Raw genomic sequence first — 139,889 nt, forward strand, 5'->3', positions numbered from 1 at the left:
TACCCTCATCTTGACTATGAGTTCGTGGCAGCAGTGGCAAAGCGAGGGGGGAATAGGGGACCTGGAATCACCACCAGGTCCTCTGCCGTCTCAGGTCAGCAAGGAGGCACAAATTTGTCTGGCAAGGGAGGAGGAGCAGCTGCCCACAGCTGCTGGGGGCTCCTCTCAGGGTACTCCTGGTTGGTCAGCAGTTCCTTTGCCCCTCTGCCAGTGATGCCAGGGCCTTCATCATCTCTGCGACAGAGGGTGCAACTGCTTCTGTGCAGGAGGCCCCCAACAGGCTGGGGCCCACCAGGCCTAAGGCAACCAGACGACGACTGCCAAGGTGATCTCTAGCCAAGAGGCAGCAAGGTCAGCAGCCTCCTTCCACTTCAGATGACAGTGCCGGGGGGCAGGGGGCACCTCGTAGGAGTGCGCGCAAAAGAAAGATGAGTACCTAGCAGCATGGGGTAGTCATGGGTGAATGAATGTGTATTATAGATGGAAAGGGTAGCATTTGCTGTCACAATCAGTAAAGAATTATTTTCCAATAAACCAGATCCTATTCCATATGGCTTTTGGCACTTCATATCAACATTGCCTTTGTGAAGAAGCTCGAAGCAAGGCATCATGCTACGTGGGGTTCAGTTTGGAGCCTTGCCAGCTCAGTGCTGCACAACTGATCAATGAGTGTTTGCTCCCTGAAGGCGATAATGGGGCTGCATAAAGGTAAGTCTTTATTGGTCAATGTACAACTGGCAGTAAGGATCAAAGGAAACGTGAAAGTATAAGGGCATCGCAAAACTCCCTTGCATGTATCTCATGGTGTCTCGTCTGTTGCCCCTGGGGTCTTTCATCTGGTGCTGCTTGGCCAGCTTCCTCCTCTGCATCCTCATCATTTGACAAGGCATCACACTCTTCATTGTTCAATGCCTCCCCCTTCTGTAGCGCCAGATTGTGCAGTGCACGATACGTGAGACCCTCACCAGGGCATACTGAAGGGCTCCACCGGACCGATCTAGGCACCTGAATCTCATCTTGAGCAGACCAATGGCCAGCTCTTTGGTTGCACATGTGGGCCCACGGCAAGTGTTGTATCTCTCCTCTGCATCTGTGCTAGCATTCCTCAAAGGCAGCAAGAGCCACAATCCTCAGTGGGTAGCCCTTGTCTCCAAGGATCCATCCCTGAAGGCGCGTGGGTGGCCGGAAATGTTCTGGCACCTGGGACTGTCTCAAAAGGATCTGTTTACGGTGGTCACAGACAAGTTGTGCATTGAGGGAATGGAAACCCTTCTTGTTGATGAAGGCTGTTGGCTGGTGTTTGTGAGCCTTGATGGCCACATGACTGCAGTTGATGACACCCTGTATCTGGGGAATCCAGTGATGGCTTCGAACCCGATGACCCTCTCAGCTTCAGAGTTGGGATCTGTGCAAAAGCGCACATAGTTGCCGTCCCCCTGAAAAGGGCATTGGTGACTTTCTTGATGCACCAATGGGCCGTTGATTGTGAAATCCCACAGTCCCCAGTGGATCCCTGGAATGATCCAGAGTCACAGAAGTTCACTGCCACCAGCATTGGATTTCCATCAAGTCCCCTGGGCACAGCTCATCCTGCATCACAGTGCATAGGTCAGTGATGGCCTCCTGGAGAGGCTGAGTCTTCATTGGCACTCCGTCTCGGACATCTGCAGGTAGTTGAGCCTCGACCGGTAGACCCTCTGTGGAGTGTATCACCTTCTGTGTGGGGGACCCACTTGTCTTTCCCCTCTGCACTCTTCTCCACCATCTGGAGGCTGATGCTGGCCCTCCCATGGCCTCACAGGTTGTTGTGGTGCCGCTGTAGGTGCCTGGACCTCCCTCCCACCCTGCTACACCTCCTCTTCAATGGGGTCCGTGAAGCCTGGATGATAGGTAGCCTAAGTACAAGCCCTTCCCTGCTAGCAGGCCCCGTCCTTCCCCCCCAATTGTCACCTCTGAAGTGGCACTTGCCCATTGTCCCCCAGGAATGGCACCCCAGCAATTCCAGTCCCTTTGCCAACACTCCTCAGAAGATGCCTGATGCCCGCCCTTCTCCACCCTGCCTGGCAGTCGATGCTGTCTCTCCCGATGATCTCCTTTGGCAGAGAGCAACGAACTCCCGGCTTCATGTTGCCTCATTCAACCAGGCGAGGTTCTGAAGCCCTGTGAATTCCCTCCGCGTTAATAAAATGAATAAAACCATGAATAAAATCACTGTCGATAGGCCTCTTAAGTACCTTAATTCCCTGTCAGCCTGCTACATCGATGTCTGATCTCCACCCTTTATGGGCAAAATCGGGGGGGGATGTCAGACTTCCAATCTAAGGTCTCCCTTCCCGATTTTATGCCCCCCTGCCTCCGTGCCTGTCCCCAAGGTTTGCACAGAATTCAGCTCATGCAGTCTGCATAGCAGGAAGTAAAAATCAGGGAATATAATTACATTTACATTTTTTTTATTATTCGTTCAAGGGGATGTGGGCGTCGCTGGCTAGGCCAGCATTTATTGCCCATCCCTAATTGCCCATCAGAAGGTGGTGGTGAGCTGCCTTCTTGAACCACTGCTGTCTGTGTGGGGTAGGTACACCCACAGTGCTATTAGGAAGGGAGTTCCAGGATTTTGACCCAGCAACAGTGAAGGAACAGTGATATAGTTCCAAGTCAGGATGGTGTGCGGCTTGGAGGGGAGCTTATAGATGGTGGTGTTCCCACGCATCTGCTGCCCTTGTCCTTCTAGGTGGTAGAGGTCAGGAGTTTGGAAGGTGCTGCCTGAGTAGCCTTGGTGCATTGCTGCAGTGCATCTTGTAGATGGTACACACTGCTGCTACTGTGCGTCGGTGGTGGAGGGAGTGAATATTAGTGGATGGGGTGCCAATCAAGCAGGTTGCTTTGTCCTGGTTGATGTCGAGCTTCTTGAGTGTTATTGGAGGTGCACCCATCCAGGCAAGTGGAGAGTATTCCATCACACTCCTTACTTGTGTCTTATGGTGGACAGGCTTTGAGGAGTCAGGAGGTGAGTTACTTGCCTCAGGATTCCTAGCCTCTGACCTGCTCTTAGCCACGGTAATTATATGGCTATTCCACTTCAGTTTCTGGTCAATGGTAACCCCCAGGATGTTGGTAGTGGGGGATTCAGTGATCGTAATGCCGTTGAATGTCAAGGGGAGATGGTTAAATTCTCTCTTGTTGGAGATGGTCATTGCCTGGCACTTGTGAGGCGCGAATGTTACTTGCCAGTTATCAGCCCAAGCCTGGATATTGTTCAGGTCTTGCTGCACTTCTACATGGACTGCTTCAGTATCTGAGGAGACGTGAATGGTGCTGAATATTGTGCAGTCATCAGCGAACATCCCCACTTCTGACCTTATGATTGAAGGAAGGTCATTGATGAAGCAGCTGAAGATGGTTGGCCTAGGACACTACCCTGAGGAACTCCTGCAGTGATGGCCTGGAGATCAGATGATTGACCTCCAACAACCACAACCATTTTCCTTTGTGCTAAGTATGACTCCAACCATTGGCGAGTTTTCCCCCCGATTCCAATTGACTCCTGTTTTGCCATATTCAGTCAAATGCTGCCTTGATGTCAAGGGCAGTCACTCTCACCTCACCTCTTAAGTTCAGCCCTTTTGTCCATGTTTGAACCAATGCTGTAATGAGTTCAGGAGCTGAGTGGCCCTGGGGGAACCCAAACTGCACGTCACTGAGCAGGTTATTGCTAAGCAAGTGCCGCTTGATGGCGCTGCTGATGACATCTTCCATCACTTTACTGATGATTGAGAGTAGACTGATGGACAATAATTGGACATACCTGGGCAATTTTCCACATTGCTGGGTAGATGCCAGTGCTGTAGCTGTATTGCAACAGCTTGGCTAGGGGCGCAGCAAGTTCTGGAGCACAGGTTTTCAGTACTGTTGCCAGAATGTTGTCAGGGCCTGTAGACTTTGCAGGATCCAGTGCCTTCAGTCGTTTCTTGATATCATGTGGAGTGAATCGAATTGGCTGAAGACTGGCATCTGAGATGCCGGGGACTTCAGGTGGAGGGCGAGATGGATCATCCACTCGGTGCTTCTGGCTGAAGATTGTTGCAAATGCTTCAGCCTTATTTTTCATATTGATGTGCTGGGCTCCTCCATCAATTAGGATATGGATATTTGTGGAGCCACCAGCTCCTGTTAGTTGTTTAATGGTCCAGCACCATTCACGACTGGATGTGGCAGGACTGCAGAGCTAAGATCTGATTCGTTGGTTGTGGGATCGCTTAGCTCTGTCTATTGCATGCTGCTTACGCTGTTTGGTATGCAAGTAGTGCTGGGTTGACACCTCATTTTGAGGTATACCTGGTGCTGCTCCTGGCATACCCTCCTGCACTCTTCATTGAACCAGGGTTGATCCTCAGGCTTGTTGGCAATGGTAGACTGTGGAATATGCTGGGCCATGAGGTTACAGACTGTGGTTGAGTACAATTCTGCTGCTGCTGATGACCCACAGTGCCTAATGGATGCCCAGTTTTGCATTGCTAGATCTGTTTGACATCTATCCCATTTGGCATGGTGGTAGTGCCACACACACCATGGGAGGGTATCCTCAATGTGAAGGCGAGACTTTGTCTCCACAAGGACTGTGCGGTGGTCACTCCTACCTATACTGCCATGGACAGATGCATCTGTGGCAGGCAGATTGGTGAGGATCAAGTCAAGTATTTTTTTCCCCTCTTGTTGGTTCCCTCACCACCTGCTGCAGACCCAATCTAGCAGCTATGTCCTTTAGGACTCGGCCAGCTCAGTCAGTAGTGGTGCTACTGAGCCACTCTTGGTGATGAACATTGAAGTCCCCCAACCAGAGTACATTCTGTACCCTTGCCACCCTCAGTGCTTCCTCCAAGTGGTGTTCAACCTGGAGGAGTACTGATTCATCAGCTAAGGAGTTGGGGGAGGGGGGAGCATAGGGCAGTAGGTGGTAATCAGCAGGAGGTTTCCTTGCCCATGTTTGACCTGATGCCATGAGACTTCATGGGGTCCAGCATTGATGTTGAGGACTCCCAGGGCAACACTCTCCTGACTGTATACCACTATGCCACTGTTAGATCTGTCCTGCCGGTGGGACAGGACATACCCAGGGATGGTGATGGTTGGGTCTGGGACATTGTCTGTAAGGTATGATTCGTGAGTATGACTATGTCAGGCTATTGCTTGACTAGTCTGTGGGACAGCTATCCCAACTTTGGCAGAAGCCTCCAGATGTTAGTAAGGAGGAATTTCCAGGGTCAACAGGGCTGTGTTTGCTGTTGTCGTTTCTGGTTCCTAGGTTGATGCCGGGTGATCCTTCTGGTTACATTCCTCATCGACTTTTTAGCAGTTAGGTACAACTGAGTGGCTTGCTAGGCCATTTCAGAAGGCATTTTAAGAGTCAACCACATTGCTGTGGGTCTGGAGTCACATATAGGCCAGACCAGGTCAGGACAGCAGATTTCCTTCCCTAAAGGACATTATTGAAATTATTGTACAGGAAGCAAAACATAAAAACTATACAAAATTTTTATTTTTACTTTGTTAAATCTGCAACATTAATGTCCTTCTGAGGGAATGACTCCACACCTGTAAAATTACATTTTTAGGACCAGAAAGGTTATTCAGCAGTAATTGTGAGTTACTTTGCCATTTAAAATTTCAGTTACTCCAGAATGCACAAGGCCTAATTTTTTCATTGGCCTTTAGTGCAAGTCTAGTGGGTAATTAGCCTATGTTCACTCCATGACAGTGGCCTCCATGTAGATTCCATTGGTGAAGAATGCAACAACGCAGTCTGTCAAGAGCAGAGTATCACTGTCATCAACTTCCGGTTTTCTGTGTTTAATTGCTCTTGTACGGACACTATAAGTTGCTGTCATCTTACCCAGTAATAAGGCTGAGCACCGACAGCCATACCATTATTCGTACAGCAAAACCAGGGCCATTAATATGAAAGCCTGAAGGAAATGAGACAAATATTGACGACACAAAATTGGTGGTTCATTTCTGGAGGGCTTCCCTGAGTATACTCCCATAGAGAATCTGGAATTTGACATGCAAAATTATACATTCTGGTAAATTTTTAACCATTTAATACCTCACAATAACAAAAAAAACCTAAGCGACATTGAATTTTCAAGACAACAGGACCAGTACTTCAAAAGTTACTTCAACATTCAACATGAAATTAGAGCACTTACCAAGTTTCTAGTCACCAATAACAGATGCATTAATATAGGTAAAAGAAAATCAAATTTTTCTTTTTCTTTACCTGCATATAACCATATCTGATTGTCTATTAAAGAATACAATGTATACAGCTGGTATGTTGCAGAGTTCACACTTTACATTACCATTACAAATATTGATTTTTGTTAAAGCGATTAATGGGAAAGTTCAAAAACTGGAATTCATCATTGACCTTAGTATAGGGTTTCTGATTTGGTCAGTGATCAGGGACAGGAGAGTGTGGCTGCAGCTGAGGCGAGTGGGGGCTACAGAATGGATAAGCAAACTGACCATGGCACAGGAAGCCATTCAAATGGGGGGAGTAATTAAGAATATAGTGGTAGTGGCAGACAGTATAGTGATGGAGATTGACACTGTTCTCTGCAGCAAAGAGCGAGAGTCCAGATGGCTCTGCAGTGCCAGGGTTCAAGACATCTGCTCAGGGCTGGAAAGGAACTTACAGTGGGAGAGGACCCAGTCGTCGTGGTCCATGTCGGTACCAATGACATAGGCATAACAAGGATGGAGGTTCTGCATAGTCAGTATGAGGAGCTTGGCGCCAAATTAATAAGCAGAACCTCAAAAGGTAATAATCTCTGGATTATTACCTAAGCCACATGAAAATTGGCATCGAGCATATAAGATCAGATAAATGAATGCGTGGCTCAAAGACTGTTGTGGTAGAAGTGGATTCCGGTTTGTGGGGCACTGGCACCAGTACTGGGGAAAGTGGGGGCTGTATCGTTGGGGCGGTCTACATCTGAACCGTGCTGGGGCTGGTGTTCTAATGAGTCGCATAACTAGGGAAGTAGCGAGGGTTTTAAACTAAATAGTGGGGGCAAGGGATCAAATTTGGGAAGATGTGGTAAATCAAAGAGTAGAGACAAGGCAAGAGAGAAAGGTATTAATATCGGAAATGACAGTGAAAAAAAGAAGGAAAATGGAATTTTGGCCTTTATTGCTAGGGGGTTGGAGTTTAAAAATAAGGAAGTCTTGTTACCACTGTAAAGGGTGTTGGTGAGGCCACACCTGGAGTACTGTGTACAATTTTGGTCCTCTTTTTAAGAAAGGATATACTGGCATTGGAGGCAGTTCAAAAGAGATTCACTAGGCTGATTCCTGGGATGAAGGGGTTGACTTATCAAGAACGGCTAAACAGGTTAGGCCTTTATTCATTAGAGTTTAGAAGAATGAGGGGTGATCTTATTGAAACGTACAAGATTCTGAGGGGGCTTGACGGGTAGATGTTGAGAAGATGTTTCCACTAGTGGGGGAATCTCAAACTAGGGGACATAGTTAGAGAATAAGGGGACACTCATTTGAAACTAAGATGTGAAGGAATTTCTTCTCTCAGAGGGTAGTGAATGTCTGGAATTCTCTACCCCAGAGAGTTGTGGAGGCTAGATCACAAAGTATTTAAAAAGGCAGTATCGGGGAGTTGAGAGCTATGAGGAGCTGGCATGAAAGAGGAGTTGAGGTCTGGGGCAGATCAGCCATGATTTTATTGAATGGCAGGGCAGGCTTGAGGGGCAGAATGGCCTACTCTTGCTATTTCTTATGTTCTTATGACATTTAGGAAGGACAGGAAGCTCGGAAAAGATGGAGGGGTGACTCTGTTAATTAATGATGGTATTAGCACATTAGAGAGGGATGACCTAAGTTCAGGAAACCAGGATGTAGAAGTGGTTTGGGTAGAGGTGAGAAATGATAAAGGCAAGAAGTCACTCATGGAAGTGGTGTACAGGCCCCCTAACAGTAATAGAGGATAAAGGGAGCTTGTCAGAAAGGTACAGCAACAATCATGGGGGGTTTTAATCTACATATAGACTGGAAAAAATTGGATGGGCAAAGGCAGCCTAGATGAGGAGCTCATAGAATGTATTCGGGATAGTTTCTTAGAACAGCACATTCTGGAGCCAACCAGAGAGCAGGTACACTAGACCTGGTATTGTGCAACGAGATAGGATTAATTGATGACCTCATAGTGAAGGTGCCCCTAGGTAGTAATGATCATAATATGGTTGAATTTTACATTCAGTTTGAGGGAGAGAAGGGTCCAAGACTAGTATTTTAAACTTAAATAAGGGCAATTATGAGGGCATGAAAGCAGAACTAGCTAAAGTGAACTGGCAAATTAAGTTAAGGGATAGGCCAATGGAGATGCAGTGGCAGACATTTAAGGGGATATTTCAGAATACACAGAATAGTTACATTCCAACGAGAAAGAAAAATTCCAAGGGGAGGACCCACCATCCATGGTTAACTAAAAAAGTTAAAGATAGTATCAAACTTAAAGAAAAAGCATATAATTGCGCAAAGATGGGAGGCAGGTCAGAAGATTGGACAGAATATAAAAACAGCAACGAATGATTAAAAGATTGATAAGGAGGGAAAAATTAGAGCACGAGAAAAAGCTAGCTATAAATATAAAAACAGATAGCAAGAATTTCTATAGATATTTTAAAAAGAGTTAACAAAGTGAGCGTTAGTCCTATAGAAAGTGAGTCTGGGGAATTAACAAGGGGAAATAAGGAGATGGCAAATGAATTGAATAGGTATTTTGCATCAGTAGAGGATACAAGTAACATTCCAGAAATAGCTATAAATCAGGAAATAAAAGGGAGGGAGGAACTAGGTGAACTTACGATCACCAGTGAAGAGGTACTGAGCAAATTGTTGGAGCTGTGGGCTGACAAGTCCCTGGGTCCTGCTGGACTTCACCCCAGGATCCTGAAAGAAGTGGCTGGTGAGATAGTGGATGCAGTGGTTTTAATTTTCCAAAATTCCCTAGATTTGGGGAAGGTTCCATTAGATTGGAAAATAGCGAATGTAACTCCTTTCTTCAAAAAGGGAAACAGAAAGCAGGAAACTACAAGCCAGTTAGCTTAACGTCTGTCTTAGGGACAATGTTAGAAGCTGTTATTAAAGACGTTATAGCAGGGCACTTCGAAAAATTCAAGGTAATCAGGCAGAGTCAACGTGGTTTTGTGAAAGGGAAATCATGTTTAACCAACTTATTGGACTTCTTTGAAGTAGTAACGTGTGTTGTGGATAAAGGGGAACCGGTGGATGTACTGTACTTTGATTTTCAGAAGGCATTTGATAAGGTGCCACATATCACAGAATCGTTACAGTGCAGAAGGCAGCCATTTGGCCTATCTTGTCTGCACTGGCACTCCGAAAGAGCAATTCTCTTAGTTCCATTCCCCTGCCTTCTCCCCATAACCCTGCACATTCTTCCTTTTCATATAACTTTTGAATGAGTCCATTGAACCTGCCTCCTCCACGTTCTCAGGCAGTGCATTCCAGACCTTAACCACTCTCTGCGTGAAAATTTTTTTCCTCATGCCACTTTTGCTTCACTTACCAAATACTTTAAATCTATGCCCTCTCGTTCTCGATCATTTCACAAGTGGGAACAGTTTCTCTCCATCTACTCTGTCCAGACCCCTCATGATTTTGAATACCTCTATCAAATCACCTCACAGCCTTCTCTTCTCCATCAAAGGATTTTGCGGAAAATAAAAACCCATGGTGTAGGGGGTGACATTTTGGCATGGATAGAAGATTGGCTAGATAACAGGAAACAGAGAGAAGTCATAAATGGATCAGTTTCTGGTTGGCAAGATGTAATGAGTGGTGTGCTGCAGAGGTCAGTGCTAGGCCCTCAACTTTTTACAATTTATATAAATGCCTTGGATGAAGGGACTGGAGGTATGGCTGCTAAATTTGCTGATGACACAAAGATAGGTAGGAAGGTAAGTTGCGAAGAGGACAGAAGGAGGTTACAAAGGGATATAGATAGGTTAAGTGAATAGGCAAAGATTTGGCAAATGGAGTACAATATGGGAAAATGTGAAATTGTCCATTTTGGCATGAAGAATAAAAAAATCATATTACCTAAATGGTGAGAGATTGCAGAGCTCTGAGATGCAGAGGGATCTGGGTGTCCTAGTGCATGAATCGCAAAAGGTTGGTTTGCAGGTTCAGGTTGTAATTAGGAAAGCTAATGGAATGTTATAGTTTATTGCGAGGGGAATTGAATACAAAAGTGGGGAGGTTATGCTTCAGTTATACAGGGCATTGGTGAGACATCTGGAGTATTGTGTACAGTATTGGTCTCCTTATTTAAGGAAGGATGTAAATGCTTTGCAAGCAGTTCATAGAAGGTTTACTAGACTAATACCTGGAATGAGCGGGCTGTCTTATGAGGAAAGGTTGGACAGGCTAGGCTTGTATCTGCTGGAATTCAAGAGAGTAAGAGGTGTCTTGATTGAAACATACAAGATCCTGAGGGGTCTTGACAGGGTGGATGAGGAAAGGAGGTCACCCATTTAAGACAGAGATGAGGTGAAATTTTTTCTCTCAGAGGGCTGAGAGCATTTGGAGCTCTCTTCTTCAAAAGGCAGTGGAAGTGGAGTCTTCAAATATTTTTAAGGCAGAAGTAAATAGATTCTTGATAAGCAAGGGGGTGACAGGTTATTGGGGGGTATGCAGGAATGTGGAGTTGAGGTTACAATCAGATCAGCCATGATCTTATTGAATAGCAGAGCAGGCTCGAGGGGCCGAGTGGCCTACTCCTGCTCCGAATCCGTATGTTCGTGTGTTTTTAAAATAATTTTAGTTGAGTCCCTAAACAGAGATAGCCATACACCCGAATTGCTCTTGCATCTATTTAGGTTTATTCTTCTGAGGTCATTTAAAGGGTCCTTACTTTGAGGTACCAGCCCCAACTTTCTGCACTGAGGTTAATTCATTTCAACAGCACAAATGCAGCAATATCTTGAAACTCGTAGGGAGCTTAACATCGGAGTGTTTGCAGTGAAATTGTGGCGGTTTACAACTCACAGGATATCTCTTCCTTGCCACAAATTGCTTTTTTTTTTAAACACATCAGCGACAGCGTGCACATTAAACTCACCACCGTTACTGTTCTGGCAAATGCCTGGTCAATATTTTTCAGGACTTTTACTCTGGGAAGCTACTCTGTGGACAGGATATAATAGCTTTGGTTTCTGAAAGCCTACGCAAATGTAATTTCAAACCTCCATTGAGCCTTTGGTTAAAGAATATCCCATTCTTTTGTAGGATATAGTAACCCAAGCAAAACTTTCTAAACACTGGTTTTGCTTGTATGTTTCTTTGGGAGCATCTTATTAGGGGCAGTGACACAGCAATACAGAAACAGGGCTTCTGTTGTACTGTGGACAAATCTCCTCTGCTCATTATCAATGACATGAACTTTTGTTCTATTTTTTCTCTTCCCTCTCTTTATTTCACCTTCAGCCATCCAGCATTCCCCTGGTGGACAGTGCAGGGAGCTAATCTGCTCCTAGGCTTCTGTCAGTAACCAGGGTATATATATTTAATTTGTTTTGGGAAACAGCATTAATAACCCTGTTTTTGTACATCTTCGCAGGTGCCAATTAAAATAATGGCTGAGCATGATTTTCCTAGCACCATGAATTCAAAGGTGGGAAAAATGGCAAACTGGACAATCATGATGAGCCTTTAAATAACATTTCTTTCAAGCAATTACAAGCACTTAACTGATGGGAAGTGAATTGCACAAAACTTGTTAATAACGATGCCACAAAATGAAGAAAAATATTTTTTTTTAAATTTAACCATTAGCCCCACCCCCCCACCCCCCAATTCCAGTTTACCTCCTACAATGTATAGTTGGCAAATTGTTATTGGAGTAGTTCAAACCTTTTAAGAACTTTAAGCAATAATAAAGCAACTTAAGAAGTAGATGCTTATGTAAAGTTTAATATCACTTCCATATACTTTAACCCAAACTTTATTGGTGTCAAAATAATAATTACATAAAATGTATCACTTTTCCTATAAATCTCAGTTAAATAATAGAGGAAACACAAATGGAAGCGTTCTTCACTTCTCAACAGTTTGAAGAATTAAGGCTAGATTTCCAATTGGGCCAGCTTAACAGCCAGAGATGCTCAGGCAAGACTTCCACTCACTCACTCACCCTGACTCTGCTGTGGCCTGAAACCAATTTCCTTGAGCAGGTCTTGTTAAAAATACAGACCTGGCTCCCAGTGGTATTGCCACAACCCAACGGGAGCAAAATGTGGTGGCACTGTCCAGTACATCCGCTGTGGCATCAAATTGATAGGTTGTAATAGTAATGCGGTGGGGGATGAATTTCAAAGAAGTGCTCTGAGTGTGTTACAGCCCCTGCTGGACTAGCAATGGGACAGAACAGAGGAAACGTGGCCACTAGTAGACTGTCTTCTTTCAACAAGGCTGTGCTTCTGCTGCTGGCCATCTTATACCATCTTATATCTTCCTTCAATCTGGAGTTGGTTGTACTTCAGCTGGGAAACAGGGAAATCAACTGCTTTCCCTGGCCCTGCCCTCATCATAATTTAAATGTAACTGGCTGGCCAAATATCAGACACCCAAGTTCCCAACTGAGGCAAGGTCAGTTTTGGGACAGCAAGACCTCTTCCTCCCATTTACTTTATCTGCCACTGTTATTCCACATGATTTTGAGCGGTATAGAATAGGATAGCCCTGACCTTAGTTACCCTAAGTTTGAATTTTCTGAGATTGGGAGAAAAGTCTATGTATATGTTTATAAAAGCAAAATACTGCGGATGCTGGAAATCTGAAACAAAAACAAGAAATGCTGGAATCACTCAGCAGGTCTGGCAGCATCTGTGGAAAGAGAAGCAGAGTTAACGTTTCGGGTCAGCGACCCTTCTTCGGAACTGACAAATATTAGAAAAGTCACAGATTATAAACAAGTGAGGTGGGGGTTGGGCAAGAGATAACAAAGGAGAAGGTGCAGATTGGACCAGGCCACATAGCTGACCAAAAGGTCACGGAGCAAAGGCAAACAATATGTTAATGGTGTGTTGAAAGACAAAGCATTAGTACAGATTAGGTGTGAATATACTGAATATTGAACAGCAGCAAGTGCAAACCTGAAGAAAAACAACCTGAAAAAAACAGTGGGTAAGCAAACTGAACAAACTAAGATGAAATGAAATAAATGCAAAAAAAGATTGTAAAAAATGTAAAAAGGAATGTAAAAAAAAAAAGAAGAAAAAATAACTAAAAATGAAAGTAAAGTGGGGGGCTGTCATGCTCTGAAATTATTGAACTCAATGTTCAGTCCGGCAGGTTGTAGTGTGCCTAATCGGTAGATGAGATGCTGTTCCTCGAGCTTGCGTTGATGTTCACTGGAACACTGCAGCAATCCCAGGACAGAGATGTGAGCATGAGAGCAGGGGGGAGTGTTGAAATGGCAAGCAACCGGAAGCTCAGGGTCCTGCTTGCGGACTGAGCGGAGATGTTCCGCAAAGCGGTCACCCAGTCTGCGCTTGGTCTCCCCAATGTAGAGGAGACCACACTGTGAGCAGCGTGTATATGTTAGTTGTGTAATAACTTCAAATGCACAGCACTAATTTTCACGTGTTTACTGTTGGAAAGTTAATGCCTTGAGGTAATATGGGAGAGATAACCTTGGGATATGACAAAATTAAATTTTGCAAGGTAATTGAAAGTTAATTTTTCAATTTCAAATTAAATTGGATTAACTGATACTCAACAAAATTGTCAGGATCACAAGTTCTATTTTTACTGCACTTTAATACACATTTTTATTAATGCTGGTCTGTGCTTGAGCCATACATTCATTCATAATTCAAACATTGAAAGCACAAATTTGAGAAACAGGACTAATGGTGCATCTCTAAAATATGGGTACAGTAGTACAATGTTTATGTTACTGGACTAGTAATCTAGAGGCCTTGACTAATAATGAGAATGTGAGCTCACCTTGGCAGTTTGAGAGCTTGAATTCAGTTTTTTTAAAAACTGAATAAAGCTGATTCTAGTAAACATGAACATGTCAGATTATCGTACAGATTAGTGATGTTCTTCAGGGAAAAGAAACCTGCCTGGCCTACCCCGACTCCCATCCTACACCAACTCTACCCTCTGAAACGGCTCACTGGCAGAGCAGATCCACCAGAGATGGGAATAAATGGTATACAGTTGGGTGGGAGTGTCCATGGGAGTCCTCAACATTGACTGTGGAACCTATGATTTTTTCCCAGATTCATTGAAAAATGGACAAGAAAACCTCCTGTTGATTTCCTTCAACCGATGAATCAGTACTCATCCATGTTGAATACCACTTGGATGAAGCAGTATATACAACAGAATATTGCTGAGTGGGGATTTCAATGCCGATCAGCAACAGTGGCTTGGTGGTACCACTACTGATCAAGATGGCCATTTCCTGAAGGGAATAGCTTCCAGACTGGGCTGGTGGCAGCTCGTATTTAGCCTCTTTCACACCAATCTACATGTCACAGATGCATCTGTCCATGACTGTACTGATATGAATGACCACCGTACAAGTCCTTGTAGTGACCAACTTCCGGAGTGAGAATACCATTCATCATGTTGCCTGGAACCACCAACATGCTAGGTGGAATATAATAAGAGTTCAAATCTTGCATAGCAAACTAACTGAAGTCAGAATGCATTGGCTAAACCTTGCAACAAACTTTGTGATGTTATTTTCGATTAATTTTTATATTTATAAATAACAGATCAACATACATATTCTTAAAAACAGCATATGAGATAGGAAATGTTTGTATAAGAATATGTTTCCACCAAGGTGCTTATAGAATTATAGAATCGTACAGCAAAGAAGGAGGCTATTCATCCTATTGCAATTGTACTGGCTTTTCCAAAGAGCAATCCAGTTAGTCCCACTCTCCTGCTCTTTCCCCATATCCCTACAATTCCCTTATGAAGTCTACTAGTGAACCTGTATCCATCACCCTAACTGGCAGTGTATTCCAAATCCTAAAATCTCATTGCATAATTTTTTTTTCTCATGTTGCCTCTCATTCTTTTGTCAATCACCTTAAATCTGTACCCTCTGGTTATCGACCCTTTAGCCACTGGAAATATATTCTCTATTTATTCTACTTAAATCCTTAATGATTTTAAACATCTCTATCAAATTTCCTCTTAGCCTTTTCTGCTCTAAGGAGAGCAAACCTAGCTTTTCCAGTCTATCCACATGATTGTAATCCCTCATCTCTGGAACCATTCTAGATCTCTTCTCTACCCTCTGCAAAGCCTTCATGTCATTCCTAAAGTGTGGTGTCCAGAATTGGACACAATACTCCAGCTAAGGCCAAACTAGTATTTTACATAGGTTCAGCATAACCTCCTGGCTGTTGTACTCTATGCCTCTATTTATAAAGCCCACAAGCCCATATGCTTTATAAAATGCTTTGTTAACCTATCATGCCAACTTCAAAGAATTGTGCACAAGCTCCCAGTTCTCTCTCCTTTTTGCACCCCCTTTAAAACTGTACCATTTAGCACGCATTGTCCATCCTCATTCTTCCTACCAAAATACATCACTTCCATTTCTTTGCATTGAGTCTCATCAACAAATTTCAAAATTGTGCCTTGTAACCACAAGTCAAAGTGATAATCAAAAATGGCAGGGGTCCTAGTACTGAACTTTTGAGGAACTCCACTGTATACCTCCCTCCAGTCCAAAAAACAGCCATTCACCACAACTCTGTTTTCTCTCTTTTAGCCAATTTTGTATCCATGCTGCTACTGCCCCTTTTATCCCATGAGATTCAATTTTGCTAACCAGCCTAATATGCGGTACTTTACAGAGGCAAGAGGAAAATGTGAACTCTGAACCAAAGAAAGATAGATTAGATGAATTTTAGTAAAGGCATGCATGAGATGAACCTCTTGAGGACAGGAGGAAGATAAGGGAGAAACGACGGGTATGGCCGCATTGTGATTATGTTACTGGATTGGTAATCCAGTAGACCTGGACGAATGATTTACAGATGTGAGTTCAGATCCCACCATGGCAACTGGGAAATTTAAATTCAATTAACTAAATCTGGAATTGGAAAGCTATCAATAACGGTGACCATGAAACAACAGATTGTCATATAAAAACCATATAGTTCACTAATGCTGTTTAAGGAAGGAAATCTGCTGTCCTTACCTGGTCTGGCCTACATATGACTTCAGACTCACAGCAATGTGGCTGTCTCTTAACTGTCCTCTGAAATGGCATAACATGCTACTCTGTTGCATCAAATTTCTAGGCAAAATTATAACAAGTTTAAAACTGGACAGATCACCCACTGCTGGATGCGGAAAGGACAAAGGCTCACGGGCCAAGTGGTGGAAAATAGGATTAGAATAGATAGGTGTTTGATGGCCGGCACAGACACAATGGGCCGAAGGGCCTGTTTCTATGCTGTATAACTCTATGACTCACCCAGTTCGCTTGACTCTGGAAAATCCTAACATCTGGGGTCTTGTGCCAAAATTGGGACAGCTGTCCCACAGACTAGTCAAACAATAGCCTGACATAGTCATACTCACAGAATCATACCTTTCAGACAACAGGCTGAATTTTACAGAACCCCCGATGTCGGGGGGGGGGTTGGTAGGGCCGGAAAATGCCTCTGGCAGAGGCCCGCCACAGACCTCGATGCTGGGAACGCCCAATATTGCCGGCGGCAGCAAGGCCTCCTGGCAGCACCCCCTCCTCCCGCCGCTTGGCGACGGAAACCAAGTTTAAATATTTAAATTAACGAATAAATGCCCTACCCACTCCCGCCGTCTGTTCCCGAGCGATATTGGTGCCGGTGGCTGACACTCCTGAGCCTTCGGGTATTTGTCCGGGGATTACAGGCGGAACACTGGTGGGGAGGGGGGAATCAGGTAAGTTTTTCAGTGCAGGAGGTGGGGGAGTGGGGTAAAACTATCATTGATTTAGGGGATAGTGGGAAGGGGTAAAGCTTAAAGTGTATGAACTTTGGTCGGGGGGGGGGGCAGGTCAGGTGGGCAGGGTAAGTGTTGGGGTGGGGGAACAGGGTAAGTAGTTAATTACATGGTTATTGGGGGGTTGGTGGGAGAGGGGCATATTAAATGTTTTTAAAATTTGTTTCCAACATCTCTCTTTAAAAATGTAAATTAAAATGGAAGGGTTCGAAGCCCTTTAAAAATGGCATCAGTGCCTGCGCTGTTGAAACCATTGCCGGGGAAGGATTGCCCGCCCCCTCCATGTCATTGGTGGGCGGGGTGCGGGGCGAAGGTCCGCTCAGGCCATTTGAATAAGCCGCCACGTTTAATATCACCGCAGCTCCGCAAAGTGTGGCCCGTTTACTTCCGCCGCTGGTTACGGCAGTTGCAACATAAATTTCAGCCCAACATCCCAGACTCATCCATTGCCATCCCTGCTTATGTCTTGCTCCATCGGCAGGACAGAACCACCAGAGGTGGTGCTGCAGTGGTATACAGTTGGGAAAGAATGGCCCTGGGATTCCTCAGCAATGCCTATGCAGTCTCATGGCATCATGGGTAAGGGAACCTTCAGCTGATTATCACTTAGCAGTCTCCCTCAACTGATGAATCAGTACTCCTCCACATTGAACATCACTTGGAAGAAGCACTGAGGGTAGCAAGGGCACAGAATGTACACTGTGTTGGGGACTTCAACGCCCATCACTAAAAGTGGCTTGATAGCGCCACGGCTGAGTCCTGAAGGACTACCAGAGTAAGCCTGTGGCAGGTGGCGAGAGAACAACGATGGATAAACCTCCTTGACATTGTCCTCACAAATCTAAGATGTATCTGTCCACGACAATATTGGGAGGCGTGACCACCGCATAGCGCTTTCTTCACACTGTGAGCACACTGTTTGTGTGGCACTATCACTGTGCTAAAGGGGACAGATTCAGAGCATCCATGAGGTCCTGTGGCTATCAGTCACAGCAGAATTTTATTCCACCGTATCTATAACCTCATGGCCCTCGCTCTATCATTGCTGACAAGCCAGGGGACCAAAAATAGTTCAATGAGGAATGTAGGAGAGGTGAGGAGTAGTACTAGTCGTACCTCAAAATGAGATGCCAACGTGGCTACAACACGTGACTCCATGCATGCTAAACAGCAGAAGCAGCATGCTACAGACAAAGCTAAGTGATCCCACAATGAATGGATCAGATCAAAGCTCTGAACAATTAAATAACTAAAAGGAGGAGGAGACTCCATGAATATTCCCATCCTCAATGATGGCAGAAACCAGCAAATGAGTGCCAAAGACAAGGCTGAAGAATCCGCAAACATCTTCAGCTAGATGTGCCAAGCGGATGATTCCCACCATCACAGAAGCCTGCCTTCAGTTAATTTGATTTGTTCCACAGGACACAGTGAAGACTTGTGCTCCAGAACTGGTGGTGTCTCTCGCCAAGCTGTTCCAATACAGCTGCAATGCTAGCATTTACCAGATAATGCCCAGGTATGTCCTGTTCACAAAAAGGAGGCGAAATCCAATCTGGCCCCATCATACTGCCCCATCAGTCTATCCTCAATCATCAGCAAAGTGACAAAAATGACATCGGCAGTGCTATCAAATGGGACTTACTCGCCAATGCTCAGTTCGGATTCTGCCAGGACCATTGGCTCCAGACCTCATTACAGCCTTGGTCAAAACATGGAAAAAAGAGCTGAATTCCAGGTGAGGTGAGAGTGACTGCCCTTAACGTCAGGGCAGCATTAGACCGAATGTTGCATCAAGGAGCCCTGGTAAAATTGAAATCAATGGGAATCGGGGGGAAACACTCCACTGCTGCAGTCATACCTAATACGTAGGAACATGCTTGTGGTTGTTGCAAGCCAATCATCTCAACCCCAGGATAACACTGCAGGAACTCCTCAGGGCAGTGTCCTAGGCCCAACTAGATTCAGCTGCTTTGTCAATGACCTTCCCTCCATCACAAAGGTCAGAAGTTTGGTTGATCACTGATGAATGCACAATGTTCAGTTTCATTTGAAAGTTCTCAAATAATGAACCAGTCCATGCCCATATGCAGCAATAGCATTCAGGCTTGGGTTGATAAGTGGAAGTAACATTCGCACAACACAAGTGCCAGGCAATGACCACTTGCAACAAAAGAGAATCTAACCACGCCTCCTTGATATTCAACGGCATTGCCATTGTCAAATCCCCCATCATCACCATCTTGAGGTCACCTATGACCAGAAACATAACTGGACAAACCAAATAAATACATTGGATACAAAAGCAAGTCAGAGGCTGGGTGTTCTGTGGCAAGTGACACACCGCCTGACTCCCTAAAGCCTTTCCACCATCGACAAGGCACAAATCAGTAGTGAGATAGAATACTTTCCACTTGCCTAACTGAGTTCAGCTCCAAAAGCACTCAAGAAGCTTGACACTATTCAGGACAAAGCAGCCCACTTGATTGGCACCCCATCCACCACCAGCACCCTAGGGCCACAGTGTGTACCATCTACAAGATTTACCATTTACAGCAACTCGCCAAGGATTCTTCGGCAGCACCTTCCAAACCCATGATCTCTACCACCTAGAAGGACAAGGGCAGCAAGCACATAGGAACTCCACAACCTGCAAATTTGGTTCCAAGTCACACACCATCATGACCTGGAAATATTTCACCATTCCTTCATTCTCACTGGATCAAAATCCTGGAACTCCCTACCAAAACAGCATTGTGGGAGTACCTTCACTACACAGAATGCAGCAGTTAGAGAAGGTGGCTCAACACCAGCTTCTCAAGGGCAATTATGGATGGGCAATAAGTGCTGGCCTTGCCAGCGACACCTACATCCCTGAACGAATAAAATAAATAAACTTAAGGAAACAAAAGGTGGGGGCCACACCAATAGAAATGGCCGATATGGAAAAAGTTTTGCTGGAACTGTGGTATTGACGGTGGAGGCGAGGGAGTGCTTGAGCAAATTAATGGCTGCAGAGTTATCATGAGTGGAGGACCAAAGGCTAGGCATTTGGGCACTATTTACAGCAATTAATTATTTTCTCAACAGTTGAAGAAAAGCTATTACAGCCAGAAGTTATGAATTGTTCAAATTACCACTGTTTTTGCACCAATTTGGTTAATCCTTCAATCACAGTGTCTCCCCTGTTTAGTATTCTTTCCCAAAACAGTCTTCAAAAAAGCCATCTCAAACCTATTTTTTAGATTGTGCTTTGGTTTCCTCCCAAATTCTTCAACATTCATGTCTTCTGCTTGGAACTACTCTTTTACATTTTTCTATACATGGAGTGTTATTGCAAAAGACAAGTTGTTGAAGAACAAGTTACTATATCCAGAAGCTATACATTGTGCAAATTATATAGCTTTTGTCAGCATTTGAAGAACAAGTAGTTACTGTGCTAGTGAGTATAGGAGTATAGAAGCTATAGGAATAGGAGGATAGAGCAGATGAATGCGTGGCTGAGGAGATGGTGCAGGAGGGAGGGCTTCAGTTTCCTGGATCACTGAGTCTGTTTCTGGCAAAGGTGGGACAAGTACAAGTTGGACGGGTTGCACCTGAACTGGAACGGGACGAATATTCTTGCTGGGAGGTTTGCTAGTGCTGTTGGGGGCGGGGGGGGGGGGGTTAAATTAATTTGGCAGGGGGATGGGATACAGAATGGAGGTACAGTAGGGGGGGTGATGCACAGTCAAATAGAGAAGAGAAACTGAGTCAGTCTGGAAGGCAGAGCAAATATAGACCTGTTAAGGCACAAGTGAAAAATGCAAGGCTGGATTGCATCTATTTTAATGCAAGCTTACTAGTAAGGCAGATGAATTGAGGGCATTGATTAGCACATGGCATTATGATATTATTGCTATCACAGAGACATGGTTGAGGGAGGGGCAAGGCTGGCAGCTCAATATTCCTGGGTATAGAATCTTCAGGCATGACAGGGGAGGGAGTAAAAGAGGAGGTGGCATTGCACTGTTGATCAAGGAGTCAATTACTGCAGTAAGGAGGGATGATATCTTAGAAGGTTCCTCAAATGAGGCCATATGGGTAGAACTTAAAAACAAAAAGGGGGCAATCACTTGGCTGGGAGTGTACTACAGGCCTCCAAACAGTCAAGTAGAGATAGAGGAGCAGATATGTAGGCAAATCTCAGAGAGGTGTAAAAATAATAGGGTAATAATAGTAGGAGATTTCAGCTTCCCCAATATCAACTGGGATAGTCTTAGTGCAAAAGGCTTGAAGGGGGCGGAATTCTTAAAATGCACACAGGAGAGCTTTTTGAGCCAGCACAAAGAAAGCCCTACAACAGAAGAGGCAGTATTGGACCTAATCCAAGGGAATGAAGCCGGACAAGTGGTAGAAGTGTCAGTGGGGGAGCATTTCGGGGATAGTGACCATAACTCTAAGATTTAAGGTAGTTATGGAAAAGGACAAAGATGGACCGGAAATAAAGGTACTGAATTGGGGGAAGGCCGATTTCAATATGATAAAACAGGATCTGGCTAAAGTGGACTGAGCCCAACTACTTGTAGGAAAGTCTACATCAGACCAGTGGGAGTCATTCAAAGAGGAAATAGTGAGAGTTCAGAGCCAACATGTACCATTAAGGTGAAAGGTAGGACCAACAAGTTCAGAGAACCTTGGATGTCAAGGGATATAGAGGGTTGGATAAGGAAAAAAAAAAGGAGGCTTATGGCAGATTCAGAGCGCTGAAAACAGCAAAGGCACTAGAGGAGTATAGAAAGTATGGGGGGAGGGGGGTGGTACTTAAAGTAATTAGGAGAGCGAAGAGGGGACATGAAAAAACACTGGCAGGCAAGAGAAAGGAAAATCTTAAGGCGTTTTATAAGTATATTAAGAGCAAGAGGTTAACCAGGGAAAGAGTAGGGCCCATTAGGGACCAAAATGGCAATCTGTGTGTGGAGCAGGAGGACATAGGTGAGGTTTTAAATGATTACTTTTCATCTGTGTCCACTATGGAGAAGGACGATGTAGGTGTAGAGATCAGGGAGGGGGATTGTGATATACTTGAACATATTGGCAATAAAAGGGAGGAAATATTAGCTGTTTCAGCAGACTTAAAAGTGGATTAATTCCCAGGCTCAGATGAGATGTATTCCAGGCTGTTACGTGAGGCAAGGGAGGAGATAGCAGGGGCTCTGACACAAATTTTCAAATTCTCTCTGGCCACAGGAGAGGTACCAGAGGATTGGAGGACAGCGAATGTGGTACCATTATTCAAGAGGATAGCAGGGATAAACCAGGTAATTACAGGCCGGTGAGTCTAACATCAGTGGTAGGGAAATTATTGGAAAAAATTCTGAGGGACAGGATTAATCTCCACTTGGAGAGGCAGGGATTAATCAGGGATAGTCAGCATAGCTTTGTCAGGGGCAGATCGTGTCTAACTAACTTGATTGATTCTTTTGAGGCAGTGACTAGATACGTAGTTGAGGGTAAAGCATTTGATGTAGTCTACATGGACTTCAGTAAGGCTTTTGACAAGGTCCCGCATGGGAGATTGGTTAAGAAGGTAAGAGCCCATGGGATCCAGGGTTATTTGGCAAATTGGATCCAAAATTGGCTTAGTGGCAGGAGGCAGAGGGTGACAGTCGAGGGTTGTTTTTGCGAGTGGAAGCTTATGACCAGTGGTTACCACAGGGATCGGTGCTGGGACCCTTGCTGTTTGTAGTGTACGTTAATGATTTAGACGTGAATATAGGAGGTATGATCAGTAAGTTCGCTGATGACACAAAAATTGGTGGTGTCGTAGTGAGGAAAGCTTTAGATTACAGGACGATATAGATGGACTGGTAAGATGGGCGGAGCAGTGGCAAATGGAATTTAATCCTGAGAAGTGTGAGGTGATCCATTTTGGGAGGACTAACAAGGCAAGGGAATATACAATGGATGGTAGGACCCTAGGAAGTACAGAGGATCAGAGGCATCTTGGTGTACTTGTCCATAGATTACTGAAGGCAGCAGCACAGGTAGATAAGGTGGTTAGGAAGGCATATGGGATACTTGCCTTTATTAGCTGAGGCACAGAATACAAGAACAGGGAGGTTACGATGGAGCTGTATAAAATGCGAGAAGGCTGAGGGGGGGACATGATTGAGGTATACAAAATTATGAGGGGCATTAATAGGTTAGATAGGAAGAAACTTTTTCCCTTAGTGGGAGGGTCAAAAACCAGGGGGAATAGATTTAAGTTAAGGGATAGGAGGTTTAGAGGTGATTTGAGGAAAATAAATTTCACTGAGGGTTGTTGGAATCTGGAACGCACTGCCTGAAGAGGTGGTAGAGGCAGAAACACTCACAAAATTTAAGAAGTATTTAGATGAGCACTTGAAACGCCATAGCATATAAGGTTACGGGCCAAGTGCTTGAAAATGGGATTAGAATAGTTAGGTGCTTGATAGCCGGCACAGACATGATGGGCCGAAGGGCCTGTTTCTGTGCTGTATAACTATGAGTCTACTTAGCTGAAAAATTAACAAACCACAACTTGTACTTTAGTGCTTTCAGCAAAACAAAACATTCCTTACTGGTTAAGACATATTCAAACAGTAGGGTTTCAGGAAACTCAAAAGTGAGGAGAAATGTTGCATAGTGGAATGGTTTGAGAGAAAATCTTGTATTTTTATATTAATAGCTTATACAATCTGTCATATATATCTCAGAAACTACTGTATATAATACATTGTTTTGAGGTGCAGTGACTTTCATTATGTGGACAGATTTAGCAAGATCCCACAGGAATAATTTGAATTACCTGTGTTTTTTGGATGCCAATGATTGAGGGGAAAATGTTGCCCAGAACACTGGAAGAACTCCCTAATCTTCAAATAATGGCTTGGGATCTTCAAAATATTCTTCTCCCTGCTCCTGACCGTCACCTTCCCTGTAGATATGGAAGGAGTCTGCTTGCACACTAGGTCAGATGGCAAGCTCCACAATCTATCAAGGCTGAAAGCGAAGACAAAAACACACCATGTCTTGATCGGAGAACTCCTCTACACTGACCATGCTGCGCTAGTTGCTCACACGGAAACTCAGCGACAAAGACTCACGGACTGTCTCTCTCGTGCCTGTAACTTGTTCTCCTTAACTACAAGTATCAAGAAAACCATAGTCATGGGACAAGGTGGTGCATCGCTCCCCCCGCTGTTCACTAAATAACGCCCCACTGGAAGTGGTTAGCAAATACTGCTGCCGTGGCTTCACCATGATAGACAATCTGTCCCTTGATGCAGAGATCGATACATGCATAGGGAAAGTAGCTACCATCTTTGGCCGACTTGCAAAACGTGCATGGGATAATACCAAGCTGACCCTTAGCAACAAGCTGATGGCTTCTAAGGCCTGTGTTCTCAGCACCTGGCCGTACGGCTGTGAAACATGGGTGACCTACAGCTACTAGGAAAAGAAGCTCAATAAATTTTTATCTTCGCTGTCTGCAGCACATTATGGCTATATCCTGGCAGGACAAAATCACAAATGTGGCAGTCCTCGCAAAGGCAGAGCTCCCAACTGTGTAGGCACTAATCAAACAGAGGTGGCTTCGGTGGATTGGACATGTCCGCAGGATGGAAGACTGACGCATACCCAAGGACCTTCTGTATGGTGAGGCCGCCGGGACCGGATGACCAGTGGGGCGCCCAATGCTCTGCTTCAAGGATGCTTGCAAGTGTAACATGAAGACCCGAAACGTTGACAATCTCACCTGGAAGTCACTAGCTGGTGAAAGAGGAAAATGGCAACACATCCTGTGGACTGGTGTGCACTACCATAATGACCAGTTGCTACAGCAGCTTGACAAAGATACCAATGTCAAAACAACACACGTCACTTGATGCTTCACATGCAGCACTTGTGGCAGAATCTGCCTCTCAGGGACTGGCCTTCACAGCCATCAACAAAGGTGCACCAAGAGATTAGAGGGGAGATGAGGAAATATTTTTTCGCCCAGAGGATGGTAGGGGTCTGGAACTCACTGCCTGAAGGGATAGTAGAGGCAGAAACCCTCAACTCATTTAAAAGGTGCCTGGATATGCACCTCAAATGCCATAACCTGCAGGGCTACAGACCAAATGCTGGAAAATGAGATTAGATTGGGTGGCTTTTTTTTGTCCAGTGCAGACAGAATGGGCCACGTGGCCTCTTTCTGTACCGTGTAAACTTTCAATGATTCTATAAGAGAAAACATCCCACCTAAATGGATTGTTTGCTGCGTGCCCATCATCTTTCATCAGTGAAAGGATGCCAACCAATGGTTTGGGATCTTTAAAATACACTTGAGCCATTAAAAGAAGTGAACTCCCTCCGGCCCGAGCGCCCTCCCGGCCCCGCCCCTTCTCCGGCCCGAGCGCCCTCCCGGCCCCGCCCCTTCTCCGGCCCGAGCGCCCTCCCGGCCCCGCCCCTTCTCCGGCCCGAGCGCCCTCCCGGCCCCGCCCCTTCTCCGGCCCGAGCGCCCTCCCGGCCCCGCCCCTTCTCCGGCCCTCCCGGCCCCGCCCCTTCTCCGGCCCGAGCTCCCTCCTTGCCCCGCCCCTTCTCCGGCCCGAGCTCCCTCCCGGCCACGCCTCGTCCCTCCTTCGGCTCGATCTCCCCCTCAGCAGCGTCTGCCACATCCCTCTGTGACGTCACGCGGGCCGACTCTCTGCTCCCTCCGCCGCCATATTGGTGGAAAGTAACCCAGTTACGGGTTTCTCGGTTTCCCCCGGAGTTTATACCCATACCGCCGGCGTTGAGCGAAAACAACCGCTCCCCTTCGTGTTAAATTTATGAAGCCTAACTGCTGACAAGATTGAAGCAACAACGGCCGCCTCCGATCCTCCTCGAGACCGCCATGTCGACTCTCACCCAAAGGAACTCCGGCCTCGTCCAAAGGAAAACCGAAGCTTCCAGGAACGCGGAGAAAATCCCCGAGGACGACGAGGACCGGAGAGCCGAGCAGGACCAGGACGATGAGAAAGGTGACTCCAAAGAAACTCGCCTGACCCTGATGGAGGAGGTCCTGCTCTTGGGCTTGAAGGACCGGGAGGTCTGATTTGTTTTATTCCGTTTCCGTTAGATGCGACAAAATCATTATTTCTGCATTTTTAAAAAGTAAGCCGCCTTATATGTATAAAAGTGTAGGCCTCCAGAATTGTATCAGTCAACCTAACTTAAACGGAAGGACTTTAGAGGAGAGACGGGTTTTGAGATGATTGATGTGCTTATTGACCAATAGTGAAGGAAACAGCTGTTGAAAAAGAACATGGGATGGAATTGGTCCAATAGGACTGGAAGGAGAGCGGGTCATCCGCATATTAAGTGCGATTGGTTGTAATAGTACACAATATCCCCACTGGCTGAAAAGCAGCTCAGTTCCGGTTGTAGGCTCTCTAAGGGCCAGGTGTAGGTGATAGGAATAATAATGATGAAAAAAAAATGCCTACTTTCGATAATCTTGTGGAGTCGTTCATTGGACAGGCCGTGCAAATTTTTCTGGTGGGGCCTTGAATTTGATAGGAGATTTAAACAAAAGACTGGACATTGGAAGTTTAAAAAATTCAGCGCCGTTAACTCCGGAAAACATGAGGCAACAGCAACTTATTTATAAAGTTCCTTTAATGTAGTAAAATAGCAAAACTTCACAGGAACGTGTAAAACAAAATTTGACACTTGGAGATATCAGGGAAGAAGGCCAAAAGCTGGGTCAGAGAGGTAGGTTTTAAGGAGTGCCTTAAAGGAAGAAAGTGAAATAGAGAGGTGGAAAATTTTACCGCTTAAGCCTAGGCAACTGAAACGCAGCTATGGTGGAGAGATTAAAATTGGGGATGCTCAAGAGACCAGAATTGGTGGAGTGCATAGGTCACGGAGGGTTGTGGGACTGGAGGAGATTACAGAGATAGGAAAGGATGAGGCAGTGGATGGAATTAAAGGCCAGGATGCGCATTTTAAAATCAAAATGTTGCCTAAACAGAGGGCCAATATGCGTCAGTGAGCACCGGTGATGGGTGGATAGGAAATATGCAGCAGAGTTTTGGGTAACCAAGTGTGCGGAGGGTAAAATGTGGAAGGCTGGCCAGGAGTGTATTGGAGTAGTAACGTCTAGACGTAACAAAGACGTGAATGAGGGCTTCAGCAGTACGTAGGCAGGGTGGAATTGGGCAATGTTATGGAGGTGAAAATAAAGGGTTTTTCTGATGGTGCGATATGTGGTTAGAAGCTCATTTCGGGGTCACCCACGATGCTGGGGTTGTGAACAATCTAGTGCAGCCTAAGACATTTGCTGAGGAGAGGGATGGAGTCATTGGCTAGGAAACGTACTTTAAATTGGGTTTTTGGTATATACAAATGACATGGATCTTGCAGAATTTCAAAATTTGCCAATAATTTCAAACGGAGGAATGGCAAACAGTGAGGATGATACAAACTGCATGCAACAGGACATAGATATGCTAGCAGAATGGGAGGACAAGTGGCAGATGGAACTTAATACAGACAAGTGTAAGGTGATGCATTTTGGCAGAAGGGATAGGGTGAGACAATATCAACTTAATGGTGCAGTTCTAAAGAGTGTGCAGGAACAGAGGGACCTGGGTGGGCTTTCATGTGCATCGATCTTTGAAGGTAGCAGGACATATTGAGAGTGGTTAGTAAAGCATATGGGATTTTGGGTTTCATAAATAGAGACATTGAGTACAAAAACAGGGAAGTTATGCTGAAACTTTATAAAACTCTGGTTAGGCTCCACCTAGAGTATTGCATCCTGTTCTGGTCACCATTCTTCAGGAAGGATGCAGGAGTCCTTGAGAGAGTGCAGAGGAGATGTACCAGAATGGTTCCAGGATTGGGGGGGTTTTAGTTACAAGGTTAAGTTGGAATGGCTGGTGGTCTCATTGGAGCAAAGAAGATGGAGGGGAGATTTAGTAGAGGTGTACAAGGTAATGACAGGCTTAGATAAGTTAGACAAGAAAAAACTGTTCCCATTAGAAACATAGAAAATAGGAGCAGGAGTAGGCCAGTCAGCCCATCGAGCCTGCTCTGCCATTCATTATGATCATGGCTGATCATCCAACTAAGTAACCTGTTCCTGCTTTCCCCCCATATCCTTTGATCCCTTTCACCCCAAGAGCTATATCTAACTCCTTCTTGAAAACATACAATGTTTTGGCCTCAACTGCTTTCTGTGGTAGTGAATTCCACAGGCTCACCACTCTCTGGGTGAAGAAATTTCTCCTCATCTCAGTCCTGAAAGGTTTACCCCGTATCCTCAGACTATGACCCCCGTTTCTGGACTCCCCCACCATCGGGAACATCCTTGCTGCATCTACCCTGTCAAGTCCTGTTAGAATTTTATAGGTTTCTATGAGATTCCCCCTCACTCCTTCTGAACTCCAGCGAATATAATCTTAACCGACTCAATCTCTCTTCATACGTCAGTCCCGCCATCCCAGGAATCAGTCTTCGCTGCACTCCCTCTAGAGCAAGAACATCCTTCCTGAGATAAAGAGAACAAAACTGCACACAAAATTCCAGGTTTGGCCTCACCAAGGCGCTGTATAATTGCAGCAAGACATCCCTGCTCCTGTATTCGAGTCCTCTCGCTATGAAGGCCGACATGCCATTTGCCCTTTTGCCGCCTGTTGCACCTGCGTGCTTACCTTCAGCGACTGGTGTACGAGAACATCCAGGTCTCGTTGCATATTCCACTCTCAGTTTATAGCCATTCAGACAATCTGCCTTCCTGTTTTTGCTACCAAAGTGGATAACCTCACATTTATCCACATGCATCTGCCATGCATTTGTCCACTCACTCAACTTGTCCAAATTACCCTGAAGCCTCTCCGCATCCTCCTCACAACTCGCCCTCCCACCTAGTTTTAACTGATGGTACAAGGACTAGGGGACTCAGATTGAAGGTTTTGGGCAAAAGATGCAGGGAGAATGTGAGGAAGAACATTTTTTTATGCAGTGAGTGGTAATGACCTGGCACTCGCTGCCCATGGGGTGGTGGAAGCAGAGATCACAGAGTCATTATAGCGCTGAAGGAGGCCATTCGGCCAATCGTGTCTGCACCGGCTCTCTGAAAGAACAGTTCCCTCAGTTCCATTCTCTTGCCTTCTCCCCATCACCCTGCACATTCTTCCTTCTCATATAACTATCTAATTCCCTTTTGAATGCTTCAGTTGAAACTGCCTCCACCACATTCTCAGGCAGCGCATTCCAGACCTTAATCACTAGCTGCGTGAAAAAGTTTTTCCTCATGTCATTTTTGCTTCTTTTACCAAATACTTTAAGTCGATGCCCTGTCATTCTCTATCCTTTCATGAGTGGGAACAGTTTCTCTCTATCCACTCTGTCCAGACCCGTCACGATTTTGAATATCTCTACCAAATCACCTCTCAGCCTTCTCTTGTCCAAAGAAAACAGTCCTAACTTCTCCAATCTATCTTCGTAACTGAAATTCGTCATCCATGAAACCATTCTCATGAATCTTTTCTGTACTCTCGCCAATGCCCTCACGTCTTTCCTCAAGTGCGGCGCCCAGAACTGGACGGAATACTCCAGCTGAGGCCAAACTCTAGTGTCTTATACGAGTTCAACATAACTTCCTTGCTTTTGTACTCTATCCCCCTATTAATACAGCCCATGATACTGTATGCTCTCTTAACTGCTCTCTCAACCTGTCCTGCCACCTTCAATGACTTATGCACATATACACTAGGTCCCTCTGCTCCTGCAGCTAGTTTAGAATTGTATCCTTTATTCCATATTGTCTCTCCATGTTCTTCTTACCAAAATGAATCACTTCACATTTCTCTTTATTAAACTTCATCTGCCATCTGTCTGCCCATTCTGAAGTTCTACACTATCCTCACAGTTCACAATGCTTCCAAGTTTCATATCATCTGCAAACTTTGAAATTGTGCCCTATACACCAAGATCCAGGTCATTAATATATATCAGGAAAAGCAAGGGTTCCAACACTGATCCCTGGGGAACTCAACCACGAACCTTCCTCCAGCCCGAAAAACATCTGTTAACCACTACTCTTTGTTTCCTGTCACTCAGCCAATTTCATATCCATATTGTTACTGTCCCTTTTATTCCATGAGCTATAAGTTTGCTCACAGGTCTGTTGGGTGGCACTGTATCAAACGCCTTTTGTAAGTCTATGTAAGTAACATCAACAGCATCGCCCTCATCAATTCTCTCTGTTACTTCCTCAAAAACAGTCCAGCAAGTTAGTTAAACATGATTTTCCCTTAAGAAATCCATGCTGGCTTTCCTTAATTAATTCACATTTGTCCGTTTGACTATTGATTTGGTCCTGAATTATTTTTTCCAGAAGTTTTCCCACCACTGAAGTTAAACTGACTGGCCTGTAGTTGCTGGGCTTATCTTTACACCCTTTCTTTGAACAAGGGTGTAATGTTTGCAATTCTCCAGTCCTCTGGCACCACCCCTGAGTCTAAGGAAGACTGAAAAATTATGGCCAGTGCCTCTGCGATTTCCACCTTCACTTCCCTCAGTATCCTTGGATGCATCTCATCCAGCTCTGGTGCTTTATCCACTTTAAGTACAGACAGCCTATCTAATACTACTTTATCAATTTAAACCCCTCCAGTGTCTGACTTACCTCAATTTTCAACATTGCCTCTGTTGTATCTTCTTCCTTGGGAAAGACAGATGCAAAGTATTCATTTAATACCTCAGCTATGCCCTCTGCTTCCATGTGTAAATCCCCTGCTAAGGTGAGCTGGCAAGATGGATACAGAACTGGCTCGGTCATAGAAGACAGAGGGTATCAGTGGATGGGTGTTTTTCTGAATGGAGGGATGTGACTAGTGGTGTTCCGCAGGGATCAGTGCTGGGACCTTTGCTGTTTGTAGTATATATAAATGATTTGGAGGAAAATGTAGCTGGTCTGATTAGTAAGTTTGCGGATGACACAAAGGCTGGTGGAGTTGCGAATAATGATGAGGATTGTCAGAGGATACAGCAGGATATAGATTGGTTGGAGACTTGGGCGGAGAAATGGCAGATGGAGTTTAATCGGGACAAATGTGAGGTAATGCATTTTGGAAGGTCTAATGCAGGTGGGAGGTATACAGTAAATGGCAGAACCTTTAGGAGTATTGACAGGCAGAGAGATCTGGGCATACAGGTCCACAGGTCACTGAAAGTGGCAACGCAGGTGGATAAGGTAGTCCAGAAGGCATACGGCATGCTTGCCTTCATCAGTCGGGGCATAGAGTATAAAAATTGGCAAGTCATGTTGCAGCTGTACAGAACCTTAGTTAGGCCACACTTAGAATATTGCGTGCAATTCTGGTCGCCACACTACCAGAAGGACGTGGAGGCTTTGGAGAGGGTACAGAGGAGGTTTACCAGGATGTTGCCTGGTCTGGAGGGCATTAGCTACGAGGAGAGGTTGGAAAAACTCGGATTGTTTTCACTGGAACGACGGAGGTGGAGGGGCGACATGATAGAGGTTTACAAAGTTATGAGCGGCATGGACAGAGTGGATAGTCAGAAGCTTTTTCCCAGGGTGGAAGAGTCAGTTACTTGGGGACATAGGTTTAAGGTGCGAGGGGCAAAGTTTAGAGGGGATGTGCGAGGCAAGTTTTTTTACACAGAGGGTGGTGAGTGCCTGGAACTTGCTGCCAGGGGAGGTGGTGGAAGCTGATACGATAGCGACGTTTAAGAGTCATCTTGACAAATATATGAATAGGAAGGGAATAGAGGGATATGGGCCCTGGAAGTGCAGAAGGTGTTAGTTTAGGCAGGCATCAAGATCGGCGCAGGCTTGGAGGGCCGAATGGCCTGTTCCTGTGCTGTGCTGTACTGTTCTTTGTTCTTTATGGTCCCTAATCAGCCCCACTCCTCCTCCTATCACCCTTTTACTATTTATATGTCTATAGAAAACTTTGGGATTTCCTTTAATACTAGCTGTCAGTCTCTTTTCATGCTCTATCTTTGCTTCTCTTATTTGCTTTTTCACTTCCCCTCTGGACCTTTTATATTCAGCCTGGTTCTCAATGGTATTTTCGACCTAGCATCTGTCATAAGCACACTTTTTCTTTATTTTAAACTCTATCTCTTTTGTCATCCCCTTTGAGGGAACATACCGTGACTGTGCCCAAACCATTATTCATCTACCAGTTTTCTTGCTAGCTTTTGACTACAATTTATTTGTCCCAGCTCCATTCTTACCCCATTGAAGTTAGCCTTCCCCCAGTTTTTTTTTTATTTAATTGATTTTTTTATTCGTTCGGGGGAGGAGGGCTTCGTTGGCTATGCCAGCTTAATTATTCTTACCCTGGATTGCTTTTTGTCCTTTTCCATTGTCAGCCTAAATCTTATGATACAATGATCTTCTTCTTTGGCCTCCTTGTCTCGAGAGACAATGGGTAATCGCCTAGAGGTGGTCAGCGGTTTGTGAAGCAGCGCTTGGAGTGGCTATAAAGGCCAATTCTAGAGTGACAGACTCTTCCACAGGCGCTGCAGATAAAATTGGTTGTCGGGGCTGTTACACAGTTGGCTCTCTCCTTGCACTTCTGTCTTTTTTCCTGCCAACTGCTAAGTCTCTTCGACTCGCCACTCTTTAGCCCCGCCTTTATGGCTGTCCGCCATCTCTGGCGATCACTGGCAACTGACTCCCACGACTTGTGGTCAGTGCCACAGGACTTCATGTCGCGTTTGCAGACGTCTTTAAAGCGGAGACATGGACGGCCAGTGGGTCTGAAACCAGTGACGAGCTCACTGTACACTACGTCCTTGGGGATCCTGCCATCTTCCATGCGGCTCACATGGCCAAGCCATCTCAAGCGCCGCTGGCTCAGTAGGGTGTATATGCTGGGGATGTTGGCCGCCTCGAGGACCTCTGCGTTGGAGATACGGTCCTGCCACCTGATGCCAAGGATTCTCCGGAGGCAGCGAAAATGGAATGAGTTGAGATGTTGCTCTTGGTTGACATAAGTTGTCCAAGCCTCGCTGCCATAGAGCAAGGTACTGAGGACACAGGCTTGATACACTCAGACTTTTGTGTTCCGTGTCAGTACGCCATTTTCCCACGCTCTTTTGGCCAGTCTGAATCACAATGATCACTATACCCTAAAGGCTCTCCTACTAATACTTGATCCACTTGGCCCATCTTGTTCCCAAGAACCAGGTCTAGCAGTGCCTCCTTTCCCTTTGGACTAGAAACATACCGTTGTAGAAAATTTTGCTGAACACACTCTAGGAACTCATGCCCCTCACTGTCCTTTACACTGCTATTATCCCAGTCTATGTTTGGATAATTATAACTACCCTATAATTTTTGCACCTTTCTGTAATTTCCTTGCAAATTTGTTTGTCCATGTTCTTCCCATTAACTGGTGGCCTGTAGACAACACTGAGCAATGAAACCGCACCTTTTTTGTTCCTTAGCTCTTGCCAAATTGATTCTGTCCTCAACTCCTCAGGGACATCCTTTTTCTCCAGCACTGCAATGCTCTCCTTAATCAATACTGCCACCCCTCCCTCTTTTTATCCCTTTCCTATCGTTCCTGAATACCTTGTATCCAGGAATATTTAACACCCACTACTGCTCCTCTTTGAGCCAGGTCTCTAATAGTGGCAACATCATATTTCCGCATGGCAATCTGCGCCTGTACCTCACCAGTCTTATTAACCACATTCTGTGCATTCACATACATGCACATTAACCCTGATTCAGACTTTATTACTTTGTCCCTTATGCTGACCCCACCCAATGACGTAATTCCCTATTCTTGTGCATCTTGGTATTCCTCTCTAATACTTGCTCCTGGTTCCCAAACCCCAGACAAGTTACCAGTTTTGCTTCCCTCCAATCTGAGCTCCCTCTCAGGTTCACACCCCCCCTGACAATTTACTTTAAACCCTCCCCATCAGCACTAGCAAATCTCCCTGCGAGGATATTCGTCCCAGTCCTGCTACGATGCAACCCGTCCATTTTGTACAGGTCCCACCTGCCCCAGAAATGGTCCCAATGTCTCAGAAATCTGATGCCCTCCCTCCTACACCAGTTTTCCAGCCATGTGTGCAATCGTTCAGTTCTGCCATTCTTATGCTCACTTGCATGTGGGACTGGGAATAATCCTGAGATTACTGCTTTTGAGGTCCTGCTTTTTAATCTCCTTCCTAGCTCCCTAAAATCTGCTTTCAGCACCTCATCCCCCTCCTTACCTCTGTCATTGGTACCGACGTGGACCACGACCTCTGGCTGTTCACCCTCCCCCAGAAGAATGTCCTGCAGCCGTTCCATGACATCCTTGCCGCTGGCACCAGGGAGGCAACTCACCATCTTGGAATCACGTTTAATGTTGCAGAAAAGCCTGTCTGTTCCCCTAACTAATGAATCCCCTATTACTACTGCTCTTCCACTCCTCTTCCTCCCCTCCTGTGCAGCTGAGCCACCTGTGGTGCCACAGACTTGGCTGTGACTGCACTCCTCTGAGGAACCATCACCCTCACCAGTATCCAAAATGGAAAACCGATTAGCGAGTGAGATCGTCTCAGGGACTCCTGCACTACCTGCCTGGTTCTCTTAGACTGCCTGGCGGTCACCCATTCCCTATCTGCCTGCATACTTCTAACCTGTGGTGTGACCACCTCCCTAAACATGCTATCCACGTAGTCCTCCGCCTCACGGATGCACCACAGTGTCTCCAGCTGCCGCTCATGTTCCGAAACCTGGAGCTCAGGCTTCTGTAGCCAGTGACACTCCTGCCATATCTCAACTTTACAGACTATTATAAGTAGAATAGCTTACCAGTTATTCATGAACCAGTTCCTTCCACTATACCAAAGCGGGAACCAAATACTGGAGGGTTAAAAAAGTATGAATAAAGTAGAAAAATTGAGCACCCCCTTCACAGAACTCGCCACTCACCAAACTCTTATCTCCACGCTCAGCTTGCACTCTGCACTCAGATAATCAATGATTTCAAAAGAAAATTGTATGGCCACTTGAAGGAAATAAACTTGCATGGCTACTGGGATCAAGCAGAGGAGTGAGACTGACTGTAATGCTCCATGGAGAGCTGGCATGGACTCGATGAGCTCCTATGCTGTAACTGGCTGTATGATGATGGCTTTGGTCTTCCCAATATTTAGTTGGAGGAAATTTCTGTTCATCCAGTATTGGATATTGGACACAGAAGTGTCTGACAGTGTAGAAATTGTGGAAGAATTGAGAGGGAGGTGTTGGTGAAGTGGCGCTGGGTGTCATCTGTGTATATGTGAAAACTGACACTATGCTTTCAGCTGATGTCGCTGAGGGTAGCATGTAGATGAGAAATAGGAGGGGACCAAGGATAGATCCTTAGGGTACACTAGAGGTAATGATGTGGGAGCAGGAAAAGAAGCAATTGCAGGTGATTCTCTGGATATGATTAGATAGAAACGAATGGAACCAGTCGAATGCCCTCCCATAAAGCTGGACGATGGTGGAGAGGTGTTGGAGATGGATTGTGTGGTCAACTGTGCCAGAGGCTGCAGACAGGATGCGGGGGGCTAGTTTTTCTTTGTCACAGTCATATAGGATGTCTTTTGTGATTTTGATGGGAGCTGTTTCAATACTGAGGCAGAGACGGAAACCTGATTGGAAAGATTTAAACATGGAGCTCCCGGAAAGGTGGGCTTGGATTTGGTAGCGACCATGAGAACATAGCTAACAAAGAGTCTTTTCATGAAACATCAGCCTAACTTTATTTTTGTTTCAAATACTAATGGACATGCTGTGTACTTCCATTTAAAAATGTCCGAGGTTTGGTACCAAGGAAGGCATGCATAATAATTCCAACAATGTGCACTTAGTCTAACAACTTTGCTGAAATCTTGAAATGTCTGTAGAGCTTGCCATTACGTTTCTTTTGTGACCTCTTGAGCCTTGATGCAGGAGTCAAGTATAGTTTAAAAATACTTGAACGCTTCTGCATTTGCTAAACCTGTCTGTATGGCTTGCCTTACTTTGAATAGCCTTCACAAGCATTTTTTTTAATGCTGGCTGTAAAAATACACTAGAATTGTTTTAGGCCAGGATGTTTATTAACTGAATTTTCAGAATAGTTCTGATCTAAATCCAAAACTAAGGTGAGACTTGTCAAATTTTCTGTGCACACTGCAGTGTGGAAATGTGCTTAATGATTTTCCATAAATTTAAATGATACTTTTTGTCCCTTGATTTGTTGTTGCGGTAGCTAAATAAAGGACATATGCACAGCACTGTTTGCTTATAAAAATGTTGATTTGAATATTATTTACATTTTTCTCTTTTATTGAGTACCTTTCTTGCACAACTTTCAAAACAAATTTAGAAAACCTCATTTACACCGCAAGTTCTTTGAGAGCTTTGGGGGCAAACTAGTGTAGGTTTGAGGTTATTTGAAATCAGTTGTTGTAAAACTGAGCTGCACTTTAACTGCACTTTAACCATTTTTAACTGTAAAATAGGAATTAAATTAACTGGTTCAGGCAATGTTTCATGCTATAGCAATGATTCAATGTTTGTGAATTTGACCAAATATATCTTTAGTGATGATTAAGGTTGTCTTCCATTACAAGTATATATCTCACATTTAGGTATTTGAACTGTACTTTTGCAAATTGTTAAAGGTAAAGATCACATTTCCCATTTTTTTAAACTCCAAACAGTGTGCTGCAGATTAGAAGGTGTCACCTTTTATACTAAACCAAGCTCCACCTGGATGCAAATAATTCTTTGTCACTATTTATAAGAGGAATAAGGAGTTTTCCTGTTGTCTTGTAAATCAGATGTAAAGCACATTGGAACTTCTTGAAGATGTGATATGGTGCTATGTATAAATACAAGTTTGTTCAACTGTGCAGAAGCTTTCAATTGTAGGTTCAGATCATGTAGCCAATTACAATCTAACATAGAATATTATAGTTTATAATGCATTTCAAATTTACCATTGATAGAAATTTTAAAAATACAATCTAAAAAAAATCAGTGTAACTAAAATAGCAATAACTTTATGATTTTAATAAAATGGGAATAGTTCATTATTTCCTAAAGTGGTAGAATAATGTTGACATTAATGCTGAATAAAATCCTAGCCTATTTAGTCTGGGTTTATAGAGTCAACATAGGATCCACTGCAGTGACTCACCTTGGCTTTGACAGCACCAACAAGCCTGTGACCTCCGCCACCGAGAAGGACAAGGGCAGCTAGTGCACGGGAACAGCACCCCCTTCAAGTCCTAACGTCAGTCTTTCTTTGGGTCAAAATTCTGGAGCTTCCTGCCTAACAGCATTGCGGAGGTGCCTTCACCACAGAGATTGGCATCATTGAATCTATGAAGGATGATGGACGCGCAGCAAGCAATCCATTTAGGTGGGGTATCTTCTCTTGGTGCACCTTTGCTGATTTGCTGTGAAGGCCAATCCTTGAGAGGCAGGTTCTGCCAAGCATGCACCACACAGACTTCAGATTAAGAAGGCGGCTCACTATCACTATCTCAAGGGTAGCTAGGGATGGGCAATAAATGCTGGTCTTGCCAGTGACACCAACATCCTGAGAATGAATTTTTAAAAAAAGGCAATTGTGCCCCGATAAATAGAATCAAAAATAAATTAATTCCTCTGTGTTACTACTATGGCCATATCAGCTATTTGTAGTTGCTGTGATCCATTTTATAGAATTTACATTTTTCTCTTCAACTAATTTTGTTGCTGCAGCTAGGTTTCTCACTCCTGTGTTGAAGCCATTGATTCCTTGCTGGGGTGCAGTTTTGTGGTCAGTGGTCACTGTTATTTTGTTCATGTGACCATTTTTCATACATGAACATAAGACTGCAAGTGTCAGGATATTTTGACTGTCAGGTATTGAAGCTCAGCCTGATCCTGTCCTAATATGACACACCAAATTAATGTGTATTTCCAGGAGGTGTCACTGACTATTGGTCAGGCATGGGAGACTTGTCTGATTTTCTTTTGCCTGCCCCAGACCTGTTGATTCCTGATGCATCGGTTAACCTAGCAGTTATTCAAATGAATCTGGCTTATAAGGCACTGCTTTAATTAACTGAGCCACATGGGACCTTTTTTCTTCGTACTTAATGTGCTACCATAGCATAGGCTGATGGTTATTTTATTTAATTGGAAAATGTTTGCTAATTTGTAGTATGCCTCAGACCTTTGAGAGAGTTTCTCACCAAAATAATTCCCAGCAAGGCACTTTTTTGAAGTATGACATTGTAATCTCTTAATAGTGTTTTAATTGGAGCTAGAAAAGAGTATTTGGGTATGTGGTTGCTGGAAGTTAATGAGTGGAGATTGGGCATAGAGAAGACAAAATTGGCAGTAAAATACAATTTTGCTACCCAAGTTCCTACAAAAATAAACAACATGAGCTGTCGCATGTTAAAGAATTATGGTCTTGCTTTGGTGCGGAATGAAGTTAGTAAATAGGCAAACTGTTTGGTAGTAGTGCAGAACAGCTACATTGAATGTGCTGAAACATCGGGATTATTCCATCTTCACAATTGTAGTTGTAGAGTAAGTCAAAGGCAGAACCATGAAGCTGAGCCAAACATATGTCGCCATCTCTGTTTTAGCGTAGCAGCTGCACATAATAAGTGCTTCCATGGAAACTGCTTCTTTAGACCAGTTGTGGAATGTTAAATACAAAAAAAAGGGATTCGATGTACTTTCGAGATCTTGTTCAATCTTTTCTTATATAGTCTTTCCTTGTGTTGTGAATAAGACTGAATTGAAAACTTAGAATGAAGAATATAAAATATTTGAATATAAAAGCAAGTACTGCAGATGCTGAAAATCTGAAATTAAAACAGAAAATGCTGGAAATACTCAACAAATCTGGCAGCATCTGTGGGGAGGGAAAGAGAGTAAACGTTTCAGGTTTCGGAACATGAAAGGTCATTGACCTGAAATGCTAACTTTGTTTTTCTTCCCACAGTTGCTGCCAGATGTGCTAAGTATTTCCATCATTTTCTGTTTTTATTAGTAGAGAAAATATGTTGGGATTTGGGATATTACCTGCTAATCTTACATGGTGAATTCCTGATTGTACACAAATCATTGTTGTAACACAAGGAACGAATGGGGATGAAAGCCAGGATCATTATGATTATTGATGCATCTTGCAGGGCCAGTTACTGTAAGGTGTTTGTCTTGCAACAAATTCGGTCTTGCGTCTTAGTGTGGGAGATCCATTTCAAAAGGTTGTCTGAAAACTAGTGTTGGATTTTAAAAAAAAAGTTTAAAAGAAAGTTGTTAATTACACATCAAATAGTGTACTATAAAGGAGGAGCTCAAATCCAAATGGTTTTGCTTCACCCATAGTAATCAGTATCTCCTGATTATGCTATTTACATAATTTTTTCATTTTCAAAGTATTGATTTTGCTTTTTTATCATATCCTACAGAAGTACTATGCTGAATAGAGAGTGCAATTTGAGAAAAGTGAGTACTACTTGGGACATGACTCTTTATATTCATTTGAGCTTTGAAAGCAATTAGAAAATTGTGCCTACTTGTAATTGTGCTGGTTAGATTACAGTTCAAGTTGCGGAATCTTCTATGAGCCAGTGTATTTGGGCATCCTATTAGAACCTAATGGTTTTATTTTCTTTGAATTAAAAAAAATTATGTATTTAAGAGTGACAACCTGGTGCAGTTTTATTAATATAGCTGAAAATGGGATGCATCACAAAAATAATTTTTTTTTTAAATGGAGTTTTTTTTTGGGTGGCGCAGTGGTTAGCACCGCAGCCTCACAGCTCCAGCAACCCGGGTTCGATTCTGGGTACTGCCTGTGCAGAGTTTGCAAGTTCTCCCTGTGACCGTGTGGGTTTTCGTCAGGTGCTCCGGTTTCCTCCCACAGCCAAAGACTTACAGGTTGATAGGTAAATTGGCCATTGTAAATTGCCCCTAGTGTAGGTAGCTGATAAGAGAATTGAGGGAAGGTGGGGATGTGGTAGGAATATGGGATTAATGTAGGATTAATATAAATGGGTGTTTGATGGTCGGCACAGACTCGGTGGCCGAAGGGCCTGTTTCAGTGTTGTATCTCTAAATAAATAGAAAAATAAGTGTCCATTCCTTACCATCTGAGAGTAACCTGGTTTTAAGATTACAGAAAATTATTTCTACAGAAAAATCTATGCTGAACTTGGTGTACACTAGTCAATTTCTTAGTAAATACATGCCTGCGAGTGCCTGTGTACCCAAGAAAATTAGTGCATTTTGAACAGCATTCCCTAATCTTGCAATGTTAATCGGGACACAGGGCCTGATCCAGCAAATTGAATCTTAAACCAACGTAAAAGATAGCGATTTTTGGTGTAACCCATGAGTTTAAGATTCCCTTTTGCCCAGTTTCTGACTGGATTGCACTGATATTACTGGCATGAACAAGCATACCTCATAGTCTTTAAGAGACCAAGTATTTTTGAAGGTTATAATTCTAATAGTGCCTCATTTTAAGGCATTGAATGCAGTAATAGGAATATTTATAATTAACCTATCTCCTATGGCATTGCTCAGTTACAGGATATGCTGCTCTTTTCTTTGACATAGGTCAATAATCTGTTTTATAGGTCATTTCCTACAGCATTGCACATGGACAAGAACATTGCATCTTTCTGCAACTGTTTGTGCTTCCCCATGCCCACATTCACTTTGTGCCATGCTCTCTGTCTTTGTCTGCCATCTTTTCCACTCTTGCATACTTTTCCACTGTCGAATACTTTTCTCACTTGGGCTGCAGAGTGTAATCCGGCTCTAGTCAAGTACATCAAATTGAGCCTAAAATTCCAGATACAAGACCACAAAACAACCAAACAATAACAATGATTTTAATTAAGAATCACTTAACATTTCTTATGTTGAAAATGCTTATGCCAGTACCTATTTACCTGGGGAAAAGTTGAAGATGGTGTTCAAACCAAATTCAGTACATTTTTGTCATAGGAACATAGGAGCAGGAGTAAGCCATTCAGCCCATTGAGACTGCTCTGCCATTCAATACGATCATGGCTGATCATCCACTTCAATGCCTTTTTCCCACGCAGTCTCCATATCGCTTTATGTCATTGGTATTTAGTAATCTGTCAATCTCTGCTTTAAATATACTCAGTGACTGAGCTTCCACAGCCCTCTGGGGAGAATTCCAAAGATTCACAACTCTGAATAAAAACATTTCTCCTCATTTCGGTCCTAAGTGGCTACCCCCTTATTTTGAAATTGTGTCCCCAGGTTCTACACTCCCCAACCAGGGGAGACATCTTAGCTGCATCTACCCTGTCTACCCTTTTAACTATTTTGTAGGTTCAGTGAGATCACCTCTCATTCTTCGAAACTCTAGGCCTAGTTTCCCAACCTGCAGATTAAAGTCACCCATGATTACTGTATTATCCATGCTACATGCTTCTCTAATCTCCTGATTAATACCATGCCCCACACTACCACTACTGTTTGGCCTATAAACAACTCCTACCAATGTTTGCTGCCCCTTGCTGTTTCTTAGCTCCACCCAAACAGATTCCACATTTTGTTCTTCCGATCTGAGATCCTCCCTTCTTAATGTAGTGATCCCATCCCCTATTATCAGTGCAACACCACCTCCTTTTCCTTTTTGCCTGTCCTTCCTAAATGTCGAATATCCTTGAATATTCAGTTCCCAGTCTTGGTCACCCTGTAGCCACGATTCTGTGGTAGCAATTAGATCATACCCATTTACCTCTATTTGTGCCTTTAAATCATCTACCTTGTTGTGAGTGCTGTGCGCATCAGGTAGAGTGCCCTTAACTTTGTCGTCTTGACATTATTCTGCATTCTAAGCCTAGTTGATGCTTGCCTTTGTTTTGCCTGCCTTCTAATGTCGCTTGCTACTTTTCTATCTCCAGCTACCTGTTCCTTCCAATTTGAGCTACCCTTCAGGCTCCCATCCCCCTGACAGGCTAGTTTAAACCCTCCCCAACAACACTAGCAAATCTCCCTGCGAAGACATTAGTTCCGGTCCTGTTACGGTGTAGCCTATCCAGGTCCCACCTGCCCCAGAACCATTCGCATGCCTCAGAAGTCTGACGCCCTGCCTCCTACACCAATTCCCCAGCCACGTGTTCAATCGATTAGTCCTCTTATTCCTATGCTCACTAGGCTGAGACTACTGCTGTTGAGGTCCTGCTTTAAATTTCCTTCCTAACTCCCTAAAATCTGCTTTCAGGACCTCGTCCCTCTTCCTACCTATGTCATTGGTGCCAATGTGGACCACGACCTCTGGCTGTTCACCCTCCCCCAGAAGGATGTCCTGCAGCCGCTATGTGACATCCTTGCTGCTGGCACCAGGGAGAAAACACGCCATCCTGGAGTCATGTTTACTGCCGCAGAAACGCCTGTCTGATCCCCTGACTATCGTCTTCCCCTATCACTGTTGCTCTTCCACTCCTCCTGTACAGCTGAGCCACCCGTGGTGCCACAGACTTTGCTCTGGCTGCACTCCCCTGAGGAACCAACGTCCTCCAAAAGGGAAAACTGATTAGCAAGCAAGATAGACTCAGGAGACTCCTGTGCTACCTGCCTGGTTCTCTTAGAATGCCTGGCAGTCACCCGTTCCCTTTCTGCCTGCATGCTGCGAACCTGCAGTGTGACCACCTCCGTAAACATGCTATCCACATAGCCCTCAGCCTTACAGATGCACACCAGTGACTCCAGCCGCCGCTCGAGTTCCGAAACCCGGAACTCAAGCTTCTGCAGCCAGTGACACTTCCTGCAGATGTGTTCGTCTAAGACACGTGGTGCGTCCGTGACTTCCCACATATCGCAGGATGTACATTCCACTTGGCTGAGTTGACCTGCCATACTGTAACTTTAAAAACTATTTATTACAATTAGAATAAATAGAATACCTTACTAGTTACTCACCAATCAGCTTCTTCCCCTGTACCAAAGAAAGAGCCAGGCTGAAAAAAGGTAGAAAAAGAAAGGAGCCCCTCACTCAGCCACCCTCAGTGCAGACAAAGCAGCATCATACTTTCTGAAAAACAACTAATTCAAACTTCTGAAAACCAGTTTAAGCCAGCTGCTAAGTAACTAGCTGCAGCTGCTCCCAGAGAGCTTATTTATTTTTATTTATTTATTTATTTAGAGATACAGCACTGAAACAGGCCCTTCGGCCCACCGAGTCTGTGCCGACCAACAACCACCCATCTATACTTAACCCTAGAGTGATCCCACATTCCCTATAACCTACCTACACTAGGGGCAATTTACAATGGCCAATTTACCTATTAACCTGCAAGTCTTTGGCTGGGGGAGGAAACCGGAGCACCCGGCGAAAACCCACGCGGTCACAGGGAGAACTTGCAAACTCTGCACAGGCAGTACCCAGAATCGAACCCAGGTCCCTGGAGCTGTGAGGAAGGTTGGAATAAAACTTAACTTAAGGAGTAATATTGTTAACTGCTACCTTGAAGAAAAAACTAGTATTTAGATAGAAATTAACCCTTTAAACTCCTTCTCACCAAACTCAGCAGTTCTCAATCATGATATGCTTTCTGCTACCTGATTCTTTTATTGTAATTTTCAGAAAATAGGGATTGTTGGATTTTCTGCTGCTTGCTTGTTCCTTATTGCCAGTTTTTCAGTCTGCTTTTTGTTCATTTATGGGGTGTGAATGTCGCTGGAAGGGCCAGCATTTGTTGCCTATCCCTAATTGCCCTCGGAGGTTGGTGGTGGTGACTTCCAGGTTTTTGAGCCAGCAACAGTAAAGGACCAGCGATATAGTTCCAAGTCAGGATGGTGTGTGGCTTGAAGGGGAACTTGCAGGTGGTGATGTTCCCATGCCTCTGCTGCCCTTGCCCTTCTAGGTGGAAAGGGTTGTGAATTTGGAAGGTGACATTGAAGGATCCTTGGTGAGTTGCTGCTGTGTGCATCTTGTATACAGTACACACTGCTGCCACTGTGCGTCGGGAGGGAGTGAATGTTGAAGTTGGTGAATAGGGTGCCAATCAAGCAGACTGCTTTGTCCTGGCTGGTCTTGAGCTTCCTGAGTGTTATTGGAGCTGCGTTCATCCAAGCAAGTGGAGAATATTCCATCACACCCCTGCCTTGTGCCTTGTGGATGGTGAACAGGCTTTGGGGAGTCAGGAGGTGAGTTACTTGTCTCAGAATTCCCAGTCTCTGACTGGCTCTTTGTAGTACTTATATGGTAGGTCCAGTTAAGTTTCTGGTTAGTTGTAACCTCCAGGATGTTGATAAGGGGGATTCAGTGATGATAATGCCATTGAATGTCAAGGGGAGATGATTAGACTCTTTCTTGTTGGCGATGGCCATTGGCTGGCACCTGTGTGGCGTGACTGTTACTTGCCACTTATCAGGCTAAGCCTGAATATTGTGCAGGTCTCACTGCATATGGACACGGACTGCTTCGGAATCTGAGGAGTTGAAAATGGTACTGACCAACAGTGAACATCCCCACTTCTGACCTTATGTTGGAGGGAAGGCCATTGATGAAGCAGATGGTTAGGGCTAGGACACTGCCCTGAGGAACTCGTGTAACGATATCTTGAAGCTGAGATGATTGGCCTCCAACAATCACAACCATCTTTCTTTGTGCTAGGTGTGACTGCAACCAGTAGAGTTTTCCTCCCATTTTCCCATCAACTCCAATTTTGCTAGGGCTTCTTGATGCCACATTCAGTTAAAAGCTGCCTTGATGTCAAAGACAGTCACTCTCGCCGCACCTCTGGAATTCAGCTTTTTTGTGTTTGGAGCAAGGCTGTAATGAGATCTGGCAGAACCCAAACTGAACATTGGTGAGCAGGTTATTGGTGAGTAAGTGCTGCTGCAAATAGCACTGTCAATGACATCTTCCATCATTTTGCTGATGACTGACTGAATTGGATTTTTGTGAATAGGACATACTTGGGCAATTTTCCATATTGTTGGGTAGATGTCAGTGTTGCAGCTGTACTGGAAGAGCTTGGCTAGGGGCGTGGCTCGTTCTGGAGCATAAATCCTCAGTACTGTAGTCAGGATGTTGTTGGGGCCCATAGCCTTTGCTGTATTCACTGCTTTCAGCTGTTTCTTGATATCACGTGGAGTGAATCGAATTGGCTGAAGACCAGCATTTGTGTAAAGCTGGGGGCCTCTGAAGGAGGCCGAGGTAGATCACCCACTTGGCATTTCTGGCTGACGGTGGTTGCAAATGTTTCAGCCTTGTCTTTTGCACTGACGTGCTGGGCTGTCCATCATTGAAGATGGGGATGTTTGTGGAGCCTCCTCCTCTAGTTAGTTGTTTAATTGTCCACCATAGTTCAGATTGACTGGATGTGGCAGGATTCCAGTGCTTTGATCTGATCCGTTGATTGTGGGATGGTTCTGTTCAGCATGCAATGTGTTGTAGCTTTGCCAGGTTGGCGCCTCTTTTTTAGATCTGCTTGGTGTTGCTCCTGGCTTACTCTCTTGCACTCCTGATTGAACCAGTGTTGATCCCCAGGCTTGATGGTAATGGTAGAGTGAGGGATATGCTGGGCATGAGATTACAAATTGTGATTCAATACAATTCTGTTGCTGCTGAAGGCCCATAGTGCTTGAATGCACAGTTTTGAGCTGCCAGTCTGTTCTGAAAGTGTCCCATTTAGCACAGTGGTAGTGCCACAAAACATCATGATGGATATCCTCAGAGTGAAGATGAGATTTTGGCATTCTGCAGTGGTCACTCCAACCATTAGTCATGGACAATTCTGCTGCTGCTGATGGCCCGCAGTGCCTCATGGATGCTGTGAATTTATCCCATTTAGCACAGTGGTAGTGCCACACAACACGATGGAAGGCGCTCTGTGTGAAGAAGGCACTTCGTCGCCATGAGCACATTACGGTGGTCAGGCCTACCAATGCTGTCATGGACAGGTGTATCTGTGATAGGTAGATTGGTGAGGGAGAGGTCAATAGGTTTTTCCCTATTGGTTCTCTCGCCACCTGCTGCAGGTGTAGTCTGGTGGATATGTTCTTCTGGACTCTGCCACCAAGCTACTGTTGGTGATGGCCATTGAAGTCTCCCGCCCAGAGTACGTTCTGTGCCCTTGCTACCCTCAGCGCTGCTTCTAGGCGTGTTCAACATGGAGGAGCACTGATTCATCAGCTGAGGGGGAGCGGTAGGTCATAATCAGCTGGAGATTTCATTGCCTTTGTTTTACCTGGTATCATGAGACTTCATGCGGTCCAGGGTTAATGTTGAGGATTCCCAGGGCCACTCCCTCCCAACTGTATATCACTGTGCTGCCACCTCTGGCGGGTCTGTCCTCCTCGTGGGACAGGATGGTGATGGAAGAGTCTGGGTCATTGGCTATAAGGTTGATTCAGAGGGTATGACTTTGCCGGGCTGTTGCTTGACTAGTCTATGGGACAGTTGTCTCAATTTTGGCACATCCCCAGATGTTAGTGGGGAGGATCTTGCAGGGTTGCCTGGGCAGGGTGTACCTTTGTCATTTCTGGTGCCGCCTACTTTGTATGTTGGGATTTGTTTTATAAATATTACATTTGAGCCAGTTGAGTGTGCATATACAGGTGCTATGGGCAAAATATATGCCAGATACAGTATATTTTATTTATATAATTTAGTGTGTAACATATATGTGTGGTTGACTCTTAACTGCCCTCTGAAATGGCCTAGTAAGCCACGCAGTTATATTCAAGAAGGTGGCTTTGTGTGTGTGTGTAACGTGTATGTTGCTGGTGAGCAGTCGGTTGTGTGTATGTTGGCGATGGGGTGCACATCTGCAACGAATGAAATTGGAAAAATGCTGATAAGAAATCCTTGGCGCCAATGAACTAAATACATTTTGATTACTTCTTGGAAAATAAATACCATCCTCCTTACCTATTACAGATATACAAATAACCACCGTTACATTAATTTCTGCATATAATATGGGAGAAACACAACTCTTAAATTTTGTTTAATTTTCTTTTTCAGGAAAGTCAGCTCAGAAAAGATTTGGAAGGGTTTGTACTTTGCTTTGCCTTTGATCTATAAAAGAAAATAACACATTAACCATGATTTTTGTTTTTGTTCTTGGGATTTGGATGTCACCGGCAAGGCCAGCATTTGTTGCCCATCTTTAATTGCCCTTGAGAATGTGGTGGTGAGCTGCCGCCTTGAACCACTGCAGTCCATCTGATGCAGGAGCGCCCATTGTGCTGTTAGGGAGGGAGTTCCAGGACTTTGATCCAGTGACAGTGAAGGAACAGCAATATATTTCCAAGTCAGGATGGTGTATAGCGTGGAGGGGAACTTGCAGATGGTGGTGCTTCCACGTATCTGCTGCCCTTGTTCTTCTAGGTGGAAGAGGTTGCAGGAAGGTGCTGTTGAAGGAGGCGCAGTGAGTTGATGCAGCGCGTCTTATGTATGGTACACACTGCTGCCACTGTACGTCAGTGGTGGAGGGAGTGAATGTTCAAGGTAATGGATGGGGTGCTGATCAAGTGGACTGCTTAGTCCTGGATGGTGTCGAGCCTCCTGAGTGTTGTTGGAGCCGCACTCATCCAGGCAAGTGGAGAGTATTCCATCACACTCCTTACTTGTGTCTTGTAGATGGTGGACAGGTTTTGGGGAATTAGGAGGTGAGTCACTTGCTGCAGAATTCCCAACCTGTGACCTGCTCTTGTAGCCACAGTATTTACATGGCTGGCCCAGTTCAGTTTCTGGTCAATGCTAACCCCCAGGATGTTAGATGGGGGATTCAGCGATGGTAATGCCATTGAATTTCAAGGGGAGTTGGTTGGATTCTTTCTTGTTGGAGACCTTTTTTTTAAACTTGTAATGGCCTGCAACAGATTTCTCAAGAAATTTACATTCTTATGAATTTTGATAGACCTGAATGGAAGAAATAAAATCTTATGGCCAGAAAACAGTATAGAGTCATAGTTATACAGCACAGAAACAGGCCGTTTGGCCCATTGTGTCTGTGCGGCCATCAAGCACCTATCTATTCTAATCCCATTTTCCAGCACTTGGCCCATAACCTTGTATGCTATGACATTTCAAGTGCTCATCTAGATACTTCTTAAATGTTGTGAGGGTTCCTGCCTCTACCACCCCTTCAGTGTGTTCCAGATTCCAACCACCCTCTGGTTGAAAAAGTTTTTCCTCAAATCCCCTCTAAACCTCCTGCCACTTACCTTAAATCTATACCCCCTGGTTATTGACACCTCTGCTAAGGGCAAAAGTTTCTTCTTATCTACTCTATCTATGCCCCTCATTATTTTGTATACCTCAATCAGGTCCCCCCTCAGCCTTCTCTGCTCTAAGGAAAACAACCCTAGCCTATCCAGTCTCTCTTCATAGCTGAAATGCTCCAGCCCAGGCAACATCCTGGTGAATCTCCTGTGCACCCTCTCCAGTACAATCACATCCTCCCTATTGTGTGTGTACACTGTGGCCTAACTAGCATTTTGTACAGCTCCATCATAACCTCCCTGCTCTTATATTCTGTGCCTCGGTTAATACAGGCATCTACTGTTTTTCATTGCTGTCCTAGCATTTATAAAGATGATACATTATTCTTCCAGATTTTATCTTAAGATCTAAACTACTCAGGTCTAAAATTTTCCTTGGTAGGTTATTCTAAAACTGACTACCCTCTTTGGGGTAATAATGCTTTATTGCATAAGTCTGAATCTGCCCCTTTTTACCTCTTTTTTTTTAACCTTGTCTGCATGACTCTGCCTGTGCATCCTTGGCCCATCACATCCCTTCGCAGTTTTCACCCCTCCAGGATGAGTTCTAGCTTTGTGAGTTTATCTTTTTATTGTCCTTACATGCTTCCTGTTCTGACAATTTAAGAACTGCACCCAGTACTTTTGATTGCAACGTGGCCAATGCTCTACATCATGGCAGGGCAATATCCTTTGATGTACCATAACTATTTCCAGTCATATAGAGCATTTAACATTTCAGAGAAGTGCGACATTGAGCCAAAGAAGACATTGGGAGGGGTAACTAATAGCTTAAAGAGGTAGACGCTAAGGAGGGTCTTAAAGCAGGAGAGCAAGCTTAAGAGGCAAAGAAGTTTAGGGATGGATTTCTAGAACTTGGGGCCTACACAGTTGAAAGCATGGCTGCCAATGATGTGAATGGAGTGAGGGATGCACAAGAGGAAAGAAGAATTCAAAGCATTGCAGCGCTTGTTCCATGGTAACTAAACTGTGTGCATGACTGTGCACAAAAATTTAAAGGGACCATACACTGAAAAAACTGGCTGTGCGAAACAACTAAATTTTAACGGATGCATTAGTGTTGGGTGGGGCTTGGTGTGACTTAGGACAGGAGGCCAGCTACGAGAGCATTAGAATTGTTGGGTCTGGAGGTAACAAAGGCATGTATGAGGGCTTCCAGCAACATGAGTTGAGGCAGGGCAGAAATGGGGGACATTGCAGAACTGGAAGAAGATGGGCTTTGTGAGGGGAAAAAGGATATGTCTTCAGATGATATTGCCAAGGATCAGCATGTGAATGAGAAATTGAAGTGGGCCAAGGATACATCCTTGGGGGGGCTCCAAAGGTAATGGTGCTAACTATAGTGTTTTGGCTCTAACTTTGACTGGATAGATAAGGGTTGAACCAGTCAAAGACTGTATAATTTAGCTGGGCAACAGAGGAGATGTTTAAGGAGAAAGGTGTTGCTTATATTAAAGGATGCAGTGGTTGAAAAGGATGAGGAGGGATACTGCACCATGGTCATAGCCATTGTGCCTTTGGTTAGGACTGTTTCAATGTTATGGCAAGACTGAAACTTGATTGGAAAGGTTCCAATATGGAGTTAGGGGAAAAGTGGGCATGGATTTGGAGGCGACATTCAGGATCTTTGGAAAGGGCAGGGAGGTTGGACATCGGGTGGTAATTTGCAAGGACAGAGGGATCACAGGAGTTTTTTTTGAGGAAGGAATGATGTATGGCAGCTGTTTAGTGAGTATCTGTTTGAGAGTGCCGGAGGTGAGTGTCATGAACAAGATGAGCTTGGCGAGGGCATAAGAGGACATAGGAGAGAAAGTAGAGAAAGATGTGAATCCAGGGCTCAGTCAGTGGGGAATCATTGGATATTTGCTATGATGGGCAGAGGGAAGCAGAAGAGGCTAAATGGATGGACTCAATTTTGGTGACAAGGAATTCCATGAGCTTCTTGCATTTTGTCGTTGGACGGGCAGGGGATAGAGGTTGAAGGAAATCATTGGTAGTGGAGAAATCAAGCCAGGGGTTATTTTTGCATTCCAGTATGATCCTGGAGTAGTGAACAGTTTTGGCAGAGGAGAGCTGGACTCGACAGATAATGTGATCCTGCCAGATCTAGTGATGAATGCCTAAACTAGTTATGCACCATATACATTCATGTCTATGCCCCTTGAACTGAGGGAAGAAAATGTGGCAGCCATGCCAGGTGGAACAGCTGGCTGGGAGAGAGTAAGAGTTCTACTGGGGACATGAGCAGATTGCCAACTACAAATGTGTTGTGAACAGAGGGCCAAAGGCTATCTACACTCTTCCTTTTTTTTTGTAACCACATATGCTGTTTGCTTCATAGACAACATGACAAAGTCAGGAGTGGAGCAGCTGACCCATCAAGCATGTTTTGTGCTGTGATTGTGTGACTTCTACATGCCATCATCTTCATCTCCCTCCTCTCGCATATCAGCCACATAATCTGGGAGAGGCAAAAAGAAAAATCCTTCTAATTTAGGAAACCAGTCTAATCCAATAAGTTGCAGGAACCCCCCCCACCCCCTCCACCCCAACTACCCCCTCCACACCTAATACCAACCTAAATTTTATTTTGAGCTATGTTGGCCAGCTCAGGAACTCTTCAGGCTCCCTCATGAGCACTTCAGCAAATCAGTACTCACTGCCTGGCAGGCATCTGCAACTTGTTGCCGAAGTTTGATGACTGTCAGCGAAAATAAGTACTTCCCAAAAATCTAACTAATCGAATGCTTGCTTAACATGTGTGCATGTCCCCTGATCCTCCCTTACCTACTTGGCTTGAATAGCCTATCCATGTGTACTGAGCCTAATCCTTCTGTTATTTAAAAAATCTCATTCAAATCTCTCTCCAGAAATTTTTCTTGCATATAAAGCTGTAGCTCTGTAATCCTACTGCGGTAAGTAAGGACCTTTAAACTAAGCATCAATCTCGCGGCCTTCCTCTGAACCTTTTCCAGGCTCCTACAGTAGCTCGAGTCGCTCTGAACAGGCTCCAGAAGCTGGCCGAGCGCGTCTACCCTGAGGCACAGTGTGGCTTTCGTGCAGAGAGATCGACGATTGACATGCTGTTCTCCCTTCGTCAGATACAGGAGAAATGCCGTGAACAACAGATGCCCCTCTACATTGCTTTCATTGATCTCACCAAAGCCTTTGACCTCGTCAGCAGACGTGGTCTCTTCAGACTACTAGAAAAGATCGGATGTCCACCAAAGCTACTAAGTATCATCACCTCATTCCATGACAATATGAAAGGCACAATTCAACATGGTGGCTCCTCATCAGAGCCCTTTCCTATCCTGAGTGGTGTGAAACAGGGCTGTGTTCTCGCACCCACACTTTTTGGGATTTTCTTCTCCCTGCTGCTTTCACATGCGTTCAAATCCTCTGAAGAAGGAATTTTCCTCCACACAAGATCAGGGGGCAGGTTGTTCAACCTTGCCCGTCTAAGAGCGAAGTCCAAAGTACGGAAAGTCCTCATCAGAGAACTCCTCTTTGCTGACGATGCTGCTTTAACATCTCACACTGAAGAATGCCTGCAGAGTCTCATCGACAGGTTTGCGTCTGCCTGCAATGAATTTGGCCTAACCATCAGCCTCAAGAAAACGAACATCATGGGGCAGGATGTCAGAAATGCTCCATCCATCAATATTGGCGACCACGCTCTGGAAGTGGTTCAAGAGTTCACCTACCTAGGCTCAACTATCACCAGTAACCTGTCTCTAGATGCAGAAATCAACAAGCGCATGGGTAAGGCTTCCACTGCTATGTCCAGACTGGCCAAGAGAGTGTGGGAAAATGGCGCTCTGACACGGAACACAAAAGTCCGAGTGTATCAGGCCTGTGTCCTCAGTACCTTGCTCTACGGCAGCGAGGCCTGGACAACGTATGCCAGCCAAGAGCGACGTCTCAATTCATTCCATCTTCGCTGCCTTCGGAGAATACTTGGCATCAGGTGGCAGGACTATATCTCCAACACAGAAGTCCTTGAAGCGGCCAACACCCCCAGCTTATACACACTACTGAGTCAGCGGCGCTTGAGATGGCTTGGCCATGTGAGCCGCATGGAAGATGGCAGGATCCCCAAAGACACATTGTACAGCGAGCTCGCCACTGGTATCAGACCCACCGGTCGTCCATGTCTCCGTTATAAAGACGTCTGCAAACGCGACATGAAATCGTGTGACATTGATCACAAGTCGTGGGAGTCAGTTGCCAGCATTCGTCAGAGCTGGCGGGCAGCCATAAAGACAGGGCTAAATTGTGGCGAGTCGAAGAGACTTAGTAGTTGGCAGGAAAAAAGACAGAGGCGCAAGGGGAGAGCCAACTGTGCAACAGCCCCAACAAACAAATTTCTCTGCAGCACCTGTGGAAGAGCCTGTCACTCCAGAATTGGCCTTTATAGCCACTCCAGGCGCTGCTTCACAAACCACTGACCACCTCCAGGCGCGTATCCATTGTCTCTCGAGATAAGGAGGCCCAAAAGAAGAAGAAAGAAACAGTAGCTACCATGCAAAGGAACTAAAACTGGACGCAACCACTAATGATAATTAACTTCTGTCTATGTGAATGCAACCTGTTCTTTTATCAAACCCAAAATCAGCCCACTAATCTTACAGAGGCACCTTTTATTTAGTAACCTTTTGTGTGGTACCTCATCAAAGGCTTTTGGCAAATCAAGATCCTGATCAGTTAAGTGACTTGACTACCAACATCCGCCAACCCAGTCAATTACTCAAAAGTTCAAGCAGGTTAGTGAGACAGAAGCAATGTTGAAATTCGGCATTAACCCATCCTCTGTAACTGATCGTACAGTGTAACTTTAACGATCCATTTTAGCAACGTGCCTGTAACTGAAGTTAGACGAATAAGTCAATAATTTCCCAGTTCTGACCATTTAAATATAGACACCTCATGCGCCACACTTCAGTCAACAGGGATAATCCCAGACCTCTTCCATATTCTGAGAGTCAACCCAAATCAACAGCAATTTATGTGATTGAAATATCAAGTCAAAACCTAAGCTTTTGGTGGATGCCTTCAAGTAAATACCTTTTAAAGAAGGTGTTAAAAACAGAAAAGATAAGTTAGTAAGTAAATTTATGTTCTGTTACAAAATTTATAATTTTTTGAATTAATTTGTTTCCAACCTTTTTTTGGGACACTCAAAGTTTCAGCTGGTGGACAATTTTTTTAAGTGTTTAATTTGGTTGGTTTACCTTATTTTTGATAGGGTCTCCTGACTGGTCATTCAGTTTGCTTGTTTTTATAAATCCTTAGTTTATCATTGTCAATTTTCTCACCATTTGCCTTGATTTTGATTTTGTATGTTCCTTATACCATTGATTCTGATTTGGCTTAAGGCAAAACGACAGCAATCAACAGAGAAAATATGGATGTATATTGTATGCAAGGCTTTTAATATATTAGCATAGATAATAAATGTATGATACATATATCCTGTTGTACATTCTGGTCATCTGTAAAACTGGTGAGATTTGGGTTTGGCCTCAGTCCTTCAGTATTGATTTTGCAATCTCTTTAACTCTTTAGAAGGCTCATGTTGAGGCTTGAAATGGATTATGACAAAATTCTTCAGATAGGCTTGGCAAAATCCAAATACTATGACATTTTTAATATTGGTGGTGGGAATGGGAGAAAAAAATACACATTTTTCCTTGGTTAACTGAACAAAAGGTAGGGAAAATGATTTGTTTTAATACTTTTGTAGCTGTGTATATCAGTTCAGTGCAAACTCCATTTTACTCAAAATGGAGACTTGTGACCAGTGGTGTTCCACAGGGATCCGTGCTGGGACCACTGTTGTTTGTGATATACATAAATGATTTGGAGGAAAGTATAGGTGGTCTGATTAGCAAGTTTGCAGACGATACTAAGATTGGTGGAGTAGCAGATAGTGAAGGGGACTGTCAGAGAATACAGCAGAATATAGATAGATTGGAGAGTTGGGCAGAGAAATGGCAGATGGAGTTCAATCAGGGCAAATGCGAGGTGATGCATTTTGGAAGATCCAATTCAAGAGTGAACTACACAGTAAATGGAAAAGTCCTGGGGAAAATTGATGTACAGAGAGATTTGGGTGTTCAGGTCCATTGTTCCCTGAAGGTGGCAACGCAGGTCAATAGAGTGGTCAAGAAGGCATACGGCATGCTTTCCTTCATCGGACGGGGTATTGAGTACAAGAGTTGGCAGGTCATGTTACAGTTGTATAGGACTTTGGTTCGGCCACATTTGGAATACTGCGTGCAGTTCTGTTCGCCACATTACCAAAAGGATGTAGATGCTTTGGAGAGGGTGCAGACGAGGTTCACCAGGATGTTGCCTGGTATGGAGGGCGCTAGCTATGAAGAGAGGTTGAGTAGATTAGGATTATTTTCATTAGAAAGACGGAGGTTGAGGGGGGACCTGATTGAGGTGTACAAAATCATGAGAGGTATAGACAGGGTGGATAGCAAGAAGCTTTTTCCCAGAGTGGGGGATTCAATTACGAGGGGTCACGAGTTCAAAGTGAGAGGGGAAAAGTTTAGGGGGGATATGCGTGGAAAGTTCTTTACGCAGAGGGTGGTGGGTGCCTGGAACGCGTTGCCAGCGGAGGTGGTAGACGCGGGCACGATAGCGTCTTTTAAGATGTTTCTAGACAGGTACATGAATGGGTAGGAAGCAAAGAGATACAGACCCTTGGAAAATAGGCGACATGTTTAGATAGAGGATCTGGATCGGCGGAGGCTTGGAGGGCCGAAGGGCCTGTTCCTGTGCTGTAATTTTCTTTGTTCTTTGTTTTAATATGCTGAGTGGGGAAAGTCATTCTGTCCTGGAATTTAGGAGCAATGTCATATTAATTAATAGCTTTGATTTTTGGATGTTGAGTTAGTTCAGAAAGTGTTTTTGGTGGTCAGATAGATAGATAGCTCAGTGATAGTTATTGTGAAATCATAACTTATCTCTACCTTGTAAAATGCTGTTTGATCAAAGAAGTCCAAGGCTGGTCATGTTAAGTCAATAACTTTTCAAAATTGTAATGGATTCTGTAATTTAAACTATGTAAATATAGGATCTAAACTTCAGTGCATTTATTTGCATTTGTATAACAAACATGTTCTGCTAAATCCTCTCTGAAGACCAGGAAATCCATAATTTGGAGGCACTATTTTAATTTTTATTTTACTTTCCGTTTCTGTATTTTTGTGCTCAATAGGTGTGGGTTGTTGGTACTAGGTAAATAGAACCCTTTCTGTTTTAGGGACCCAGTATCAAATTTGAGCATTCTTGAGTTCAGATATAGCAGTTCGGTGCAGCATGAAAAACCCTGAGGGTATACCTATCTGGAAAGTTTGAAAAGGCTGGTGCTCTTTTCTCTAGAAAAGGGAAGACTGTGCGGTAAGCTGATAGTCCTTTTAAGATTATGGAAGCGTTTGATAGGGTAGATGTGCAGAAGATATTTCCACTTGTGGGGACCATAAGTATAAAATAGTTACTCATAAATCCAACAGACAATTTAGGAGAAACTTCTTAATCCAAATAATGTGTAGAATGTAGAACTCACTACCTACCACAAGGAGTAGTTGAGGCGACGAACATAGATGCATTTAAGAGAAAGTGAAACAAACAAAAGAGGGAGAAAGGGATAGAAGCATAAGTTGATAGTGGGAGGAGGCTTGTGGTAAGCATATAAACACCCGCATGGACCAGTTGGGCTGTTTCTGTGCAGTAAATACCATGCAAGAAAATTTTGGAAACATTCAGCAAGTCTGGCAACAAAAGTAGATAGAGGAAGGTAGTGTTAAAGTTGATCTTTTGTCAGAATCAGATGATACAGATGATCAGCTTATTGGGAGGAACAGAACCAGGGAAAAGGAGTCAGGAGAAGAAAGAGATAGAGGTCAGTAGGTGATTGACAAGTAGTATTACAAGACAAAATCATAGAATCATACTGCTCACAAAAAGGCAATTCATCCCATTGTGCCTGTGTTGGCTCTTTGAAAGAGCTATCCGATTAGTCCCATTCACCAGCTCTTTGCCCATAATTCTACACGTTTTTCCACTTCAGTTATATATCCAGTTCCCTTTCGAAAGTTACTGTTGAATCTGCTTTCACCACCTTTTCAGGCAGTGCATTCCAAATCCTAAATTGATGCCCAACGTCCTCATGTGCCATATGACCATACAAATTAGGAGCAGAAGTAGGCCATTCGGCCTGTCTGGCCTGCTCCGTCATTCAATAAGATCATGGCTGATCTCTTTATGTCTTGAATTCCACACTCTCATCTACCCCAGTTAATCTTTGATTCCCTTGCCTAACAAGAATCTATCTACCTCCGCCTTAAAAATATTCAATGACCCCATCTCCACCACCACCTGAGCAGAGAATTCCAAAGTCGCACAACCCGCTGAGAGAAAAAATTTCTCCTCATCCTGGTCCTAAAAGGACGACCCCTAATTTTAAAACAGTGCCCCCTTGTTCTGCACTCACCCACAAGAGGAAACATCCTTTCCACATCCACCTTGTCAAGACCATTCAGGATCTTATGTACTTCAATCAAGTCTCCCCTCACTCTTCTAAACTCCAGGGAAACAAGCCCAGTCTGTCCAACCTTTCCTCATAAGACAACCTGCTCATTCCAAGTATCAATCTAGTAAACATCCTCTGAACCGCCTCCAATGCATTTACATCCTTCCTTAAGGAGACCAAAGCTGCACACAGTATTTGAGATGTGGTCTCACCAATGCCCTGTTTAACTGTAGCATAACATCCTTTTATTTTCAATTCCTCTCGTAATAAAGGATAGCATTCCATTAGCCATCTTTATTACTTGCTGTACCTGCATACTGACTTTTTGTGACTCATGCACTAGAACACCTCGATCCCTCTGGACCTTGGAATTCTGCAGTCGTTCCCCATTTAAGAAATACTCTGCTTTATTCTTCCTGCCAAAGTGTACAACTTCACATTTTCCCACATTATACTCCATCTGCCAGATTTTTGCCCACTCACTGAACCTATCTATATCGGTCTGCAACCTCCTTATGTCCTCGTCACAACATACTTTCCTACCTATCTGTGTCATCTGCAAATTTAAATTGTAAAAAGTTGAGGACCCAGCACAGACCCCTGCAGGACTTTACTCGTCACACCCTGCCAATCTGAAAAGGACCCATTTATGCATACTCTCTGTTTTCTGCTAGCCAGACCTTTTATTCATGCTAATATGTTACCCCTTACACAATGAGCTCCTACTTTACGCAATAACCTTTTATGTGGCACCTTGTCAAATGTCTTCTGGGAATCCAAGTACAGTATGTCAACGGGCACCCCTTTATCCACAGTGCATGTTACTTCTTCAAAGAACTCAACTAAATTGGTTAAACATGATTTCCCTTTCACAAAACCATGCTAGCTACTCCCGATTACCTTGAGTTTTTTGAAGTGCCCAGCTATAGCCTCCTTAATGATCGATTCTAACACCTTCCCCACGACAGATGTCAAGCTAACTGGCCTATCGTTACCTGTTTTCTGCCTCCCCCCACTTCTTGAATAGAGGGATTATATTTGCTACTTTCCAGTCTAATGGAATCTTACCAGAATCTAACGAATTTTGAAAAATTAACACCTACAGCTTCTTTTGCCCACTGATTCTTTTGCCAATTATCTTAAATCTGTGTTCTCCTGTCAATGGAAACAGTTTCTCCTTTTTTTAATCAAAACTCTACATAATTTGGAACACCTCTATTAAAAATCACCTTAACATTTTCTGCTCTGAGGAAAACAATCCCAGTTTCTCTCGTCTCTACACATAACCGAAGTCCCTTATCCCTGAAACCCTTCCAGTAAATCATCTCTGCACCCTTTCTTAAGACCTTAACATCCTTCCTAAAGTGTGGTGTCCAGCATTAGATACATTCTTGCAGCTGAGGCCTAAAGGTTTAACATACCTTCCTTGCTTTAATGCCTCTATTTATAAAGCCCAAGATTCCTTATTTACTACTTTTTCCAAAACCTTAGAAATTCCTCCTACCACATTTTTCAAAAAAAAAGTGTATGCGAACCCCAGGTGTCTGTGCTGGCACCCCTTTTAAAACTGTACCATTTAATTTAATCACCTCATTTTATTCTTCTGTCCAAATGTGCATCACTTCATGCTTCTCTGCATTCAGTTTCATCTCCCATGTGTCTACCCATTTTGCCAGTTTGTCTTTATCCTTCTGGAGTCTGTTACTATCCTCCAAAAGGAAGCAACACTGAGAAAAATTGGAGAAACAAAAGATGTATCTAAAATTGTATGAATACTTACAGCAGAATAATAGGTGGTGGGAGGGAAGCAGGGAAAATCTCCAGTGGCCCAGGAGTGTGGCAGAAGAAAAAGGTAGGTAGTGCATAGGGGTGCAGACCACCCTGACTGTGTACTGGTCAGCTGTGGCTCATTTGGTAGCACTCTCGCCTCTGAGTCAGAAGGTTGTGGGTTCAAGTCCCACTGCAGAGACTTGACGACAAAAATCTAGGCTGACCACTCAGTGCAGTGCTTAAGGGAGTGCTGTACTGTCGGAGGTGCTGTCTTTCCAGTGAGATGCCCCATCTGTCCCCTCGGGTGGGTGTAAAGGTTTCCATGGCACAATTTCGAAGACCTGGTGTCTTGGCCAATATTTATCCCTCAGTCAACATCACAAAACAGATTATCTCGTCATTGTCACATTGCTGTGCACAAATTACCAGCTGCATTTCCTACATTTACTACAGCACTTCAAAAGTATTTCATTGGCTGTACAGTGCTTAGGTGTATCCTGAGGTGGGAAAGGTGCTAAATAAATGCAAGTCTGTCTTTTTACTAATAGGGGATTCCTATCTTAAACAGTATTCCCAGCAGCACTGCTGCACCCATCCTACATTAACAACATCTGCTGTCAGAGAAAATGGGAGCCATGTTTAAGATCTGAGTTGTTAAAGTCAGTGCCAAGACCAGAGGGATGTCAGGTGCCTAGTAGAAAGATGATGTGCTGTTGCTCAGGCTTGTGTTGAGCATTATCATAAGTGTAGGAGGGCAATGACAGAGGTGCGAGTGAGATAGAGAATTGAGGTGGCAAGCGACTGAAACCTCATGGTAGCACTTGCAAACAGAAGAGGTGTTCAGGAAAGCAGTCACCTAATCTATGTTTGGTGTCTCTGATGTAGAGGAGACTGCATCTGCATTGAAAGATCATCAATATGAAATGTTAACCCTACCTTCCTCTCTCTAGGTGCTGCCTGACCTGCTGAGTGTTTCTGCTTTTATTTCAGGGTTCCAGCATCTGCAATATTTTTCTTCTAGCTGGAGAGTGAAGCATGTTAATGCTTCCTCAACAATATGCCTCAGAAGAACATAGCATATTACAACTGTGTGACATTTATGCATTTCCCATACATTGGAACAGTAGTAGGCAATTCAGCTCTTCAAATCTATTCTGCTGTTCAATGAGATCATGGCTAATTTGTACGACTCTATTTCTCGCTTTATTCCTATCCCTTGGTATTCTTACCCCAATAAAAATCTTGAAAATGTCATTGACCCAGCATCTGCAGACTCTTTTGGGTGGTGGGATCTTGTAACTTCTCAAAGCGATATTGCTATTTAATGCTGAATTAGGACAGTTTAGTATTTGCCCATGGCTATCAGGAAGTGGATTGAGAATGCTAAAACTCATTTGTCCAGCCAGTCGATAAAGGAGTCTTTCATCCAGCCAACCCAATGCTGAATTTTAGCTCCGATTTCAGAAGCTCCCTTTATGAACTGCTCCAAATTGCCTCCTAGTAATTGGCATTGATTTATATTGTGGACTCATCAACAGTGTGAAGCTGTAAAATGGGTTCCTGGTGGGGAAGAGGAAGCTAATAGATTATACAGCAACATCTCAAATGTAGAACATAGGAAATAGGAGCAGGAGTAGGCCATTTGGCCCCTCGAGCCTGCTCTGCCAATCAACTAGATCATGACTGATCTACCTCAACGCCATTTTTCCACACTATCCCCATATCACAGAATTGTTACAGCGCAGAAGGAGGCCATTCGGCCCATTGTGTCTGCACGGCTCTCCAAATGAGAAAGTCACCTAGTGCCATTTCCCCATCACCCCTGTGCTCGCTGATTTACATTGACTCCTGGTTAAGCAATGTCTTGGTTTTAAAATTTTCATTCTTGTTTTCAAATCCCTCCATGGCCTCACCCTCCCTATCTTTGTAACCTCCTTCAGCCCCACAACCCTCTGTGATATCTACGCACCTCTATTCCGGCCTCTTGAGCATCCCTGATTTTAATCGCTCCACCATTGATGGCCACGCCTTCAGTTGCCTAGGCCCTAAGCTCTGGAATTCTCTCCCTTAACCTCTTCCCATTTCTTCCTCTCTTTCCTCCTTTAAGATGCTCCTTAAAACCTACCTCTTTGACCAGGCTTTTGGTCATCTGACCTAATATCTCCTTATCCAGCTCAGTGTCAAATTTTGTTTTATAACACTCCTGTGAAACACTTTGGGCTGTCTTATTGCATTAAAGATGCTATATAAATACAAGTTGTTGGCGTAAAGAGTGTTGGCAGGAAACCACCCTGCTCTTGTATATGCCATAGGGTCTTTTATATCCACCTGTAGATGGGGCGTCAGCTTAATGCATCATTAGAAAAATGACACCTTCAATAATTCAGCACCCCCCTCAGTGACTTACAGGTTTAGATTACATGCTCAAAATTCAAATGAGACTTGGCCCCAAGCTTCTGATTTTGAAGCCGGAGTGCTATTGAGCCACAGCAGGTGTATGGACTAGTCCTGAAAACTAATGCTTGTTGAACAAGTGTTAAAAGCATTTTATGAACAGAAATTGGGTTAAACTGATAAAATGTTAAGTAACCAGGTTTTCAGCCCTGTCAGAAATGCATTCAATGTTTTATGAACATGTGTCGCTTCTCACCTCATTAACATCTCGCTACATTTTCAAATGTAAGTTTTGCCACCTTAGTTGTGCTTCGTTTTAAAGTAATTAAAGATCCTCACAATGTAGCCAGAACTTTCCTGTTTAAATATATTGCTTCGCTGGGTGAGTGGAGTGCTTCTTGCATGCAACACCAGCTTCGTAATGCAGAATCTCGTCATTAGCAAAAGTTTGTATTTATATAGTGCCTTTATTGTAATAAAATATTCCAAGGTGCTTCACAGGAGCATTAACAGACAAAATCTGACACTGAGCCACATAGGAAATATTAGGACATGTGATCAAAAGCTTGTAAAAGAGGTAGGTGTGAAGTAGCATCTTAAAGGGGGAGAAAGGCAAAGAGGTTTAGGAAGGGATTTCCAGAGCTTAAGGCCTTAGAGCATTAAAGTCAACATTCAGGTCACACCACTGTGCACACCAGCACTGTTTAAAATTAAAATGCTGAAGAGTGGAGCAAAGCACATGTTGACTGTGATCAGCATTTAGCATGTGTTCCACTTAGTGGCACAAGGACAAGTTTAAATAGGCCTCAGCAATATCAGGAGGCTGCAATAGCTGACACATTGTAACCTCTATAATGTTTAAATCTGCTTTCTGTCTTGTCTAACAATATGTTTGGTGCTGCTCTCAGACAAGCTATCCACGTAGAAATGAGTTTGTTTTAAGTGGCATGCACTAGTACATTTAAAATGAAGTTGAGCTGCAATATTGTGTTCAAAACGTCAATGCCTTTATCAATTTCCCAGATATCGGAAGTAACTGAATGATAACCTATTAATTAGTCAAGATATTTTAAGCAAGTCGTTTAAAGATAATATCACAGACATAATCTATGGAGTATAATGGAAAGTTATTTAGCAGCAGAGGAAATTATTTGTGGGGAAACCAGACAGCCTTATTTCATAGAGCCATAGAATCAGAAATTTAAGGCACAGAAGGAGGCCATTCAGCTCATCATATCTGTGTCTGCTAAAAAAAAAAGAGCTATCCAGCCTAATCCCATTTTCCAGCTCTTGATCCACAGTCTTGTAGGTTACAGCACTTCATTTCCGAGTACTACTTAAATGCGATGAGGGTTTCTGCCTCCACCACCCTTTCAGACAGTGAGTTCTAGACCTCCATCACCCTCTGGGTGAAAACATTTCTCCTCAACTGCCTTCTAATCCTCTACTAATTACTTTAAATCTATGCCTCTGCTAAGGGAAATAGGTCCTTCCTATCCACTCTATCTAGGCACCTCATTTTTATACACCTCAGTTAAATCTCACGTCAGTCTCCTCTGTTTCAAAGAAAACAACTTCAGCTTATCCAGTATTTACTCAGATAAAATTCTCCAGTCCTGGCAACATCTTTGTAAATCTCCTCTGCACCCTCTGTAGTGCGATCATATCCTTTTTGTAATGCAGTGCCTGTAATATTCCAGCTACGGCATAACTAGTATTTTGTAAATTCCAGCGTAACCTCCCTGTTCTTCTATTCTATGTTCCAGTTAATAAAGGAAAGCATTCTGTCTACCTCCTTAACCACCTTATCTAACTGACCTACCTTCAGGGATCTGTGGACATGCACCCCAAGGCCCATCTGTTCCTCTACACTTCTCAGTTTCCTACCACTTATTGTGTATTCCCTTGCCCCCTTGTGCCATCACCAAATGCATTATCTAACACTTCTCCAAATTAGATTCCATTTTCCACTTTTCTGCTCACCTGACTAGTTCATTGATATCTTCCTGCAGTCTACAGCATTCTGCCTCACTATCAATCTCTCAGCCAATTTTTGTCATAGTCATTGCGGCACAGAACGAGGCTATTTGGCCCATCGAGTCAATGCCAGCTCTCTGTAGAGCAGTCCATTAAGACCCATTCCCCCGCTCTGTCCCTGTAGCCCTGCAAGTTTATTTCCCTCAAGTGCCCATCCAATGTCCTTTTGAAATCATTCGTTGTCTCTACTTCCATCACCCAGGCAGCGAGTTCCAGGTCATTACCATTCGCTATGTTTAAAATAAAAAGTTCTTCCTCATATCCCCCCCGCATCTCTTGCCCAAAATCTTAAATCTGTGTCCTTGTACCATTAGCTGATGATACCAGCTTTCCTTTGTCTAACTTATCTAAACCTGTCATAATCTTGTACACCTCTATCAAATCTCCCCACAATCTTCTTACTTCAAGGAGAACAATCCCAGCTTCTCCAACCTAATTTTGTAGCTAAAATCCCTCATCCCTGAAACCATTCTGGTAAATCTCCTCTGCACCCTCTCAGGAATCCCACATCCTTCCTAAAGTGTAGTGACCAGAACTGGACACACTACTCTAGTTGGGGGCTTAACTAGAGCTTTATAAAAGTTCAGCATAACTTCTGTTATTGATTTTTGCACTTCCGAGATTTGCCTACATATTTACTCTTCTACTTCTGAGTGTTCGGGGGGTCTATAGTACACTCCCAGTAGCGTGATTACACCTTTTTTAGTCTTTAGTTCAACCCAAACGGCTTTATTTGATGATTCTTCTAACATATCATCTCTCCTCACAGCAATAATTGTTTCTTTAATCAATATTGTGACCCCCATCTCCTTTTTTTTATCCCCCCTCTATCTCATCTGAAAGCCCTGTAACCAGGAATGTTGAGCTGCCATTCTTCCTCCAATGCTGCTTGTTAATTATAGCATCTTCTCACCCCTCAATTAAAGCTGACATTCTTTGCCTTGAACACAGTTAAAGTTAGTATTCTTCTGTCATCCCACCCCTAGTTTATGCTGCCAGTTAATACACCTCCATCCCAAAACACAGATTATAGCTTCTCCCCTCTTCCCAGCCCAAAAGTGAAGATGCTAGCTTTTCACACTTCAGCTCCATTACCATTTATTTTCCCTGCTTCCTTTTCCTCGCCACCCATTTCCCACTAATCTCTGCCACCCAATTGCTTTGTCTTCCACCCTTTGCAACCACTCATTTCCTGTCTTCCCTCAACTTCAGTCCCCTTTCCTGCAGCCCCATCTATTTCCCTCAGTCTTGGTCCTACCTGACTAATTCATTCTGCTCAATGTGTTTACAGAAGGAATACAGCTGCTCTATACTGTCGACAGGAACTGGTGTTCTTGCAAAAATTCCTGTCCCTAGTACACAGCAGTCAGAATCCTTTCTGTACAGTATGTAAAGCCCTGCAACGCTTCTGTTAGTAGAAGCAGTGCTGAGAACAGAGACCCTGGTTTTATCCATTAGTGGCAGAGTTTGGGGGCGGGGTGCAGTAAGGGCATGTTCAGCAGAAGCTAACACGCTCACCAAACTCCCAAAATATTATCAGAAATATTGGTGGTTGAGGCGCAGAACAGAATTTTTATAAAGCTTACTTTCACATAGCTTAATATTGAGACATTCAGAAAATAATCACGATGCTGCAAGACAACAGACAATACTTGCAGTTAATTTTAGCAATATCTAAGTGGCTTATTCAGAATTGTATTGTGTCCATGGAATGCAAGCAAAATATGGCTCTAGAAACTGTGTGCATCACAAAGCTATGCAAATCTTTCTTGGTTATTAAAATTAATAATGCTAGCTAAAAGTTAAAGCTGAATTAATTCAGTGTGGAAAACCATGGGAGGAGCCATCAATGTTCATGGGCAAGTCTTGTTTATTTCTGGTAAGTTTAGTCTAATAAACAGAAGCATGCCAGGGCAACTCAGTCCTGTAGAGTGCACATCCTGCGCCACATGGGAACTCCCTGACACTGCTCATGTCCTGGACAACCACATGTGCAGAAAGTGTTGTCAGCTGGAGGAGCTCAAGTTCCAGGCTTCCTGCAGCTTAAGAGTGTGCAAGCAGAGTGTGAATAGGTGACTGCTAGGCACACAAGGAGGTCCAGGCAGGTAGTGCAGGAGTCTCAAGTGCATCTTGCTATCTAAGGGATAATTAATTTCTGAATATTGGTAAGGGAGATGGTTATTCTGGGGTGTACTGCTGGAGCCAAATCCACTGCACCACTGGTTGCTCAGCTGTACAGTTGCGGGGTTGGGAGGGGGTGATGAAAGCGAAGGAAGGTCAGATAGGTAATAGGGAATTAGATAGTTAGGGGAACAGACAGGCGCTTCTGCTGCTGCAGATGTGATTCCAGAATGGTATGTTGCCTCCCTGGTGCTAGGGTTAAGAATGTCACGGAGCAGCTGCAGAACATCAAGGGAGGACGATGAACAGCCAGAGGTGGTGGTCCACATTGGTACCAATGACATGGGTAGAAAGAGGGATCAGGTCCAGTAGGCAGATTTTAGGGAGCTAGGAAAGAAATTAATAAGCAAGACCTCAAAAGTAATAATCCCTGCATTTCTCCAGGTGCCACATACTACTCAGTACACAAATAGGAGGATAGTGCAAATGAATAAGTGACTAGAATGATAGTGAAGAAGGGAGGGCTTTAGATTTTTGGGGCTTTGGGATTGGTTCTGGGAGGGGTGAACCTGTACAAAGCCAGATAGGTTGCACCTCAACAGGGCTGGGACCAATATCACTGCAGGGATGTTTGCCAGTGCGGTTGGGGGGGGTTAAATCTAGCTTGGCTAGGGGGATAGGAACCTGAACGTATATTCAGAAGTAAGAGAAGCAAAGCTAGAAATGGAAAGAAGAAAATTATTAGGCAAGTGTAGAAAGCAGAGGAAACAAAGACTACTTCTTTGTCCTTCTTGTCTCGAGAGACAATGGGTAAGCACCTAGAGGTGGTCAGTGGTTTGTGGAGCAGCGCCTGGAGTGATTATAAAGGCCAATTCTAGAGTGACAGACTCTTCCACAGGCACTGCAGATAAAATTGGTTGTCGGGGCTGTTGCACATTTGGCGCTCTCCTTGCACTTCTGACTTTTTTCCTGCCAACTGCTAAGTCTCTTCGACTCGCCACTCTTTAGCCCCACCTTTATGGCTGTCCGCCAGCTCTGGCGATCGCTGGCAACTGACTCCCACGACTTGTGGTCAGTGTCTCAGGACTTCATGTTGCGTTTGCAAACGTCTTTAAAGCGGAGACATGGATGGCCGGTGGGTCTGATTCCAGTGTCGAGCTTGCTCTACAATACATCCTTGGGGATCCTGCCATCTTCCATGCGGCTCACATGACCATGCCATCTCGAGCGCTGCTGGCTCAGTAGGGTGTATATGCTGGGGATGTTGGCTGCCTCGAGGACTTCTGCATTGGAGATACGGTCCTGCCACCTGATGCCAAGGATTCTTCGGAGGCAGCGAAGACGGAATGAGTTGAGACGTCGCTCTTGGCTGACGTACATTGTCCAGGCCTCGCTGCCATAGAGCAAGGTACTGAGGACACAGGCTTGAAACACTCGGACTTTTGTGTTCCACGTCAGTGCACCATTTTCCCACACCATCTTGGCCAGTCTGGACATGGCAGCAGACGCCTTTCCCATGCGCTTGTTGATTTCTGCTTCGAGAGACAGCTTACTGGTGATAGTTGAGCCAAGGCAGGTGAACTCTTGAACCACTTCGAGAGTATGGTTGTCGATATTGATGGATGGAGCATTTCTGATGTCCTGTCCATGATGTTCATTTTCTTGAGGCTGATGGTTAGGCCAAATTCGTTGCAGGCAGCCGCAATCCTGTCGATGAGTCTCTGCAGATACTCTTCTGTGTGGGATGTTAATGCAGCATCGTCAGCAAAGAGGACTGATGAGGACTTTCCGTAGTTTGGTCTTTGCTCTAAGATGGGCAAGGTTGAACAACCTACCATCTGATCTTGTGTGGAGGAAAATTCCTTCTTCTGAAGACTTGAATGCATGTGAGAGCAGCAGTGAGAAGATGATTCCAAACAGTGTAGGTGCGAGAACACAGCCCTGTTTCATGCCACTCAGGATAGGAAAGGGGTCTGATGAGGCACCGCTATGCTGAATTGTGCCTTTCATATTGTCATGTTATGAGGTGATGATGCTCAGTAGCTTTGATGAACATCCGATCTTTGCTAGTAGTCTGAAGAGACCACATCTGCTGACAACGTCCAAGGCTTTGGTGTAGAAAGCAGAGGAAGCAAAGACGAGAAAGTAGACAACAAAGGCGTTTGGCAATGCTTAATGCTGTAAATTTCAAGGAGTCTGGTAAGGCAGATGAGCTGAGGGCACAGATAGACACTTGGGAGTATACTATTACTGGAACATAGCATAAAGTAGTGCAGGATTAGCAGCTCAACATTCCTGGTTACAAGCTTTTCAAACAAGATAGAGAGGGGGGATGTGGGGGAGGCCACAATATTTGTTCAAGAAACAGTTACAGCTGTGAGGAGTAGTGATATGGTAGAAGGATCATCAAATGAGGTCCTATGGGTTGAACTGAAGAACAAAAAAGTGGCAGTCACACTGCTAGAGTGTACTATAGACCCCCAAACAGTCAGAGGGTGATCGAACAAAATCAACTGCACATTTATGAGAAGTGCAAAAAGATTATGGTAGTAATAGGGGATTTCAACTACCCTCATATTAACTGGGATAGAATTAGTGTAAAAGATATAAAGGCACAGAATTATTAAAGTGCATTCAGAGAACCTTTTTAGCCAGTCCGTAGCAAGCCCAACAAGAGAAGGAGCACTTTTGGGTGTAGTTTCAGAAAATGAATGGGGTCAGTGGAAGGGGTAATAGTGGGAGAGCATTTTGATGGTACTGATCATAGCTCAGTTTGATTTAGCGTTGTTACAGAAAAGGACAAAGTTAGACCAGGAATAAAAGTGCTCAGTTGGGGAAAGGTCAATTTTAAGAAGCTGAAATATGATTTAGCAAAAGTCGACTGGAAACAGTGTCGGAGCAGTGGAAGGCATTCAAGGAGTAGACAGTGAGGGTTCAGAACAAATATGTTCCCACAAAAATGGGCAGGATTCCCAAATCTAGAGCTCCTTGGATGTCAAAGAGAAAACGGGGTGAAATGAGGCAAAAAAGTGGAAGCTTTGTATCAGATACTGAGAGCTGAATACTGCAGAAAGCCTAGAGTTTAGAAAGTGCTGGAGTGAAATTAAAAATGAAATTAGGAAAGCAAAGCGAGGGCATGGAAAAATGTTGGCAAGTAAAATAAAGAAAAACCCAAAGATCTTTTATAAATATATAAAGTGTAAGGGGATAACTAAAGAAGGAGTAGGGCCTATTGGGGACCTATGTGTGGAGGCAGAAGATGTTGGTAGGGTTCTTAATGAACACTTGGTGTTTGTCTTTGCAAGAGGGGTATGATACAGACATTGTAGCTAAGGAGGGGGAGTGTGAAATATTGGATGGGATAAACATAGTGAAGCAGGAAATAATAAGGTTTATCATCTTTGAAAGTAGATAATCACCAGGCCCAGATGAAATGTATCCCAGGCTGTTAAGAGAAGCAAGGGAGGAAATAGTGGAGCCATTGTGCTGTTCTTTTAAAAGGGAGAAAGGGATAGACTGAATAATTACAGGCCAATCAGCCTAACCACTGCTTTTTTTTTTGCTTATATATAAATGACATAGATCTTGGAATACAGTAGAGAATTTCAAAATTTTGCCGATGATTCCAAACTTGGTGGAGTGGTAAACAGTGAGGATGATACGAATCACCTGCAACAGGACATAGGCTAGCAGAATGGGCAGACAAGTGGCAGATGGAATTTAATGCAGACAAGTGTGAGGTAATGCATTTTAGCAGAAGGGAGGAAATATAGACTTAATGGTGCAGTTCTAAAGAGTGTGCAGGAACAGAGGGATCTGGGGGTGCATGTGCATCGATCTTTGGTGGAAGGACATATAGAGAGAGTGGTTAGCAAAGCATATGGAATCTTGGGATTCATAAATAGAGGCATAGAGTACAAAAGCAGGGAAGTTATGCTGAACCTTTACAAAGCTGTGGTTAGGCCCCAACTAGAGTATTATGTCCAATTCTAGTCACCACACGTAAGGAATCTTGTGAGGGTACTTGAGAGGGTGCAGAGGAGACTTACCAGAATAGTTCCAGGGATGGGGGATTTTAGTTAGAGGTAGGTTGGAAAATCTGATGGTATTCTCCCTGGAGCTGAGGCTGTTGAGAGATTTGATACAGGTGTACAAGATTCTGACAGGTTTAGATAAGGTAGACAAGGAAAAGCTGTTATCAGCTCATGGTACAATGACTGGGGGACACAGAGTGAAGGTTTTGGGCAAGAGATGCAGGGGGGATGTGAAGAACATTTTTTATGTAGCGAATGATAATGACCTGGAACTCGCTGCCCACAAGGGTGGTGGAAGCAAAGACAGTTAATGATTTCAAAAGGACATTGGATGGGCACTTGAAGGAAATAAACTAGCAGGGCTATGGGGATTCAGCGGGGGGAGTGGGACTGACTGGATTGCTATGTGGGAAGCCAACATGGACTCGATGGGCCGTAAAGCCTCCATCTCTTCTATAAATCACTCGATTAAAAAGCTGGTTAACAAAATTGAGGCAATAAAGTTGAAACTATTTATAGAACTAAGGGTGGAAAATTATTAACTAGTAACTCTTATAGGCTAACATGACAAGGTGAGAAAGCAGATGGGAGGTAAAGGAGGCTGCAGAATGTCGCAACATATTAATTCATGGAGGATTTCAACACCCCAATACCACAGGGACTGCTGCGGCTTAAGTCGTTTCACCACCAACTTCAGAAGGGCAACTAGGGATGGGAAATAAATGCTGGCTTGCAGGGGAACACTCACATCCCAAGAATTAATTCTTAAAAATTACTATTGGCTGAATGAACGCATCAGAAACGAGCTGCAGAGAGGAGGAAAGAAGATAAATTCAGATGGTTGGGGGTAGTTTCCTTATACAACATTAGTTGATCGAGGTCAGCGAGCCTGGATTGCTAAAAAGCAGATTGCCTTTAATTGTTTTTATAGAATGCTTTGAAAAAATAGTAGAGAATAGGGAAAGGAAATGCAACAAATATGGTTTAAATGGATTTTCAAACAATATTTTTTAAGGTCCCATGTAAGAGACTTCGGGTAAGTATTATGGCATAAGGAAACAAGGCAAATAATAGAAAGTTAATGGGAAAGTTAAGAGGTGCTCAAAATTGTTAAGGGTTTTGATAGTAAGGTGAAACTGGCAAGACGGTCAGTAACCAAAGGACAAAGATTTAAGGTAATTTGGCAAAAGAACCAGAGGGGAGATGAGAATTCATTTTATGCAGCTTGAATACACTGCTGGAAGGGGCAGTAGAAACACATTGAGTGTAACATTCAAAAGGGGGTTGGATATATACTTGAAAAAGAAACATTTGCAGGGCTATGGAGAAAGAACAGGGGAGTGTGTCTAATTATTAGATGGCTTGTTCAAAGAGCTGGGACAGGCAAGATGGGCTCAATGGCTTCCTCCTTTGTTGTATGATTCTCTGACCAATGGCCAGGGTAAATTCTGGCCTTGGAGAACTAAATTATGTGGACTAGACTTCTTTTAACGGGACAAAAAAGAATTGAGTTCTGGCCTGATAATGGATCTTCAAAAAATAATACAGTTGAAGTAAGCAAGCTATTTAACTTGGACCAGAGAGCACAAAGTACAACATTTCATTAGCACATGAGTTTTATAGTTTTTTTCTCTTCTCTAAACTAGGGCAGTAGTTTAAACTAGGACTGGGGAGGTATAAATACTGTACTAAGTTTATAGCAAATAAATATCCATTGAGTGATATTTCGAGAATTGAAACCCTAATTAGTTAAATAAAATAAAATAGACATGGCAGGGCAAGTGAAGTTTTGCATGAACCGCCTGCATGCTAGAATATTAGAAGATGTGGCTGCAGAGATAGTGGATGCATTGGTTGTAATCTTCTAAAATTCCCTAGATTCTGGAAAGGTTCCAGTGGATTGGAAAGACCTCTATTCAAGAAAGGAGAGAGACAAGGGAAATTGTATGCCAGTTAGCTTAACATCTGTCATTGGGAAAATGCTGGATTTCATTATTAAGGAAGTAGTAGCAGGATATTTAGAAAATGATAATACAATCAAGCACAGTCAACATGGTTTTAGGAACATAGGAGCAGGAGTAAGCCATTCAGCCCATTGAGCCTGCTCCGTCATTCAATACGATTATGGCTGATCATCCACTTCAATGGCTTTTTCCCCACACTATGCTCATATCCTTTTATGTAATTTGGTAATTAGAAATCTGTCAATCTCTACTTTAAACATACTCAATGACTGAGCTTCCTCAGCCCTCTGCACTCTGGGGTAGAGAATTCCAAAGATTCACAACCCTCAGTAAAGAAATTTCTCCTTGTCTCGATCCTAAGTGGCTTCCCCCTTATTTTGAAATTGTATCCCCTGGTTCTAGACTCCCCAACCAGGGGAAACATCTTAGCTGCATCTACCCTGTCTATCCCTTTAAGTATTTTGTAGGTTTCAATGAGATCACCTTTCATTCTTCGAAACTCTAGAGAATACAGGCCCAGTTTCCCCAATCTCTCTTCATAGGACAGTCCCGCCATCCCGGGAACAAGTCTGGTGAACCTTTGTTGCGCTCCCTCTATGGCTATAATATCCTCCCTAAGGTAAGGGAACCAAAACTGCACACATTACCGCAGGTGCGGTTTAACCAAGGTTCTATACAATTGAAGCAAGACTTCACTAATAGGAGCTTTAAAATTCAAGTTTCACCATCTGCCATGGTGGGATTCAAACCCATGTCCCCAGACCACTAGCCTAGGTATTAGGATTACTAGTCCGGTAACGTTACCACTACACCACCACCTCCCCTTTTATGAAAGGGAAATAGTGTTTGACAAATTTATTGGAGTTCCTTGAGGATGTAATAAGCAGGGTGGATAAAGGGGAACCAGTAGATGTAGTGTATTTGGATTTCCAAAAGGCATTTGATAAGGTGCCACATAAAAGGTTACTGCACAAGATAAGGGCTCATGGGAGAATATATTAGCATGGATAGGGTATTGGCTAGCAGAGTCGGGATAAATGGATCATTTTCAGATTGGCAAACTATAACTGGTATAACAAGTTGATAGGTGAATTGGCCATTATAAATTGCCACTAGTATAGGTAGGTGGTAGGGGAATATAGGGACAGGTGAGGATGTGGTAGGAGTATGGGATTAGTGTAGGATTGTATAAATGGGTGGTTAATGGTCAGCACAGACTCGGTGGGCCGAAGGGCCTGTTTCAGTGCTGTATATCTAAAATCTAAAAAAAAATCTAAAAATAACTAATGGGGTGCTGCAGCAATCAGTAGTGGAGCCTCAACTATTTACAATCTATTAATGATTTGGATGAAGGGACAGAGTGTATTGCTGACAATACAAATCGAGGTAGGAAAGCAAGTTGTGAGGAGGATGCAGAGTCTGCAAAAGGATATAGTTAGGTAAGTGGGCGAAAGTTTGGCAAATGGAGCATAGTGTGGGAAATGTGAGGTTATCCACTTTGGGAGGAAGAATAGAAAAGAGTATTATTTAAATGGAGTGAGACTGCAGAATGCCACAATACAGAGGGATCACAGAATTGTTACAGTGCAGAAGGAGGCCATTCGGCCCATCCTGTCTGCACTGTCTCTCTGAAAGAGCAATTCCCTCAGTTCCATTCCCCCGCCTTCTCCCCGTAACCCTGCACATTCTTCCTTTTCATACAACTGTCTTAATTCCCTTTTGAATGCTTCAATTGAACCTGCTTCCACCACGTTCTCAGGCAGCACATTCTAGACCTTAACCACTTGCTGTGTGGAAATTTTTTCTCATGTCACTTTTGCTTCTCTTACCAAATACTTTAAATCTGTGCCCTCTCATTCTCGATCCCTTCACGAGTGGGAACAGTTTCTCCCTATCTACTCTGTCCAGACCCCTCGTGATTTTGAATTCCTCTGTCAAATCACCTCACAGCCTTCTCTTCAAGGAAAACAGTCCGAACTACTTCAATCTATCTTCATAACTGAAATTCCTCATCCCTGGAACCATTCTCATGAATCTTTTCTGTACTCTCTCCATTGCCTTTATGTCTTTCCTAAAGTGCGGCACCCAGAGCTAGACGCAATACTCCAACTGAGGCCGAACTAGTGTCTTATACAAGTTCAACTTAACTTCCTTGCTTTTGTACTATATTCCCCTATTAATAAAGCCCAGGATACTGTATGCTTTATTAACCCCTCTCTCAACCTGTCCTGCCACCTTCAATGACATGCATATATACACCTAGATCCCTATGCTCCTGCACCCCCTTTAGAATTGTACCCTTTATTTTATATTGTCTCTCCATGTTCTTCCTACCAAAATGAATCACTTCACATTTCTCTGCATTGAACCTCATCTGCCACCTATCTGCCAATTCCACCAACTTGTCTATGTCCTTTTGAAGTTCTACTCTATCCTCACAGTTCACAATGCTTCCAAGTTTCGTATCATCTGCAAACTTTGAAATTGTGCCCTATACACCAAGGTCATTAATATACATCAGGAAAAGCAAGGGTCCCAACACTGATCCCTGGGGAACTCCACTACAAACTTTCCTCCAGCCCGAAAAACATCCATTAACTACTACTCTTTGTTTCCTGCCACTCAGCCAATTTCATATTCATGTTGCTACCGTCCCTTTTATTCCATGAGCTACAAGCTTGCTCACAAGTCTGTTGTGTGGCACTGTATCAAACGCCTTTTGAAAGTCCACGTACACCACATCAGCAGCATTGTTTTTCCCTTAAGAAATCCATGCTGACTTTCCTTAATTCGCTTTTGTCCATGTGACTATTGATTTTGTCCTGAATTATTTTTTCTAGAAGTCTTCCTGCCGCCAAAGTTAAACTGTAGTTGCTGGGCTTATCTTTACACCCTTTTTCGAACAAGGGTGTAACGTATGCAATTCTCCAGGCCTCTGGCATCACCCCCAATTCTCAGGAAGCCTGAAAAATTATGGCCAGTGCCTCTGCTATTTCTACCCTCACTTCCCTGGCTGTTCTTGTACATGAATCACAAAAAGTTAGCATGCAGGAACAGCAAGTAATTAGGAAGGCAAGTGGAATGTTGGCCTTTATTGCAAAGGGATTGGAGTATGAAAATAGCTATGTCTTGCTACAACTGTACTGGGCATACCTGGAGCACTGCGTACTGTTTTGGTCTCCTCATTTAAGGAGCAATATACTTGCATTCAGAATGTTTACTAGGTTGATTCCTGAGGTAAAGGGGTTGTCTTATGTGGAAAGATTGAGCAGGTTGGGCCTATACAGATTAGAGTTTAGAGGAATGAGAGGTGATCTTATTGAAACATATAAGATTCGGAGGGGGCTTGACAGGGTAGATGCTGAGTGGACGTTTCCCCTCGTGGGGGAATCCAGCACTCTGAAACACAGTCCCACTTAAGATGGAGATGTGGAAGAGTTTCATCTCTGAGGGTCTTGAATCTTTGGAGTTCTAGACCCCAGAGTGCATTGGAGGCTGGGTCATTTTATAAGAATTTAAAAGAGTAATGGACTCAAAACTAACGCTTGGGGAAACACCACTGTAAACCACAACCCAGTCTGAAAAACACCCATCCATCACCATCTTTGCTTCCTGTCACTGAGTTAATTTTGTATCCATTCCACCACTTCCCTCTTAATTTCATTTTCTTAATGAGTCTCCTGTGTGGGATTTTGTCAAATGCCTTCAAAGTCCATACATACATCTTCTGGACTACCGTGATCACCTTTCTCTGCTATCAAAGAATTCAATCAAGTTAGTCAGACAGACATGTTTTGCCTTTAACAAATCCATGCTGACTCTCCTTGATTAGCCCATGCCTTTCCAAATGAAAGTTTATGTTGTCCCTGAAAATGGTTTGCAATAATTTCCTCACCACCAATGTTAAGTTGAGTGGTCTGTAATTTCCAGCTTTATTTAGTTTCTTCATCAGTGGTATAATATTAGCAACCTTGCAGTCCTACAGCACCACTTCTGTATCCAGTGTGGTTTGAAGGATTGTGACCAATGCCTCTCCTTATTTCTACCTTTGCTATCTTTAGTAACCTTGGATGCATCCCATCTGACTTTTCAGCTTCTTAAAATTGACCTTTCCCCAACTGAGCACTTTTATTCCTGGTCTAACTTTCACTTTTAGTATGTCTTCTCTATCTATTACTATCCTGTCCATAACTTACTTTCTTCTTAATCTATCTTGGTTTGAAATTAATCATAAAACACGAGCACTGGTGTGTGCCCTCTGAATTAATACTGTCTTTTGTGTTACATCCAGGTATGAGTCGAGGAGAAAAGTGACTTTAGCTATCAGATTCAAATACCTTTCCATTTTTAAGCACATGCCCTAACCTTATAAAGCATAGCAGCTAATAGATTTGTTCAGTAACATTGTGTGCCATGTCTCACAGAGAAGGCAGTCTGCTAGCCTCGTGTTTGTTGCCCGACAAAAAGCACACTGAATTCTGCAGCTATAGTTTTAGTCTAAAATGTCATTAGAATTAGAATTAGAACATTACAGCGCAGTACAGGCCCTTCGGCCCTCGATGTTGCGCCGACCTGTGAAACCATCTGACCTACACTATTCCATTTTCATCCATATGTCTATCCAATGACCACTTAAATGCCCTTAAAGTTGGCGAGTCTACTACTGTTGCAGGCAGGGCGTTCCACGCCCCTACTACTCTCTGCGTAAAGAAACTACCTCTGACATCTGTCCTATATCTTTCACCCCTCAACTTAAAGCTATGTCCCCTCGTGTTTGCCATCATCATCCGAGGAAAAAGACTCTCACTATCCACCCTGTCTAACCCTCTGATTATCTTGTATGTCTCTATTAAGTCACCTCTCCTCTTCCTTCTCTCTAACGAATCTTTTAAATTTGTATGATTCATAAGCACTTAGCTATTCACTTCACAGCACAATACATAAAATCATAAGAAATAGGAGCAGGAGTAGACCATATGGCCCATTGAGCCTGCTCTGCCATTCAGTCTGGTCATGGCTGATCTGCTTCAAATCCACTTTCCTGTCCGCCCTCCATATCCCTTGATTCCCTGAGACACCACAAATCTGTCTATCTCAGCCTTAAATATACTCAATAATGGAGCATCCACAACAAAGAACAAACAAAGAACAGTACAGCACAGGAACAGGCCATTCAGCCCTCCAAGCCTGCGCCGATCTTGATGCCTGCCTAAACTAAAACCTTCTGCACTTTCGGGGACTGTATTCCTCTACTCCCATCCTATTCATGTATTTGTCAAGATGCCTCTTAAACGTCATTATCATACCTGCTTCCACCACCTCCCCCGGCAGCAAGTTCCAGGCACTCGCCACCCTCTGTGTAAAGAACTTGCCTCGCACATCCCCTCTAAACTTTGCTCCTCTCACCTTAAACCTATGTCCTCTAGTAACTGACTCTTCCACCCTGGGGAAAAAGCTTCTGACTATCCACTCTGTCCATGCCGCTCATAACTTTGTAAACCTCTATCATGTCACCCCTCCACCTCCGTCGTTCCAGTGAAAACAATCCGAGTTTATCCAACCTCTCCTCATAGCTAATGCCCTTCAGACCAGGCAACATCCTGGTAAACCTCTTCTGTACCCTCTCCAAAGCCTCCACGTCCTTCTGGTAGTGTGGCAACCAGAATTGCACGCAATATTCTAAGTGTGGCCTAACTAAAGTTCTGTACAGCTGCAGCATGACTTGCCAATTTTTATACTCTATGCCCCGACTGATGAAGGCAAGTATGCCGTATGCTTTCTTGACTACCTTATCCACCTGCGTTGCCACTTTCAGTGACCTGTGGACCTGTATGCCCAGATCTCTCTACCTGTCAATACTCTTAAGGGTTCTGCCATTTACTGTATATTTCCCACCTGCATTAGATCTTCCAAAATGCATTACCTCACATTTGTCCGGATTAAATTCCATCTGCCATTTCCCCGCCCAAGTCTCCAACCGTTCTATATCCTGCTGTATCCTCTGACAATCCTCATCACTATCCGCAACTCCACCAACCTTTGTGTCGTCCGCAAACTTACTAATCAGACCAGCTACATTTTCCTCCAAATCATTTATATATACTACAAACAGCAAAGGTCCCAGCACTGATCCCTGCGGAACACCACTAGTCACATCCCTCCATTCAGAAAAGCACCCTTCCACTGCTACCCTCTGTCTTCCATGACGGAGCCAGTTCTGTATCCATCTTGCCAGCTCACCTCTGATCCCGTGTGACTTCACCTTTTGTACCAGTCTGCCATGAGGGACCTTGTCAAAGGCTTTACTGAAGTCCATATAGATAACATCCACTGCCCTTCCTTCATCAATCATCTTTGTCACTTCCTCAAAAAACTCAATCAAATTAGTGAGACATGACCTCCCCTTCACAAAACCATGCTGCCTTCGCTAATAAGTTTTGTTTGTTTCCAAATGGGAGTAAATCCTGTCCCGAAGAATCCTCTCTAATAATTTCCCTACCACTGATGTAAGGCTCACCGGCCTATAATTTCCTGGATTATCCTTGCTACCCTTCTTAGACAAAGGAACAACACTGGCTATTCTCCAGTCCTCTGGGACCTCACCTGTAGCCAATGAGGTTGCAAAGATTTCTGTCAAGGCCCCAGCAATTTCTTCCCTTGCCTCCCTTAGTATTCTGGGGTAGATCCCATCAGGCCCTGGGGACTTATCGACCTTAATGCTTTGCAAGACACCCAACACCACCACCGTTTTGATAATGAGATAACTGAGACTATCTACACTCCCTCCCCTAGGCTCATCATCCACCAAGTCCTTCTCTTTGGTGATTACTGATGCAAAGTACTCATTTAGTACCTCGCCCATTTCCTCTGGCTCCACACATAGATTCCCTCCTCTGTCCTTGAGCGGGCCAACCCTTTCCCTAGTTACCCTCTTGCTCTTTATATATGTATAAAAAGCCTTGGGATTATCCTTAATCCTGTTTGCCAATGACTTTTCATGACCCCTTTTAGCCCTCCTGACTCCTTGCTTAAGTTCCTTTCTACTGTCTTTATATTCCTCAAGGGATTTGTCTGTTCCTAGCCTTCCAGCCCTTACAAATGCTTCCTTTTTCTTTTTGACTAGGCTCACGATATCCCGCGTTATCCAACGTTCCCGAAACTTGCCAAACTTATCCTTCTTCCTCACAAGAACATGCTGGTCCTGGATTCTAATCAACTGACATTTGAAAGACTCCCACATGTCAGATGATTTACCCTCAAACAGCTGCCCCCAATCTAAATTCTTCAGTTCCTGCCTAATATTGTTATAATTAGCCTTCCCCCAATTTAGCACCTTCACCCAAGGACTACTCATCCTTATTCACAAGTATCTTAAAACTTATGGAATTATGGTCACTGTTCCCGAAATGCTCCCCTCCTGAAACTTTGACCACCTGGCCGGGCTCATTCCCCAATACCAGGTCCAGTACGGCCCCATTCCTAGTTGGACTATCTACATATTGTTTCAAGAAGCCCTCCTGGATGCTCCTTACAAATTCTGCCCCATCTAAGCCCCTAGCACTAAGTGAGTCCCAGTCAATATAGGGGAAGTTAAAATCACCCACCACTACAACCCTGTTACCTTTACAGCTTTCCAAAATCTGTCTACATATCTGCTCCTCTACCTCCCGCTGGCTGTTGGGAGGCCTGTAGAAAACCCCCAACATCGTGACTGCACCCTTCCTATTCCTGAGCTCCACCCATATTGCCTCGCTGCACGACCCCTCCAAGGTGTCCTCCCGCAGTACAGCTGTGATATTCTCCTTAACACATAATGCAACTCCCCCACCCCTTTTACATCCCCCTCTATCCCGCCTGAAGCTTCTAAATCCTGGAACATTTAGCTGCCAATCCTGTCCTTCCCTCAACCAAGTCTCTGTAATAGCAACAGCATCATCGTTCCAAGTACTAATCCAAGCTCGAAGTTCATCTGCCTTACCTGTTATACTTCTCGCATTGAAACAAATGCACTTCAGACCACCAGTCCTGCTGTGCTCCGCAACATCTCCCTGCCTGCTCTTCCTCTTAGTCTTACTGGCCTTATTTACTAGTTCCCCCTCATTTATTTCACTTGCTGTCCTACTGCTCTGGTTCCCACCCCCCTGCCACACTAGTTTAAACCCTACCGAGTGACGCTAACAAACCTCGCGGCCAGGATATTTGTGCCCCTCCAGTTTAGATGCAACCCGTCCTTCTTGTACAGGTCTTATCTGTCCCTGAAGAGATCCCAATGGTCCAGATATCTGAAACCCTCCCTTCTACACCAGCTGTTCAGCCACGTGTTTCGCTGCACTATCTTCCTATTTCTAGCCTCACTGGCACGTGGCACAGGGAGTAATCCCGACACTCTGGGGTAGAGAATTTCAGAGATTCACACCCTTTGTGCGAAGAAGTTTCTCCTCATCTCAGACTTAAATGATCAGTCCCTTATACTGAGACTGTGCCCCCATGTTCTAGATTCCCTATTCAGGGGAAACAACCTCTCAATGCCTACCCTGTCAAGCCCCTTCAGAATCTTCTACATTTCAATGAGATCACCTCTCATTGTTCTTAACTCGCTGAGTAAAGGCGCAATTTAGGACAACCTTCTCATCGCAGGAACCAATCTAGTGAACCTTCGCTGTACCACCTCCAAGGTAAGTATATCCTTCCTTAGATATGGAGTCCAAAACTGTGCACAGTACTCCAGGTGTGGTCTCACCAAAGACCTGTACAATTGTAGCAAGATTTCCTTGTTCTTGTCTCTAAGCCCCTTGTAATAAAGTCCCACATGTCATTTGCCTTCCTAATTGCTTGATGTACCTGCATGCTAACTTTGTGTTCTTTGTCAAGTACATCCACATCAATTACTAGTTTTGCGCCTTATAAAAAAAAAATTCTGCTTTTCTATTCGTACTACCAAGGTGAATAGCTTCACACTTCCCCACATTATACTCATCTGCCACCTCATTGTCTACTCACCTGGCCTGTCTATATCTCTTTGCAGCCTCTTTGTATCCTCCTCACAGCTTGCATTCCAACCTAACTTTGTGTCGTCAGCAAACTTGGAAATATTGCTCTTGGTCTAAGTCATTGATATAGATTGTAATAGCTGATTCTTGCAGAACTGCAGTAGTTATAGCCTGCCAACTTGAAAATGCCCCGTTTATCCATACTCTTTGCTTCCTGCCTGTTAACCAATTCTTTGTGCATGCTAATATATCACCTCCAATTCCAGGAGCCCTGATCTTGCATATTTCTTTCGTGTGGTACCTTATCGAATGCCTTTTTTTGAAATTCAAGTATAATACATCTACTGGTTCCCCTTTATTTACCCCATTAGCTACATTCTCAGAAAAACTCTAATGAATTTGTCAAACATTATTTCCATTTTCATAAAACTGTGTTGCCTTTGCCTGATCATACTAAGATTTTCTAAGTGCATTGTTAAGACTTAATAATTTTCCTGACAGCTGATGTCAGGCTAATGGGCCTGTAGTTGTTTGTTTTCTCTGTTCCTCCTTTCTTGAATAGAGGAGTTACATTTGCTAACTTCCAATCTGCTGGGGCCGTTTTAGAATCTAGGGAATTTCATAACGATTTCTGCAGCTACCTCTTTTAGAACCCTAGGATGTTGGTCAGCAGGTCCTGGGGATTTATTGGCCTTTAGTCCCTTAAGTTCCTCCAATACTTTTTTCTCTGCTGTTATGAATTACCTTAAGTTCCTCATTCTTATTAGCCCCTTGGTTACCCTCTATTTCTGGTATATATGTGTCTTGTAATACAGGCTAGGTTTTGGTACAGGAGAAGGCAGATCTGTAAATCTGATTTTTTAAAAAAAACATTTGAAGATGAAGGTCTGTTGGATAACATTTTGATCCTTACAAGTGTTGGTATAGATTGGCAATAGTACCGCTTGCTGAGCAAACTTCCTGCCAATTTCTTTTCCATTTGGCAGTGCTGTGGAGGCCTACATTTTTTTTTAATTATTCGATCGGGGATGTGGCCATTGCTGGCTAGGCCAGCATTTATTGCCCATCCCTAATTGCCCTTGAGAAGGTGGTTGTGAGCTGCCTTCTTGAACAGTTGAAGTCCTTGTGGTGTAGGTACACCAACAGTGCTGTTAGGAAGGGAGTTCCAGGATTTTGACCCAGCAGCGGTGAAGGAATGGAGATATAGTTTCAAATCAGGATAATGTGTGGCTTGGAGGGGAACTTGCAGGTGGTGGTGGTCCCATGCATCTGCTGTCCTTGTCCTTCTAGGTGGTAGAGGTCGCAGGTTTGAAAAGTGCTATTGAAGGAGCCTTGGTGAGTTGCTGCAGTGCATTTTGTATATGGTCCACACTGCTGCCAGTGTGCATTGGTGGTGGAGGGAGTGAATGTTGAAGGTGGTGGATGATGTGCCAATCAAGTGGGCTGTTTGTCTTGATGGTGTCGAGCTTCTTGAGTGTTGTTGGAGCTGTACCCATCCAGTGGAGAGTATTCCATCACACATCTGAGTTGTGCCTTGTAGATGGTGGACAGGCAATGGGGAGACAGGTGATGAGTTACTCACTGCAGAATACCCAGCCTGTGACCTGCTCTCGTAGCCACAGCATTTATGTGGCTGGTCTGGTTTAGTTTTTGGTCATTGGTGACCCCCCCCAGGATGTTGATGGCGAGGATTCAGTGATGGTAATGCCATTGAACGTCAATGGGAGATGGATGGATTCTCTCTTGTTTGAGATGGTCATTGCCTGCCACTTATCAGCCCAAACCTGGATGTTGTCCAGGTCTTTCTGCATCTGGATATGGGCTGCTTCAGTATCTGAGTCGCAAATGGTGCTGAGCATTGTGCAATCATCAGCAAACACCCCCACTTCTGATCTTGATGATGGAGGGAAGGTCATTGATGAAGCAGCTGAAGATGGTTGGAACTAGGACGCTGCCCTGAGGAACTCCTGCAGTGATGTCCTGGGGCTGAGATGACTGACCTCCAACAACCACAACTATCTTCCTCTGTGCTCGGTATGACTCCAACCAGTGGAGTGTTTTCCCCCCGATTCCCATTGACTCCAGTTTTGCTACGGCTCTTTGATGCCATACTCGATCAAACACAGCCTTGAGTTCAGCTCTTTTGTCCATGTTTGGATCAAGGCTGTAATGAGGTCAGGAATTGAGTCGCCCTGGCGGAGCCCAAACTGAGCGTTACTGCGCAGGTTATTGCTGAGCAAGTGCCAATTGATAGCTCTGTCGACGACCTTTGCCATCACTTTGCTGATCATCGGGAGTAGACTGATAGTGCAGTAATTCACCAGGTTGGATTTGTCCTGCTTTTTGTGCACAGGACATACCTGGGCAATTTTCCACATTGCCGGGTAGATGCCAGTGTTGTAGTTATACTGGAACATCTTGGCTAGGGGCGCAGCTAATTCTGGAGTACAGGTCGTTCGCTATTATTGCAGAATGTTGTCAGGGCCCATAGCCTTTGCAGTATCCAGTGCCCTCAGTCGTTTCTTGATATCACATGGAGTGAATCAGATTGGCTGGACTGGCATCCGTGATGATGGGGACTTCAGGAGGAGGCTGAAATGGATCATCCACTTGGTGCTTCTGGCTGAAGATTGTTATGACCGAGGCGGGAGAAGTGCACTGTTAATTTAGTCCCACTTCTCCAGAGGTCACAACATATATTTAAATGTTCCCACTTAACCAAACAGTCAATCAGATGCTCTATTTTTCCCCAGAATAGAGCACACCGACCAGGTTTCTTTAATAAACAACACAATTATCCGTTTATTATACCCCAGGTCTTAGCCAATAATAAAGTAAACATACACACGAATTGATATATTAAAGCCCCTAATTTTTATCCTAACCCTCTCACACACGCACACAACCGGTTAACTGAAAAAAAAAGGGATTTTTGTTTACAGCTGTTACAAAGAAACAGAAGGAATAAAAAATAACTTAGACTGAAAAGAAGGTATGGAAGTCCTTTGTTTTGGCAAGGTGGCCCAAAGGTGAATAGGCGATTGTCAAAGGGAATCTTCCTAGAACAGTACTTTCCAGGCGATGTTAATCAGTTTGGGTAGGCTTTCAAAGAGATTCAGCACAGAAGGCTTCACGTAGGTCTTACATCAGGTGTGCAGCAACAAAGGTTTCAATTCTCACACATTCGATGCAAAGGTCCTTCCAAGATGCAAGGTTTCTACAAACATGCAGGATTTCTTCAAATACAGGAGGCAACAGTACAACTTGATGCAGGAATTCTTTAAAGATGCAGGGATTCTTCAAAGAGAGAGAGATATCAGCTGTCTTCTCCTGGCAGGCACATAGCAACTCCTCATTTCTGTTATAAAAACAAGAAGTGCTGGAAATACTCAGCAGGTTTGGCAGCATCTGTGGAGAGAGAAGCAGAGTTAATGTTTCAGGTCTGTGACCTTTCATCAGAACATCTGCCTTTTTTCAGGCCAAACACCAACTGGCTTTTTGACAGTTCAAAATGAAACTAAAACCTTTCCAGAGACAACCATAAATCTTGGTTTGTCATTCCCTTGTAAACATCCTTTTCAGAGTCACAAGCACAAAACCCCTGCTGGGTTATTTGCAAACAGGTGCTTTCCATACTAAGACTAATTTTCAATACCAGATTTTTAAATTCCACTAGCTGCCATGGTGGGAATTGAACCTGTGTCCCCAGAATTAGCCTGGGCCTCTGGATTGCTAGTCCAGTGACATTACCACTACGCCACTGCCTCCCCTCTGGAAAGGTACTGAAAAGGCTGTCTATGCTTAAGGTTGATAAGTCACCTGGTCCAGATGGCTAGCATCCCAGGTTGCTCAAGGATGTGGGGGTGGAGATAGTGGAAGGGTTTGCCACAATCTTCCAATCTTCCCTGGATATGGGGGAGGTACCAGAGGATTGGAGAGTGGCAAATGTGATCCCCTTATTCAAGAAAGGGTGTAAGGACAGTCCTAGCAACTACAGGCCAGTTAGTTTAACATCAGTGGTGGGTAAGGTTTTAGAAGCAATAATCAGGGAAGAAAATCAACAGACACTTGGAGAGGTTTGTGTTAATTAAGGATAACCAGCACAGATTTGTAAAAAGCAAATCATGCTTGACTAAGCTAATTTAATTTTTGATGAAGTAACAGAAGTTTAATGAAAGGAAACCGGTGGATATTACCCATATGGATTTTAAGAAAGCATTTGATAAGGTATCACTTAAAAGGCTAGTTAACAAAATTGAGGCTCGTGGAATAGGAGGGTTAGTGTTCAATTGGACAAAAACAATTGGCTTAGGGCAGAAAACAGCGAGTCTTGGTAAATGGTTGTTTTTCAGACTGGAGGATGGTGTTTCCCAAGGGTCAGTGCTGGGACCACTGCTTTTTTTGCTATATATAAATGACTTGGATCTTGGAATACCGAGTAGAATTTCAAAATTTGCTGATGGCCTCAAACTTGGAGATGTGGCAATGAGGATGATATGAACAGCTTGCAACAGGACATAGATAGGCTAGAGGAATGGGCCAGTTCCTATGAAGGGTCACTGACCCGAAACGTTAACTCTGCTTCTCTTTCCACAGATGCTGCCAGACCTGCTGAGTGGTTCCAGCATTTCTTGTTTTTATATTAGAGGAATGGGCAGACAGGTGGCAGATGAGATTTAATACTGACAAGTGTGAGGTGATGCATTTTAGCAGAAGGAATAAGGAGAGGCAATATATAATTAATGGCACCGTTCTAAAGTGTGTGCAGGAACAGAGGAACCTGGGGGTACATGTGTATCTATCTTAGGTGGCAGGACATATTGAGAGAATGGTTAGCAAAGACTCCATTTACTTGCAGACCGAGTTTCCTCGGAAGCAAGGTGCAGTTTCTACTGTGGACATAATCTTCATACGCCAGCTACAAGAGAAGTGTAGGGAACAAAGTATACCCCTTTACCTGACTTTTGTAGATTTCACTAAGGCATTCAACACCGTCAGCAGGACAGGGCTCTACAAGATTTTGGGAAAAGAACTGGCTGTCCACCTAAGATCCTCAGTCTCATATGCACCTTCCATGACAACGTGCATTGCATTGTACAGTTTGATGGCCCCACTTCTGATTTGTTTTTGAGTGAAGAATGGGGTGAAATAGGGTTGTGTCCTAGCCCCCACTCCGTTTGGCATCATCTTCTCAATTCTTCTCCCAAAATCTGGAATTAAAAAGCTAGTCTAATGGTGACCATGAAACCATTGTCAATTGTTGTAAAAGCCTTCTGGTTCACTAATGTCCTTTAGGGACGGAAATCTGCTGTCCTTACCTGGTCTGGCCTACATGTGACTCCAGATCCACAGCAATGTGGTTGACTCTTAACTGCCCTCTGAAATGGCCTAGCAAGCCACTCCGTTCAAGGGCAATTGGGGATAGACAATAAATGCTGGCCTAGCCAGCGACGCCCACATCCCACGAATGAATTTTTAAAAAGATACAGAAGGAGTCCTACTTGCACACTAGGTCAGACGGTAGGCTCTACGATCTATCAAGGCTGAAAGTGAAGACAAAAACACACCACAGCTTGATCATAGAACTCCTCGTCACTGATGATGCTGCGCTAGTTGCTCACACAGAAACTCTGCTACAAAGACTCATGGGACTGTCTCTCCCATTGTAACTTGTTCTCCTTGACTATAAGCGTCAAGAAAACAGTGGTCATGGGACAAGGAGTTGCATCTCCACCCCGATCACACTCAATAACACCCCACTGGAAGTGGTTAGCAAATTCTGCACCTTGGACAGACAATCTGTTCCTTGATGCAGAGCTCGATACATGCATAAGGAAGCAGCTACCACCTTTGGCTGATTCTGAAATGCGCCTGTGATAACACGAAGCTGACCCTTAGGACCAAGCTGATGGTTTCTAAGATCTGTGTTCTGAGCACCTTGCAGTATGGCTGTGAAACATGGATGAATTCCAGCTACCACGAAAAGAAACTCAATAATTTCTGTCTTCGCTGTCTGCGGCGCATTATGTGTATATCCTGGCAGGACAAAATCACATGCGGCAGTCCTCTCAAAGGCAGAGCTCCCAAGTGTGTTGGCACTAATTAAACGGGCGATTTTGGTGGATCAGACACATCCACAGGATGGAAGACGGTCACATACCCAAGGACTTTCCTTATGGTGAGGTGGGTGGGGCCAGGCAACTAGTGGGGCACCCAAACTCCGCTTCAAGGATCCTTGCAAGCATGACATGAAGACCCTAAATATCGATTATCATACCTGGGAGTCACTAGCTGGTGAAAGAGGGAAATGGCGACACATCCTATGGACTGGCGTGCACTACCACGATGACCAGTGGCTACAACAGCTTGACAACAGGCGCCAGTGCTGAAAACAACTCACAGTATCACTTGGCAGCTTCACATGCAGCATCTATGGCAGAACCTGCCTGTCCAGGACTGGCCTTCACAACCATCTGGAAAGGTGCACCAAGAGAAGATACCCCACCTAAATGGATTGGTTGCTGCGTGCCCATCATCTTTCGTAGATGGAAGGATGCCAACCTTAGCAAAGCATATAGGATCTTGGGCTTCATAAATAGAGGCATTGAGTACAAAAGCAGGGAAGTTATGCCAAATCTGTATAAAACTCTGGTGAGGCCCCAACTGAAGTTTTGTGTCCAGTTCTGGTCACCACACTTTCGGAAGGATGTGAGGGTCCTTGAGAGGATGCAGAGGAGATTTACCAGAATGGTTCCAGGGATTTTAGGTACAAGGTTAGGTTGGAAAAGCTGGGGTTGTTCTCCTTGGAGCAAAGGGGATTGAGAGTTTTAATAGAGGTGTACAAGATTCTGACAGGCTTAGATAAGTTAGACCAGGAAGAACTGTTCCCATGAACTAATGGTACAAGGACTAGGGGACACAAATTGAAGGTTTCGGCAAGAGATGCGAGAGAATAAGAACTTTTTTACGAAGCGGGTGGTAATGACCTGGAACAAGGGTGGTGGAAGACAAGATAAGCAATGATTTCAAAAGGAAATTGGATGGGCAATTGAAGGAAATAAACTTGCAAGGCTACAGGGATCAAGCGGGGGACTGGATTTCTTTGGAGAGCCAGCATGGATTTGATGGGCTGAATGGCCGCCTTCTGTGCCCTAAATGACTCTAAAGTCTGTATTACATGGACTGGAGAAAAGAACATTGAATCTAGGTTTTTAAAATGCTGAGGTGCCTGGAGAATTTAGGTGTCAGCAACCTGTTCGATTTGGTTTGTGACTGGAGAATACGTGTTTACGTTTATAAGCTTCAAATAGGGCAGATTTTTTTCTCCTTCAGTTTTGTGGGTATGTGCAGCAATATATTTTGTGGAATATGCAAATATATAAACACAGTTTCTTAAAGGAAGCTAACTTTAAGATTTTTGCTTGTGCCACAGGGTTACACATCATTTTGGAATGACTGCATCTCATCTGGGTTGCGTGGATGCATGTTGATTGAATTGGCACTAAGAGGACGTTTACAACTAGAATCTTTTGGGATGAGACGTAAAAGTTTACTAACGAGGAAGGTAAGGACAGTATTGGTGGCATTGCAATTTATGTAGAGTTTGTTTCATAAGGAGAAATAATCATACAAGCAGGCATTTCTTGCATATGTAACAACAAAGTCTTTTCATCTATTCATCTCAATTCTGTGCCACATTGCATGTCGAGGTGTTGGATCCATTTCTATTATGTAGCTACTATCTGCTTGAAGCTAATTTTGTATTTTCTTTTTGTAAAGATGAAAAGTACACTCAAATTGAGTCTTTTTAAAACAAACTGAGTCCCCCTTGAGTCTGTGTGCCATTTTAAAGTAAAAGGACATAGCATATTTATATTGGACACGCTGCTGTAGTAGTATCACTGCGTCTGTATATCTAGGACATGTGGAAAATACCTTCACACATATCCAAGTCATACTGTCTGCCAGCCTGTAGGTTTGCCCTTCAGATGAAGTCTTGATCTGATACTGATACTGATCTCTGTTTGCACAGGTGTCTGAGATACCGTGGCATTATTCAAAGAAAAATGGGGAGTTCTTTGTTTGCTAGCCAACATTCCTCCTTTACCAGTGCCACTGTAGAGAATGGGATAGATTCAGAACAGATCGAGCAGCTCAAAACTGGACATCCAGGAGGCACTGTGGACTATCAGCAGCGGCAGAATTGTGTTCAACCACAATCTGTAATCTCATGGCCCGGCATATCCGTCACTCTGCCATTACCATCAAGCTAGGGGACCAACCCTGGTTTAATGAGGAGTGCAGGAGAGCATGCCAGGAGCAGCACCAGGCTAAGAACATAAGAAATAGGAGCAGGAGTAGGCCATTCAGCCCCTCAAGCCTGCCCCGCCATTCAATTAGATCATGGTTGATCTGTCCCAGGCCTCAACTCCTCTTTTGGGCCTGCTCCACATACCCCTCGACTCCCCGAGATTTCAAAAATCTGTCTACCTCCTTCTTAAATACATTTAGTGACCTAGCCTCCACAACTCTGAGGTAGAGGATTCCAGACATTCGCCACCCTCTGAGAGAAGAAATTCCTTCGCATCTCAGTTTTAAATGTGTGTCCCCTTATTCTGTAACTATGTCCCCTAGCTCGAGATTCCCCCACCAGTGGAACCATATTCTTAACATCTACCCTGTCAAGCCCCCTTAAAATCTTATATGTTTCAATAAGATCACCTCTCATTCTTCTAAACTCCAATGAATAAAGGCTTACCCTGTTTAGCCGTTCTTGATAAGACAACTCCTTCATCCCAGCCTAGTGAACCTTTTCTGAACTGCCTCCAATGCTAGTTATATCCTTCCTTAAATACGGGGACCAAAACTGTACGCAGTACTCCAGGTGTGGCCTCACCAACACCCTGTACAGTTGTAACAAGATTTCCCTATTTTTAAACTCTAACCCCCGAGCAATAAAGGCCAAAATTCCATTTGCCTTCCTAATTACCTGCTGCACTTGCATGCCAACATTTTGTGTTTCATGTACAAGAACACCCAGATCTCACTGTACTGTGGTATTTTGTAGTCTTTCTCCATCTCAATAATAATCTGCCTTTTTATTCTTCCTACCAAAGTGGATGACCTCACACTTTCCCACATTGAACTCCATCTGCCAAGTTTTTGCCCACTCACTTAACCTATCTATATCCCTTTGCCGATATAGATATCTAAAAAGATACCTAAAAATGAGGCACCAACCTGGTGAAGCTACAACACAGGACTACATGAATGCTAAACAGTGGAAGCAACATGCTATAGGCAGAGCTACGCGATCCTACAGCCAACGGATCAGATCGAAGCTTTGCAGTCTTGCCACGTCCAATTGTGAATGGTGGTGAACAATAAATAACCAACCAGAGGAGCAGGCTCCACAAACATCCCTATCCTAGCCCAGTATGTCAGTGCAAAAGACAAGACTGAAATATCTGCAACCATCTTCAGCCAGAAGTGTTGAGTGGATGATCCATCTCAGCCTCCTCCTAAGGACCCCACCATCACGGTCTTCAGCCAGTTTTATTCACTTCACATGATATCAAGAGATGGCTGAGGGCATCTGATACAGCAAAGGCTATGGGCCATGACAACTTCCTGGCTGCAGTACTGAAGACTGGTGCTGCAGAACTAGCCATGCCCCTACCCAAGCTGTTTGAGTAGAGCTACAACACTGGCATCTACCTGACAATTGCCCAGGTATGTCCTGTCCACAAAAAGCAGGACAGATCCCATCCAACTAATTACCGCCCCATCAATCTACTCTCAATCATCAGCAAAGTGGTGGAAGATGTTGTCAACAGCACTACCAAGTGGCATTTACTCAGCACCAACCTGCTCAATGATGCTCAGTTTGGGTTCCACCAGGGCCACTGAGCTCCAGATCTGTTTACAGCCTTGCTCCAAACATGGACAAAAGAGCTGAACACCAGAGGTGAGGTGAGAGTAACTGCCCTTGACAACAAAGCAGCATTTGATCTGAGTGTGACATCAAGGAGCCCTGGCACTAAAAGATTGAACACGAACATAGGAACAGGAGTAGGTCATTTAGCCTCCTCAAGACTGTTCTGCTATTGATGGCTGGTCTGTGGCCTAACTTCATGCGGGCCTTTACCCATATCCTTTAACATCTTTGGTGAACAAAATCTATCAATCTCAGTTTTAAAGTATCAGTTGATCCTGCATCAACTGCTCTTTATGGGAGAGAGTTCTAAACATTATCTAACCATTTATGTGTAGAAGTATTTCCTAATTTCACTCCTGAAAGGTCTGGCTTGAGTCCTAGACTCCCTAACCAGTGAAAATAGTCTCTTTCTATCTACCCTAACTATTCCCCATATTATCTAGAAAACTTTGATCAAATCCCTCCTTAACCTTCTAAATTCCAGGGAATACAACCCTTTTAATTTAACCCTTGGAGTTCAGTTATCATTCTGGTAAATCTACACTGCACTCCCTCCAAATCCAATACATCCTTCCTAAGAAAAGACCAGCTGGTCCATCAAGCCTGCCATATAATGTGCTCTTGTGGCTTGTGCACTTCATCTTCAAACTGCTTTTTTCCCCCCCTACCAGCTAACCATTGGACATGCAGTCTCCTGGGAGTGGCAAGAAAAAAGGAACAAAGCTTAGGCCAAGTAAGGGACAAAAAACTCTCTGACCCAGGAGACTATGGTGACTAGGAGACACTGCTTTCTCCCCCCCCCCCCCCCCGCCCACCCTACCCCAAAACCACTTAGTTTCTGTATGAAGTTAGTTGGCAAGACAGGAGCTCATGCTGCTCTCTTTTACTGTTTGCAGAGGATTTGGACTGTCAGCACATGCTGCTGAGGTCCAAACCTTTCTGTGGAAAGAAGCACCTCTCAACATCTAACCTAGCTATATGCTTACTTAGCTTGATCTTCCCATATCTGTCTATGACAGAGTTTAATCCTTTCATTATTTTAAATAACTCGATTTAATCTCCTCGAACATTTCTGCAGCTTCTGATTTGCTCAACTGCACCTTCACCTCCACCTGTGATGCCCTAGTCCCCATATAAAAGATAACTCTCTCTCACCCTCGTACATCTTGCTCCCTTGGTACATCTCACTCCTTTAAGTCCAAGGGATGCAGACTTGAAAGGATGTGGCAGACAACTGGTTTAGTCATCCATATCCAGACCACTTAAACCACTATCTGATTCTGCTGTCGTCTGCTAAAATTGCTCGTTATTCTAGGATCATCTTGGAATACAAAGATAACCGTGGGGTTCTTTTCTTCAAACTGTCGTCTTAAACCGCTCTCCCTTCCACCCTCACCTCCAACAATAAGTACGAGGAGCTCATGGACTTCTGTGTCACTAAGATCCAGACCATTCAATCAGCTGCCTCTGCTGCGTCCCTCCCTTCCACTAGTCCACTTGGCCATGCTTCCTAGATTGCTCTCCCCTGCCCTTGCCCTGAACTGGCATCTTTCTCTAGTTTCTCTTCCATCTCCGCTCATGCCCTCTCTGAGCTCATCTTGTCCATGAGACGCACCTCCTGTTCTCTCGATCCTATTCCCATTGAACTGCTGATCGCCCAACTTCCTTCCTGGTCCTCATCTTAGCTGATATTGTAAACTATACTCTCTCTTCAGGTGTTGTCCCTCTCTCCTTTAAATCTTCCATCATCACCCTCTCCTCAAGAAACCAACCCGTGACCCCACTGCCCTTGCCAACTACATTCCCATCTCCAACCTCCCTTTCCTCTTGAAAGTCCTTGAACATGTTGTCACCTCACAAATCCGTTCCCATTTTCCCCAGAACTCCATGCTTGAATCCCTCCAATTAGGTTTCTGCCTCTGCCACAGTACCGTGCAGCTTTTATCAAAATCACAAATGACATCCTATCGTTCCACCATTGGCAGCCACGCCTTCAGTTGCCTAGGCCCCAACCTCTGGATACCCTCCCTACAGCTCTCCATCTCTCCACCTTTCCTCCTTTAAGACACTCCTTAAAATCTGTACCTTTGACCAAGCTTTTGGTCATTTGACCTAATATCTCCTTTTGTGGCTCGGTGTCATACTTTGTTTTATAATGCTCCTGTAAAGCACCTTGGGATGGTTTATTATGTTAAAGGCACAATATAAATAAAGTTGTTGTTGTTGAAGTATTCGGAATAAAAAGCCCAGCTCTCAGTCATTGAGTATCAATCTCATTATGTACTGTACATGAGCAAAGAAAAACCTACTTGACCTCGTCCTCACCAACCTACCTGTTGCAGATGCATCTGTCCATGATAGTATTGGTAGAAGTGACCACTGCACTGTCCTTGTGGGGGCAAAGTCCCATCTTTGTGCTGAAAACACCCTGCATCATGTTTAGTGGCACTTCCACCATGCTAAATGGGATAGATTCAGAATAGATCTAGCAGCTCAAAACTGGATATCCCCGAGGTGCTGTGGGCCATGAGCAGCAGCAGAATTGTATCCCACCACGATCTGTAACCTCATGGCTCACCATATCTCTCACTATCATTATCATCAAACTGAAGAACCAAGCCTGGTTCAATGAGGAGTGTAGGAGAGCATGCCAAGAGCTGTACCAGTCTAAACTAAAAATGAGGTACCAACCTGGTGAAGCTACAACACAGGAGTCAATACATGATAAACAACAGAAGCAGCATGTTATAGACAGAACTAAACGATCCCACAACCAGCAGATCAGATCGACGATCTGTAGTCCTGCCAAATCCAGTCGTGAATGATGGTGGATAATTAAACAACTAATAGGAGGAGGAGTTCCATGAATATCTCTATCTTCAATTATGTTAAAGCCCAGCACATGAGTACAAAAGGCAAGGCAGAAAAGATTCAAGAGAATGGTTCCAGGAATAAGATACTTCAGTTATATGGATAGGTTGGAGAAGCTGGGTCTGTTCTCCTTGGAGAACAGGAGGTTTGATAGAGGTGTTCAAAATCATGGGTCTGGACAGAGTAGATGGAGAGAAAGTGTTCCTATTGGCCGAAGGATCCAGAACCAGAGTACACCGATTTAAGGTGATTGGCAAAAGGAGCAACACCGGCATGAGGAAAACCTTTTTACGCAGTGAGTGGTTAGGATCTGGACTGCACTGCCTGTTAAGTGTAGTGGAGGCAGATTCAATCAAGGCCTTCAGAAGAGAACTGGATAATTATCTGAAGAGAAAAAAATTTGCAGGACTACAGGGAAAAGGCAAGGGAGTGGGACTTGGTGAGTTGCTCTTGCAGAGAGCTGGCATAGACACGATGGGCCGAATGGCCCCCTTCTGTCCTGGTTATTCCATTAATTATTTGTAACCATCTTCAGCCAGACGTCCCAGTGGATGATCCATCCTGGCCTTTTCCTGAGGTCCCGCCCATCACAAATGACAAACTTCAGCCAATTCGAATCACTTCACATTATATCAAGAAACAGCTGAGCACTTGGAATACATCTAGGTATGCAGGCCACGACAACATCCTGGCTGTAGTGCTGAAGACTTGTGCTCCAGAACTTGTGCCTCCAGGTAAGCTATTCCATTACGGCTACAGCACTGTCATCTACCAGACAATATGGCAGCTCACCACGCCTCCTTAAACAGCACCTTCCAAACCCACAACCTCTTCCACCTAGAAGGACAAGGGCAGCAGACGGGTGGGAACACCACCATCTGCAAGTTCCTCTCCAAGCCACGCACCATCCTGACTTGGAACTATATCGCCATTCCTTCTGTGTCGCTGGATCAAAATCCTGGAACTCCCTCCCTAACAGCACTGTGGGTGTACCCAGACCAGATGGACTGCAGCGGTTCAAGAAGGCAGCTCACCACCGCCTTCTCGGGCAATTAGGGATGGGCAACAAATGCTGGCCTTGCCAGCGATCCCCACATCCCATGAAACTAATAAAAAAAAAAATTCTCAGGTGTATCCTGTCCACAGAAAGCAGGACATATCCAATTACCGCCCCATCAACCTATTATCAATCATCAGCAAAGTGATGGAAGGTGGTGTCAACAGTGCTATCAGATGACACATACTCACCAATAACCTGCTCATCGATACTGAGTTTGGGTTCTATCAGGACCACTTGGCTCCAGATCTCATTATAGCCATGGTCCAAATGTGGTCAAAAGGGCTGAATTTCAGAGGTGGTGAGAGTAACTGCCCTTGACATCAAGGCAGCATTTAACCAAGTGCGCCATCAAGGAGCCCTAGTAAAATTTTAGTCAATGGGAATCGGGGGGGGGAAAACACTTCATTTGTTGGTGCCATACCTCGCGATTGGAAGCCAGTCATCCCAGCCCCAAGACGTTGCTGCAGGAGTTTCTCAGGCAGTGTCTTCGGCCTGGACATCTTCAACTGCTTCATCAGTGCTCTTCCCTTCTTCACAAGGTCAGAAGAGGTGATGTTTGCAGAGATGGCACAGTCTTCAGGTCCATTTGCAACTCCTCGATAATGAAGCAGTCATGCCCACAAGACATGTGTGACATTCAGGCTTGGGATGATAAGTGGCGAGTAAGATTCGTGTCACACAAGGGTCAGTTAGTGACCATCTCCATTAAGACAAAGTCTGACCAACTCCCCTTGACGATAAACGGGCTTATCACTAAATCCTCGTCTGTCAACATCCTGCGGGTCACCATTGACCAGAAACTTAACTGGGCCAGTCCCATAAATACTGTGGCTACAAGAGCAGGTCCGAGACTCTATATTCTGCAGTGAATAACTCACCTCCTGACCAAAGTTCCCTCTAACTTTTGTTTGCTGTGCGCGGCCTGCTTGTTGCACTGCATAGTCCCTTTAAGATTGATATGCATGTGTGCATCTTAAAGGGGCCGCTACCTCTGAACCTTTTTCAAAATAAGAAGGGGAACAGACAGAATAAAGAGAGAGAAACTATTTCTGCTAGTGGGGGAGTTTAGGTCTTGGGGACAGAGTCTAAAAATTAGAGCCAGACCATTCAGGAGTGAAATCAGGAAACGCTTTTTCACTCAAAGAATGGTAGAAGTTTGGAACTCTCTTCCGCAAATGACAATTGCAGTAGATTAATTGTTAATTTTAAAACTGAAATTGATTTTTTGTTAGCCAGTGCTATTAAGGGGTCTGGGGGAAAGGCAGGATGTGGAGTTGGGTCGCAGATCAGCTGTAATCTCAGTTGAATGCAGAGCAGGTTCAAGGTCTTAAATGGCCTACTCCTGTTCCTATGTTCCTTTGTACCCCTCTGTAGAACCCACCATGAGTGAACAAAAATAAGACACAGTAATCTAAATCAGGCCTAACAGTAACAAAGAACAGTACAGCACAGGAACAGGCCATTCGGCCCTCCAAGCCTGCACCGATCTTGATGCCTGCTTAAACTAAAATCTTCACTTCTGGGGTCCGTATCCCTCTATTCCCATCCTATTCATGTATTTGTCAAGATGCCTCTTAAACGTCTCTATGGTACCTGCTTCCACCACCTCCCCCGGCAACAAGTTCCAGGCACTCACCACCCTCTGTGTAAAGAACTTGCCTCGCACATCCCCTCTAAACTTTGCCCCTCTCACCTTAAACCTATGTCCCCTAGTAACTGACTCTTCCTCCCTGGGAAAAAGCTTCTGACTATCCACTCTGTCCATGCTGCTTATAACTTTGTAAACCTCTATCATGTCGCCCCTCCACCTCCATCGTTCCAGTGAAAACAATCCGAGTTTATCCAACCTCTCCTCATAGCTAATGTAACAGAACAGTATTCTTTTGTTTAGTATTTAATTATCCTGGCAATAGATCCCAACGCTCTACACCTTTTTGAAATAGCCTCGCATTCATGGGCCTTCTCTGGTTCGTGCACTAAAACATCCAGGTCCTTCTCCTGCTTAGCCGCCTTGAGCATGCAACTCTACACAGTAAACATGCCCCGACCAAGTGCCTAATGTTCCATTTATCTATATTAAAAAATATCTGCTCATTCCCTCATCGCACTTAGATCTATGTGCAATCTATTTTTCTCATCTAAAATCCTTACACCCACTCATATCTTTGCATCATTTGCAAATGTGTGGTTTGTTAAACTACAAAAAAAGTTTCTTTCATTTTTTGCAGCAGATCATTAACAAGCTATATAAAACGTTGGAAATTAATTTTAAAAATGTAGCTGTTTTGTTCTTGTCTCTCTCAGGTCATCTGTAAGTCAGATACTCCTACTGGCGATGTTTTGCTTGATGAAGCCTTGAAACATATTAAAGAAACACAGCCTCCAGAAGCGGTGCAAAGCTGGATCGAGCTTCTCAGTGGTGAGTAAGCAAAAGAGCCCAGAATGGTACAAATGGCAAGTGTTGTAATGTAAAACGAAATTGCTAAAAATGCAAAACAATCATTTCGGTATTCCACAAGGTAGACAGCTAAACTTGAACTGTTTTTAATATGTACTTTTTATTAATGCAGTAGTATATTTTAAAATAAAAAGACTACAGTATTTCTTTGGAGGTTTACTTGATTATCTGCCACAATGGGGCTATTTATGCTGCCTCCGTGGAGTCTCCACTAAAGTTAGTGGGAAATGAGGGAACCCTTGTGTCAAAATTGTGTTCTTTAGTTTTGTTGATTCTTAGAAATATGAGAAAATAACACACTGCTTTATAATTTTTGAGAGTCAGTCTTCACTTTCAACACAGTCCACACTCCAACTGAACAAAAACAATATCCCAAAAGCAAATCCTCCTGACCACCATAAATCTTGACATGTCACTTCTCTGTAAACATCTCCCACAAATCACCAAGGTTTCTGTTGTTTAATGAGCTTCAGGCATGTGACATCTAGTAAAGGTTTGTTTTCAAACAAGACCCTTGTGTAAAAAAAAAACACATCCATGGAATCTTTCAACTTTTCCCAAATGAACCAATGTCCATAATTCTAAAATGAGTCCTCAAAAAAAAAATTAAAAAGAAGCACTTTTATAACACTTATAACTTAGAAATTGAGTGTTATAAATGTCATTGGGCCTGGTTTTTGTCTGCAGGTTTAATTCCTATGAAGCGCCTTGCTTCATAGGACTTTTTACTATGTTAAAGGTGCTATATGAATGCAAGTTGTTGTCAAACAGTCATGCATTGTAATAGCATCATTGAGGGTTTGCTGTTCAGAAAGGGAGCTTCCACCAGCTCATCTACCAGAGCGAGCTAATGTCACACCTCTATTCCTCCATCGGTCCTCTTCTGAACATCAGCTTGGAGGATTCCCACTGGGAAGCCCTTGTGCCAAGAAAGGGAAGAGGAAGGGAGAAAGTTAAAATAAATTGTCGGAAAGGCTCTTGAAAGCCCAAGTGCAAGCAGAAAAATAGAATAGAAATGACCAAAAAACACATCTTTTTAAAAACTGTGACCTTTAATTGATCTCTTGGAATCTATACCCCAGTACCCCTGCATAATAATTTTCTGAGCTTGCATTGAGCTCAGCATGTGGCATGCTGGCCAGCCAGTCAATTGAGCAGGTGATTTCTGAATCCTTTTGTCTATTGAAATGAAACATCTACATGCCTTACAGCTTCCAATGCATGACCCAGACCAGACTGGAAATTGGAGAATCTACCAGATCTGGTTTCAATCTAATTTTGCCTGAACATCTTACCTGTTTAGGCAGGGGATAATTACACACTGTGGTCTTTACATGATTATTCCTATGCAAATGACTTTCTCTCTCATGGCTCTTCTTGCCACTGGTGACAAAAGTAGTTGCTGTTTTTTCTCACTCTTCCCCCAAGTTAAGGGACTTTTTTGTGCACTCTACTCTGCACTTTGCAGATGTGTCCACATGATGTCACCATAAGCCAGTTTATATGATGGTCAGAAGATGTTCAGATTGCAATATTATTTGTTAATTAGAAGAGCTGAGATGCATTATAATTACAATTTGAAGTTATGTCACCTGTTTTCAAAAAGAAAATACCATATGGTTTCTTATTGTTTTAATTGCACTTTTGTTCCACTGTAAACTAGCCATACTAGTTGCACCTTTAATGCTCTTACCTCCTTCTCATCTTCCTCACCACACTCACCAATGCCCCCTTGGTTGATACCAACACATTAGCACAGTTCCTCAGCACATTTCCACCTAGAATGTCCATTCACTCATGAACAAGACCCTTGCCACCTATAGCTTTATTGGAAATGATTGCGTTAGCATGCTGGCTTGGACTAAAACATGGCTCACAGGCGGCCCTTATTGAAGCCTCCCCATCTCCTTGGTTTCCAGATTCTGTCTCCAGATGTGCTGAAGATACTGTTCTGAATGTAGTGGAGCTGGCAGTATAATAAATGCTTTTGTACTGTTATTTTGTACAATTGTAAAAAATCCTTTTAACAGTGAGAAATATTGCAAAATTTGCTAGACATTCCACTGATTGGTGCAGTGCACTGACAAACACTGTATTGCTAGTATCTGAACAGGCAAATCTTTGAAATTCATTACTTTGTGCTTGACTTTGGGAAAGTCTGTGAATGACAGCAATTTGCTTTATACATTGTTTATATTAGTCGATGTATTCTAGAATCATCTGGTGTTATGAAATCTTCCTTTGAGCTTTTAAATATGCAGAAATGCTTCTTAGGAAGCTGTAAAAGGCAACATTTGAGTTTGATTTTCTGTGATTTATGTTAATTGATCAATTACTCGGAAGAGAGAGTATGATATGTTCTGTTTAGCTCCCTTGCGACCTCCATCAGCAGTCCATCCTAGTGATGGTTCTCTTGCTTCTGACGGCTTCCCTATTCTGCTCCCCTCTAATTGACAACAGAGTTGAGATAGGGATCCTGCTGTGCTGCTAGAAAGTGATTTCTAATTACGCAGTCACCTTTCTGCTTCACTTTTGTTCTTGTGCAAATCTTTTCAAGGCCTCAGACAAATGAGGGTGTGGTTCAAAACCAGTGTGTGCCGGTGGCACAGGGGCCATTTTTGCAATTGTCTCAGGATTTATTTTTGCGTTTGTTATAGTTTATAAAATATCACTAATATTTTTCAATATGTTCTGCAGCAAGTTACAATGATGTACCATATATACTTGTGTGAAAGTCCAATTTTTGAGGCTCTGATTTGCAGAGTCAACTTTTACACGAGTCATATTTTCGAACTTTTATTAGCAAAATAATAGCCACTATGGAGATAGGGCATGGAATCAGATAGATGCACAGGAAACTCTGTATCCATTCTGGTAAACATTCACTGACCCCCATTCTGCAACTTTACCATCTTCTTGCAGCCACATGCTAGGCTTTCCCCCGATGGCACTTTTATTCTTTGGCATCTTCAGGAGCTGCATAGAAAGCTTTCTTCAATCTTTGACATTCTTCTCTGATACTTTAAATTCTCTTGCTGCCGCACAATAAGTTGCCTTCTCTGCACACGCAGCGACTTTTAGTTTAAATTTCACTCTGTATTTGTTGTTCTTCCATGGTGCCATAGTGAAAAAAATTTGGGGATCCTAGCTGAACGTTTTGGGTATTTATACTAGTGTATGATCAGAATGTTCTGTCTGTGCTCTGGAAGTTAAGGTCGACTTTTACACGCGATATAGGAAAAATTCAAGATTTCTTTGACCTAAAGTCATGGGTCGACTTTTACACGAGATCGACGTTTACGCAAGTATATACGGTAAGTGAATAATTTAGATAGTAATAAAGGCCTGAAGCTCTGAAATGCTACTTGTGTGTACAGGAATTGAAGGATTTGATTCTGCATATTCTTTTGTATGCTAAAAAAATGGATGTAGAAATTTCATATGAAAATATTCATATTTAATTATATCCTATAGATCACACTCCTTTTGGGTTTAAAAATATATTCTACAGAGACTGTGCTGTGGTATCTTCTCTGATACTTTAAATTCTCTTGCATGGTATTCTTCCAATATTCCACAGTGTAGTGATCTTTAATAATGAAAAGTGCTTCTAAATTGTTTGCAAAGTAATTTAAACATACCTGGAAATGTCTAGATTGATTTAAAACTGAATAGCATGTTCCCACAGCTTTCCTCTAGTTGTGAAGTTGGTAATTGGGGCAGGTAGGTGGAGTGACTTTGATTCAAAATTATCAGTGAGAATGAGAGAGGTTAGGACAAATTCATTTATGCCTTGATGTAGCAGCATGGAATGTTTTGAACAGAGTGTGGTTACGGCCAGATCATTGCATCTTTTAAGGGAATGTTGGCTAGGTATTTGAAGCAGAGGTAGATATAGAGCAATGGGGAGAGAGCAGGGCGACAAGTTTCATTTTGGATTGCTTTAGTAACCAGCTGGCACAGATACGATGAGCTTGAATGACCTCCTTCTGTGCTCTAAATATCTATGGTTTTATCTCTCTAATCTTAGGTGTCAGCAGTGGCTCAGTTAGTAGCACTCTTGCCTTTGAATCATAAGGTTCAAGTCGCGCTCTAGGACTTGAACACAAAAATCAAGGCTGACACTTCAGCGCAGTACTGAGGGAGTGCTGCACTGTCAGAGGTGCCACCTTTCAGATGACACATTAAACTGAGCACACTCAGTTTCTCAGGGAAGCAGCACTGGTTTAACCATCTTCTGCCGTTTCGTCAATGACATTCTTTCTGCCATAGGTCAGGTGTAGGGCTGTTTATTGACAATTCCAGTAGCACCTCTGATGATGAAGCAGCTCACAGAAGCCTATAGTTGGACCTGGCCAACATTTGAGCATGTGATGGCAAATGGCAGATAACATTCACATTACCTTTAGAACAACATCACTCAAGTTCATAAGATCATAAGAAAGTTCTCCACCATCACCATCTTGGGGGTAACCATTGACTAGAAGCTGAACAGGACCAGCCATATCATCAACTTAGCTACAGGACCGGGGCAGAGACTGGGTATTCTGCAATGTGTGGCTCACCTCCTGAGTCTTCAAATTCTTTCCACTATCTACAAGGCTCAAGTGCGGAGTGCGATGGAATGCCCACCACTTGTTTGAGTGTACTACGACAGCACTCAAGCTCAATACCATCCAGCACCAAGTAGATTGCTTAATCAGTGCTTCCGCCACTGAACTCCGTATCTAAAATCACCACAACTGGTGCACTATGACTATGATCTACAGAATCCACTACAGCAAATCAGCAAGGTTACTCTGACAGCAGCTCTCTTTCCTGCAATCTCTACTACCAAAAGAACAAGAGCAGACAGTTGTGTGAACATCACCTCAAAAAAAAAAAGGTTTCCCTCCAAGTCACATGCCTTCCTGATGGACATACATCGCAGTTTCTTTTTGCTGGGTCAATAGTTCCCTACCTAACAGCATTGTGGAAGCCCTAAAGAATGCAGTGGTTCACAGAGAAGGCATAGCACCACTACCACACCACCATCTCAAGTCAACCGGGAATAGACAATAAATGTGGCCTTGCCAGTGTCAAATGTATAGCGAGAACAAATTATTTTTTTAAAAAGTGATGTGGCATGGAGGTACTTTATATTGAAATGTCAACATATGGTGCTGAGAGTCATGGTGTCAGGAGTGGTGACCATTGCTGGTACTGCAGAGGCCTTGGAACTAGGCCCAGCACTGGAGAACCGGACCTCATTTAAGTAAGGTGGGGTTGCCAGGGTCAGTCTGGAAAGCCTGGTCGGAGTGGAGGGTGGGCATTTAGTATGGGGATAGGTGTACAGGGAGATGTTTTTTTTGATGGCAGCAGCCCTCCATAAGTCACAGATTATCCACGGAGGAGGGCCCGCCCCCTCCCAAGCCCGCAGGAAGGGCACCTCGTTTTACTAGACGACCTCCCCCCATGGGGGAGGCCCCCCCCCGGCCAGTTAAATCCCAGCAGTGGCAGGAAAAGGCCCTTAAATGGCCGTTAATCGGTCACCTAAGGGCCTCAATTGGCCAGGCGTGAAGGCTGTCGTTGGCCTATCCTGCCCCCTACAAAATTGCTTTGGGCAATTCTGCCCCCCCCCCCCCCCCCCCCCAACCCCCCACTCCCCACTACCTCCGAACCTGTGTTCGGGGTACCATAAAATGCCACCCAGCAGGTGACCTGTGAGCAGGATGTATATCTGCCCTTTGGTTATAGGCTCAGGCCAAAAGAGCAAAGAAACACAGTAGATTATAGGGAAATGCACAAATATCATCAAAAAGCTAAAGTTATAATGTATGTAATAGTACTTTAGATACTCAGACATAAGTAGAAATGTGTGTGATTGGTGTTCAAAATTAGAGTTGTCATCCTTTATCTGATGCTTTGTGGTAGATGGTACTGCAACTCACTTGGAGAGTACATTCACCCACTCCTAGCCTGACCGCATGATCCTGTCTTTTCTGGATCCCCACCAGTCTTATTACTTTTCTTTGGCTAGATTCTAGTATTTTCCCTGCTGCTAACATCAGGCTAACAGGTCTGCAGTTTCCTGTTTTCTCTCTTCCTCCTTACTTAAATAGTGGGGTTACATTTGCTACCTTCCAATCTTCAGGAATCGCTACAGAATCTATAGAATTTTGGAAAATGATCACCAATGCATCCACTATTTCTACAACCACCACTTTCAACACTCTGGGATGTAGATCATCAGGTTCAGGGGGTTTTATCAACTTTCAGTCCCATTAATTTCTCCAGTATTACTTTTTTACTAATAATTTCTTTCAGTTCCTTATTCTCACTAGTTCCTTGGTGTTCTCGAGTTTCTGGGAGGTTTTTTGTATCTTCCTCTTTGAAGACAGACACAAAGTATTGGTTTTGTTTTTCCGCCATTTCCCTATTCCCCATTATAAATTCTCTGTCTCTGCCTGTACTGGGCCCACGTTTGTCTTTGCTAGTCTGTTCCTTTTTACATACCTATAGAAGCTTTTACAATCCATTTTTATGTTTCTTCCTAGTTTACTTTCATATTCTGTTTTCTCTTTCTTTATCTGTTTCTTGGTGCTTCTTTGCTGAATTTTAAAATGCTCCTAATCCTCAGGCTTACTACTTTTTTTGGCAACTTTGATCTTATACAATCTTTAACTTCTCTTGTTAGCCATGGTTGGATTGCTTTTCCTGCTGGATTTTTGTGCCTCAAAGAAATGTAAATTTGTTGTAAACCCTGTATTAATTCTTTAAATGCTAGCCATTGCCTGTCTACCATCAGACCTCCTAATGTAGCTTCCCAATCTACCATAGCCAACTTGCCCCTCATACCTTTGTAGTTTCCTTTGTTTAGATTTAAGACCCTAGTTTCGGATCGAACTACATGACTTTCAAAGAAAAATTCTATCATATTATGGTCACTTTTCCCTGAAGGCTCCTTTACAACATTTTATTAATTAGCCTTTTCTCATTGCACAATACCAGATCTAAAATATCCCATTCTCTAGTTTGTTCCTCAACATACTGTTCTAGAAAACCATCTCATATGCGTTCCAGGAATTCATCTTCCACAGCATTAATGTTAGTTAGGTTTACACAATCTATATGTAGATTGAAGTTCCCCATGATTACTGTATTACCCTTGTTACATGCACCTCTAACTTCCTGATTTATTCCGTGCCCCACATTACCACTGCTGTTTGGTAGCCTATAAACAACTCCTACCAATGTTTGGAACATTCCTTCTCATGTGGTACTTTGAGATCATCTCAAAATATTGTTTTTGCTGTTTGAAATTTCACAATAGGTCTCTGATGGACTGCAACTAAATTGCGTTTCACAAGACATTTAGGCATGACTAAGATAGTCATTTTTAATGTATCGATTCAGAACAGACCCTTCCCCACCCTCCTCTGACAGCATCTAGTTGTTTCTTAAATGGTTCCATGGTTGGCAATTCCACCACTCTGCTTGGAAGTCCAAACTATGTTATCACTGTTTTATGTAAAACTTCCTGTTATCAATCCTAAAATTGCTTCTTCCTAGTTTGAACCTATGCACCATTGTCTTACTCCCATGATTTAATTTTAAAATACTATTCTGGATTAACATTTTCCATAGCATTTGCTATCATCATAATATTCTTTAAGGCCATCTCTCAGAAGCCGCCTTTCTAGGCCAACAAGCTCAAGGTTCTTGAGTTATTCCTCATAATGCTGACCTCTGACATTGCAGTCAGCCTTGTGGCTATTCTCTGCACCACCTCCATTACATGAATGCCTCCTTTGTTTCTCAATGTGAGGTCTGACCATAATTCCTTGTAGCATTCTAGAGATGAAATAAATCTCTTGTTGCCCAGAAAAAGCCCAAGAATTTTGTATTGTGGTGAGAGCTTCTGCTGCATTCTAGTTGAAGTTTGATCCAGGGCTATTTGAAGTTCGGGCTTCTTCTGTTATCTACAGTTGTCTGAAAGATTTTGTACCGGATAGTAAGAGTCATCATCTTGTATGATATTAAAAAGAACAAATAAATGAAAGAAAGCTCCTCTTTTTGTTCTACTTTCCTTATGAGGCTAGTGGGATGGGGGCCCGGGTGGATGGATTATATGCTATAAGTAAAATACAGAGAAAGATATGGGCAGATTCTGAAAATTGCTCTGATCAGAGCTGCTAAGTTCAATTCAGAAATTGCGTTAGATTAGATGGCAATTTTGAAATATTACGCCTGATAAAACAAGGTTCTGAAACAAAGTAGAATCAGAATTTTAGACAAAATTAGCAGTCATTAGCTTATAAGGAGCTTTCTATGGTGAATATTTAATAAAGACCTGAATAAGTAGAGCTATTAATAAAATAAATTGGATATTCCTTGAGGCTTCTGAAGTACTCTGAACTGAATTTATCCAAAAGTCGGTGGAAATGCTTCTTTGCTACTTTCCAGGTTTAAAATTAAATTTCATATGTACAAAACCACCATTGTTTTGTTAAAATGTCTACATATGAGCCACCCATTTAAAGGTGAGGGAGCAAACAATAGCCAAATGCAAGGCACAATTCTCTGCACTTATTTTACAAATAGCATTCAGAATCAAACACTAAATTAAACACATGCCTGTTTTGACTTGTCACCTACCCCTCCTTTAGTTATAAAGTATTGGGGTGGGGCTTCCTTTAGCAATTATGTCATTTGAAAACTTCCTGAACCCAGATTGTGGCAGGAAGACAAGTCTTGATGGATGTGGGAAAATACTCAACCAGGGAACATGTTTTGTGTTTAGTATATGTACTTGGCAATTAAGTGATGTGTGAATAATTTTATTACAGTACTGAAGACTTGAATTTATAAATCCATTTAGTTTGTAATTTTAGCTGTTTAACATCAGTGCTAGGGAAGCTATTGGAAAATATTCTGAGGGACAGGATTAATCTCCACTTAGAGAGGCAGGGATTAATCAGGGATAGTCAGCATGGCTTTGTCAGGGGAAGATGGTGTCTAACAAACTTGATTGAATTTTTCGAGGAGGTGACTAGATATGTAGATGAGGATAAAGCAGTTGATGTGGTCTACATGGACTTCAGTAAGGCTTTTGATCAGATCCCGCATAGGAGATTGGTTAAGAAGGTAAGAGCCCATGGGATCCAGGGCAATTTGGCAAATTGGATCCAAAATTGGCTCAGTGGCAGGAGGCAGAGGGTGATGGTCGAGGTTTGTTTTTGCGAGTGGAAGCCTGTGACCAGTGGTGTACCGCAGGAATCGGTGGTGGGATCCTTGCTGTTTGTAGTGTACATTAATGATTTAGACGTGAGGTATGATCAGTAAGTTTGCAGATGACACGAAAATTGGTGGTGTCGTAAATAGTGAGGAGGAAAGCCTTCGATTACAGGACTATATAGATGGGCTGGTAAGATGGGCAGAGCAGTGACAAATGAAATTTAATCCTGAGAAGTGTGAGGCATTTTGGAAGGACTAACAAGGCAAGGGAATATACAATGGATGGTAGGAACCTAGGAAATACAGAGGGTCAGAGGGACCTTGGTGTACTTGTCCTTAGATCATTGAAGGCAGCAGCACAGGTAGATAAGGTAGTTAGGAAGGCATATGGGATACTTGCCTTTATTGGCTGAGGCATATAATATAAGAGCAGGGAGGTTATGATGGACTTGTATAAAACGCTAGTTAGGCCACAGCTGGAGTACTGTGTACAGTTCTGGTCACCACACTACAGGAAGGATGTGATAGAACTGGAGAGGGTGCAGGATGTTGCCTGGGCTGGAGCATTTCAGCTCTGAAGAGAGACTGGATAGGCTCGGGTTGTTTTCCTTACAGCAGATAAGGCTGAGGGGGGACCTGATTGAGGTGTGCAAAATTATGGGGGGCATTGATAGGATAGATGGGAAGAAACTTTTTCCCTTAGCGGATGGGTCAATAACCAGAGGGCATAGATTTAAGGTAAGGGGCAGGAGATTTAGAGGGGATTTCAGGAAAACATTGTTCACCCAGAGGGTGGTTGGAATCTGGAACACACTCCCTGAAGGGGTGATCAAGGCAGGAACCCTCACAACATTTAAGAAGTATTTAGATGAGCACTTGAAACGCCATAGCATATAAGGCTACGGGCTGGAAAATGGGATTAGAATAGATAGGTGCTTGATGGCCAGCACAGACACAATGGGCCAAAGGGCCAGTTTCTGTGCTGTATAACTCTATGACTCTATGTTTGATATGCACATTTTGCAGGAAAGTAGTAAACCAAGGCAACTATTTTTCTATCGAACAATTTCTGATAGTAAATTGTGGTCCTATGCACTATTCCTCTCTGGCACACCAAGAGAAATTTGCCATTACTCCATTAAATAAACTATCCCTCTGATGAATTATATGTCAATGTTTGTAATGGTCTATCCTAGGTATACAATTTACTGTGGTTGTAAAGAAGGATCTGAGACAGAGTAATTCGTTGAAAGTATCCATGTGAGATTGAAATTTCATTTTAAGGTGAAAGTTTCACTTGAGCTTATCAAGTACTAATGAAAAGCAATTTAACAAGATTTGCTATATATAAACTGTAGAAAATATGTGCAGAAATGTTCTGAATCTGTCTGAGGCTACAGATTAAAAAAAAAAGTTTATGGTTTTTCTGTTTTCTCTTCGAGGATTTGGCCTTGATGTGTGTTCATTGAAGTAAAGGCTTTGTTTCTTTGTATCAAAACTATTGGGCTGGAATAGAAGGTTACTTAGTGAAGCACATGTCAAGTTGTGGAAAAATTTTCGGGTGAAGTTAATCTCTACCACATGAAATGTGCTCTGCAAATCCATTGCCTGTATTACATGTGTATTTACACCTAATCTGTACTAATGCTTTGTCTTTCAACACACCATTAACATATTGTTTGCCTTTGCTCCGTGACCTTTTGGTCAGCTATGTGGCCTGGTCCAATCTACACCTTCTCCTTTGTTATCTCTTGCCCCACCCCCACCTCACTTGTTTATAATCTGTGACTTTTCTTATATTTGTCAGTTCCGAAGAAGGGTCACTGACCCGAAACGTTAACTCTGCTTCTCTTTCCACAGATGCTGCCAGACCTGCTGAGTGATTCCAGCATTTCTTGTTTTTATTTCAGATTTCCAGCATCCGCAGTATTTTGCTTTTATTTACATGTGGGGCTTCTTTACATAGTCAACTATTTAATCTAGGGGGCTATTGATGCAATTTTGACAGTGTAACATTTGCCAGAACAAAATGTGGAAATAATTATTAATTTTTAAACCCATGAACAGCAAGCTGAACCTTTTTAAACTTTGTTTTTAATGGGAAACAAAGCTTGTTGAGGACCTTGGCTTTCATACTTAGTTGGTTACAGCATTCACCAAGCGTATCTGGTAAATCGCATTGACACTAATGTGCCTGCTACAAGTGATGGGGACTGTAATGAGAAACATTCATGTGTTCATCCTAATGTTACTAGGTTTCAGTGAAACACTATATCAAGTAAGTCCTAAGATATATGTATAAATTAGTGAAAAGTCAACTTAGAATGGATATCATGATAAAACGTTTAATACTTAAAGAATGATAAATGTTTGGAATAATTACCAAGGAGATGAGACAGTTCGTAAAGAAGAAACCAGATTCACATAGTAAAGGAATGAGCTTTGGGCTGAGTAGCCTTTTCCCATCCTGATATTCCTATACTCACCCTGACTTTTATTTTATTTTCGTTCGGGGGATGTGGGTGTCGCTGGCTAGGCCAGCATTTACTGCCCATCTCTAATTGCCCTTGAGAAGGTGGTGATGAGCTGCCTTCTTGAACTGCTGCAGTCCTTGGGATGTAGGTACACCAACAGTGCTGTTAGGAAGGGAGTTCAAGGATCTTGACCCAGTGACAGTGAAGGACAGTGATATAGTTCCAAGTCAGGATGGTGTGTGGCTTGGAGGGGAACTTACAGGTGAATAGTGTTCCCATGCAACTGCTGCCCTTGTCCTTTTAGGAGGTAGAGGTCACAGGTTTGGAAGGTCCTGTTGAAGGAGCTTTGGCGAGTTGCTGCAGTGCATCTTGTAGATGGTGCACACTAAGGCCACTGTGCGTTGGTGGTGAAGGGAGTGAATGTTGAAGGTGGTGGATGGGGTGCTAATCAAGCAGGATGCTTTGTCCTGGATGGTGTTGAGCTTCTTGAGTGTTGTTGGAGCTGCACCCATCCAGGTAAGTGGAGAGTATTCCATCACACTCTTGACTTGTGCCTTGTTGATCGTAGACAGGCATTGGGGAGTCAGGAGGTGAGTTACTCGCCACAGCATTTATGTGACTGGTCCATTTCAGTTTCTGGTCAGTTGTAACCCCCAGGATGTTGGTGGGGGATTCAGTGATGGTAATGCCATTGAACGTCAAGGGGAGATGGTTAGATTCTTGTTTGAGATGGTCATTGCCTGGCACTTCTGTGGCACGAATGTTACTTGCCACTTATGAGCCCAAGCCTGGATGTTGTCCAGGTCTTGCTGCATCTGGACACTGGCTGCTTCAGTACCTGAGGAGTCATGAATGGTGCTGAACATTGTGCAGTCACCAGCGAATATCCCCATTTCTGATGGAGGAAAGGTCATTGATGAAGCAGTTGAAGATGTTTGGGCCTAAGACACTATCCTGAGGAACTCCTGCAGTGATGTCCTGGGATGAGATGATTGACCTCCAACAACAATAACAGTCTTCCTTTGTGCTAGGAATGAGTACATCCTCAGTGTTTCTTCCAATTGGTGTTCAACGTGGAGAAACACTGGCTCATCTAAGGAGTGGGGGGGAGCAGTAGGTGATAATCAGCAGAAAGTTTCCTTACCCATGTTTGACCTGATGCCATGAGTCTTCATGGAGTCTGGAGTCAAAGTTGAGGATTAGCAGGGCAGCTCCCTCCCAACTGTGCCGCCACCTATGGTGGGTATGTCCTGTCCCACCAGCAGGTGGGACAGGACATACCCAGTGATGGTGGTGTCTGGGACATTGTAAAGTATGATTCCATGAGTATGACTATGTCAGGCTGTTGCTTGCCTCGTCTGTGGGACAGCTCTCCCAACCTTCGCACAAGTCCCCAGATGTTAGTAAGGAGGACTTTGCAAGGTCGACAGGGCTGTGTTTGCCTTTGTCATTTCCAGTGTGTAGGTGGATGCCAGGTGATCTGTTCGGTTTCATTCATTTTCGTAGACTTTGTAGTGATCTGATACAACTGAGTGGCTTACTAGGCCATTTCGGAGGGCTTTAAGAGTCAACCACATTGCTGTGAGTCTGGAGTCAGATGTAGGCCAGATCAGGTAAGGACGGCAGATTTCCATCCCTAAAGGACATTAATGAACCAGATGGGTTTTTATGACAATTGACAGTGGTTTCATGGTCACCGTTAGACTAGCTTTTAATTCCAGATCATCTTGAATTGAATTCAAATCCCACCATCTGCCATGGTGGGATTTGAACCAGTGTCTGGAGCATTAGCCGGGGCCTCTGAATAACTAGTCCAGTGACAATGCCACAACGCCACCGCCTCCCCTTTTCTTAATGTTTATTGTTGTTCTGGACTAATAAAATGAAGTTATCTCACCAGGCATCAGACTGCCTCTCCGGTAGTGCCCACCAGAATGAGTGAGTGTACCTTGGATTGAATCTCCTGCTGATTTGGGGAGGGCAAATAAAGCGAGGGAATACACAATAAACAGGAGGATAGTGAGAGGGGTAGAAGTGAGAGACCTTGTAGTGCATGTCCACAGGTCCCTGAAGGTGGCAGGACAGGTAGATAGGTGGTGAAGAAGGCATATGGAATGCTTTCCTTTATTGGCCAAGGTATAGAATACAAAAGCAGGGATGTAATGCTGGAACTGTATAAAACGATGGTTAGGCCACAGCTGGAGTATTGCATGCAGTTCTGGTCATAGCATTACAGGAAGGACATAATTGCTCTGGAGAGAGTACAGAGGAGATTTACAAGAATGTTGCCAGGGCTTGAAAGTTGCAGCTATGAGGAAAGATTCGATCGGCTAGGGTTGTTTTCCTTAGAACAGAGGAGGTTGAGGGGTAACTTAATTGAGGTATGCAAAATTATGAGGGGCCTAGGTAGAGTAGACAGGAAGGACCTGTTTCCCCTAGCGGAGAGGTCACTTGCCAGGGGCCACAGATTTAAGGTGATTGGTGAAGGATTAGAAGAGACCTGAGGAAAAACTTTTTCACCCAGAGGGTGGTGGGCATCTGGAATTCACTGCCAGGAACAGTGGTGTAGGCATAAACCCTCAATTCTTTTAAAAGATACTTGGACATGCACCTGAAGTGCGGTAACCTGCAAGGATATGGACCAGGTGCTGGAAGGTGGGGTTAGATTGGTCGGCTGCTTTTTCAGCCAGCACAGACACGACGGGCTCAATAGCTTCCTTCTGTGCCGTAATTTTTCTATGGTTCTGTGATTTGTTTTTTGTTTCTGTCTCACCTTGCAGGAAAACTGGCCTTCACCTTTCCATAATAACACAAGTAGCATGCTGTATCAATAGGGAGCACAAACCAGCAATCTGCAGTTTGTCTCAACTTGGTGAAATTGCAACATGCTCCACCTCACAACTCTGAAGCTTTTTACCATTACAGTTTAAAAATAGACAGTCTTTTTGGAAACCATAGCATTTGAAGCCTTGTGTGATATATTTCATTGATTCAAACTTTGAATGTCATGAGAAATATATATGCCATTATATCTCCTTTTTAAGAACTCTAACCATCTGCAGATAAAGTTTGATTATTGTGAGTATCACATGCTTGATTAATGCCTGATTTCTACCGGATCTTATATTGGTTCTAATTACCTGTACACTGCTTTTGAATATTCAGTGCAGTACAGTTTTTTATTTTGTATTTATGTTTTTGCTGAATATGAAGCATATTTGAGCTGGTGAATGGAACACTTTTTTGTTAACAACAAGTGCTGTCAGGTGAGGAATAACACTGGTTGCAAAAGGTAACTCCTCCAATCCATGCCTTAACTCTAACTGCAAACTCTAACCACTGCACCTGCAGGAATTTTTCCTGTTGCTCATATAAACCAACCTCTTTTGTGCTTGCAGGCACTTGTTGAAACCCATTTGAGATGCTGTAACTCATTTCAAAAGACCTTTGCAGCCAGCAGAGAGAGGAAACTTGCTTTGTTATTTGGGGCAGGCTTAAAACACAGCCCCATGAGCTGAAAGGATAGTATGCTATTTTGTTGCACAACCCAAGGTTCTTTACAATGATTGAAGCATTTGTTATCTAAATTGTAGGGCCTATATGAGAGAGTAATCACTATGTTCAATGTTAACTTGTTCTTGCTTTACTTATTTTATAAACATTATACTTGGAAAAAATGTTGGTGGATTGTTAGGTCCTTGGACATTATTCTGATTAATAGAAGACATCACTTTTAAAGAATTTGAACTTCGAGTTTGTTATAAATGGTGCAGCTTTCAGAAATTTATTTTAGCTCCTTCATACATAAAACTGGCATGCTAATAATGCATTTTTTTTCTTTCTTTTCTCACAGGTGAAACATGGAATCCTTTAAAACTACACTATCAGTTACGAAATGTCCGTGAACGATTGGCCAAAAACCTGGTGGAGAAAGGTGTACTAACTACAGAGAAACAGAACTTCCTGCTGTTCGACATGACAACTCACCCACTTACCAACAACGTCATCAAGCAGCGCCTCATCAAAAAAGTGCAGGAAGCAGTACTGGATAAGTGGGTGAATGACCCTCACCGGATGGACAAGCGCTTGCTCGCCCTCATTTACTTAGCCCATGCCTCGGATGTACTGGAGAATGCTTTTGCTCCGCTCTTGGATGAACATTATGACTTGGCCATGAAAAGAGTACGGCAGCTACTGGACTTGGATCCTGAAGTTGAATCTATGAAGCCTAATACAAATGAGTTGCTTTGGGCTGTAGTGGCAGCCTTTACTAAGTAAAATTTATTGAATTATATGAAGTATGTTCATTTTCCTGTTTTTCCTCATACTTATTCATGTCCTCCTTAAACTGTAGCTTTTTCCATGAAATTTGTTCATTTTTTAAAAAAGCTGCTAACGGTTTTACTTCCCATTAATCCAGGAAGATCATAAATGGCCTATGAAACACTGCATTTAGTACAGCCAAAGAAGTACAGGCTTTTGTGCCCTGTCTAGTTTTCTACCCCATGTGCATTTAAGTGATTGATGGTGTCAAAAGATAAGTAGATGCAATTTATTCCTGATAAATTCATAACCTGTCTGTCCAGATATTTTCTGTCTGTGTCAGCATTTTAATGTAACAGGAGTCAATGGGGAGGGTAGGTTTTAAACTTGGTTCAAGTATGCATTTATCTGGACTGTAAACTGCATTACCACTTAGAACGACACATCATAAGCAGTTGCCTTTTTAAAAAAAGGTTCAAAGTACTGCAGTGTAAAACACTAAAGATCTGCCTTTTTACTGCAGTATTTTCTGCTACAGAGTAAAATAATGTCAATATTATAAAGATGAAATATCTAAGAGAATATGTCTCGTGTTTTGTTCCCAACCCTCCCAATCCTATAACCAGTTACTCAAATTTAGGGGGCCCATGCACACTACATTTTAGAAGTTTAAGTAAAGCTTTGCAGTATTACGTTATTGTTTATGTGTGGCATCAACTGTAAGATGCCACCAGAAATGATCTTTTCATTCCACTGAAACTAAGTGTTCATTGTGATGACTGCAGTGGATCTATTGTGACATCACTGCTCACAGTGGACATTGAAATAATAGGTCTGCACATGTAAATAAAACCATAAAACATTAAAAAACTTGCGCATTGTCTTATAAATCTTAAAAATACATGATCAGGAAATTGCATTGTGTGAAAGGAACATGGGAAAGTATTTACATAGTCACAATTTAGTTGCATTTTCCCGCCTTAGAGAGATTCTACTCCACTTGAAACTAGATTGTGTGTGTATTTTCTCCCCCTTTTCAATCCTGCCCCTGTAACAGAAGAATAAGTCTCTTTAAAGTTTGAAGAGTTGTTAGTTTTTGTAAGTTTATATGTTTTTTGTTACATATATTCTTTTTTGTAAGGCATCTCTGTTTTTAAATTATTACATCAACTTAGTTGGCAGAGAGTGCCTTCTAACAGTGGTCCATCAAATCACAATTTTAAATGGAAGCAATTCTGGAATAGCCAACATTCCAGTATATTATGTATATAGTTCGATTTGTATATTTACCTATCCCATCCTAGTTTTTTGCAAGACAGAATGAAATTCTACACCTGACCTCATCTGTGCTTAGCCACTGATATATGGTGGAAAGGGGCTTCTTAACGCATGTGCAAAACTCTTGTATGTGATTTTGATGTATGTGGAAAAGTACCTTGCAAGTACTTTGACCTATGCATAGCCTTTTTTTATGTTCAATGTACAGTAGGAGTTGGTTCTATATCATTGTAAAGAATATGTTTCATGTCAAAGAAAGTTAGTGACCGATGGCAAGCTGAGTGCAATTTTTTAATTTCTCTGTTCTTTGTACACTGAAAATCACAATTTTTGTTTCCTGCAACTATTACTAACTTTTAATTAATACCAACTTTAGAAATGTTCTTTTCTAGGCATGGCATGTGAATTGTTTGTAGCAATGACAGCCACTGTAATTATTAAGGGTGTTCCTTTTGTTGGATATCAAAGACTTCAATTATGGCAAAATTTTTATTAGTTTTTTATATATATATATATATATATATATATATATATATATATATAAAACTTGATTTAGCATATCACCTTATGAAATTACTGGCTTTTTTAACCTGTGAGCTCTTTCCATTGCTTGCTTCACTGCTGCTGGTTTCACCATATGTATATATAACAAGGAGATGGTTAGAAATACAGTGATTCAAGATATACTGCATAATAATGGGGCTTACAGGTGTTTGGGAATTATTTTTGTTTAAATATTCAAAGCAAAAATACTATATGGTGTAGAACTGTAGACTTGAAATTAAAGGGATCCCTGATCTGTATACTAGCTTTTTATCTTACAGTTAATAAACTATGATTTTGAAAGTGCCTGAAATAGAGCACATCATTTATTCATTCTCAAAAGTAATATTTATAGAGGTGGGTATTGTGTCATGCAAGGAGGCATTATGCAGAAGTATAAGTTCTGATTGAATCCTAGATCTCCACGCTAGAAATCAAGTTTAAAGTGGATTTGAACTCCTTCATTCTCTGTAACCAAGTTGTGCTGGTATCTTCTGCCATGGTGGACTGTTCCATCTGTACTAGGAGAAACTGATAGGGAAAGAAGCCTGCCAGCATTATGGCACATCAGTGATGGCTGTGGAGGAATGCAAAGGCCCATATGATCTTAACTTGGGAATTCAGATAAGGGGGAGATGTGATTCTAGAAAACGTATAGAATGGTGACATTTATATCTGTCATTTTTAGAGTATGCTTTGTGTCATACATTGGGGCTTTACTGTATTGATCTGAAGTATGACTACTAAAGATCAATTTCCTATTTCTGTAAGCATTTAAGTTGATTTTTAATTTTAACTGCATTTCCATGCTTGCTTTTTTATTTCTATTTCATAACTTGCCATTCATGCTGCCAGAAAGGAAGTTACAACCTTTCCAGTAACAAAAGAAACCTGCCTTTGAACTGTTGGTGTGTAAAATATTTTCCTGTGAACAACTTCAACCAAACAATACAAGTTACAACTATTTTACTTTTTAGCCATGATGATATTAAATTCTGTGCATAGACTTCCTGACAACTGATGAGCATGGAGTTGTATGTAATTGGATGGAAAATACCTATGTCTAGTGAGTGTAATCCACAGAGGCTTTCATTATAGAGTTCTTAATTTAGTATTGGTATTTTTGTTGAGGGAGTAGGGTTATAATATTTACCAATTTTGTGAATTGAGTATAATAAGCATAACTCTTGTATTTTCAATGAAGTCTTTAAAAAATTTAGATGAAATGTTATGAATGTGGCTGTGATTTTCAAAGTAATCAATGTTATAGGACCTCCTTTCATCTTTTAAAAAATCTATTTTTGCATAGTGTAGCAATAACAGCAAGATGTATATGGTCAGGGGGAAAAAAAACCAAGCAAAACTACAAATTTCAAAAATAAAACCAACCAATGAGGAAGCACCACAAAGCCAACAAATTAAATTGCTTAAAACATTTATCAGTGATTTTTGCTGCCATCTCAATATCTTAGTAACCCTGGCCTTTAGTCCTTAAGTTTATTTTAGAAATGTTATTATCATCAATCCTGGCTGTCCACAGATTTGCTTCAGGCTAGAGCTATAATATATAAAACAACACATTCTAGAGCTAGGGAATTGTTCCAAAGAACAGAAATACGATTCCCAGACACCACTGTTAAATACCTTTCAGCAAGATGCATGCATCTGTCAAACTTAAGTCTTCATGTGTTACCTCTCTAGCTGCCCACATAGAGTGTTAGTTCCCTGCCTGCCCCCATGGAGTTCTACTTCCCTGCCTGTCAGCTAGCTCCCTACATAAGGGACCTTGAGTGCAAAAGTCAATTTTTAAAAAAAAATCTTTTCATGGTATGCTTGTGTATTTGTTACCCACCCTAATTATACTTGACATCTGATTAGCTTTTTGGGCCATTTCAGAGGGCAGTTAAGAGTCAACCACATTTCTGAAGGTCTTTGTCTGTAGGGCAGACCAGGTAAGGACAGCAGATTTCCTTCCCTAAAAGACATTAGTGAACCATAGCACTGTTACTGAGACTAGCTTTGTTCTAGATTTTTCAAAATTAATTGAATTTTTTAGTTAACTGAATTTAAATTCCACCAGCTGTCAAAGTGGAATTTGAACCTGAACCTGTTCCTCTGGATTACTACTTCAGTGACATTACCACTACGCCACCATCTCCTCAAGCTAGTTATTTAATTTTTAAACAGACTAAACAAAGAGAGGACGAGGCAATGATAAAGCTCAATGAGAAACCAGCTGAATTCCTCCTCAATTCTTCTGGAAATTTACCTATGTTCCTGTAATCAGAAGACTTAAATTAAATACAGGCAGCAGAGTCTCTGGCAGCATCTGTGCTATGTATGCGATTGCTGTTTTATCACATGGACATTCAGGCTAGTTCATTGCAGATATGAGTGCAAACAGTATCAGTGTGCTCTGTAGGTGCTAACTGCTCCACTTGTGCATGATGGGAATTGTAGAGACTTGTGATGAATGGATGAAAATTAGACCTGTGTTTTGAGGCATGATTTGCTGTTGGTGTGTTCTGCCAAAGTACACGTGACAGCATTTCATAAATGAAGGTTTTCTTAAACCTTACCATATTTGTATATTATGTAATAAAATGCAAAAACACATATTACACGATTTACTCCTTTTCTTGTAAAACAGCATATCCCCAATTCATTGAGCTATACCTGAAGAGATCTGCTAGCCTTTGTGAATGTTATTTTATCCCTTTCTAGTGACGATACTTGTCTCAGTAAAATTTCATCTTCAGTGAGTGCTTAGTAATGTAAGAATGCATGAATAAACTGCCTTTATCTTTAATGCTTTGTATGTTTTTTAAACTTAACTAAACACATCAAAATAAATAATTTACAGGGCATTGCAGAATTCCATATAAACATTTATAACAACTACAGCTGCTGTTCTGTTTCATATTAATTTTGTACAGAAGATGAGTGGAGGTCAGTGGATGTTTATAAGCACATTCTTACATTTGCAGACAATCTGTATGGTGGGAACATGTGGAGCAATTCAACTGAACACAAAAAGCTGTTACATATTTAATATTCTTGCCTTAATAGAAGTTAAATTTTCATATAGATAAATTTAGAATAATGACCTCATCCCAATTGTTTACCTCTATAGTTTTGAGACAAGAGACTTGCACAACTTCCTCAGAACTGTCAGAGGAAATGTTAAGATTTATGCTGACAGATTGAGGAGGATATTTTTCTTGTTACTCGCCAGATGAATACCTGAATACCTTAACTCGGGTATATAGCTACACAATATACCATTTTTTAATGGAGGGGTTATTTCATTTAATGCAGATAAATGGAATATTATGCATACGAGTAAGGCTAATGGTATGTGTATACCATGCTGAGTTCTGTTGAGCAGGAGAGAGACCTGCTCGAGTCTGTGAAAGTTCATGAAGTGTGTGGCAGTAGTTGTCTTGATTTTCCAGTCATGCCAGCAGCTCCACCTCTAGCATCAAATGGAGCTTCAGACACTCCACCCCGCCTTGCTAACTGTTATAGATGTTGAGAGACCTCACAGGTCCAAGGCACAATCAACCTTATAGCTTCCCAGCCTTGATACTAGAGGCATGATTACATTTTTAATTTTACCTATTATATAAATTTTTCTTAGCTTATTTGATTATTCTTCCCTTCATCCCCCAACCCTTAGATTGGGCCTCTAGGCCCATATCAGTTCTTTAGATCAAGGCCCTTTCCTTCCGGCCCTTTGACCTTCCCCCTATATATATATATTTTATTACTCTTTTATAAACTTCGAATGCTTTTTCATAACTTTTTAAGACTTTATTTTGCCATGTAATCACATCACATTCTTTTTAAATTTTCAATTGCTATAACTATGCATTTAAATTTCAATACAAGTTAATTACTGCTCACTTCTTTAAAAAAGTTTTGCATTTTCTTCAGTTCCATTAGATTTTGCATTTTTGAGATTTTACTGTCTCACAGTGCACAGCAGGATTTTAATATTTTTATCAGTAAGGTTAGCTAAATCATAAGCCTGAATTCCATTTATTATTTTTATCTGAAATTTATCACTTTATAATCTTGCTAATTAATAGGTTAACATACTCAAGATTATGAGCGAACAGAACCCCATCCCAGTCATTTAGGCCATGATACAATACGAAGGACATAATGAAAATTAACACAGTGCTGTCTGTAACTCCACCAGGACAGCAGCTGCATGTGCATAACAGACTCCTCCAACGCACTGGATAATAATATATATATTTGGCTGAAACACCTCAAGTGGAGTGTGAAGTGTTGTGAGTGCTTAGGGGGAGAGTACATGATTCAGGTACTTATAGCTGCACAGCTGAGAAGTGCCATTCTGTGTTGTCAACTACTGAAGGCTGACTGCATGTTGAGTAGGCTGGACAATGAGTGCTTGCAAGGTTAAACCTATGTGTCTCATTGCTATGTTATTCTTTCTTCCATCAGTAGTATCAAAGGACATAGTTTCTCTTCCAGTCTCTGCTCTTAATGTTAAAGGGTTACTATGAGTGAAATGTAGCACCAATTTAAAGAACTATAGGCTTTCCCCTACCCCCTATATTTTTTTCAGTGATATTTATCTTTTATTTTTCATTTAGATTGTTTTTTTAAAAGTCGTTTATCAACATGGTCCCAAGACTTATTTTATGCAGCTCTTTGTAACCTGCCTTTTCTTGGCCCTTTAAAAAAAAAACTTGTTTTTGCTTGTATGCATGCCAGTAGTAAACATTCAAACAAAAATATCATTGTTTCTCTTTTCCCACAAGATCCACTTATTTGAATGGTTAGTTGTTACTGTTATATAGGTGTAGATAACTCTTCCAATGTCATGAGTCAAAACAGTGACGGTTCAGTTGTTCTATTGCTTGTGTAAATTTTGTATAAGAATGTAGATTTGAGTAACAAATGAAACTCTGGCTGCTGTTCTTGATGGGTGCGATTTTTCATGTCTTTTAAATATAACGAGTCAATCAGAGTTTCATGGTTGTTTTACATTTTAAGATGAATTGTTATGTTTTGTGGAAACACTCTAGATTACCATTGGCCTAGATTTTATGGTTGTAATGAGGGTGAAACTGTCAACATTCTCCATCATTACTCTGTGAAATTGACAGCAACTTCTGGCATCTGCATATGCGCAGTTAAATGTGGAAATCCAGAAAATGCTATTGGTGATTACAGCCAATTATGATCTTTTGAAGTGTAGTCACTATTGTATGAAATGCAGCAGCCAATTTGCACACAGCAATGGGGCGTCAGGAGGGCGCAGCCGGCAGCCAATTGAGCCCCTTGAGGGGCCATTACAGGCCACTTCCTGCCTCCATGGGCATTTTGCCTGTGTTAGGATGGCCCGCTGCCATGTGGGGAGACTGCCAGGTAAATCCTGGAAGGCTCCAGCGGGTTCCTGGGGGGAGGTCCTCCTTTATGAGTACTCCATGGTCTACAGAGGGGCCCCTGGTAGCAATGGCGCTGCTGGTACTTGAAGATTTCCCCTCCTCCCATCCCCTTGATTGCTGGGGCCTGCCTGGCCCTAGCTTCCTCTGACCTCACTTACCTGTCTTCGAGGTTGCCCAGCCATGGAGGCACCCTCTCCCAGGAACTGCAGCCTTAGCACTGGCCGTTGCTAGTGATGGTGCTGCTGAGCCTGCCGAGCTGCCAGCCCTCTGATTTGGCCAGCAACTCTTGGGGAAGGCCATCATCATTAAATGGCCGCCACCGGCTGAAGCAAGATTGGCTCCTGCTTTCAGATCCAACAGTGGGAATTCACCATAGCAGTAGGCCATTCAGCCCATCGAGCCTGCTCTGCCATTCAATTAGATCATGGCAGATCATCTACCTCTATGCTACTTTCCCGTGCTATCTCCATATCTCTTGATGTCATTTGTCTCCAGATATCTATCGAGTTCTGTCTTGAACATGCTCAATGATTGAGTTTCCACAGCCCTCTGGGATAGAGAATTCCAAAGATTCACCACCCTCTGAGTGAAGAAATTCCTCCTCATCTCAGTCTTAAATGGCCTACCCCTTATTCTGAGATTATGTTCCATGGTTCTAGACTCACCAGCCAGGGGAAGCATCCTACCTACATCCACCCTGTCGTGCCCAGTAATAATTTTGTAAGTTTCCACGAGATCACCTCTCATTCTTCGAAACTCAAGAGAATACAGGCCCAGTTTCCTCATTCTCGCCTCATAAAACAACCCTGCCATCCCAGGGATTAGCCTGGTGAATCTCTGTTGCACTCCCTCCATGGCAAGTATATCCTTCTTTAGATAAGGAGACCAAAACTGTGCACAATACTCCAGGTGCAGTCTCACCAAGGCTCTATACAATTGCAGCAAAACACCTTTACTTCTGTACTCAAATCCCCTTGCAATGAAGGCTACCATACCATTTGCCTCCCCAATTGCTTGCTGCACCTGCATGCTAGCTTTTAGTGACTCATGAACAAGGGCACCCAGGTCCTTTTGGACATCAACACTTCCCAACCTCTCTGCATTTAAGAAATATTCTGTCTTTCTGTTTATTCTGCCAAAGGGGATAACTTCACACTTATTCACATTATATTCCATCTGCCATGTTCTTGCCCATTCGTTGAGCCTGTCCAAATCCCCTTGAAGCCTCCTTGCATGCCCCTCATACCTTCATAGTTTCCCTTGTTCAGATTTAAGACCCGAGTTTCAGAATGAACTATATCACATTAAAATTTAATGTGGAATTCTATCATATTATGGTCACTATTTCCCAAAGGCTCCTTTACATCAAGGTTATTAATTAGCCCCTTCTCATTGCATAATAAACCTAAAATAGCCCGATCCCTAGTTGGTTCTTCAACCCATCAGAAACCCATCTCGTATGCACTCCTGGAATTCTTCCTTCACATCATTAGTGCTGATTAGCATAACCCAGTCTATATGTAAATTGAACTCACCAATACTGTATTACCCACGTTACATGCATCTCTAATTTCCCGATTTATACCATGCCCAACATTACCACTACTGCTTGGTGGCCTATAAACAACTCCCATCAATATTTGCTGCCCCTTGCTGTTTCTTAGCTCCACCCAGACTGATTCCACATCTTGATCCTTCGATCTAAGATCCTCTCTCGCTGATCTATTGATCTCGCCCCTTATTAAGAGCACTACCACCCCCCTCCCCTTTTTCTTTTTGTCTGTCCTTCCTAAATGATGAATATCCTTGGATATTCAGTTCCCAATCTTGGTCACCTTGTAGCCATGTCTCTGTAATGGCAATTAAATCATACCCATTTACCTCAGTTTGTGCGTTCAAATCATTAACCTTATGAATGCTGCGTGCATTCAGATAGAGTGCCTTTAATTCTGCCTTTTCAACATTATTCTGCATTCTGATCCTAATTGCTGCTTGCCTTCTCTTTGTATGTCTTCTAATTTTGCTGACTACTTTTCTACTTCCTGTTACCAGTTTTGCTTCCCTCCAATCTGAGCTCCCTCTCAGGTTCCTATACCCCTGCCATCTAGTTTAAACCCTCCCGAACAGCAGTAGCAAATCTCCCTGCGAGGATATTAGTCCCAGTCCTGCTAAGATGCAATCTTGTACAGGTCCCAATGCCTCAGAAATCTGAAGCCCTCCCTCCTACACCATTTCTCCAGCCATGTATTCAATCACTCACTTCTCCTATTCTTATGCTCACTTGCATGTGGCACTGGGAGTAATCCTGAGATTACTGCTTTGGAGCCCCTGCTTTTTAATCCCCTTTCTAGCTCCCTAAAATCTGCTTTCAGGACCTCATCCCCTTTCTTACCAACGTGGACCACTATCTCTGGCTGTTCGCCCTCCCCCAGAAGAATGTCCTGTAGCTGCTCTGTAACATCCTTGATCCTGGCACCAGAGAGGCAACACACCATCCTGGGTGCAGAAACACCTATCTGGTCCACTAACTAATGAATCCCCTATCTATACTGCTCTTCCACTCTTCTTACTCCCCTCCTGTACAGCTGAGCCACCCGTGGTGCCAAGGACTTCGCTCTGACTGGACTCCTCTGAGGAACCATCGTGCTCCCCAGTATCCAAGATGGAAAACTGACTAGCGAGTGAGATGGTCTCAGGGGACTCCTGCACTGCCTGCCGGGTTCTCTTCGGCTGCCTGGCTGTCACCCATTTCCTATTTGCCTGCATGCTCCTAACCTACGGTGTGACCACCTCCCTAAATGTGCTATCCACGTAGTTCTCTGCCTCGTGGATGCGCCATAGTAACTCCAGCCACTGCTCACGTTCTGAAACCTGGAGTTCACACTTGTGCAGCTGGTAATACTTCCTGCAGATGTGTTTGTCTAGGACACATGACTTTCATGGCTTCCCACATACCACAGGCTGTACATTCCAATTGGCCGAGCTGCCCTGCCATACCTTAACTTTACAAACTATGTATTATAAGTAGAATACCTTACCAGTTACTCACCAACCAGTTCCTTCCACTGCACTAAAGTAAGAAACAAATATTGGAGGGTGAAAAAAGGAGCACCTCCTACCCCTTCACTGAACTCCCCACTCACCAAACTTATATCTGCACACTCTGCTTACAATCTGCACTCCATCACCATCACCAAGAAAATTCAGTCCTTTGTTTATGGAATGTCAAATTTCCCCATTCTATGCTTAAAAATTCCATAGATTTTAAAAATAATCTTTTTAAAAGTTTGCTCATATTTCAGCTATCTTAACCCCATGCCTATGTCCCAATCTTTATTTTGCTTTCTGTAAAATTATAAAAGGTGAATGATAAAACCTGTTTAACTTTGTGTATGTGTTCTTTGTTGAATCTTGCAATAAAACTGCTTAGTAGAGACACCTATCCAGGTTTTTAAAAAAAAATTAGTCATAATTAATCCTTCTGATCTTTCAGGTTTCCTAAAACAAAATAACTAGTAGGCCGGCAAACCACAGTGCACCTTGCAGTGCTTCTTTGTAATGGAACACTTCTCTCATGTGGTTACTGTGTAATGATTATTGATCCCAGCAAATCTTTATTAAGCAAGAAACCTCTCCCTGCCAATCTTTCACGTCCTAAGCTTACACGTGATTGAAGTGTGGAATGGAGAGTTAGGTTTGCATGTTAAACAGTTCTGCCAAGATCAGAATTGTGTCTGGAATTCTGAACTACTTACTAACTTATACCAACTGTGAAGCTCACCAACAGTTGATTAATATCCAAACTGCAGCTCCAACAGGTAAAACTGAGGTGGAGGCTGAAGGTACAGGAAATTATATGGAAGCTCCTAGAAACTCCTGAGTTGTTTTGGCTGAAGTTGTATTTGGTTCTGTGATTGTCTAATTAAGGCTACTTTGTATATGGGCCAAGCCATTCAGTTCTACAGCTGAAACTACAAGTTACAAAGAGTGAAATATGATGAATCATTAATCTGTAAAGCTGAAGTGGAAGTATTAATTGTGATCATGGGCAGGAGTTTTCCTCCAAGGGTTGGAAACAGGTCAGGATTGTTTCTAGGACCCACACCAACTCCCAGCCTCGATTTCCATAGAGATGGGTTCGCCGTCCAATTAAGGAAGGCGGGCGGGCTCTGAAAGCTGGAGGTCCAATCAGAAGCCTGTCAGCTTGAAAGGAGCAGCAAGCGGCAATGGAGGGTAAAAATTCAAAATGGAAGCATCCTCCAACTGTTTTAAACTTTAAAAAATGGATCTTGTAGCGAGACCAACATTGGTGGGTGGGGGGTATTCCCCTCTACAGGGTGGCCTGCAGCTGCTCCAGGCAGGCAAGGTGGTCCTCTAGGCCTGCCCGGAGGCTGGTCTGCTCGCCTGCTGCTGAGAGGCCACCTCCAGGCACCTAAACTGACCCCTGCCATCTGTGCTGGTCGCTAAGGGTGAGACTGGGGAATTAATAATGGGAAACAAGGCAACAGAAGAGATGCCGAACAAGTATTTTGTATCTGTCTTCACAGAAGAAGACACAAGAAATATCCCAAGAATAGTAGAAAATCAATATGCAAAAGGGAGGGAGGAATTTGAAACTATCACTAGAGAAAAAGTACTATGAAAACTAATGGGACAAAAGGCTGACAAGTCCCCTGGACCTGATAGCCTGCATCTTAGGATCTTAGAAGTGGCTGCAAAGATAGTGGATGCATTGGTTGTAATCTTCCAAAATTCCCTGGATTCTGGAGAGGTCCCAGCGGATTGGAAAACCGCAAATGTAACACCTCTATTCAAGAAAGGAGGGAGGCAGAAATCAGGAAACTATAGGCCAGTTAGCCTACCATCTGTCATTGGGAAAATGCTGGAATTCATTATTAAGTAAGTAACTAGCAGGACATTTAGAAAATCATATTTCAATCAAACAGTGCCAACATGGCTTTATGAAAGGGAAATTGTGTTTGGCATATTTATTAGAGTTCTTTGAAGATGTAACAAGCAGGGTGGATAAAGGGGAACCAGTATATGTAGTGTATTTGAATTTCCAAAAGGCATTCGATAAGGTGCCATATAAAAGGTTACTGCATAGGATAAGAGCTTATGGTATTGGTGGTAATATATTAGCATGGATAGAGGATTGGCTAACTAACAGGAAACAGAGTCGGGATAAATGGGTCATTTTCAGGTTTGCAAACTGTAACTATTGGGGTGTCACAGGGATCAGTGCTGGGGCCTCAACTATTTACAATATAAATGATTTGGATGAAGGAACCAAGTGTATTGTAGTCAAATTTGCTGACGATACAAAGATGAGTCGGAAAGCAAGTTGTGAGGAAGACACAAAGGGATAAAGATGGGGTAAGTGAGTGGGCAAAAATTTGGCAGATGGAGTATAATGCAAGAAATTGTGAGAGTGTCCACTTTCATGGGAAGAATAGAAAGACACTATTATTTAAATGGAGAGAGACTGCAGAATGCTACAGTACAGAGGGATCTGGGTGTCCTTGTACAGTAATCACAAAAGATTAGCATGCAGGTACAGAAAGTAATTAGGAAGGCAAATGGAATGTTGGCCTATATTGCAAGGGGGATGGAGCATTAAAGTAGAGACGTCTTGCTACAACTGTACAAGGTGTTGGTGAGACCACACCTAGAGCACTGTGTACAGCTTTGATCTCCTTACTTAAGGAGGAATACACTTGCATTGGAGACAGTTCAGAGAAGGTTCACCGGGTTGATTCCTGGGATAAAGGGATTGTCTTATGAGGAGAGGTTGAGCAGGTTGGGCCCATACTCATTGGAGTTTAGAAGAATGAGAGGTGATCTTATTGAAACATATAAGATTCTGAGGGGATGTTTCCCCTCATGGGGGAGTCTAGAACTAGGAGGCACTGTTTCAAAATAATGGGTCTCCCATTTAAAACAGAGGTGAGGAGGAATTTCTTCTCCGATCATTAATCTTTGGAATTCCCAACATTGAATATATTCAAGGCTGAGTTAGATAGATTTTTGATCTAGCAGGAAGTCGAGGGTTATTGGGGGACAGGCAGAAAGTGGAGTTAATGCCACAATCAGATCAGCCATGATCTTATTGAATAGCGGAGCAGTCTCAAGGGGCCAAATGGCCTTCTGCTGCTATTTCTTTTGTTCTTAAGTTATGTTTTTATGTTATGTTCTTGTGGAAAATCCCAGTCAGCCTCATTTAATTGGCCTTAATAGGCCCTTAACAAGCTGTTCTCTACCCGCTGCGTGCAGGAGGATAGCCATTCCACCCCCCCCACCCCCATACCACCACCACAAAAATTATTTGGGGGAGGCATGGAGCCAGGGTACTGGCACACCAGCCAGCGAGGCTATTTCTAGATCCCACCCACCTCCGGTGAGGGCTCAAAAACGTGCCCTATTCTGTCAGTCCATGATGAAGCAACAGCAGGAATACATTCATGGAACAAAATAAATCCTAGCAAGGTGACAGAATCTTTAACTACCACCGTCCCTGGTAAGATCCTTTTGCAAGAAGTATCTCCTCTGAATTTTGAATCATGAAAATATCAAAGCAGTGACAGCAAGTACCTTGTTCGTGAAGACATTTGCTTCAAATGTGGATTTTGTTTCACTTTTTATCTTAAGTATTTTCAGAATAGAGAAAATAACCACACATATCAGAGCAATTAAGGAAGGAAACATGATGACAATGGCTGTCGTTATAAAATAGCTATTACTGGCAAAACCAGAAATAACCTGTGAGCATTTTTACTGAGTTGTGCATAATCAGTGCCATTTTAATTTTTTTCCAGGTTACTTTTAAACAGGAACTACAGAGTGAAGGAACAATTTAACACAATACAGCCTGGAGGTAGTACTTGTTCCTTGAAATGCGATGGAGAGAGAGAAACATCACTCCAGATGGTTTGGTATGTGGAGGTCACTCCCCGTAGATACTCGAATAGAGTTCTTGGCTGGAATTTTACATTGTGTTAGTGGCCCTGTCCATGGGCTGAAACGTCAGCTGCGAGACCACCTCCGCCAGCCCTGGAAGCTACGCTGCAATTTTACTTGGCCCAGGTCCCTAATTGTCCTTGGTCGAGACTTCTGCCCCTCTGAGGCAGGAAGTCCCATCTCCAAGAGCTGCTGGCCAATCAGAGGGCCGGAAACTCCTCAGTCCCAGTAGCGCCACTGGGAGTGGTGGCCACTGCTGGGACTGCGCTCAGCAAGAAGAGGCTGGCGGACGTCACCCTTCAAAAAGGTAAGTGGGGTTCAGGGACAATGATCTAGACCCTGGCAAGAGGGGCGGGGATCGGAGACGAGGGCAGGGGGGCTAGATTTAGCAGAGATGGCTTGTGCTGCTTGGGGGGGCCCTCTGTGGGGCACAGGATGCCCAATCAGGAGGGCCCCCACCCCAGACCGCAAGGAAGTCACGAGGTATTAGTAGGCGGCCTTCTCAGGTGCTGAAGTGACCATCCACCTGCGGGTAAAATACCTGTGGCGATGGGAGGAGGCCCTTAAGTGGCAATGAATTGGCCACTTAAGGGCCTCAATTGGCCTGGGGCGGGCAGGCCGTTTGCCACAGGAGTCATCAACGTGTCTATACACGGACACCAGTGTCCGTGGTAAAAATTTTGAGGTCCGTTGTAATTTTAATTATCTTACTTTTATGCTTGTATTTTAAAACACAAGTTTAGAGACTTGGAGCAAGACATTCATAATTATCAGGAGCGAAAGTAATTACAGAGGATCGGGGCATTGGGCTAGTTCCTACAACCCACCAAAGTTTTGCAACCGGCCCACCATTCAAGCACGAATGGTCTTTCTGCACACGGAACTCCGTCCAATCGCAGCATTTTTGGTGGGGTGGGGGTGCGGGACTCGCAGGGAATATTGGTGCCATCAATCAGAGGCTGCTGACCAATGGAAACCGGGCAGGGGTCAGTGCCGTGAATCAAGTGCTCCCTGCCCGTGTCTAACCTGCGGAATCAGCCTTGGAGAGCATTGGTGTGAGTAGAACAGAAAGGATAGTGCACAGGAAAGCAATGATAGAACTGGAAAGGGAAGACTTTTTTGAGCCAGAGCAAGCTGTTTTTTATTAGACAAATAGTCCACGTTCTTAGCTCTCCAAATGCCCTGGTTTTGCTCAGAATGCACTGAGTGGCATTGTGTTTCTGCTCCTGGTGCATGGGTGGGGAGAGGGGAGGGGAGGAGAGTAGAGAGGGAGGGTGGGGAGGGAGAAGGGAGAGAGGGCGGGTGGGGAGAGGGAAGGGGGAGTGGGAGGGAGAGAGGGCGGGTGGGGAGAGGGAAGGGGGAGTGGGAGGGAGGGTGGGGGGAGAGAGACAGGGAGAGGGTGGGGGGAGAAAGACAGGGAGAGCTGGGGGGAGAGAGACAGGGAGAGGGTGGGGGGAGAGAGGGGGTAGGGAGAGAGGGGGGGGAGAGAGACCGGGAGAGAGACGGAGAGAGGGGGTGGTGGGAGAGAGAGGGAAGGAGGGAGGGAGGAGGGAGAAGGGGGTGTGGGAGGGAGGTTGGAGAGGGAGAAGGGGGTGTGGGAGGGAGGTTGGAGAGGGAGAAGGGGGTGTGGGAGGGAGGTTGGAGAGGGAGAAGGGGTTGTGGGAGGGAGGTTGGAGAGGGAGAAGGGGTTGTGGAAGGGAGGGAGGGTGGAGAGGGAGAAGGGGGTGTGGAAGGGAGGGAGGGTGGAGAGGGAGAAGGGGGTGTGGGAGGGAGAGAGGGCGGGTGGGGAGAGGGAAGGGGGAGTGGGAGGGAGGGTGGGGGGAGAGAGACAGGGAGAGGGTGGGGGGAGAGAGACAGGGAGAGGGTGGGGGGAGAGAGGGGGGGGAGAGAGACGGAGAGAGGGGGTGGTGGGAGAGAGAGGGAAGGAGGGAGGGGGGAGGGAGAAGGGGGTGTGGGAGGGAGGTTGGAGAGGGAGAAGGGGGTGTGGGAGGGAGGTTGGAGAGGGAGAAGGGGTTGTGGAAGGGAGGGAGGGTGGAGAGGGAGAAGGGGGTGTGGGAGGGTGGAGTGGGAGAAGGGGGTGTGGGAGGGTGGAGAGGGAGAAGGGGGTGTGGGAGGGTGGAGAGGGAGAAGGGGGTGTGGGAGGGTGGAGAGGGAGAAGGGGGTGTGGGAGGGTGGAGAGGGAGAAGGGGGTGTGGGAGGGTGGAGAGGGAGAAGGGGGTGTGGGAGGGTGGAGAGGGAGAAGGGGGTGTGGGAGGGTGGAGAGGGAGAAGGGGGTGTGGGAGGGTGGAGTGGGAGAAGGGGGTGTGGGAGGGTGGAGAGGGAGAAGGGGGTGTGGGAGGGTGGAGAGGGAGAAGGGGGTGTGGGAGGGTGGAGAGGGAGAAGGGGGTGTGGGAGGGTGGAGAGGGAGAAGGGGGTGTGGGAGGGTGGAGAGGGAGAAGGGGGTGTGGGAGGGTGGAGAGGGAGAAGGGGGTGTGGGAGGGTGGAGAGGGAGAAGGGGGTGTGGGAGGGTGGAGAGGGAGAAGGGGGTGTGGGAGGGTGGAGAGGGAGAAGGGGGTGTGGGAGGGTGGAGAGGGAGAAGGGGGTGTGGGAGGGTGGAGAGGGAGAAGGGGGTGTGGGAGGGTGGAGAGGGAGAAGGGGGTGTGGGAGGGTGGAGAGGGAGAAGGGGGTGTGGGAGGGTGGAGAGGGAGAAGGGGGTGTGGGAGGGTGGAGAGGGAGAAGGGGGTGTGGGAGGGTGGAGAGGGAGAAGGGGGTGTGGGAGGGTGGAGAGGGAGAAGGGGGTGTGGGAGGGTGGAGAGGGAGAAGGGGGTGTGGGAGGGTGGAGAGGGAGAAGGGGGTGTGGGAGGGTGGAGAGGGAGAAGGGGGTGTGGGAGGGTGGAGAGGGAGAAGGGGGTGTGGGAGGGTGGAGAGGGAGAAGGGGGTGTGGGAGGGTGGAGAGGGAGAAGGGGGTGTGGGAGGGTGGAGAGGGAGAAGGGGGTGTGGGAGGGTGGAGAGGGAGAAGGGGGTGTGGGAGGGTGGAGAGGGAGAAGGGGGTGTGGGAGGGTGGAGAGGGAGAAGGGGGTGTGGGAGGGTGGAGAGGGAGAAGGGGGTGTGGGAGGGTGGAGAGGGAGAAGGGGGTGTGGGAGGGAGGAGAGGGAGAAGGGGGTGTGGGAGGGAGGAGAGGGAGAAGGGGGTGTGGGAGGGAGGAGAGGGAGAAGGGGGTGTGGGAGGGAGGAGTGGGAGATGGGGGCGTGGGAGGGAGGGTGGAGGGAGAAGGGGGCGTGGGAGGGAGGGTGGAGGGAGAAGGGGGCGTGGGAGGGAGGGTGGAGGGAGAAGGGGGCGTGGGAGGGAGGGAGGGTGGAGAAGGAGAAGGGGGTGTGGGAGGGTGGAGAGGGAGAAGGGGGCGTGGGAGGGTGGGGAGGGAGAAGGGGGCGTGGGAGGGTGGAGAGGGAGAAGGGGGCGTGGGAGGGTGGAGAGGGAGAAGGGGGCGTGGGAGGGAGAAGGGGGCGTGGGAGGGTGGAGAGGGAGAAGGGGGCGTGGGAGGGTGGAGAGGGAGAAGGGGGCGTGGGAGGGTGGAGAGGGAGAAGGGGGCGTGGGAGGGTGGAGAGGGAGAAGGGGGCGTGGGAGGGTGGAGAGGGAGAAGGGGGCGTGGGAAGGTGGAGAGGGAGAAGGGGGCGTGGGAGGGTGGAGAGGGAGAAGGGGGCGTGGGAGGGAGGGAGGAGAGGGAGATGGGGGTGAGGGAGGGTAGGGAGGGTGGAGAGGGAGAAGGGGGCGTGGGAGGGTGGAGGGAGAAGGGGGCGTGGGAGGGTGGAGAGGGAGAAGGGGGCGTGGGAGGGAGAAGGGGGCGTGGGAGGGTGGAGAGGGAGAAGGGGGCGTGGGAGGGATGGAGGGAGGAGGGAGAAGGGGGCGTGGAGGGAGGGTGGAGAGGGAGAAGGGGGCGTGGAGGGAGGGTGGAGAGGGAGAAGGGGGCGTGGAGGGAGGGAGGAGGGAGAAGGGGGCGTGGGAGGGTGGAGAGGGAGAAGGGGGCGTGGGAGGGTGGAGAGGGAGAAGGGGGCGTGGGAGGGAGGGAGGAGAGGGAGATGGGGGTGAGGGAGGGTAGGGAGGGTGGAGAGGGAGAAGGGGGCGTGGGAGGGTGGAGGGAGAAGGGGGCGTGGGAGGGTGGAGAGGGAGAAGGGGGCGTGGGAGGGAGAAGGGGGCGTGGGAGGGTGGAGAGGGAGAAGGGGGCGTGGGAGGGATGGAGGGAGGAGGGAGAAGGGGGCGTGGAGGGAGGGTGGAGAGGGAGAAGGGGGCGTGGAGGGAGGGTGGAGAGGGAGAAGGGGGCGTGGAGGGAGGGAGGAGGGAGAAGGGGGCGTGGGAGGGTGGAGAGGGAGAAGGGGGCGTGGGAGGGAGGGAGGAGGGAGAAGGGGGCGAGGGAGGGTGGAGAGGGAGTAGGGGGCGAGGGAGGGAGGGACGGTGGAGAGGAAGGGGGTGTGGGAGGGTGGGACGGTGGAGAGGAAGGGTGTGGGAGGGTGGGACGGTGGAGAGGAAGGGGGTGGGAGGGTGGAGAGGGAGTAGGGGGCGAGGGAGGGAGGGACGGTGGAGAGGAAGGGGGTGTGGGAGGGTGGAGAGGGAGAAGGGGGTGTGGGAGGGAGGGACGGTGGAGAGGAAGGGGGTGTGGGAGGGAGGGAGGGTGGAGAGGAAGGGGGTGTGGGAGGGTGGAGAGGGAGAAGGGGGTGTGGGAGGGAGGGAGGGTGGAGAGGAAGGGGGTGTGGGAGGGAGGGAGGGTGGAGAGGAAGGGGGTGTGGGAGGGAGGGAGGGTGGAGAGGAAGGGGGTGTGGGAGGGAGGGAGGGTGGAGAGGAAGGGGGTGTGGGAGGGTGGAGAGGGAGAAGGGGGTGTGGGAGGGAGGGTGGGGAGGGAGAAGGGGGCGTGGGAGGGTGGGAGGGTGGGGAGGGAGAAGGGGGCGTGGGAGGGTGGAGAGGGAGAAGGGAGGGAGGGTGGAGAGGGAGAAGGGGGTGTGGGAGGGAGGGAGGGTGGAGAGGGAGAAGGTGGTGTGGGAGGGAGGGAGGGTGGAGAGGGAGAAGGGGGTGTGGGAGGGAGGGAGGGAGGGTGGAGAGGGAGAAGGGGGTGTGGGAGGGAGGGAGGGAGGGTGGAGAGGGAGAAGGGGGTGTGGGAGGGAGGGAGGGAGGGTGGAGAGGGAGAAGGGGGTGTGGGAGGGAGGGAGAGAGGGTGGAGAGGGAGAAGGGGGTGTGGGAGGGAGGGAGAGAGGGTGGAGAGGGAGAAGGGGGTGTGGGAGGGAGGGTGGAGATGGAGAAGGGGGTGAGGGAGGGAGGGTGGAGAGGGAGAAGGGGGTGTGGGAGGGTGGAGAGAGAGGGAGGGAGGGTGGAGAGGAAGGGGGTGTGGGAGGGAGGGAGGGTGGAGAGAGAGAGAGGGTAGAGAGAGAGAGGGTGGGGAGAGGGTAGAGAGAGAGAGGGTGGGGAGAGGGAGGGAGAGAGAGAGGGTGGGAGAGGGAGAGAGAGAGGGTGGGGAGAGGGAGAGAGAGAGGGTGGGGAGAGGGAGAGAGAGAGGGTGGGGAGAGGGAGAGAGAGAGGGTGGGGAGAGGGAGAGAGAGAGGGTGGGGAGAGGGAGAGAGAGAGGGTGGGGGGGTGGGGAGAGAGAGAGTGGGTGGGGAGAGAGAGGGGGAAGAGAGGAGGAAGAGAGGAGGAAGGGGGAAGGGAGGAAGAGGAGGAGGGTGGGGGGAAGAGGAGGAGGAGGGTGGGGGGAAGAGGAGGAGGAGGGTGGGGGGATAGGAGGAGGAGGGTGGGGGGAAGAGGAGGAGGAGGGTGGGGGGATAGGAGGAGGAGGGTGGGGGGAGAGAGGGAGAGGGTGGGGGAGAGAGGGAGAGGGTGGGGGGAGAGAGGGAGAGGGTGGGGGGAGAGAGGAGAGGGTGGGGGGAGAGAGGGAGAGGGTGGGGGGAGAGGGGGAGAGGGTGGGGGGAGAGGAGGAGGAGGGTGGGGGGAGAGGGGGAGAGGGTGGGGGGAGAGGAGGAGGAGGGTGGGGGGAGAGAGGGTGGGGGGAGAGAGGGTGAGAGGGTGGGGGGAGAGAGGGAAGGGAGAAAAAGGGAAGAGGAGGAGGGTGGGGGGAGAGAAGGAAGGAGAGTGGGGGAGAGAGGGTGGGGGGGGAGAGAGGGAGAGAGGGTGGGGGGGAGAGAGGGAGAGAGGGTGGGGGGAGAGAGGGAGAGAGGGTGGGGGAGAGAGGGAAGGGAGAAAAAGGGAAGAGGAGGAGGGTGGGGGGAGAGAGGGAAGGAGAATGGGGGGAGAGAGGGAGAGAGGGTGGGGGGGAGAGAGGGAAGGAGAGTGGAGGGAGAGAGGGTGGAGAGGGAGAAGGGGGTGTGGGAGGGTGGAGTGGGAGAAGGGGGTGTGGGAGGGTGGAGAGGGAGAAGGGGGTGTGGGAGGGTGGAGAGGGAGAAGGGGGTGTGGGAGGGTGGAGAGGGAGAAGGGGGTGTGGGAGGGTGGAGAGGGAGAAGGGGGTGTGGGAGGGTGGAGAGGGAGAAGGGGGTGTGGGAGGGTGGAGAGGGAGAAGGGGGTGTGGGAGGGTGGAGAGGGAGAAGGGGGTGTGGGAGGGTGGAGAGGGAGAAGGGGATGTGGGAGGGTGGAGAGGGAGAAGGGGGTGTGGGAGGGTGGAGAGGGAGAAGGGGGTGTGGGAGGGTGGAGAGGGAGAAGGGGGTGTGGGAGGGTGGAGAGGGAGAAGGGGGTGTGGGAGGGTGGAGAGGGAGAAGGGGGTGTGGGAGGGTGGAGAGGGAGAAGGGGGTGTGGGAGGGTGGAGAGGGAGAAGGGGGTGTGGGAGGGAGAAGGGGGTGTGGGAGGGTGGAGAGGGAGAAGGGGGTGTGGGAGGGTGGAGAGGGAGAAGGGGGTGTGGGAGGGTGGAGAGGGAGAAGGGGGTGTGGGAGGGTGGAGAGGGAGAAGGGGGTGTGGGAGGGTGGAGAGGGAGAAGGGGGTGTGGGAGGGTGGAGAGGGAGAAGGGGGTGTGGGAGGGTGGAGAGGGAGAAGGGGGTGTGGGAGGGTGGAGTGGGAGAAGGGGGTGTGGGAGGGTGGAGAGGGAGAAGGGGGTGTGGGAGGGTGGAGAGGGAGAAGGGGGTGTGGGAGGGTGGAGAGGGAGAAGGGGGTGTGGGAGGGTGGAGAGGGAGAAGGGGGTGTGGGAGGGTGGAGAGGGAGAAGGGGGTGTGGGAGGGTGGAGAGGGAGAAGGGGGTGTGGGAGGGTGGAGAGGGAGAAGGGGGTGTGGGAGGGTGGAGAGGGAGAAGGGGGTGTGGGAGGGTGGAGAGGGAGAAGGGGTGTGGGAGGGTGGAGAGGGAGAAGGGGGTGTGGGAGGGTGGAGAGGGAGAAGGGGGTGTGGGAGGGTGGAGAGGGAGAAGGGGGTGTGGGAGGGTGGAGAGGGAGAAGGGGGTGTGGGAGGGTGGAGAGGGAGAAGGGGGTGTGGGAGGGTGGAGAGGGAGAAGGGGGTGTGGGAGGGTGGAGAGGGAGAAGGGGGTGTGGGAGGGTGGAGAGGGAGAAGGGGGTGTGGGAGGGTGGAGAGGGAGAAGGGGGTGTGGGAGGGTGGAGAGGGAGAAGGGGGTGTGGGAGGGTGGAGAGGGAGAAGGGGGTGTGGGAGGGTGGAGAGGGAGAAGGGGGTGTGGGAGGGTGGAGAGGGAGAAGGGGGTGTGGGAGGGTGGAGAGGGAGAAGGGGGTGTGGGAGGGTGGAGAGGGAGAAGGGGGTGTGGGAGGGTGGAGAGGGAGAAGGGGGTGTGGGAGGGTGGAGAGGGAGAAGGGGGTGTGGGAGGGTGGAGAGGGAGAAGGGGGTGTGGGAGGGTGGAGAGGGAGAAGGGGGTGTGGGAGGGTGGAGGAGAAGGGGGGTGGAGAGGGAGGGGGTGTGGAGGGTGGAGAGGGAGAGGGTGGGAGTGGGAGAGGGAGAAGGGGGTGTGGAGGGTGGAGAGGGTTGGGGGTGTGGGAGGTTGAGTGGAGGTGGTTGGGGGTGGAGGGTGGAGAGGGGAGGGGTTGGAGAGGGAGGGGGAGGGAGGGTGAGAGGGGGTGGAGGGGTGCTGGGAGGGTGGAGAGGGAGAAGGGGTGTGGGAGGGGAGAAGGGGGTGGGAGGGAGGGAGAGGGTGGGGCGTGGGAGGGTGGAGAGGGAGAAGGGGGCGTGGGAGGGAGGGGGAGGGAGAAGGGGGCGTGGGAGGAGGGTGGAGAAGGAGAAGGGGGCGTGGGAGGGAGGGAGAAGGGGGCGTGGGGGAGAGGGAGAGGGTGGAGGGCGTGGAGGGTGGAGAGGGGCGTGGGAGGGTGGGAGGGAGAAGGGGGCGTGGGAGGGTGGGAGGGAGGGGGGAGAAGGGGGCGTGGGAGGGTGGGGAGGGAGAAGGGGGCGTGGGAGGGTGGGGAGGGAGAAGGGGGCGTGGGAGGGTGGGAGGAGAAGGGGGCGTGGAGGGTGGGAGGGAGAAGGGGGCGTGGGAGGGTGGGGAGGGAGAAGGGGGCGTGGGAGGGTGGAGAGGGAGAAGGGGGCGTGGGAGGGTGGAGAGGGAGAAGGGGGCGTGGGAGGGTGGAGAGGGAGAAGGGGGCGTGGGAGGGTGGAGAGGGAGAAGGGGGCGTGGGAGGGAGGGAGGAGAGGGAGATGGGGGTGAGGGAGGGTAGGGAGGGTGGAGAGGGAGAAGGGGGCGTGGGAGGGTGGAGGGAGAAGGGGGCGTGGGAGGGTGGAGAGGGAGAAGGGGGCGTGGGAGGGAGAAGGGGGTGTGGGAGGGTGGAGAGGGAGAAGGGGGCATGGGAGGGATGGAGGGAGGAGGGAGAAGGGGTCGTGGGAGGGTGGAGAGGGAGAAGGGGGCAGGGAGGGTGGAGAGGGAGAAGGGGGCGTGGGAGGGTGGAGAGGGAGAAGGGGGCGTGGGAGGGAGGGAGGAGGGAGAAGGGGGCGAGGGAGGGTGGAGAGGGAGTACGGGGCGAGGGAGGGAGGGACGGTGGAGAGGAAGGGGGTGTGGGAGGGTGGGACGGTGGAGAGGAAGGGTGTGGGAGGGTGGGACGGTGGAGAGGAAGGGGGTGGGAGGGTGGAGAGGGAGTAGGGGGCGAGGGAGGGAGGGACGGTGGAGAGGAAGGGGGTGTGGGAGGGTGGAGAGGGAGAAGGGGGTGTGGGAGGGAGGGAGGGTGGAGAGGAAGGGGGTGTGGGAGGGAGGGAGGGTGGAGAGGAAGGGGGTGTGGGAGGGAGGGAGGGTGGAGAGGAAGGGGGTGTGGGAGGGAGGGAGGGTGGAGAGGAAGGGGGTGTGGGAGGGTGGAGAGGGAGAAGGGGGTGTGGGAGGGAGGGTGGGGAGGGAGAAGGGGGCGTGGGAGGGTGGGGAGGGAGAAGGGGGCGTGGGAGGGTGGAGAGGGAGAAGGGAGGGAGGGTGGAGAGGGAGAAGGGGGTGTGGGAGGGAGGGAGGGTGGAGAGGGAGAAGGGGGTGTGGGAGGGAGGGTGGAGAGGGAGAAGGGGGTGTGGGAGGGAGGGAGGGAGGGTGGAGAGGGAGAAGGGGGTGTGGGAGGGAGGGAGAGAGGGTGGAGAGGGAGAAGGGGGTGTGGGAGGGAGGGTGGAGAGGGAGAAGGGGGTGTGGGAGGGAGGGTGGAGAGGGAGAAGGGGGTGAGGGAGGGAGGGTGGAGAGGGAGAAGGGGGTGTGGGAGGGTGGAGAGGGAGAAGGGGGTGTGGGAGGGTGGAGAGGGAGAAGGGGGTGTGGGAGGGTGGAGAGGGAGAAGGGGGTGTGGGAGGGTGGAGAGGGAGAAGGGAGTGTGGGAGGGAGGGAGGGAGGGTGGAGAGGAAGGGGGTGTGGGAGGGAGGGAGGGTGGAGAGAGAGAGAGGGTAGAGAGAGAGAGGGTGGGGAGAGGGTAGAGAGAGAGAGGGTGGGGAGAGGGTAGAGAGAGAGAGGGTGGGGAGAGGGAGAGAGAGAGGGTGGGGAGAGGGAGAGAGAGAGGGTGGGGGGAGGGAGAGAGAGAGGGTGGGGGGAGGGAGAGAGAGAGGGTGGGGGGAGGGAGAGAGAGAGGGTGGGGGGGTGGGGAGAGAGAGAGTGGGTGGGGAGAGAGAGGGGGAAGAGAGGAGGAAGGGAGAAGGGAGGAAGAGAGGAGGAAGGGGGAAGGGAGGAAGAGGAGGAGGGTGGGGGGAAGGGAGGAAGAGGAGGAGGGTGGGGGGAAGGGAGGAAGAGGAGGAGGGTGGGGGGAAGGGAGGAAGAGGAGGAGGGTGGGGGGAAGAGGTGGAGGAGGGTGGGGGAAGAGGAGGAGGAGGGTGGGGGGATAGGAGGAGGAGGGTGGGGGGAGAGAGGGAGGAGGGTGGGGGGAGAGAGGGAGAGGGTGGGGGGAGAGAGGGAGAGGGTGGGGGGAGAGAGGGAGAGGGTGGGGGAGAGGATGAGGAGGGTGGGGGGTGAGAGGGTGGGGGAAGAGAGGGAAGGGAGAAAAGGGAAGAGGAGGAGGGTGGGGGGAGAGAAGGAAGGAGAGTGGGGGAGAGAGGGAGAGAGGGTGGGGGGAGAGAGGGAGAGAGGGTGGGGGGAGAGAGGGAGAGAGGGTGGGGGGAGACAGGGAGAGAGGGTGGGGGGAGAGAGGGAAGGGAGAAAAAGGGAAGAGGAGGAGGGTGGGGGGAGAGAGGGAAGGAGAATGGGGGGAGAGAGGGAGAGAGGGTGGGGGGAGAGAGGGAGAGAGGGTGGGGGGAGAGAGGGAGAGAGGGTGGGGGGAGAGAGGGAGAGAGGGAGGGAGAGAGGGTGGGGGGAGAGAGGGTGGGGGGAGACAGGGAGAGAGGGTGGGGGGAGAGAGGGAGAGAGGGTGGGGGGAGAGAGGGAGAGAGGGAAGGAGGGTGGGGGGAGAGAGGGAAGGAGGGTGGTGGGAGAGGGTGGGGGGAGAGTGGGAGAGAGGGAAGATAGAAAGGGGGAAGATAGAAAGGGGGAAGAGGAGGAGGGTGGGGGGAGAAAGGGAGAGAGGGTGGGGGGAGAGAGGGAGAGGAAGAGGGGGAAGAGGAGGAGGGTGGGGGGAGAGAGGGTGAGGGGGAAGAGGGAGAGGGGGAAGAGGGAAGAGGAGGAGGGTGGGGGGGAGAGAGGGTGGGAAGAGAGGGAGAGAGGGTGGGAAGAGAGGGTGGGGAGAGGGAGGGTGGGGAGGGAGAGAGGGTGGGAAGAGAGAGAGGGAGAGAGGGGGGTGTGAGAGAGAAGGGAGAAAGGGGGAAGAGGGGAGGACTGTGGGGGAGAGAGGGTGGGGGGAGAGAGGGAGAGGGTGCGAAGAGAGAGAGGGAGGGTGGGGGTGGGGCGAGAGGGGGGTGTGAGAGAGAAGGGAGAAAGGGGGGTGGTGAGAGAGGAGAGGGGTGGGGGGAGAGAGGAGGGGGTTGGGGGGAGAGAGGAGGGGGTTGGGGGGAGAGAGGGAGGTGGGTGGGGGGGGAGAGGGAGGTGGGTGGGGGGGGAGAGGGAGGTGGGTGGGGGGGGAGAGGGAGGTGGGTGGGGGGAGAGAGGGAGGTGGGTGGGGGAGAGAGGAAGGGGGGTGGGGGGAGAGAGGAGGGGAGTGGGGGGTGAGAGGAGGGGAGTGGGGGGTGAGAGGAGGGGAGTGGGGGGTGAGAGGAGGGGAGTGGGGGGTGAGAGGAGGGGAGTGGGGGGAGAGAGGAGGGGAGTGGGGGGAGAGAGGAAGGGGGTGGGGGAGAGAGGAAGGGGGTGGGGGAGAGAGGAAGGGGGTGGGGGGAGAGGAGGGGAGTGGGGGGAGAGAGGAAGGGGAGTGGGGGGAGAGAGGAAGGGGAGTGGGGGGAGAGAGGAAGGGGAGTGGGGGGAGAGAGGAAGGGGAGTGGGGGGAGAGAGGAAGGGGAGTGGGGGGAGAGAGGAAGGGGAGTGGGGGGAGAGAGGAAGGGGGTGGGGGGAGATGAGGGGAGTGGGGGGAGATGAGGGGAGTGGGGGGAGAGGAGGGGAAGGGGATGGGGGGAGAGAAGGGGAAGGGGATGGGGGGAGAGAAGGGGAAGGGGATGGGGGGAGAGAAGGGGAAGGGGATGGGGGGAGAGAAGGGGAAAGGGATGGGGGGAGAGAAGGGGGAGGGTAGGGGGGAGAGAAGGGGGAGGGTAGGGGGGAGGGTAGGGGGAGGGAGAGAGGGGGAGGCGAGGGTAGGTGGGAGGGTAGGGGAGGGAGAGAGGGGGAGGGCAGGGTAGGGGAGGGAGAGAGGGGGAGGGGAGGGTAGGGGGGAGGGTAGGGGAGAGAGAGGGGGAGGGTAGGGGGAGTGTAGGGGAGAGAGAGGGGGAGGGTAGGGGGAGGGTAGGGGAGAGAGAGGGGGAGGGTAGGGGGGAGGGTAGGGGAGAGAGAGGGGGAGGGTAGGGGAGAGAGAGGGGGAGGGTAGGGGAGAGAGGGGGAGGGTAGGGGGGAGGGTAGGGGAGAGAGAGGGGGAGGGTAGGGGGGAGGGTAGGGGAGAGAGAGGGGGAGGGTAGGGGGGAGGGTAGGGGAGAGAGAGGGGGAGGGTAGGGGAGAGAGAGGGGGAGGGTAGGGAGAGAGAGGGGGAGGGTAGGGGGGAGGGTAGGGGAGAGAGAGGGGAGGGTAGGGGGGAGGGTAGGGGAGAGAGAGGGGTAAGGGGGGAGGGTAGGGGAGAGAGAGGGGTAAGGGGGGAGGGTAGGGGAGAGAGAGGGGTAAGGGGGAGGGTAGGGGAGAGAGAGGGGTAAGGGGGGAGGGTAGGGGAGAGAGAGGGGTAAGGGGGGAGGGTAGGGGAGAGAGAGGGGTAAGGGGGGAGGGTAGGGGAGAGAGAGGGGTAAGGGGAGAGAGAGGGGGGAGGGTAGGGGAGAGAGAGGGGTAAGGGGGGAGGGTAGGGGAGAGAGAGGGGTAAGGGGGGAGGGTAGGGGAGAAAGAGGGGTTAGGGGGGAGGGTAGGGGAGAGAGAGGGGTAAGGGGGGAGGGGAGGGTAGGGGAGAGAGAGGGGTAAGGGGGGAGGGTAGGGGAGAGAGAGGGGTAAGGGGGAGGGTAGGGGAGAGAGAGGGGTAAGGGGGGAGAGAGGGGGAGGGTAGGGGGGAGAGGGGAGGGGTCGGGGAGAGAGAGGGGTAAGGGGGGTAGGGGAGAGAGAGGGGTAACGGGGGTAGGGGAGAGAGAGGGGTAAGGGGGGGGTAGGGGAGAGAGAGGGGTAAGGGGGGGGTAGGGGAGAGAGAGGGGTAAGGGGGGGGGGTAGGGGAGAGAGAGGGTAAGGGGGAGGGTAGGGAGAGAGAGGGGTAAGGGGAGAGAGAGGGGTAAGGGGGAGAGAGGGGGAGGGGTAGGGGGGAGAGGGGGAGGGTAGGGGAGAGAGAGGGGTAGGGGGGTAGGGGAGAGAGAGGGGTA

The 139,889-nt window shown here is 45.5% G+C and overlaps 1 protein-coding gene across 1 annotated transcript; it reads left to right on the forward strand.

Annotated features, from left to right (window-relative positions):
* Window positions 1-25,705: 25,705 nt before the first annotated feature.
* golph3a (golgi phosphoprotein 3a) lies at window positions 25,706-116,916 on the forward strand. The gene is made up of 4 exons (XM_068031995.1): window positions 25,706-26,137; window positions 87,628-87,759; window positions 96,368-96,482; window positions 112,065-116,916. The coding sequence occupies exons 1-4, from the start codon at window positions 25,943-25,945 to the stop codon at window positions 112,487-112,489; spliced, it is 867 nt and encodes a 288-aa protein (XP_067888096.1). The 5' UTR covers window positions 25,706-25,942; the 3' UTR covers window positions 112,490-116,916.
* Window positions 116,917-139,889: the final 22,973 nt, after the last annotated feature.

Source organism: Heterodontus francisci, chromosome 1 (assembly GCF_036365525.1).
Source record: "Heterodontus francisci isolate sHetFra1 chromosome 1, sHetFra1.hap1, whole genome shotgun sequence".
Lineage (NCBI taxonomy): Eukaryota > Metazoa > Chordata > Chondrichthyes > Heterodontiformes > Heterodontidae > Heterodontus > Heterodontus francisci.

Excerpts from the sequence above, each read along its gene's own strand:
- golph3a (XM_068031995.1), top strand. The coding sequence starts at position 25,943 with ATGTCGACTCTCACCCAAAGGAACTCCGGCCTCGTCCAAAGGAAAACC. Across the intron at positions 26,138-87,627 it reads TGGGCTTGAAGGACCGGGAG|GGTTACACATCATTTTGGAA; the intron begins GTCTGATTTGTT and ends CTTGTGCCACAG. Across the intron at positions 96,483-112,064 it reads CTGGATCGAGCTTCTCAGTG|GTGAAACATGGAATCCTTTA; the intron begins GTGAGTAAGCAA and ends CTTTTCTCACAG.